A 144,179-nucleotide genomic window follows, 5' to 3' on the forward strand; every position below is an offset into this window, starting at 1 on the left:
AGTTTGATCCCTGTTACCAAAAGACAGAACAGAAACAAAAAATATATTCTAGTTTTATATCCTATTTTAGATACATGTATGCAAATATATTTTCTTCTTTGTAGTTTGTCTTTTCATTTTTCTAACAATATATTTTTGTGAATAATTTTTAATTTTAATATAGTCCAATTTAAGACTCTTTTTCTACTGGCTGGTGCTTTTCATGTCCTCTTAAGAAATCCTTCTTATCCCAAGCTGGTGAGAATATTTTTGTGGGTAGTTTTGGGAAGATTGCTGTTTTTCTTTTCATAAATTAAGTTTTGTGAATGGTGTAAGGTGGGGATTAGGATTCCTTTTCCCTCCTCATATGGGAATCCACCTAACTCTGCACCATTTGTTATAAAGGCCATCTTTTCCCCTTGCATTAATGGCACTATTGTCAGTAATCTGGTCATTATCAGTTTTTTTTTTCTGAATCTTAATCCACTGGTTTATTTGTCCCTTGTCACAGCATAACTATTCTCTTAATTGCTGTAAATTTAAAATAAATCTTAGGATTTGGCAATGTAAGCCTTCTAGCTTTTTCTTTCTTTAGTCTTTATTAACAACTTGCCAATTAGGACCTATCTACTTATTCAATTATTATGTCTCTTAAGTATCTTAAGTTATTAAGGTTATTAAATTTTTATTTTAAAGTGTAAAAGGAACAAAACTGATGATACAGAATTTCAAACCAACATAAGAGGAGATTAACAATGGTTAACATATTGCATATTGTTATCTTCAAAATAGTTGCTCAGATTATAAGATACAGGTATGGAAGAATGATAAAACCATGAAAGCACAAACTGTTCTTTTTGATGCACTAACAAGAGATTAGTAGTATAATTATCTAACATATATGTGTATATATAATTTTTCCCTTCCTTCTTTTCTCCTGTCCCTCATCCCAGCTGTTCTTGCCATTTGAGCAGTTGCCCTCCCCGCAACTTTCACAGGATGCTCTGTGCATCTTGGATCCCATCCATCCCTTCTGCTTTTACATTGGAGAGGCAATATGATGTCCATACATGCGAGTCTAGTTTGTTTTACCTATAAATATGGTCTTATGTTGCATCCATTCACCCATAAAAGCCTGAGTTTATCCTTCTTTATAAGCTGTGCAGCACTCCATTGTAGAAAAATACATCTTCTTTATCCATCCCACTATTGATTGACTTTTGGGTTGTCTCCAAAATTTAGCCATTACAAATTGTGTTACTGTAAATGAGGGTTCACACACATTGCTGTCATATGATGCTTTCAATTCTTTGGGGAAAATACCCAGAAGAGGAATAGCTGGATTGACTGGGACCTTAAAACTTAGTTCTCTGTGGAATCTCCACAATGGCTGAACCAGTGATAATTCTGTTTTTGACATCAGGGGTTATCTAGGCTGATCGCAAAGTGGTAGACTCATGTGATTGTCCTGCCATAGCCTCTTAAGTGCTTGCTAGGACTACAGGAATTCCCGCAATGCTCAGCCAACAATTTGTCAATTTTACACACGTACACCTTACTATTGAGATTTTCATTCAGCTTGCATTGAACCTGCAGACCGTCTTCACCATGGCAGGCATTACTGCCCCATTATGATATTCTCTAAAATGGGACCCAGAAGCAACCTCAGAATCTTTCTCAATGTAAGACCCCAGGCAATTGTTGCCACCAACTGATAAGATCTATCATGTAAAACAAAACCTATTTGCCACTCTTAAGAATTTATAGTTGCACTTACCTACACTGTATCTTCAAAGTGCCTAAAATCTGGCTCCTTCCAACAGAATCATCCTTATTTTTCCTCTAAATTGTCTACTATTACGTGAGCTGTGATTGAATAGTAGTGCACTTAAAGTGGCATCAAAGAAGACAAGTGACTGGTTGTGTGGCTGGCTGTCTCCAGCAGCCCTGTTTGGGTCAGTAATTCCTTGGTGAGGTAAACTCAAGACAAGAGCTACACCTTACCTCAGCAGCTTTAAAATCTTAATTCAGTCAGCTATGCCTGTGTTTATCAGGCTTTCAGGCATTGATTCATTAAGGAAACTAACAGGAGGCAGATTTATAAATCAGAATACCAACTAGCTTATTTGTATCAGGGCATAAAACTTTCTAATCTAATACTGGCTTTCACAATTCTGGAGATTGACTCCCTCGTCCAGAGCTACCTGAGAAACTGACTTGAGAAATAGAGGCGTGGTGGTTACAAGCACAGGCTCAGGAGACCCTTAAAATCTCAGTCTTAGTGACTTCATGCAAGTTGTCTTTAACTTCTAAACCTTACCTTTATATTGAGGGACAGGTTATTTCTCTCTGAGGAGTCAGTGCTCTAATGCATACGTATCATTTCCTAGCTTGGGATCAGGCACATGACAAATAAACAGTCAATAAATTTTAAGTGATTGGTATAGACTTAATATAAAAGGAACAGGGTATTTTAAAAAACCATTTTATCTAGAGTATGGAAAATTTGAACATCCTATATTTCTTTATGGTGGTCAAAATTTATCTAATAAATTTACCATAAAATTGGATAAAATGAAAGGACTAGGTTATTTATATATATACTAACTTACTTACATTGGTTATACTAACTTACTTACATTGGTCATAGGAGACCGACAATCTTGCTTAGAGAACAGAATGAGAGAGACTTTGCTCTTTTGGCTAGCCTCAGATAATCTTGAAAAAACCTTGGGAGAACATTTTTATTGTAATTTTACTGGAGATGAAGGTAGGTGACAGGAAGACATAGATGTGTTCTGAGTGGTTGCTGTCTGTCACAGGTCCTTCACACATGTAATCTCACTTCATCTTTATTACAGTCCTGTAACATGGGCATCTTCATCCAACCTCATAGATAACGTATGTATGAACAACTAGCATAAGACTCCACTGCTAGTAGGTGTTAAGTTTAAACATCTGGTGGGCTTGTATGAGTTCAGAGCCATGCAATATCAGGATTTTTGCTCTCATCAGTTCACCTTATTGGCTAATTTTAGGTGAATTCTCAGAGGTTGACATGTCTTCTGACCTCATCTCAAAAATTACAGTTTGAGAATTCTGTTCCTTTTAGCATGATCAGAAAACCTTTGTTCATTTACCTAACTGTTGTTAAAAGATAGCATGCTCAGGAAATTCTGGAGAAAGAATTTTTAAACCAGTGCTTCACAGACTAGACCGCAACAGCTCTCTTTGGGAACTTCAGTCTGTCTGAGGCAGGGCCGGAAAGTCTGTATTTCCATCAAAGTCACAGATAAAGCTGATGCTCCCAGTACGGACACTGCACTGTGACTTAACACAAGCAAGAAAAACACAGGAGGAAACAAAAAGGAAAAGACAATGGGCCAGAGTATAAACATAAAAGAGGAACTTTATGGTCCTACAGCCCCATAGCCTGTGAGTTTTAAGATTCACGCTCTTGCTGTCTGTCCTTTCTGTTACTGTGCCTATGTGCCCATTGATCTGGGAGTGGTGGAGATGTGGTTGAATGGTGGAATGGCAAAGAGGGCCTAGCGGTGAAGAAGGGACCTGGTCAGTCACACAGAAGCTCTGATAGTGGCCAGCATCCGGTTGTTCTTTCCAGAGGGAGAAAGGATTCTGTCCAGGCCCAGAGCAAAAAGCAGTAATAGGTAGTGGAGCCTCTTGGATGACCCCAATTGGTGGAGATGAACCGCCAGACCCAACACAGCAGATTTAGTCTGCAGAACTGGCTCTTGAATCACGCAACCATGTTACTGCACTGATATCTGAACCAAAACCAAGCCACCATTTTCCTGTCAGATTGGTCTCCATGTACGCCACCACCTACATCTCACCAAATTGCATAATAGGAGAAAAACTGGAGAGGACACTTTCGAGTTTCTTCATGGTAGACTTAAAAACTACCTCAGGTAAAGGATATGAGAAGGTTAAGCAACTTATTACTTACTATCCAGGATTGGTTTCAAGTCTGGAATTTGGTGTGAAGTAGTTAGGGAAAAATATCACCTTCATAACAGATTGTCCTTGGGCAAAGAAGAGTGTCAACAAACTAAGAAGAAAGCTTTATCTGTTTACTTATCTGCCTCAGCAGAGGTGTTTGTTTTTATATCTCTCTAGTATCTTGTGTTACTTTAGGTGAAATTAATAGTGATTACTTTTAGGTAAGAACCACAAGAAGCCTTGTTACCTAGGTCTTGAAAGAGAAATGCTGGTGTTAGATGTTTTTAGTAATTTTGAGAGGTAATGTGCTGTTAATTTATATTTATATTTATCAAACACTTTTTGAGCAGCTATTGTTAAAGAGTATTGGGCCCGAAGTACTAAGATCTGGATTTGAGTCAATGCTCTACAGATGGTTAATGAATATACACTATGCCAGGCCCAGTGCTAACCCTGGGATACTCAATAACACCCAACTGACTGATACCAAGAGAAGGTTGCTCAAATGTTGCTGACACTTGTATAACTATGCAATTTTCCAAGCCATTTTGCAGCTGTGTGTGCTGCCATTTTGTGGTGGAATTTAAACTCTGAAAAATGAAGGGACATACAGCTAGTAAACTGTGTCTTTGCCAAAAATTCCATGGTTAAAAAAAAAAAAAAGGTTTCAAGAGAGATGGATAAGAATACTGTTATAAAAGGAGAGAACCGAGTGATCAGCAGCCAGTACGCAGGTCACAAAGGAGATCAGACCGTAGGTAGAGGGGAGACCATGGCTGTCATGGTTGACAGTGAAGGTCATGGTTGATGGTGGAGGCCATGAGTCATAGTGGAGTCCACAATTAATGGTGGGGAAGACTTTTGTTGATACAGCGGTAGACTGATCTTCCTCAGTGGAGATGGCCTGGCCCACAAGAGGTGTGGGTCCTTCTCACATTCTTCAGTGTACACAATTATTAGCCAAGACCTTCTGTCCTAATAACTGCAGCCTGAACTGTGCCTTTGTCTTAGGCCTGAGCCTCTGCATGAGGTCACACTTCAAATGTCTATAAGGGTCAAACAGAAGTACAAACAAGTCATGTTTGCAGGCAGTAGAAATAGGGAGTTCTTTGAACTGGAAAAACTCAAGAATATACATGTGAGCTACAGGCAGCAACTTCTTCCATTCGCTGAAACCTTCTGGAGGATGATTCAGGATTTCTAGATCATCAATTTCTTAAGAAAAAGAAGAATGGATTTTTGAAGTCTAGATTTTGAAACATCTTAATCTTAAATGTTAGGAATACCATGAGAGGACATCAAGACATCTCTCAGTTTGTTTGCTATCTCTGGCGTATAACCTCACACATATCTCAAGAATACTTTTATTAATTTGTATGAATTTTTATAAGAACTATAATCATAAGTCCTTTGCAGTTGCCTATTATCTCAGCATACCCACAGCCCCCCGACCCCCATTAGGTCGGTATTGTGTGCCTGGCTGGGAATTGGACAATGCATATGGTGGCTACAAGCTGGGGCTCTGAAGGCAGAGAGCACTGGGCTTGAATCTTTGATTTAGTTTCCTTAGTTATATGTCCCTGAATGAAACACAGAGCCCTTCTGAGGTTGTGTTTTTAATATGACATAGAGCGAATTCTACTTTGTTCTTCAAAGACGTATTGTGAGGATTGAATGAACTAGATATAAATAGCCGTGGCCATGCCTGCCACATGGAAAACGGAGAAAAAGTAAATATTCTCATTGTTAATAACAACAAACCATCAAATAGTCAGATTAATCTCACTAAGCTTTCTTTTTAAAATAAATTCAAACTTCAGTTTACATCCTGAGTCCTGGGCTCAGCACAGTCCTCAAATCCTGGGTGATGCTACATATCACTCCCGTCACTTCATCACCTTTGTCATCATCATCACTGCTATCATTATCACAATTTCTTAAGAAAAAGAAGGATGGATTTTTGTTACCATCACTACAGTCATCTCCATCATCATCATCATCATCACCACCATGCCTAGTATCACCACCATGTTTACCGCTACAACAGTCATTTACCCAGTACCCATATGCCAGTTCCTAGCTGGTTCCTCGTCTGTTGTGCTCTTTTAACAACCCAAGGAATTATTCCCTCTCTCCCCAAGATTATGAAGTTGTAAGGAATAGTACATCTAACCCAAGGTTTACACTAAAGAACATTAGAGATGGAATTCAGACTCCAATGTGTCTGACTATAAATGTGAGCTGTTTTTCTTTTACTGTGCACTTCATCAATTTGGGAAATGGAAGTGGTGGAAGTAATAGATTATGCAACTGGTTTTGGACAGCTTGGCATTCTGAGGTGTGTGTCCCTTTGCATTTTGGTACATTGCTATCATTTTGTCTTTTTTAGATGGCTGATAGCAGTTTATTTATAACTAAGAACTGCCAGTTTGTTTATCCAAATAGCTCTTTGAAAGGTTCCAATTACGGTTCCGCCACATCTCTGAAGGCTAGTGGTGGAAAGCCAAAGTAATGCTATGTCTGTTGCTTGTTTAGGTACAAAATGGAGCAAAAGGCCAACTCCCTCCCTGAGAAGAGATTCTGACTAGAGCAGAGATGCTATGCTTCAGGAGACGTCAGTACTAAGAATGACCTCAGGAATGGACACTGGCAGTTCTTTTCTTATGGGACTTCTGAAAAGTGGGTTTCTTCTTAGCTTATCTGAAAACCTCAGCTAGGAGTCTATGGCTTCTCTTCTCGCTGTCTTTCTCACAAGAACAAGCCAGCTAAGCCACAGTGGGCTTTCAGTCAGTAGATGCTCCACAGTGGAGCAGCCGCTTTCATTAAAGCCCTCTGGTACTGAGTGCAGAAGCACATCAAAGGTAGAGGATGTAGCCTTCAGAATGGTGGTGAGAAAGATGATATCAAGTTTATAAACTGCGCTGGGGTTCTGGGGAACACTGGGCATGTGGATGCTATTTGTTGCAATGAGATTCTGTACCAAGTGACTGTGTCGAAGTGAAAGAACTTCTCCATGTATCGTAGAGAGGAGATTACTAGACCTTTATTTCACAAATTTGCTCTGAGGGTTTGGGACTGGTGCCTCATTGGGACTTGGATAATCTGAGCTTGACCCTCAGTTTTGCTACATACCGACTGTGGGACTTCAGCAGACTAGTTCAATCCTCTGAAGTGTCACTCTATTGTCTGCAAAATGGGGATAATACTCATTTCCCAGAGTTTTTGTAAGCAAGGAAAATTCATTTAAGCATCATTTTTTCCTATCTCTACAGAACAGTGGTATTGTTAGATGAGAATCAAAGGTCCCTCTCAGCTCAAACCTTTATGTCTGGGCATTCATCAGCTCAGCAGAATTCACACACATCGATCTCAGCTTGAATCTCATAGCAAGTCTAGATCAGAAGCTGAGAGTATAAATGAAGCCACTTACTTCTCCATGCTGACACCCAAAGTCTAACGCACACAGTCTAACTTTAAAGAGGGTCTTGATCAATCGTTAAATTTACTCACTAGTGTGCTGGCTACATTCCATTTGCCAAATGCAACCATCCCTCCCTGATCCATCCCCTCTTGGCCCTATTCTGTTCCTTAAGAGGATGATCCACAGATTTTGTACCCTGAATCCTTTCTTTGCATGTGTTACTGGCTGGATTTGGCCAATGAAGCAGGAAACAAGAGACTAGGAGTTTGCCTGGAACATTTTGCCCCTGCGCCCTTGCTGTGTCAACACTGCTTTCTGAGTCCCACATGCACCAGCCACAAACTTTCTCCTAGGCTCTGCTCTCAACTGAACTCCCGCACTACCCTTTCCTTTCGTTTGGTTTTAGGGTAGGAATGTCTCCTTGCTGTTGCTGGTCCATGAGGCTTCTACCTCGCTTGCTGGCTCCACTTAACCTATAGATTATTCCTTCATTAAACCCTATTAGTGGCATTTTGTTCCTGGCTGCCAGGACTTTGACAGTGGTGACTGAATCTATTTCTTTTGTACTTTGAAAGGTATGTGTGTAAGGTACAATGCACACAGTTTTCTTAATAAACCCTTGAGACCATATGGTGACCATGTAGTTGTTGGTGAGTTCTTTTTTACATGATTCACTTCCCTGACCTATGAAATAAAAAACTTTTTGGGGAAACTTCCACTGATGGACACACAGTGGAAATTACACTGATACATACTTTAGGGTGGTGACAGGAAGATTTCACTGAACGTTATTTAATTTAGCATTCTTACTGCCTAAGGTAAATGCTTTACTAATCTTCTGTGCTGCACAGGTATGAAAAATCACTCTGCATGCCTTTGTCGGACAGGAGTTTTGAATTCTTTACTTTATCTTTACTTAGAACAGGTCTGTGTATTCTTGAAGGAGTAAACCTTGAACCCAGAGATTTGGGTGATGGGGCAGTGGCTGAGAGCCAGAAAACATATTAGCATGTATGCCAACCCTGTTTAAGCAAACAGATCATAAATCTAAGCAGGTTACACAAAAAATGAAGTGAAATATAACCAAGGAGCCCTAGCAGAGAGAACACAAATAGAAACTACAATGCAAACAAACAAACAAAATTAAATTAAAAGAAGAGAGAGAGAGAAAAAGACAGAAATACGTAAGGAGGGGCAAAGGATCAAAAGAAAAAGCCAAATTTATAATAAAGTAAAATGTTTTATTCTTTTCCTTCGTACAGTTGCTATGGACATGAACCTGTATTTGAGATAGATGTGTTTCAAAGTAAAATGTCCTGGTTAATCTGGGTTACCCAGCTATCACTGCCGTAAAGCATGAAGTAGACAGATTTCCTCATGTTGCGAAAGATGTTAAACTCACAAACATGTAGTTGTGTGTGGGAGGGGTTTTATGTATTTGAAGGAAGCAGAGCTCCATGTTTGTTTACTTCACAGTTGTAGGGTGCTGACCACGTTACTCTTCAAACCGCTGAGAGTCTGGCTGTGCTTTTCTATGGGAGAGAAGAGAAGCCCAGCTGGAGCCCAGTGTGTGTCCCCGAGGAGGTGAAGGCTCCAGCAGTGGAGCCAGCCTCTCTGATTTACCAGATGCTGAGGCTCCAATCAGGTTCTTACCTGCAGCCCTCAAGAAGCCATGTCACTTGGGGTGAGGCCACAGCACACATGAGCTCTTGTTCTACTAAAGCTCTAAAATGACTGTGTTCTGGATGAGTATCTCTCCCCCCAGTCCATAAACAACATCCCCAGAGAACCTTTCTGAAGTTCTGGAAACTGTCGCCACTCACTGTTCTTCCTATATCACGGTCCCTTAGAGCCTGATTTGGCCTGAAGGGATTTCTTCTGCCATCAGACTGCTAGTCTATCTTCCCTTTCTTTTAATTTAAATTTTAATATATAAAACATAAAAACTTTTATATTAATAACATGCCACATATTTCAAAACAAATAATCATTGTGCAATGTTTAAATCATGGTAAATATATTTGTCTCTCCAAATCCACATCATTTCTTTGTGGTGAAAATGTTCAACTGCTTTTCCTCCAACATTTTAGGCATCTTACTGTGCAGCAGCACCCCAGAAATTCTTGCTCCTGTCCAACTCCAGCGTGGTAATGATTAATCCACCCTTCCCCAGCCCTGCCGTCCCCTGCTTTCCCATCTCTGGAATCTAGCACTTTACTTGCAGCCACTGTAGATCAGCTGCTTTCTACTCCACAGCTGGGTGAGATCATGCAGGACTTTCCCCTCTGTGTGCAAGTCTCTTTTACCGGCAAATAAAAGCTATGCAACATACACTATTTTCTTTTTATTTTCTTTTAGGAGCAAATATGATTCATAGCATTTTTTTTTTTTTTTTTTGTTCAATGGACAGGAATCTCAAATAAATTTATTTCTCATTTTTTTTTAAACAGCAAGATTTTTTTCTTAGTGCAAAGCCTAAGCAACAGTCCAGATAGGTACCTGAAGTGCCACTCTGAGTGGGGTGGAGTAATAGACTTTCAGTGTGGCCCCTTTTCACTGCCTCCTCCCTTGATGACTTTAAGTAACCTCTAGGAATCTTTGCCAGCTGAGGGTGATTTCTCACAAAAGACCGGATAGCACACGCCACAAAAGAAAGGTCAGTACCTTTGACTGTGGTAAAGCAGTTTTGGTCTTTTTAAAAAGATAGCCTATGTAAAAATAAATAAAGTCATAAATTGGGAGAAGATATTTTCAGCTTTTGTAATAAAGTATTTTGTTTCTAGATCATATAAGTTGAAAATTAGAAAAACTACAGAATTTTAAAAAATGGATAAAAAATATAAATAAATAATTTCAAAAAAGGGAAATGACCGACAGTTAAGAAATGCAAAAATGGTCACTCTGATAACCAGGAAATTATAATTAAAAATAATTTCAGACAGAGAGGCAAATGTTTTAAAACTCTGACATAACTACTGTTGAAAAGAATGTGAGGAAGCTCTGATATATTCCAGGTGGGAATGCGAAATGGTGTGTTTTGGATAACAACTGGCGATGTCAAGCAAAGATAAATTATGCAGATGTGCACAGCCTATGTGGTGGTGATATATAAAGTGACCTAGAGAAAAATCTCCATGTGCCCATAATGACACATTTATAGGAGAGCTCATTGCAGCTGTCTTTGTAATGGCAGAAATTTGGAAACCATGTTAGTTTCACAAAGTGAAAGCTTCACTTATGAAACAAACTATTCTATATCAGAATAACTGAGGCTAGAAAATTTGTTCAGAACAGAGGATTGTATTTCTTACAATTCTGCACTGGGAAGTCCAAGACTGATGATCACATTTATTTTATTTTAATTTATTTTAAAGAGAAAAAGCCGCACAAAATTTCAAAGCATGATATTTAGAAGATATCAATGGTTAATAAACTGTGTATTGTTATCTTTAGTTACTCAGAGTACAAGATATGTACATTAATTTATTGATTTCAGCTTCTCACACTAGGCAGACAACGTGATGTTTACACATGTGAGTCTGACTTATTTTACTTATGAACATGGCCTCTAGGTGCATTCATTTACCTATAAATATCTCAAGTTTATCCTTCTTTATGACTGAATAGGGCTCCGTTTTAGAAAAATACCACATCCTTTTTTATTTATTCTTTGGTTGATGGAAAATTAGATTGTTTCCAACATTTGGCTATCACAAATTGTGCTGCTATAAACATGGTACATATGATACACATATATTACTCTGGTATGATGTTTTTAATTCTTTTAAGCAGATACTCAGAAGTGGAATGGCTGGGGGACCTCAATAGCTCAAATGGGACCTCCAATCCTAATTTTTAAAGGATTCTCTGCGCTGATTTCCATAGTAACTCCACCCCTCTACATTTCCACCAGTAGTGAAGAAGGTTTTTTTTTTCCCCAGAGCTCCTCTGGCATTTGTTAGTGGTTGATTTTTTAATAATATCCATTTCTTCTGTTGTAAGGAGGAATCTCAGGGTTGTTTTAATTTTCATCTCTTGAATGAGCAGTGATGTTGAACATTTTTTCATGTATTTATTTGCTGTTTTTATCTCTTTATCTGAGAAGTGTATATTCATCTCAGACGCCCATTTTTGGATTGTGTCTTTATATTTGGAAGGTTTGATTTTTTTTTTTTTAGTTCTATGTATGATCTTGATAATAATCCTTTGAGTTATGGCTGGCAAACATTTTTTCCAACACTGCGAGTTGTCTCTTTATACTGTTGGTGGTTTCTCTTGCTATGCAAAAGCTTTTTAATAAGATGAGATCCCAGTTGTTGATTCTTTGTGATAGTTCCTGTGCGCTCAGAATTTTATTCAAAAAGTCTTTGCCTACACCAATGTCTTCAAAGGTTTTGCCTATTCCATCTTCTAGCAGATTTAATGTTTCTGTTTTAATATTTAGCTCTTTGATCCATTTCAACTTTAGTTCAGTGCGTGGGGAAAGAGATGGTTGATGACTCACATTTGGACAGAGCCTTTGAGCACCGTTATCCCGTGGTGGAAGACTAAGGGCCAAGAGAGCACAAGAGTGCGAGGGGACTGTGCTTGCTTTTATAACAAACACACTTTCATGATAATGGACCTCCCTGTGACAATGAAGTTAATCTATTTACAAAGACAGAGCTCTCATGACCTCTCATCACCCCTTGAAAGTGCCAGTGTTCAACACTTACTTTGGGGATTACATCTCCAATATAGGACTTTTGGAGGATGCATCAAATCAGAGCATACTCTGTTACTATGTGAATGGGTAAATAAACTGTAGTTTATTTGTTCAGCGAACCACTGTTAAACAATCAAAACAAGTGAGGTTTACATATAGTAGTCAACTAAGTATTGAAAAACATAATGTAGATTGGAAAGGGCGAGTTGTAAAATGCAAGGTGTAGTATGTTGCTATTTGTGTGAGATTGAAACTGCAGTAATATATGACTTATGAGTATGTCCTTATGTGGCAGAAGTGTGGAATCCTGGACAGAGCGGATCCACACAATTGAGGAGCAGGGGTAGCTATGGAGAAATACGGGGGCGGGGGGTGAGAGCTTGCAGAACAGCATATTGATATATTCTTGCTTTGTTGTTGTTGTTCTTTCCAAAAATAAAAAGATCTGAGCTGAAGATGGAAAACTGACTACACTTACTAAGCCTGGGGAGTGGGTAAGTGGGTATTTGTCATATTCTATGTTGTGCATTTTTGAAAAAAATTTTTGAGATAGGATCTCACCTTGAGTTCAGGCTGGACACACTATGTAGCCCATGCTGACCCCAAACTCATGATAATCCTCCTGCTTCAGCCTCCTGAGAGCTGAGACTATAGACATGTGCCACTACATCCAGCTTGTCTTTGGCATGTTTATAATAAAAGTCAAACATTTCTATGAAAACTACTATTCTAATTAAATTGATTAACTTCAGCTATATTTTCTGGCACAAATTTCTTTTTCATTGTCTGACTCTTGATCTTCTATTGTAAGGGCCTTTTCCGTAGATATGCACCAGAATAGTTTTAAGTGAGGTGATCTATGTAAGGATTTAACATAAGGCCCTCCATGAGGCCAGCAGGTCAGCACCTCTCGCACATTCCCCTTTGACAGCCTTTCTGCAGGCGGATGTGTGGTATATTATGTAATCAGCAGATAGCTACGATAGGCTGCCATGTTCTAGTCATTGGTATGCAAATTTATTATCTCATAATTCTCTAGTTGAGAGGCTCAGTGGGTCAGGCTGCTCTCTCTCCTATGAGTCGTATAAGACTGAAACCTAAGTGCGGATCTCTTTGGAGTCCAGGGAGATTCACTCAGAGAGATTCCAGACTCATCCAGGTTACTGGCAGAGCTTAATCTGTGCACACTGTTAGGGCTTTGGTCCTGTTTCCTTCTGAGTTTTCTGGTTGGTGTCATAATTATTTTACCCTAGAATAAGCCTAACTCCAAAGCCTATGATCTTAACCACTACGTCGCTGCAATTGGGAATTAGAGCCAAGGAATCCCAGCTGTATCCTGGTTTCTGTTACCCCTTGCTGATTTCCTTGCTGTGCTTGATGCAGAAATGGCATTGCAGACTGGGCCCAGAGAGAAATCCTTTCTATTTAAAGAGTAAGTATGAATTTTGTTATTTACATGATAGTGACACAGTCGTGCTTCTTATGGTCTCTATAAATGATTCTTATGTTAGTAACATGACCCTTATGTCAACAATTATGTCATAGGTCTTAGGTATCTCACATAAATGTGTAGGATGGAATGGAATCACAATGAAATATAAAAGGATAATCATGGAAAATGGTCACGTGTATAAGTGAGTAGATGGTCAAAGGCTAAAAATCAGTTAGCATTTATTGACTGCCTAGGAAATACCAGGTACTGTCATAATTACCCAGTATATAAAGTGCATAATACCAATACCCATCTCCCCACTAGGACTTATACTTTAGAGGTTCCCAGAAGACAGTAAACATTAGGCATCAAAAATTATAAACTATACATATTTCAAAAAGCAACAAAAGCTTTTGAAAAATAGAACAAGATAAGGAAGATTAAGAGTGGTGAAGGAGAACAGGTTTCAATTTTAAATAGGGTTCTCAGATAGGATTTGGGGAGCGGGCAGAAAAAGTTCACATAGCCCTTTAAAATACCAAAGCTCTGGAAAAGGTAGCTGTTTGATTCCCATAAAGGTTTCTCAAAAGACAGTATAAGTATGTGCTTAAAGTCCCATCAGTAAAACAGGGATACTGAAACAAAGATTCTAGGGAGAGGAGAGAAGAATTCAGATTAATCGAATATAGTCAGGATTTTCCATCTGGAAAGCCACAATTAAATTACTCTGATTTCTGTATGCATATAAATTGTGTGCATATAATTGTATGCAGTTAAGTGTTACAAAAAATGCTTTCAATTAACGGAATGGAAAGCATCATAATCTGCCAATGCTTTAGTTTCTAAGTATTCTAATCCACTGCTGTTGAAGTTTTCTTTGAGTAAAAGCAATCCTGATTGACGGCTGGAGATATTACCCAGACTATAGAAAGATCTCCAGCAGGAGCCTCTCTCCAGGGTTTGGGAAAAAGCACCTACCAGTTGCTTTTTGGGCTTCATGTGCAAATGAAGAAGACAGTGTCACATGTTTGTCCTGCAACAGAGGGCTAGAATATCTTTGCACCACATGATGGATGGAATGTGTTCAGTCTGAAAGTCTTTTTTAAAAAATGAGCAAACACCCTGGTTATTATTGCAGTAAAGGACTCCCTGTCATTCATTCTCCTCAAAATATCATCCCTTGCTTCCAACACACAGATCCCATTGTTCTGGCCACTTTCTGAAGCAATGTACAGTTTATGTTTACGGAAATTTCTGTGAAATAAAAACATTGTGGAGTGTCCTCCTTAGGCTTTCACTAGATCTGGCATTGTGCGACATCTGCCTCTTTTCCTCAAATCAAAATGAAAATTAAATGATTTGAATTGACTCAGGACATTGGGGCAGCCATGGCAGCATTAAAAAAAGACATGAAAGAGAAGGCTTCCAGAACTTCCTTAGAAAGTGGCAAGGATGCTGGGATCAGTGTGTTTGAAGAGAGAAGGGAATATTTGGAGAGGGGTTAATGGCAAAGTGACTTTTATTGTAATAATTTAAAAAAAACTTTAAACAGTCACTGTAGTTTTTGATGGTGTGTTATATAATCTCATCAAAGCTCTATGCAGCTGCAGGAATGCTAGACAGAGTCCTAGATGAATAGTATTAAATCCAAGCTGTGGATGGGTACCCTTCCCTTCACCCAGGAGACATGTCATTTTCTGACTTTCTCAATGAAGTTACCTTACTTGATTACATGTTCAAGCCCTTAAAGTCTTTTTTCCAAATTATATTCTCTTAGAAAAGTGGGTAGGGTTGAAAGAGTGTAGTTGTCTTTTTTTTATTGGTTGACCTTTGAGAAGATGGAAACCAGGTCTAGGAAAGAGGACAGTAAATATAAGATATTAACAGAAGAGAAAGCAGAGGAGCCATTCAGTGGTAAGGGAGGCTGCAAATAAACTCAGTTCAGACTTACCATGTACCATGCCAACAAAGATAAATAACACATAACTCCTGCCTTTGAGTAACTGATGGTTTAGAGCAAAAGTTCTCAACATTTTGAGTCTGACTAGGTGAATAATATTTCCTGTATTCCAGCCACTCACCTTATTAAAAAAGACATGTTGGGTTGTGACATTCACAAATAAGTTACTTTACAGATTATGTGCAATTCCAAGCTTGGGAGCTACAGATCCTCCCCTTTCTTAAATAGTCTGTATTGTGGACATTGCTATTGAATTCCCTGCCTCCATTTCTCACAACTGTAATGAGTAGATATAACTGGGCTGAGTGATAAGGAGCTGTCCCTGGTGGGGGTGGGGAGCTCTGATTGACTTAAATCAGTTATCTTTCCTTTTTGGTTCAGAAAAAGGCATGTGACCTACATTTCCCTGGAGGGAAATCCTAGACTGCAGCTTGACCCTTCGGGAGGGAGGAGAGAAGCTCTTTCCGCTGGATGCAGTGCAGTAGTGCTTGTGAAGCTGGCATTGCTGCTGCCCTTCTGCTCCCCTGAAAGAAATCACCCCGAGATCAAGTCAACAGAACCAAGAGAACAGCAAGACACTAAAGCCAAGTCAAAAGGCTGCTCACACAGACAACACACGTGATCTGCTCACACTGATCACACACACACAGATCCTTATAATAGGAGCTAATACACTTTCTTGATTGTGTAATCCAATTTGAGTTGGGTGTTGGGAACCTGCTGATTATGCTGATCCACACAAACAGTTTTCAGCCTTGTGGCTAAGAGCCCCTCTGGTTTAGAGAAAGTTCAAATAAGTTACTAGTTGGACAAATGAAACAAGTAATATGTTCTGATAACATTAAAATCAGAGTAAGTAATAATAGCAAAGATCTCCTTGGACCTGGGTGATAGTAGATATTAGGTGTGGTATATAGCACAGGAGACAGAAGACAGGAGAGAAAACTTTAGAAAAGAAAATATACTGTCCTTATATCTGTTGATTGGCTTTATATACAAATATATAGAAATAGTAAAGAAAACTTTGAACTATAAGGCTATAAACTCAGAAACAGTATGGTAGAGGTATTGCTAGATGAGACCCCTTTGGATATTAGTTGGTAGGTTTGAACATGCTAATTTAAATATGCTACACGATTGCTGGACTAAGCAATGTATAAAAGTCTAAAGTTGCAGATGTGTTACAACAATCTGGGAAGCCTGGAGTATTAAAGCAATCGGTGCATGAAATAAACATTGGATCATTAGCAGAAAAAGAAGCATCCCAGGCACAAAGGAGCTACTTTGCATGGATGTAGCATAGCTCATGTAGCACGATAAAGGGGCCTCCAGAGATGGCGGTGCCGTGGAGTCACTATTTTGGAGAATAAGATATACCATGCTCTTCAACTACAGTGTTTGCCCATTTCTTTGAGATTATTTTTTCTCTCTCCCACTCTATTTTCCCTCTTTCATTTTCTTCTTCATTTCTCTTGTGTGTGGAAGCTGGCCTCTACTTACTGATCTTCTCATATGCTGATCTCATTAACACTAGTGACTTTAGATGTAGTTTGCACAACTTCAGCCTTTCTTCTAGGTTGTTTATGAACCAGACTGCATTCAAGAACATTTTAATATTTCCTTGAAGTTGCCTGAGTCAGCTCAAGTATCCATGATAAAACACATCCTGTAAATCCTATATGCAACATGTGGGTAGAAAAAGACAAAGCAGTTGCAGCTGTTTAAATAGTAAGCACAGGATTCCCTTCAGGGGGTTCCTTTGTGTAGGAAGGAAAGTTAAGGCAGGATGGAGTGGGCAGGAAGCCTGCAGGATGTTTAAAGAATTAAGTGAGAAGAAGACAGTGTGGTTGTAGGAAGGCCTCTGAGCACCAAGAGGACAGATCCTGTGAAAAAAGTTAAACCAGAAACAAGCCTGCTTTTCATATTTCCAAACAGGCCTTGGTCAACATTTAAGATAGCTTCAGGGGCAGAAAAGGAAGGTGAAGGGTGTTTAGAAAACTCCAAGCATGGCATTTCTGTCTCATAAATCCTAAAATGTATCTTGCTGCTCTTACTGGAAATGGGCAGTTTCACCCAGGTCAGTTATACAGTAGGGGAATGTCTTAGAAACCAAACACATCTTCTTTCTGATTCCAAATGCTCACATTTATAGGTTATAGCAGAACTAGTAAGTGTGCGTCAGCCCATAGAGAGCTCTGCTGAGCCTTACTGGGTTGGGATCCTCACAGCTTTGTTAGAGAACTGACTTGCCATCCTTTCTCCTCCTCTTCTCTCTCTCCCACCATTCATTCAGAAGATGGCTCAGAGAGCACTGGCAGGGCCCAGGTGCTGTGATTGGGCTTGGGAATCGGAAGGTAATTCAGGTAGGATTCTGTATGAGAAAAGGCTAGTCCCTAGTGGAGGAGCCAAAACATGAAAAGTTAAGTGAGTATATAGAAAGAAGAGCGTCAAGGACAACTCAGAGATGTCAGGACACGAGCCCAGTGAGGGACTTCCCTGGTTGGGAGTGTGGATGGCCACCTAATTACACTGAGGTTCTAGGGGCTCACCAAATGCCTCCAGCTCACCAAAGGGCATCAGCTACTAGAACTTCTGATACCAAATATTTCAGATGGTGAAGCAATCCTCTCATGCAGTGGTCTGAGAAGCTGCTGTTGCAAAATTTCCAGTCTTTCATATACTGTTGGTTGGAGAGAAAATCATCTTCTTCCCAACAAGGTATAATTGGACAGCTTTTATTTCCAAATTAAAAATAAACATAAATATATATTTTTGACTCAGCAATTCTATTTCTAGGCATCTACCTTCAGACACAGTCTAAAGAATGTACAAGGACAGATCTATGCGTAATTTGATTACATTTGTTGTAATACTGAAAACTTGTGTTAACCTAGTGTGTGATGCTAGAAGAATGACTATATAAGTTATTGTGCATGACAGAATGCTATGCAGCAATTAAGTTGTTAAAAATAATCATAATATTTTTAAAAATAACAATAATAATATAGAGATTCAAATATTAAGTGGAAAAGGATTAAGAAAAAGGATGTAAGCTGGGCGTGGTGACTCACGTCTGTAATCCCAGCACTTGGGAGGTTGAGGCAGGAGGATTATTGTGAGTTCGAGGTCATTTTGGGCTACAAAGTGAGCTCAAGGCCAGCCTGAGCTGCATAGAAAGACCCTGTCTCAGAAAGGCAAAAAACAAAACAAACAAACAAACAAACAAACAAAAGATGTTGTAGAATGGTTTATGTAGTCTGTTTTCAATTATTTAACAATTGAGTAGACACATATGCATACCATGTGTCTTTCTGTTTTAATAACGTTCAAAGATATGTGTCAAGTTGATCGAAGCACGCATTCCTGGACAGGAATGATGTTGGCAATACGGAATAGGTTAGGTAAAAGGGATATTAACTTGTACTTTATGTGTTGCTAAATACTGGAATTTTTCTCTCTTGTGTATGCATTCATGTCTCATGCTCCTAAAATATAAAACATAAATTCCTGGGCATCTGAAATGCCACCTGGGGTAAAAGGCAGGAGGTACTCTGCAGAGAAGTGGTGAATTTCAGCTGGGTGGAATTGCTCTTTGGCATTCTGAACATTCCCATGAGGGAAAAAGCCTTCAACTTGATTTTTAAAAGTCAAGTCAAGGATTCTAAGGTAATGGTTTGTCAGTGTGTGACATCTTGGTTGGAGCTCTGGCTCTGCTTGTATGTCACTGCCAAAGTGACACTTTGAAAGATGCAAAGTTTAGTCAATTTAACTGGTTGCTTCAACCAGACATGGCCCATCCTTCCTACATACAGCTGACTGAGATCAATGAAAGCAGTTATACTTGTCACACAGACAATAAACCTAATTATCAGACTGCAAAGTCACCTTTTCCACAAATAGCTGCCCCTCCTTTACAGACGTCACTAAAAACGTGCAAGGTGCTTGCCTGATGCTAACTTCAATTGTTGGCTTCTTTGTTCAAACAGTTTCTGGAGCTGATTCTTGGTAGGAATGGAGGGGAACCAGGGATTTCTTAGTCCAAGACACAAAATCAGTCCTATCTGGGAGGAGTCTGGCAGACCTACATCTGAGCCCTGTCTCTGGCTCACTCTGGCTCTGTGACTGTGAACCAGTTTTCAGTGACTCTGGACCTTACTTTCCTTATTTGTATTTGTGGAGAGTATTCTGTGATTCAGCTGTTTGCTGTAAGTATTAAATGTAACTTGTTCTACACCTCAAGCAGTGCCTGCCATGTAGACTTGGATTACTGTAGTCATATATGTGTTGGTTTTTGTTATTTTTTAGAGATGTTTCATCCTAAAACAATCATTTGCTCCAGAGCTTTACTTCTCATTTGCCTTTGGAAATACAGCAGAGGTCTCTCTTCTGCCTTGAGGAACGGTCTAGACTTTATTAGGTTAAAGGAGAGTATGTGTTTGGGGGTGGGTGGAGGCAGCATAGATTGGGGTGTCCTCTTGGGATTCCCTGCTTCCTATTGCGCACTGTGGCTTCTAAATATTTGGTAAAAACCAAAAGCAACTTTCAATGAACAGATAATTGCAGGAGAAATAGGATTTTAGGATGTTTACCGAGAAGGTACTCAGGCAGGTAGTAACTATTTGGTCTGAATTTCACTTTATGTTCCTCCCAATGCTTGAGAGCCTGTTCGGAATGAGCGAACAGAGAAGCTCTGGTGCAATTCCCACATATTTCTTGGACCTCTTTGGAATGACAGAAGAACAAAGGCAGGTAGAAAGAGCATGAGGATGAGGAGCTTCTTGTGTCTGAAATGTTCATTGAGGTCCAGGACAGTGAGCCACGTTAAAGCCTAATTTGGAACACTGTGTTTTGAAGACTAACTGTGGGTGTGAGAGCTAAATTTCCCATGGACTGGGCTCCTTATAAACGGGGTACCCAGTTGTTTGGCTGGGGCATCCAGGAAGATAAGCAAGGTGTTTCCTGGAACATACATTTCACTGAGATATTTAGCACGTTGGTGAATGAGTGACACACAAAGGCTGCCCAGTCAGAATGCTGTGACACCTGGACTTTAACCCTCAATAAATAACTTCAGAATCTGAGCGCAGAACTCTAGGGCACTGAGCTGTTATAGAAATCGTGTTCCAGCACACTGTGAAGGTGATCTTGGACAAATGGCTGAACCTCTCTGTAGCCTCAGTTTCTACATCTATAAAAGTGGCAGTCATCAGAGTCTTTCCCTCAAAACCGCATAGTAAGGATTAAATACAGTAATTCTCCTCATCCTTAGGTTTTTTTCCCTGAGGTTTCAATTGTCCATGGTTAACTGAGGTCTGAAAATATTAAATAGGAAATTCCAGAAATAAATAATTCACAAATGCTAAACTGTGCATAGGGTTTGCATAATGTGATGAGATTTTTCACTGTCTCACTTCAGGCTGTTCTGCCTGGCCATACATCGCCTCTTCCTTTAGCATGTTTAAACTGTGTATACTATCCTCTTGTAGTAACTTAGTAGACATCTTGGTTTTCAAGCGAGGTGCTGTTGCAGTGAGGTGCTTGTGCTCAAGCAATACATTTTATGCAATAGCACAAAGCATGAAAACAGGCATGCAGAGGAGGTACCAGGGGAAACAATGTGGGGAGACAGATTAACTAGGTCCTGGGTGGCAGTGCCATAGCACATGCAGGAAAAATATGGCATACACAGGGTTAAGTACTACTGTGTTTCTAGGGATCCCCTGGAGGTGTGGAAATGTGTCCCCCATGGACAAGAGGGACTGTTGAACATCCGGAGTTTATCCCACAATGCCCACATAGTGCTCATACATGACTGCTTATTTTTCTTTATGAACTTTGGATCTCCAGAACAGCATGACAAGCAGACACTATTGCCACTTCACAGTGAGGAAATGTAGGCTCAGGGCTGTGCAGGGAACTATCTAGATGAGTAGGTGGGCAAGTGGCAGAGACAGGACTCTGTGGCTGGATGTGATCAAATTAGCTCCTAAATGTCAGTGATACAGTTTATAATTTGTAGTTGGTAGAGGGCAAAAACTGGGCATCAGCTGATGGCAAGGGAAATTCAAATGGAATTAGGAAGTGTTCCTTTTATTTAGCTCAGGGGTTTACATGTTCCATTTGGGCCCTTGACCAGTGCCCTGGGCCTCTGTTCTGGGTTCTCCGGCCAAATGCCCTCTTATGTCCTGGTGAAAGTGTCTCCTTCACCTTATCCTCAGCAACCGGCACATGGAGAATCAGACTGCCTCTTTCCTACAAACAGAGAGTGCAACCAGGCAGCCAAGACTGAGCCCACAGAGGCGCCAGTGTTTGAGAGCGTGGAGGTTGGGGTCCATCTGCAGAGCAGCAGAGCTGTGCACAGACATTTCAAGTCTGCTAGGCTGTGGCAGAAACCTAATTCTGGAGTCTTCCATGTGACAGGAAGCTGCATCGCTGAATAAGTCTGTGCTCAGTGTGCAGCTGTGTGGACACTCAGGGCATGAGGAAAACAGAAAGCTCTGTCAGGCCATCCAGCAGATAAACAAATAACTAAATAAATAGGGAAGAAAAGGCCAGGAAGAAAAGCCTCTGCAAAAGATTTTTAAACTTTTTGGTATTTCATTCACGATGATGACATATGCTGCTCTTGGGATTGGGGCTATACAAATCCACGGAACTTTTTAGACGAAATTGTTGTAAAGTAGCCTTTAGTAGTTATTCAGCACCATTTAACAGGTAACCACCTGATGCCTGGCACTTGCTGGGCGTTAGGGGAGGGCAAGGAATGCAGGGAACCCCAATCTTGCTCTCAGGGAGCTCCTATTCTAGAAGGCAAAAAAGACCTTGAACAAGTACTTAAAATAATGAAGGGAAAAGCAATGTATAGGGGAATCTGATTTAACTGGGTGGAGTTAGGGCAGTCAGATAAGTCCTTTTTGAAGAGATTATTTATATATTTGTTTTTGAAGAGATTATTTATATATTTCCAGCATCCTAAAAACTTAGGGGCTTTAAACAACTATTTTATTTTGCTCACATTTTGTGTCAGGAAATCAGAAAGGGCTGTGCTGGCTGCTTCATCTCCTCACCAGATAGCATCATGCATGCCAGCCAGGCGTGGTGCGTCCTCTTCCAAGGGAGTCTTCACTCCATGAGTGGGGTTGTCCTGTGGTGGGCGGGACCCAGGCTAGGCAATGGCTGGAGAGCAGCTAGGGGTGCCAATTGGCCTGCTCATATGTTTTGGGCTTTACAGAGCAACAATTCTAGGAAACCAAGGAGGAGAGGCTTTTTGTGATCTAGTCTCACACACTCCAAAATGTCACTTCTGCCCCTATCTATTTATTGGTCAAGCAAATTACTATGGCCAATGGAGATTAGAAGCAAAGTGGAAAAGACTTTCTCTCTCTGGAGGACAAGGAATTTGAGGTTACTTTAGTCTATCACACTGGAAAAAGAATCTTTTTTCATTATTAATGAGGCCTCCAAGATCAGTCAGGTAGAGGTAGAGACTTTGCTTCTGAGTTCAAATTCAAGTGCGGAGCCAAGGAAGAATTTGGGACTTTTAACATTTATATTCATTTATTCACTTTGGCACCAGAAAGCCAATAGACACTACTGGCCTACCTCCAATGTGTCAGTGACACGGCAGTGTCAGCAAGCTGGCCTCTCCACAAAACCTACCACTCTTTTTTAAAAATAAAGTTTTATTGGAACAAAGCTATGCCTGTTTCTTTTTGTGTATGACTGCTCTCACATTACAATGGCACAGTTGAATACTTGAAAGAGTAACCAAATATTACACAAAGGCTAAATTATTTACTCTCTGGCTTGTTATAGAAAATGTTTCCTGATGTGTGCTCACAGCTTCCGTTAATTAAGCACTTATGCTAATTACTGGGTTAGGGATTTATGTGCATTTAAGTCTTCTGATCTTCATGGCAGGCCATTCAGAAAGTATTATCCCAGTTTTACAGATGGAACATAGAGATTCAAGGAGATTAAATAACATTTCCACCATCTCATAATTAATAGGTTATAGAACTGAGATTTGAATCCAAATTGTTGACTTAAAGGATCTGACTCTTTAGGATATTTAGGATGGATTTTCAGGATGACATGCATTCACTATTGTGATACTGTCATTATTACAGGTTAGATGTCCCCATGGCCAGTCATAGAAGCAGGTTCTTTGAGGAAATGATGAAGCTTTCACATTCTGGTCAGAAAGTTGGCAGAAGCAAGGGGATTCTGTGAGTAGGAAAGGAGAGTGAGTGGGCGGGATCAGGGCAGACTGGTCCTGGTATTCAGGGACTGCCTAGAGCTCAGGCCCCTCTACCCATGGTCTAGAACCTTGGTCCATCTCCTAAGGTGCCCCTTTCAGGATACTGCTTCTAGAATGGGGCTAGAGGAAAGTTAGGGAACTAACAACAGGAACACAAAGACAGACAGATAAGAGAAACCTGATGGGAGTTGTGGCAGCCTGAATATGATTTCGTAAAAATCTTCATGGCCAAATCACTTGAAACTGTGACCATGTTGTTACATAACAAGGGAAACTAAGGTTATGGATGGAATTAAGACCATTAATTAACTGACATTAAAATAGTGAGATAAAATCTTGGATTATCTAATAAGCCCCGTGAAATGACAAAGATCCTTCAATGTGGAGGATGAGGAGAAAAGAGAAGTTAGAGTTAGAGAAAGATTTGAAGACACTAAACCGTTGCCTTTGGAGATGGAGGAAGGTGATTAGAGCCAAATAATGCATGTCCTCTTGAAGCTGAAAAGGAAAGGTGACAGATTCTCCCTGGAGCCTCCAAAATGAGCCTAGCCCTGCCAATATCTTGATTTTAGGCCAGTGAGACTTCTGAATTTCAGGACGACAAGTAACAAATTGGATTGTTTTAAGCCACTAAGTGTATGGTAGTTTGTTACAGGAGTGTCATGAAAATAACACAAGAGACCAACCTACTGGGGCATCATATTGTGATCCTATGGTCATAGCTTATTGTGAAGAAAATGTATATGATAATTCCAAAGCATGCTTTATAGATTGTGGATTTAGGATGATAATGAGAGGCTCTTAATTTGATGAATTGATTTTTTGCATAGTGGAAAGGATTTGATATGATAGTATCAATATCATAGGGAAACAAACAAAGGGAAACAGACAACCCGGTGGTGCCTAAGAATTTGAACTTAGAGAACAAAGAAGATTGTACCTGCTGAGGACACTGGCAAAGTTATGTCTCATTTTATTCTCTATGAATTAGAATAACAATGATAACTCTTTCATGACATCATCCTGAAGATTAATACAGGTTTAATATATACACAATATCTAATATATAAAATATATTTATGTTGAATATATTATCTGCTTACTAAATACATATGTTTAATATCCATTTCTAAGGTTCATAGTGGTATTTTCACCTATTTTAGATATTTTAGTGATGTGTAAATGTTTAGTTTAGTGAAGTATATGTATGGATATCCATTGCTCTGATTTTTTAAATGTCAATCAAAAATGTATCCAGAAGAAGATCTTATCTTTCACTTTGCAACCAAAGGACAAATCAGTCTGTGTATGGAATACAGACCCAGCCATTTTGGGTGTATATGGGCATGTCCTTTCTGCTTCCCCAGATGCATAACCGGTGATCTCATGCTGTTAGTGTTGATACACTGTGTCAACTTGAGAAATTCAGAAATTAACTAAGTGATTTAGCAGGGAATCAGGATCCTCATTTTGTAAATAGTCTCATTCCTTGCAAGAGGAGGGCATGGAGGTGGTGTGAATGCTACAGCCACTCTAGGGTGTGGTAGCCTGTTTACAAGAGATCAAAGAGGCTTGATGTCCTTTGATCTTATTGCTGTTGATGTCTTCTGCTGCCTTGAAGTGTTGTCTCTGTGCCATACTACCCTGCCTCAGAGCCAGCTGGTTATGGACTGAAACTTCCACAAACCGTGAACTAAATAATCTTTCTTTTCTTAATTTTGGATGTCAGGTATTTTGTCTCAGGAAGGAGAGAAAAGCAACCAAGATATAATTTGTTACCAGGAGTGAGGTCATTACTGTGACTATACCTCACCAAGTGGTTCAAGAGCTTTTGGGAATTGCTTGTGGGAAGAGTTTAAGAAGGTTCAGAGATGTTGTCTGAAAGATTAAAGCTGGACTATCATAGGCTGTATGGGGGATGCTGGTCAGAACTCAGGACAGAAGGCTGATAGAAATCCTGTCAGTAAAGGCCAGGCTTGGGAGGTTTGCGCTGGGAAGAAGGACTGCATTTCATTGGTTGTTGGACTGTAGATGAGGTACGTTATGGCTTGACAGAATTTTTTTTTGTACTTTTCTTGTGTCCAGAAACTTTGCCTGAGACTGAGCTAAGGGTGGCAGACTAATTAATCTGGCAGGAAAAATTTCAAGGCAGTCTAATGTTGAGGCCATGACATGGCTATTGTTGGGAGCTTTTAGGCAGATTTATGTTGTAAATCAAGAGCATTAAGACCAGCAGGATGATTTATAACATTGTGAGTTTGGCCAGAAAGAAAGCTCCATAGAACTGTGAACTGCAAAGACAGAGCTGAGGAAATCTCAATTGCTGAGAAGGAATAGGAGAATATGAAAGATGGCCTGAGGGGATCACAAGAAGCGGTAAGTCTCTACCCTTTTCATCTCCAAAACTGCAAAGATGAAAGACTTTGCTTTAAGGAGAAAGCTGCAGAGCACCATGCTCCAGAATGGCAGTGGCATAGAAAATTTGTTTCTCAGAATTGGATTCAGAGTGCTCAACAATCCAAGAACTCTGTCCCCACAGCTAAGAAAAAAGGAAGTGTGGCTACTGCTCCAACTAGCAGCCGACCTCAGCATCATCCACATGGCACTGGTTTTAGGTGCATGAAGAATGCAAGAGTTTGGGGGTTAAGAAGTTTCCCATTAAGATTTCAGAAGTTCTGGGAGATCAGGGAGTGTGCTCTAGAGAGGACAGTATATGATACTGTGAGGGTGAAGCCAAAGGTGCAGTGGAGACTCCAGAAGTTTGAATGTGGGTCATCTATAGAAAGCTGCAAGGAGGGAGCAAAGTAGGCCAAAGAGAGAAGCTGTGGGAGGTGTAACCACCGGAAATGCCACAGAAGCCCTTTGAAACTCACAATTCACCACAGACTGCTTCAGATGCTGGACATGGAACTATAGGACTTAATGTTTGCTCTGCTGGATTGTGGACTTGCTTTGTTCCCAATTCTTTGTACTACCCCGTTTGTAACTATTGGAATGAAAATGGTTGCTTTGCACCATTGAAGTCAGAAATGTCTAAATTTCATTTGTATAGGGGTTTTCAACTAAGCGTTTGCCTTACATCTTGAAGGAGACTTGGGATTTGAATTTCTCAGCAATGCTGAAACTGTTAGGACTTTGACAACTCTTGCAGATGGATTAAATGCATTTTGTATAAAGGGATCTTCATTAGTCTTCGGGGGCCCAAGAGTGAAATGTTATGGTTCTAATGTAATATAATGTTGATAGATTTAGTACTGATTCTTAAGGATTAAGGTTAAAGCTGTGTTATAATGTTCAAGTTGTGAAATGATGATATGTTTTTGTATCTGGAAACTGTTTAAAGAAATGTGTCTGGTTGTCAAGTGGACAAGGGGTGGATTATGGTTGACACATTGTGCCAACTTGAGAAGTCTAGAAGTTAAGTGACTCAGCAGGGGGTTAGGGTCCTCACTTTGTAAACATTCTCATTGTGCAAGAGGAGGCCATCGAGGCAGTGTGAGTGCTACACTGATCCTAGGGGGTGGTAGCCATACTATAGAAGGGAAGCAAAAAGGCTTGCCCCCCCCTTTGATCTTGTTGCTTTTGCTGTCTTCTGCTGCCTTGAAGTGTTGTCCTGTGCCGTATCACCCTGCCTCAGAGCTGATTATGGACTAAAGCCTTCACAAACTGTGAACTAAATAAATTCTTCCTTCCTTAATTTTGGGTGACAGGCATTTTGTCTCAGGAAGGAGAGAAAAGCAGCCAAAACACACGCTGAAAACTGACGCCTCCTCTGCCTTTGCACCATGTAAGTGGTGAGTTTGCTTTATTTTCCCGTGGTCTTCCACTCCACTTAGGCCTAGTATTTACAGAGACATCTTATACACCTTTTCCATAGCTATCCTTGGGAGCAAGTGCAAGATCTTTCCTCATATAAGAACCTGGTGACTGTGGTTTAGTGTCTTGACCATTTGTCAATGTTCACTTTGTTTATAAATGTCTGATGAGCCAGAGTGGCACAGATGCTTCAGAGAGGGTTGCTGCACTGATTCCCAGGGGAAAATCCCCCAAAGCAGTCTCCCTGGCATCACAGTTCTGGTGTGCTGATTGACTTGCTGGCTGATGAAATCCTTTACCCATACCTATTAGGGGCTTACGTCATTTTTACGTCTTTGATCCTTAATTTTGCAGTGCTTTGGTTTTCAATTTATTTTTTTCAGTGAGCTGCATGAGTGACTCATCTGCAGGAAATGTGGATAGATATTGAACTTAACTGAAAATACAAATAAGCACACCTCTCTTTTGTGAGGAGGGTTTGCTTAAAGTGGAAAGAACCTTGGGAGAATAAATGGTAGCACCAAATCTTGTGCTTTTTGTAAGATTTTAGTCTTATGCCCAGGATGAGAATGGCACGAGCCCAGCTGCAAAGGAGACATGTGCCCATGTTGGGAATTCAGGATTACTGATTCAACATTGATAGTCTCTTCATTAGGAATGTAAGTGATTTTTAAAGTTAGCTAACAAGTGCATTTGTATGCATACATGTATCTATTCTCTGTGATTTGTCTTTTTTGTCACTCATTTGACCAGCGTGATGACTTCATATAAATAGAGGTCTGTGTCTCTTGCTCACTAAACAGTGAATAACAGTGATCACTATTAAATATACCAGTAAAAGTGAATTATAATTAGCATCTAGATGGAGTCATTACAGATGGGTACAGTTCTGTGGATATTAAGCTTCTTAACATTTACAAGATCCACATGCCATTTGATGCTGAAATTTTCCTACTTTTTATGTAAACAGCTTTGTTAGCATGGCAATCACAGGGAGCAGTTACGAGAAATTGTCTTGTATTCTTAACCAACATGAAAAAGGCAAAACAGCAGAGGTGATGAAAGCATTCCATAGAATGCCTTTTCAAATTTCATGTCTGGACTAAATCCAGGTTTCAAAGTTCAGGGGGGCCCTAGTATTCTGGAGATTTCATTTAATGACTCATGAGAGCTGTATATATTTCTGTCCCTATATTCAGGCCTGGTGACCAGCTCTTTCAGCTCCCCTGTCCCAATCCTTGTGAGGGTTAGGGTAGATATTTCCCCATCTTTCCCACCCTGAGCTATGCTGAAAACTTGCTGGGACACCATGCCACTGGCAGGAAGACTGACTCCCAGTATATTTCTCTTCATTAGAGTCTTTTCTACTTCCTATAGAAAATGTGAATCTCTAACTAACTTTCTTACTGGAAATGCAGAAACCAGGCAAATTAAAGATAACACTCAAGGCTTCATATTATCAAGCCATGATGAAGTTGAAATAACATGGAAATATTCAAATGTTTTTTGTGTTTTAAAGTAATTTCTAATATTGAAATTTAAAGAATTTACCTTTACTCATAAAGATACAAAATTATAATTATGATTAGCATCATGTAACAGCAATACATCAAAAACTGGTTCAAGATAGAGGAAAAATCCAGGATCCTTACTACAAACTAAGTAACTTAATTAAGCTTCAAAGTACCAGGGTGAGATGTCTGGGATACTAGCTACACACAACTAAGTTTCAGGGAAAAAAACGAATAGATTGTTCTTTCTTTGAGCATAGGAATTCTGACTCATGTTGAGCTTGAAAAGCTGGGAGATAACTTCCAGAAAGCCCTTGGGTAGATCCTGCAGGTGGTTGGACAGACACCTTAGTACTTTGATGTGACAGTTTATTTTGGCAATGACCTTGAAATAGTCCCACATATCTATAACTCCTCTAATATATTTCCAAATTTATTAGACTTAGATCTCTGGTTTTGAGATAATACTGTGATACTATTCTTTATAATGCTACTGGCTCTTATTTATTTAAGGGTGACTACCTGCTAGTTCTAACTACTGTGTAATTATTATCTCATTCTCCTCGTACTACATTCAGAAAGTATATTAGTCACATTGTACAGACATGAAAATGGAGACAAAAGAGATGCTGTCCTTTGCCAAATGCCACATCGCTAGTGTAGGCTGGCAGGATTTGATTTCTAGCTGACGTGGCAAAGGCATGCTGAGGAACGAGGCCAGACCTCCACAGCTCCATTGCTCTGTGAGCCACTCCTGCCAGGCCCACCACCTTCCTGATGTTCTCACTTCTCTTTGTGCATAGCACCCTTTTTGCTTGTCTTTCTTTGAAAGTTTCAGCTTTATTGAAGCATTTTTCAGTTTCTCATTTTATTAGTATATTTGCAATACATGATTACATTTATCTGTGGGAAGTTATACCTATTCACATCACAACTTAGGCAATTTTCCATCGTTAACATTTCTTACCTGACTCCTGGGATAGCAGGGATTATTGAGGAATTTTCCATTTATTGGCTGTCTCCTTCACTTAAAAGCTTCTTGAGAGCTGCACTGTGCTTACTTGGATCACTGCTGAATCTCCAAGCCCTAGCAGTATCCCATGGTTGCTAGATATAAGATAAATATTTGCTGATTAAATGCTTCTGTTTCTGTGAAGATTTATGATGTCTGGGTGGCATTTATTCAGGTGTCTCTACAAAGTTAGGACACTTATTCCTTTTCAAAACCTCTCTTTAAACTCAAAGACTAAAGTCCTTTTCTTAATATCATAAAAATCAAAATTTGGATAAATCTCATTATGTACCATGGGTGAGAGTGAATTTGCTCTTTGGAGCAATAGACATCGCATATGCCCATACGTATGTTTATTTTCTTAAGGACAATAGTTAAAGCCTCAGAGGCCTGATCCAGGTACCCTGGATTAGAATTCTCAGTCTGTCATACAACAGCTGGGAGACAAAAGGCATTTTGAGAATTCAATGTACCTCAGTTACCTTGTGCATCAAATGCAACTAATAATAAAACCTATGTTATACAAGTAGTTGTGAGAATTAACTGAGTCAGTGTATGTAAAGATTGTGTAATGCTACCTGGCACATTTCTACAGTCACATTTCTAATGTGTTACTATTTTATGATATCGCTTCTATTTTTACTAGAAAGTTTATTATCACTGAACACTTTCTTGTTATGTATTTTATCTTACTTAGTAGAATTTATTTTTGCAATTAAGTTTATTAGTATAGTTTTGATATGCATAATGATGACATTCATAATAGGGAATTTGTACCTGTATGTGATATATTTTAGTTCTCCCTTTTATCTCACTCATCTCCCCTCTTTTCAACTCTTTGTTTTCTCCTTATTTACAAAGATTTGTTTCAATTTTATCCTTTTATTCTCACTGAATTCCCTTTTCCTTTTGAATAATTTTTTCCTGTTTCACAATATCTATTATACATATTGGTTCTTATTTAAACTTACAGTTTCTCACACCAGACAGACAATGCAATATACATATGTGTCTGATTTATTTCACTTAAGAGCATGGTCTCAGGGTCTATCCAATTAATTATAAATGTCTCTGGAGTGAAGTATTTCAGATCCTAAAGGAAAATGATTTCCAACCTAGACTGATATACCCTGAAAAACTGTCCTTCTAAGAAATGGAGAAATAAGATACTTCCATGACAAAGAACAGCTGAAGAAGTTCATGATCTGCAAGCCAGCCCTGCAAAGAATACTGAAAGACAGTTTAGATACACTTAGGAAGAAACCACCAAGCAAAGCAGACAATTAAACAGAATGGAAAGATAAAGATGCAACAGCAGAAAGATAACACGTCAGCAATAAACCAATATATAACAGTTATAACCATTAATGTCAATGGTATCAATTCAACATTAAAAGAAACAGGCTAGCAGAATGGATCAAGAAACAACATCCAACCATGTGCTGTCTATAGGAAACCCATCTAACCCAAAAGAATACTCACAGACTGAAAGTCAAAGGATAGAAAACAATACTTTATGCAACAGGAACACCCAAAAAAGCAGGCATAGCTATTCTGCTTGCAGACAATGTGAACTTCAAACCAAGAATGATCAGAAGAGATAAAGAAGAACATTACATACTGGTTAGGGGAAAACTTCAAGAGGAAGAGATAACAATCTTAAATATATATGCACCAAATTCCAGGGCACCCAGTTATATAAAGCAAGTATTAATACAAATGAAAAACCAAATTAGCAATAAAACAATTATAACAGGAGACCTTAATACACCATTGATACCAAGGGACAGATCAACTAGACAGAAAATCAGCAAAGAAATAAGAGAACTGAATCACACCTGTGAACAAATAGATATATACAGAGTGTTCCATCCAAAAGCATCAGAATACATATTCTTCTCAGCAGTACATGGGACATTATCTAAAATAGACCATATAGTAGCCCACAGAACATATTTAAATAAATGCAAAGGGATTGAAATTATCCCTTGTATGTTATTGGATCATAGCACCATGAAACTAGAAATTAATTATAAAAGAAACTGCAAAACCCCACAAACACATGGAAATTGAATAACACACTCAAGCAATCTGTGGGTCACAGGGGAAATTAAAGAAGAAATTAAACAATAACTACAAGCAAACAAAAATACAAATACAACTTACCGGGATCTGTCAGATGCTATGAAAGCTGCCCTCAGAGGAAAATTTATTGCACTTGAGTTCCCATATCAGGAAAACAGAATGAATACAAATATCCTAATGCTACAACTCAAACATCTAGAAAAAGAAGAGCAAGTCAATCCCAAAGCCAGAAGAAGGGAGGAAATTATAAAAATCAGAGCAGAAATTAATGCAGTAGAGACTAAGAAGACAATCCAAAGAATCAATGAAGTGAAGAGTTTGTTCTTTGAAAGAATAAATAAAATTGATAAGCCCCTAGCCAACCTTATTAAAAAAGGAAAGAAAAAGCTCAACTTCATACAATAAGGAATGAAAAAGGTGAAATCACTACAGACTCTGTAGAATTACAGAAGATCATCAACACCTATTTCAATTAATTATAAATTAATCGAAACTCATCCTTCTTTATGATTGAGCACTACTCCATTACAGAAGATCATCAACACCTATTTCAATTAATTATAAATTAATTGAAACTCATCCTTCTTTATGATTGAGCACTACTCCATTGTATTTAAAAAAACACATCTTCTTTATCCATTCATTGGTTGAGGGGCATTTGGGCTGCTTCCAAGCTTTAGCTACTGCAAACCATGTTGCTATAAACCCAGGTGCAAATATGTTGCTGTGGTATGATGCTTTTAATTTTTTTTGCGAAGATACCAAGAAAGAGAGTAGCTGGGCTAACAGGAACGTCCAGTCCAAGCATTTTGGGGAATCTCAAAAGTACTGACTTCCACAGTGGTTGCACCAGTCCTCCCTCACACCAACAGTGGAGGAGGGTTCCTTTTTCTCCACAGTCCTGTCAGCATTTGTTATTGGTTGATTTGTTGATAGCAGCTATTCTTTGTGGAGTGAGATAGAATCTCAGTGCTGTTTTAATTTGCATCTCCTGAATGAACATAGATGTGGAACATTTTTTTGATATTTATTTGACATTTGTATCTCCGAGAATTGTCTATTCATTTCAGATGTCTATTTTTGGATTGGGTCTTTAAATATGGAAGGACTGAGATTTTTTAATTCTTTATAGGTAGTAGATATTAGTCCTTTTTCTGAACAACTGGCTAAGATTTCCCCCTCTTTGTGGGTTGTCTTTTCATTTTGTTGGTGATTTCATTTACTGTGCAAATGCTTTTTAATAAAATGAGATCACAGTTGTTAATTTTTTGTAGTATTTTCCATGCAGTTGTGGTTTTATTAATGAAGTCTTTACTTCTATTTCTTCAAGAGTTCTATCTATTTAGTCTTTCAGCAGTCTCAGTGTTTCTGTTTTAATATTTAGATCTTTGATTCCTTCTGACTTGAGTTTAGTGCATGGTGATAGACTTTTAGTTTTCAGCATGTAGAAAGTTAGTTTTCCAGCAGCATTTATTAAAGAGGCTTTCTTTCTCCCAGAAAATGTGTTTGGCCCTTTTTTTAAAAGGATGAGTGTGTTTGAAGTTGTTTCTGCCTCTTCTAATCTGTTCCATTGATCTTTGGGTCTAGGTTTTTTTTTCCCCAGTAGCATGCTGTTTCTATCATAGTGACTCTGTGGTATAATTTCAAGTCAGTGTTTGTGATGTCCCTGCTTTCCATTTGCTGCCCAAATTGTTTGTGCTATTCTAGGTCTCTTCTGGTTCCAAATGAATTTTAGGAATGTTTTCTCTAGTTCTGTGAGATATGCTAATGGTATTTTGATTGGGATTGCATTGAATCTTATAACAATTTTGGAAATATTGTCATTTTTACTATGTTTACTCTTCCTACCCATGAGCAAGGGATATCTTTCTATTTTCTGATGCTTTTTCAATGTTCTTTTTCAGAGTACTTTTCAATATGGAGCTCTTTTACTTTTTTTTGTTAGATTGATTCCTGTGTACTTTATTCTTTTCAGTGATACTGTGAAAGACATGATTTCCCTAATTTCTCTTTCAGTGAGTTTATTATTTGTGTACAGGAATGCTATTGATATTTGTATCCAATTATGAGACTGAATCTGGTGATTACATCTAGAAGTCTTTTGATGGAATTTTGGGGGTTTCTATATAGAATATCATGTCATCTGCAAATAAAGATAATTTAACTTCTTACTTACCCATCTTCACTCTTTTTATTTTTTCTCCTGTCTACTTGCTCTAGCTAATGTTTCCATAACTACACTGAGTAGGAGTAGTGATAGTGGACATCATTTTCTTATACCTGATTTTAGAGAGAAAAGTATCAGTTTTTGACCATTTAATATGATGTTTGCTATTTGTCATAGATGGCTTTTCTCAGATTGAGATAAAGACCATCAATTCCAATTTTCTGTAGAGTTTTTAAAATAATGAATGGAAAAGTCATTTGTCAAATTTTTTTTTCTGTATCTGTTGAGCTGATCATATGATTTTTGTCCTTGGTTCTTTTAATATGGTGTATTACATTTATTGATACACATATGTTGAACTATCCCTATACTCCTGGGGTGAATCCTTCTTGGTCATCATGCGTAATCTTCTTTTTTAAAATTTTTATTTAAAGAAAGACTGAACAAAACAGAAAATGGGTAAAAATAATACTTCATTCAAAGAAAAAATAAACAATAAGAAATCACTAGTTGATGTTTACATACTGTCCTCTTACAAGTAGTTATTCATGATACAAAAGTGGAACATATAAAGTGGAATTCAAACAGTGAGACTGCAAACAGTCCTGTTCAACTATCCAAAAAAAACCTTAGTAATATGGTTATCAATCCTATACACTTAAACATACATGCAGTTATCCATATCTTCATTTATGTTGAGATTAAACAAACTAGCACAGGCTAAAATCATTCTGCACAAATAATAATAGTATTGCTGGATTTCACATCATGACACTCCAGGATCAGTACTGGGTACTGTGGTGTCTTTTAAAAGAAATTATTTAAAGAAAGACCAAGCAAAATAGAAAGCAGGTAGAAATAATACATACTTTCAAAGAAAAAAGTAAACAGTAAGAAATCACTAGTTGATGATTACAGATTCTCCTCTTACAAATAGTTATTCAAGATACTGAAGTGGAGCATATAAAGTGGAGATTCAAACAGTGAGACTGCAAACAGTTCTGTTCAACTATCCAACAAAAACTTAGAAATATGGTTATCAATCCTATACACTTAAACATACATGCAGTTATCCATATCTTCAATTATGTTGTGATTGAACAAACCCAAGCAGGCTAATATCACTCTAAACAGAGAATAATACTATTGCTGGGTTTCATGTTATGACACTCCAGGATCAGCACTGGGTACTTTAGTGTCTTTTTTCTTCAAAGTATCTGTTCATTTCATCATGTGTCATAAGATCAGTTCTCATAAACTGTTTATAGGTTCTACACATGCATGAGTCTTAACATGTATTTCTATCCTTTCTACCTTAGAGGGAGAAACAAAACAAAGCAAGGCAAAACAAAACATTCCTATGAACACACGAAATGAAAAAGACGTAAGACCATGGTTCAAGGAGTTCTACTATAGTTCCTGTCTTGTCTCTTGTTATCTTCAATAGAATTGGCTATATCATCAGACATAGTATAATTGAATATATCAATACATAACAGTATTAATAAAGATACAACTTAGTATATAGTATAAAACTTCAAAAACAGGCAGTAATCAAACCAGAATGTATATCCTAGTGAGTTGTATCATCTTCAGTGTAGTTGTCTATACTCTCAGCCTTGATACTATCAATCGTATCAGTTTTGAATAAAATCTGTCGATACCAAACAATCAAACAAACCAGATTTAACTAAGATCAGTCATGATAAAACAGTACAAGTCATACAGGGCTCTAGATTAAGTTAATAGGAAATTAAAGATGATTATTGTGCTATATCCTGATGTTTTTGGGATAGCTGTCTGTGCCCTCAAATCTAATGCAAGTAGACAAACTGGGACAGAATAAAATCTATCTAAGCAGAGTGGTGCAAGCAATGTGGGTTTTAAATTCTGATACACTATTAACAATATCTTCTGCCATCTTTTTAAAGATTCTCTCTCCCCTTTCACCTCCCCAGGGTACATTGCATTTTTGGGTCTCACCAGAGCCTTCGTTTTAAATTGTGTGTGTCAGGGGGCAACCTGCTATTTACCTAAGTGGTTGCAAACCTTCTCTCTCCTGGACTTGAACTGTAATTGTACTCCTTTACCTATTAAAGCCTGCCTTTCTAACCTATCCACAAATACTGGTCTAGTTGCCCCTATTACTCTCTGGTTCTCTGTCACATAGAGCATTGTTTTCTCATATTCGATTTTCAGTCCATGTACTCTTTTTCATGTTAATTATATTTCTAACAATAGCATCTTGGTGGACCCTACCTCCTGATCTACTCTACATGTGGTTATTTTTTTAAATTTAGTGTATCAAGGCCATCTATATTAGAGATTATAACCAACCTTCTCTGTCTCATTTCTGTTATGCTCTTTTTTTTGCCATCAGTTGTCTGCTTGTCTTCTTCATTCTGTTTTCTGCTCCATTCACTGAGGCCTCTCTGTCACTGTTCCTTGGATCCTGGTACTTTTCTCTCTCTCTGGAATGCCCTGCAGTATTCTCTGTAGAGTTGGATTAGTAGTCGTGAATTTACCAAGTTCTTCTTTGTCTTAGAAGCATCTTGTTTCTCCATTAATTTCTAGAGATAGTTTAGCAAGGTATATCAATCTGGGCTGGAGGTTATTTTCTTTCAGGGCTTGGAATGTTTCACTCCAGTCTCTTCTTGACTTGATGGTTTTTGTGGAGAAGTCTGCCATGATTCTGATGCGCCTTTCTTTATAGGTGATCTGTTTCGTGTCTCTAACAGCTTTTAATATTCTGTTCTTATGTTGAATTTCTGGGATCTTGATTATTATATGCCTGGGTGTGGCTCTGTTTTGGTTGTAGGTGGCTGGAGTTCTGTGTGCCTCGTACATCTGCATATCATTTCCTCTTCCTATGTTTGGGAAATTTTCCTTAATTATTTCTGTGAATAGCCTTTGTAGTTCCTTTGTAGCTCCACTTCTTCATTCACATTCTTTATTCTCAAGTTATAGATCCACTTGTCATCTTCTAGCCTTTGTATTATTACTGCTTGTTTTTTTTTTGCTATTTTAAAAAAGTTTTTCCTTTCATAATCCCACACTGCAAACCTGTCCTCCAGTTTGGATAATCTATCCTTAGTTTCTTTCAAGCAATTTTGCCAGCTTTCCATAGAGTTTTTAATTTCCTGGTAATCTCTTTGAATCTGCTTCATGTATTCTATATTTTGTTTATATTCTTCATCAAATGGTTTTCTCCTTTGTTTGAGTTCCTCCATTATTCCATCTGTGTCTTCTTGAGGGGTGCTTAGCATCTCTTTTATTAATCTTATGTCTTTCTTTACTTGGCTAAATATTTCCCTTTTGAACTTGTCTATGAGGTCCCGAAGATATCTCTTTATGTCTACTGGTGCTGTGTCTGATATTACATGTTTGCTGTCCTCATTCTCCTTTATATTTACCTGTCCTGGGTCAATGTTCTCAGGGTTGGGACCTGGGGACTTTTTCTTGTTGCTTCCTCTTCCCATCTTTTTTGTTTCTTCCAGGAGGCCCCAGTTTCTTTCTTTGTTGGTTATAATTCTTCAGAAGTGTGCTGGCTAGATGAACCTTCCCACTGCAGTGTGCTAGTGAGTTGCAAACAGGTACAGCATATGCTGGCCCCTCCCCTCTTGGTCAGTCAACTTGCTGAGGCCTTCACTGCATTAGTGTGTGCTGCCACCATAGAGAATTGATTTCAGATAACCTATTGGGTCTCAGCCAGGTCATGTGAGCCAGACCAAGCTCACTCCACCAATCCCATTTGGGAAATGAACAACTGACTGAAGTCACTGCTGCCCCTTGTTCCTGCCAGTCCTGCCCAGTTCCAGAATGTTGTCTGTTGGAGTCCCCTTCTCTGTGGAATGGTTTTATTCCTGTCACTCACCACAGGTCAATGCAGGTTCCCCGCTAGTTTAGCAATCGGTTCGGCTTGCCAATCCCCGACCCAGTTTGACTGCACCTCCAGCAAGTCAATGTGGTGAGATTTTGGACAGTTTGGTAAGTTGCTGCCATTCAGATTTGGGCGCTGCAGCGGGAGCACTGAACCTTCAGCTGTTCCAATAGTAGCACTGGGACTGTATGTTTGATTGGTTCTTCTCACCTTGTTTTCTTCTTGGGATGAGATAATTCATCTCCCTCTGTTCAGGACTCCCCATGCTGTATTATGTTGAATTCTAGGTTGACTATCTCAGGGAGCTTCTGTAGCCTGCTGTTATCTATCCGTCATTTTTGCTCCTCACATAATCTTCTTGATGATTTGCTACATTTTGTTTGCCAGTATCTTGTTGAGAAATTTTGCATTTATGTTCATGAGGGAGACTGGCCTCTTTTTTGGTTGGGTCTTTCTCTGGTTTTGGTGTCAGAGTAATACTTGCTTCTAGGAATGACTTTAGGAGTATTGTTTCCCTTTCAATTTCTTTAAAGAGTTTGACAAGTAATCATATTAGATATTTTCTAAATTTCTTATAGAATTCAGCACTGAATCTGGCAGGAACTGGGATTTTCTTTGTTAGCATGTTGTAAAATTACATTTTCAACTTAGTTGGCTGATATGGGTTATTTAGAATTTTTAAATCTCCTTGATTCAAATTGATTCATATACATCTAGTAATCTTTCTTCTTCCATCTTCTCCTCTTTCTCTTTTTTTCTCTTTCTTTTCCTCTTCTTTTTCCTCCCCTTCTTCTTCTTTTTTTTTTTGTCTTTATCTTCATCTTTCTTTTTCTTTTTTTTAGTAACAGGAACCAAACTTACAACCTCACACTTGCCAGGTAGGTACTTCACCACTGAGCTTTATCCTTGGCCCAGGAATCTGTCTTCTGTTTTCTATTTTATTAGAGTAAAGATTCTCAAAGGTTCTGTGATGATCCTCTGGATTTCTGCAGGGTCCACTGTGATTTCAACCTTTTCATTCTTATTTGCATGAATTTGAATATTCTTTCCTTTTTTTGATTAGGTTTGTGAACGATTTGTCAATCTTATTTAATCTTTCAAGGAACCAACTCTTTGATTCATTTCTTTTTGTAATTTTTTCTTAGTCTAAGCTGCATTAATATTTGATCTTTATAATTTCCTCTCTTACGTGAGCTTTGGGCTTGATTTGTTCTTTATCTAGAAGTTTGATGTTCAACATTAGATTGTTTATTTGAGCTCATTCTGTTTTCCTGATCTGAGAGTACATCATTATTAATTTTCCTCTTAGTACTGCTTTCATCACATCCCATAAGTTCTGAAATGTATTGCCATTACAGTTTAACTGTAGATATCATTTAATTTCTTCTTTAGTTTTATCTATGATCTTTTGGTTAGCCAGTAAGGAGTTACTTAATTTTCATGTGTTTATGAAGTTTTTGTGATTTCATTTGCCACTGAGTTTCAAATTTATTGTGCTACGGTCTGATAATATGCATGGGATAATTTCAATTCTTTTATATTTACTTAAGCATTTTCTGTGGGCTAGTATTTTGTCTATTTTGGAAAGCATCTCATAAACCACTGTGAAGAATGTGTATTTTGATGTTGTTGGGTGGACCACTGCAGACATCTATTAAGCCCATTTGTTCACAGGTTTGGTTCAGTTCTCATATTTCTTTATTGATTTTTTTTGTCTAGTTGTTCCATATATTTGTGACAATGGAATATTAAATTCTCTATTACAAAATTACTTGATTTTTTATATTTGCTGATATTTGATTTATATAGGTGAGTGACTCTGCATTTGTTACATATATACATGATTGTTATCTCTCCTTCTTGTAGTTTACCCTTAACCAGTATATAATGTTGTTCTTTATCTCTTTTAATCTGTGTCGAAGTTCATATTTTCTGCAAACAGAATAAATACCCCTGATTTTTTCTGGTTTCCTGTTTTATGGAGTATTGTTTTCCATTCTTTGACTTTCAGTTTATGAATTTCTTTTCAAGTTAATTGTGCTTCTTGAATGCAGCATAATGTTGTACCTTGTAAGCTGATCAATTCTGATAGTCTATTTTTTTTTGATTGGTGAATTGAGACCATTTACACTGATAGTTATAACTAATATGTATTGGTTTGCCTTTACCATATAATTTTCTTGTAGATGATTCCCTGTCTTTCCCCTCTATTTAATTGCTGCTTCTGCTTATGGCTTCTTTCTATAGGTACTCTTGGAATTTGGAGCTTTGTTTTATCTTTCTAGAATACCTTTCAGAATGCTTTTTAGAGATGATTTTGTTGTCATCAATTTCTTCAGTTGTACTCTTTCATGGAAGGATTTTATTTCTTCATTAATTCTGAAAGGTAATTTTTCAGGATATATCAGTCTTGGTTGGAAGTTGTTTTCTTTCAGGGCTTGCAATACTTCAGTCTAAGCTCTCCTTGACTTAAGAGATTGTGTTGAGAAGTCTGCTGTGATTCTGATGGACTTTCCTCCATAGGTTATTTGTATTTTTTTCTCTAACATCTTTTAATATTTTTGTGTTCTTATGCTGAATTTCTGGAATCTTGCTTATTATATGCCTTGGTGTAGATTTATTTTGGTTACAACTAATTGAAGTTCTTTTTTTCGTCTTTTTTTTTTTTTTTTTTTTTTTTTTTTGAGACAGGATCTCATTATGCAGTTCAGGCTAACCTTGACCTCACTTTGTAGCCCAGGCGGGTCTCAAACTTGCAATGATCCTCCTGCCTTAGCCTCCTGAGTGCTAGGATTATAGGAAGAGCCACCACACTTAGCTGTGACTAATTGAAGCTCTATAGGCCTAACTTATCTGTATGTCAAATTCTTTTTCCATGTTTGGAAAGTTTTCTGCTATTACTTCTCTTAACAGGTTTTGTATGTTATTTGTGCTGACTCCTGAATTTCCATTGACTACAATCAGTTTATGTTGTTTTTCTTTGCATTTTCTGGCAGTTGTTGGAAGTTTTTAATGGTCCCTTGTTATTTTCAGGAGATCTTTCTTTTTTGATTGCTAACTACAATCCTGTGTTTAGGTCTCATACTCTATCTTCACTTAGAATTTTACTTTAAAGCAGATTTATATTCACAGCAAAATTTAGAGGAAGTTACAGAGATTTCCTATATGGCCCTTCTCCCCACATGTGAATCCCAACACTCTTGCTTATTGACCTCTCATACCATAGTTGTTCATTTGTTATAATGGATAACCTACACTGAGACATCATAATGACCCAGAGTCTATAGTTCACTCTAGATTTCACTTTTGGTGACATATATTCTGTGGTTTTACACTAATGTATAATAACATGTATCCATGTATCCATCAGTATTGTTTCACACACAGTAGTATCTTAAAATTCTTCTGTTCTTCACTACTTCTGTTCTTCACTACCTCCCTGTGACAGTCCCTGGCAACCATGGATTTTTTTTTACTGTATCCATGGTTTTTTCTTTTTCAGAATAACATATAGTTAGAATTGTGCAGTGTATAGCCTTTTTGGATTGATTTCTTTCACTTATGATTATGCACTTTTTGTTTGGTCATGCTTTAATGGTTTGTTAGCTCATATTCTGACTTCTTATGCTTTATTCAATCATTTTCCATTCATTCTTTCAGTAAATATTTTTGATTATTTTTATTGAGTCAGTACCACTAGAATACCTGAATTGCTTCTTTAGAATTCTATTAAAAATTAAATTAAATTCAATTAAAAATTGCTAATCTAGCTTGGTTGATATATTTTTTCTTTTCCCTGTAGTTACAGATACATTTTATGGTCTATTTCACTGGCAGGAATCCTTAGGAAGCCTCACCAACATTTTGCCATAATTTATTTCCCTAGATTTTTTTCTTTCTTCCTCAGTACTCTGAAAATAAGTATGTATACTTGTATATTTACAGATAAATGAATTTTGTCCTTACTTCATTTTATTTCTTTTTTTCCCAATAAATCTTTCTTGAGCACATTCTAAGTTTCATTTCTCAGTGGCTGCTTGGACATGGAAGCATCGTATCTTCCAGTGCCCTCTTTCTGAAGAGCTTAGAGTCTACTGGGAGACAGATGTTATAATAGAAAGCACATATACTTGTGGTTTTAAATTATATAAAGGAAAATTTTAAAAATAGGAGACAACATTAAGAGGCAACTGGATTTTGAGTGGGTAGGTAGGAAGCATCTAGAGGAAGTGCCATCCAAGGTGGTACCAGTAAGGATCCTGCTCAGCTGGAGCATCCAAAGGGAATCTGGAGTTCAGGGAGGACATGTGATGCCTGAGGGCTGTGGTTGTAAAGGCAGGCAGGGTCCTGGAGAATACCTTCAGCTTCTGAGCTTCTTGGTCAAATGTGGGATACCCTATAAAAGCAGTGGGGTTCCATGAGCAGGATTACACTTTGGAAAGATCACCCTGTTGTTGGGTGAGTGAAGTGGCATAGAAGTTTGCATGGAACCAGCTTTGGGAATGTCCTGTCTAATGACCTGTCTTTATTGGTACTATCATTTTGTACTATCACCACAGAGCACCATAGTAACTGTAGGAGCTGGTGACCTAATACAATAGTTCCTCCGTGGATCAATACACTGCAGAAGTACAAAAAACAATGCATTGCAGGATAGAAGAAAGTTTTAAAAATATAATAAAGTAGTTAAATGCCTGCTTATTTGTTATGTTCAGCCCTTCCAAAGCTTGGGACAGTGCCTGACCCAAAGGAGGTGTTCAGTGAGTATCTGCTGAATAAATAATGAATGACAGAAGAATTCATATGATGAAAAGAAGTAAGTTGATGGCCAGGAGCTAAAATTTATCTATTAATTGAAAGTGCTTAAATACACTAATAGAATGGTTAAATCCCTATTTGGCTGAACACAAACATTTCAAACACCTATCTTGTTTTTGGGTATCATTCCCTAGATTCTGTGTGACTCAATGGATAGTTTCACTAGCATTCTTTCTTCTACTTTGTCCTTTCTAAGCTGTGACAGTTTCTACAAGCAGGCTCTCTTGCCTGGAAGATCTTCAGCAGTGCATATTCATTTTATATGCACAACTCACTAACTTAACTTCTTTCAAGCCATTCATTTTAAAGTTCCGTTTCTGAACAGCAGACGCATAAGTGATGGATTAAACCCCCCCTTAAATGGATCTCATTTCCCTGACTAGACTAAGTAGTATCTTAAGTTCTTCTTCTCAAAGCAGGAATGATAAAGACTGACAAGACAGTAGCACAGGTTCTATAATATTCATGGTGCAGCTCAGTTTCCAGGGCAATCACAAAAGCTCAAGAAAACTATAAATCCTTATTAATGGTTGCTGTTGTTGTGAAACAACTATCTAGATCACAGACTAAAATATCTTATATGGTACCTTAGTCCATTTAGGTCAAATTTGCTATAACAAAATGTCTGAGGCTGGACAATGTATAAAGGGAAGAGATTTATTGACTCACATCCAAATAGTGCCCTGACAAAGGCCCATTGACTGAACTACAACATGGTTTAAAAAAAAGAGTAGAACGGAGAGAGGTCATAGGACAGGACAGGAAAAAAGAATCTGGCAGGGCCCAACTCATTCTTTCTATAACAATTTGGACTCTTGGAAACTTCCACTCCTACTAGACCCGACTCAGTCCTACAGATGGCATTAATCCATTCATCATGGTGGAGACTCCATGAACTAGTTACCTTTCCCTGGGGCCCAATTTGTAAAGATTCTACCATTTCAACACTGCAACACTATGACTCAAGCTTATACCACATGAATCTTTCGGGGCCTATGAACAATATTGAAAACAACAGATGACTATGGGGTCTAGAAGTCAATAAGACAGCAAACAAAGTAGAAGACAGAGAATTTTTATGGGGTCCAGAGGGAACAACTTTCCCTCAAAATTGCTGTCTTGTGAATCTTTTTATGTAGGAATAGATCAACTCTTAGAATCTGGCAATTAATTCAACAAAAAGATCTTTTGTATTAGCTGAATAATACAAGTTAGTTCCTTAATTCTTGGGCCACTTTGTGACCTCAGATACGAAGTGATTGCCCTCATATTTTCTTCTATAATCTTATTTCTTTTTGTCCTGTTGTCATGTTTGTTTCTTATCTTTCCTTCCTCATAGCTAAAGTTCTTAAATAAACCCAGATTTTTTATTTCTTAACATAGGAGGGAATATCAAAGATTCCCTTTATTAATCACTTGTTTGGAAAGTCAAAAGAAAAAAGAGAGAAGCAAATCCTCCTTTTATAATGGGACAACATAGCCATGTGGTTCGGGCTTTGGAGTTAAGGAGCAAAGAAGTGAGAAGAAAATTTGGAATAAAAGCCAGGTGGCCTGATTTCCTCATGAGAGCCTCAAATGACCTTGGACAAATTGCTCACGTCACATGAGTCCGTTGTACGGCTGAAGTCCTTTCCTGCTTAAAGAGGCTCTTGTCTTAGTGCATCTCTGGGCTTGAGGCCTCTTGTGTCCAGGGTTGGAGAAAGTTGAAGGTATCTAGCACACAGAAGACTTGTCTCTGGTGGTAGAGATGGGTGGTTTTGGTTAATGATGCATTAATTTTCCTCTGTGAAATCACTGATTTTCTGTGGGATGGAGGAGAGACACCATTCTCTGTATCCTGCATTCCCATGGCTAGTGGCTACATTTGGGCTGTCAAAGGAGAGTGGTTCCACACAGGAAAACTAACAAGAGGCACCAAAGAAAAGAGCATACTTTTTAGGCATGCAGAGACAATTGGGGACTGCTACACCTAAAGTTGAGTGATATGAAGGTGGGGAAGAGTAGATTCTTAGAGAAGCCCTGACCTAGGTGCCTCATGCTGCAGATATGAAGCTGTAGCTTGGAGATGTTGGGGGACCATCGACTTTGTCAGCCCTATGCTTTAGTTGGCTTATCTGCAAAGTGGTCACAATAGTCTGAAAAATAATGAAGTCTTACCTCCAAAGCATACTGTGCCTCAAAACTACCAAATGTAACTCAAAAACAGATTACCCTGGAAGGTTCACATCCTGCAAAATCAAGCAACACAATCTTTAGTGTAAGCTCCTTTTAGCTCAAACAGTGTCAAACATCATAGGCCCTATACTTGTCTCATGCAACCTTCTGAACACACGGTGTTTGAGAGGAGATTCCAGTTGATGATATTGACCACTGACTTGTGACATAGGACGGTAAGGAAGAGAAGGGCTAACAGATCAAGGTTTTCAATCTGAGTTTTTCACTTTCTCTTATGACCTTGGTCAAATTATTTAAATTACATGAATGATTGATTGTAGCACAAAAAATAGCAGTGAAGAGAAAGGAGACTGGGAAAGCAAATGCTTAGGATGTTAGCTGGTGCATGTGGTCTCTGTCAGTGTTGACCAGCATGGCTGAAGATGATCAGTAGTAGCAGCAGCCATAGTGGTATTGTTCCCTGCTGGAATGAGTCCTTCACTACACGCTGATTTTTAGTGACTAGGTGAATAATAAAGGTTTGCATGTTACAAAGATTTGGCTCAAATGGATCACTTGCTTTTCCCTTCAGTGTCCCATCTGAATCTTACAAGACCAATTTATAGATTCAGTGTGGTACCCAGCATTGTGCTGCTGGTCTCCTTTTTAGTAAAGGGAGTGGCAGCAAGGGAAAGAGGAAAGGAAATAATACAGGAATAAGTGCTGGCCTTGTGGCTGCTATTCTTTCTTGTGAGTCTGCCTCAATGTTAAGCCTGCTTGGTAGTTTCTCGGGAAGTCCTTCTCTGAATCTCTGGGGTAGGTCTTCCTATCATAGCATCTTGTGCTTTTTCTCCTGGCTCTCATCTTGGAATGACTGAATATTTATTTGTGCAGTTTACTCATTAACCGTATGTCTCCCCCATCAAACTATGAGTTCCATAAGAGAAGAGACTGTCCTTGTCACCACTGACAAGAGGCACCAAAGAAAAGAGCGTACTTTTTTAGGGACTACCATGGTCCCTAGGTATAGTGAGTGCTTGATAAACATTTTCAGAATAAATAAAAAATGCATCTGTTGCAAGTTTTTAATTTATACATCTGGGAAAATAAGCAAGCAAGTTGGATCTTGTGTTCTTACTGCTCTCGTAGTCTTTATTTCCTTCTTCAGAAGAAATTTTCACACAAGGCAGAGATCAAAGATGCTTTGCCTTTGGGGTACTTTAGCCTCTTGCTTGAGCCAACAGTAAAGCACAGGCTTCACTCATATCTACTAAGGAAGCCAGGTATTCATTCAGCAAATGATGGGCCAGGCTTTAGGAATTCAATGCAGTACTAGACAAACAAGGCCCTGATCCTCCTCTCCTACAGGAAGAGACCAAAAATGAAGAAGAAAAGCAAATTTGAGAGAGTTATGAGAACTGTGTGGAAATGAAACCTTGTAAGGTGATACATGCTAGTAACTGAAGGATGGAAGAAGCAAAAGGATTTGGATGCTTGGGAAAGGGAGCAGGGAATTGAGCTGAGATTGGAGGACTGATGCTCTTCACCCAGCCGTGTGAAGATCTGGCGGTAGACCACTTCATGAACAGGTAGAAGCAGAGGCTCTGAGCAATAAGCTCTGTATGCTTGAAAGACATAAACAGGCCATTGGAGCTCACTAAGTATACACGGGATGGAATGAGCAAAGTCAGAGGAGACAGCAGGGATTATATTCTGGAAGGCATTGTAGGACAAGACATTTATCTAAGTGAGATGGGAGGATGGGTCACCAAGGATCAAGAGTAAAATCCAGCCTATGTTAGTAATTCTGGGATGGAGGAGGGTTGGTCTGGAAGACACACTGTGAGTGTACAGAGGTACAGGTGACCTGATGATGGATTGGACTAGAGAATCAACAGTGATTCCTAGAGGTATATTTGAGCATCTGGGTGAGTGACGGTACCATTTACTCATTTGGAGAAGAATAGGAAATAGTTTCATCCCCACAAAGTGGGTGGAAATTAGCTATTTCAGATAGGAGACCCTGCTTAAAGGAGGTCTGTGTGCTAGCCAGAACCCCTATATTTGGATCTGTTTTAAGTCTGAGTCACTAGACAGTCATTTGGAGATGTCACAGGGTTGTTGTATACAAGTATCAACTAGATCTGGAGATGGACTTGTGCAGTCATCAGCATGATGATGGTGCTTCATTTTACAGTTCTCCTAGGTAGCTCCCTGAGATCGGTGAAGGAAGGTGTGTAGACTGAGAAGAGAGAAAGGAAGGGGCTGTCTGGAATATTTAAGCATGTGATCTGGTTCTAAATCATTCTGAGAACTTCTTCAGGTCCTCACCATATCTTGCACTTATACTTCTGGAGAGTCACATGCCTTTAATTGTTAGATATTTGGTTATTTGGTATACAAATTGTCTCTGTTAGCTATCTGTAATCTCATTCTGGAAATCAGTTAGTGGGTAACAGATGTACATGTGACCACAGGAAATGCCAAAAACCACTTCCCATAGTTGTTTCTCTTGCATGCACACATCTATTTTTAACACCCCTGATTGCAAGGCAGAGCTCTTGTCACTTGAGGGAAATGCATTTCTCAATGGAGACCCAGGGCAATGGGACACAGTGGTGCTCTGGGCGCTAACATTTACTGCTGCTGATTTGGCAACATAATTCAAGCTCATGGAAATTTAAGAATGACCTTTGGCAATCTGAGTGCCCATGTGGGTGGGAGGGGCAGCTAGTGGTTGCAGAAAACAGTTCCATCGTTCTAAGGATTTCCTAACATATCAAAATTTCTCAGAAAATCCTGCTAATTTAGGACTTTTTGACTTATTGTCAGAAGTATTTACTCAACTCTTTCCTAAGAGCTTGTGCTCAATAAATTCTGAGTGGTTCTTTTCAAACATGTGAAGGGTTTTAACTCAATAAAACCTTGACGAGTCAAACTCTAACAACCCAATGCAGAGGTCCTGAAGCTGTGTTTATATGGCTCCCAAATACCCAGTTGTAAAGAGAATTATTACTTAACAAATGGGTTGTACTAGCTGAACATAAATGGTTTATTCAGGGCATCAAAATTAGCTATTTCAGATAAGAGACCTTGCTTAATGGAGGCTAGTTTGCTGCCAGAGCCCCTGTGTGTCACCTAGAGTTGAAAATTTATAGATTCTATGAGAGTCACCAAATACTTTTGATCTTTAGTTTTATCACGTGTCAAGTGGACATTTGCCATGGATTTGCTGAGTGTTTCTCAAGTGTTCCTGTCTTAAAGGCTTGGTCATCAGGTGCCAGTCCTGGGAGGCGAGGAAACCTTTGGGAAATGAGGTTCAGGGGCTGGTCCTTAGGTCTTTGGTAGTGTGTCCTTACAGCAGACTGGGGAACCCTGGGCTCATCCCATGTCACTCTTGGTTTCCTGGCTCACCAGATGGGCTATTTGCTTTGCCATATGGTCTTGTTATGATGCACTGCCTCTTCGGAGAGCTGAAGTAGTGGAGCCACTCAGTCTTGAACTGGAACCCCAGAACAGTTGGCCAAAATGACATTTTCCTCTTAAAAGTTAGTTATCTCAGAGGTTTGCTTATAGTACTACAAAACTCACTAGTACACTAGATTGTCTTAGCCAATCTAGAGTCTTATAAGGAATAAAATGTTACTCTCTGAATGCCAAACTGAAGGAAAAATCCTTACTATTTTTGTATTTTGTTCAGAAAGACTTTTGGAAGAGAGGAGAGAGAGAAAGAATTCTCATTTTCAAGGATCTGAGGTCACGTACTCACAGCCACAGTGGGACTGGGTTTTACTTGTCATGCCTTGCTCTACCAGGCAGGATGTGGGTAAATGTGAATCTTACCGAGGTGACTCAATCTAGTGTATTAAGAACCCATTGGCCTTGGTTGTATCAGATGAGGAAGCCTTTAGGATCTTTCGGGTTGTGTTACATAAGCCATTTTTCCTCTCATAGCTTCATGTTTTTTACTTCATCTGACTCATATGATTCCACTCACTGGAGATTTTATTTGAAGTTAAACTCATAGAAAGAGTTAATTATGATTATTTTTTGAATTTAAAATGCATAAACCATGGGGCCCAGAATTATGATTTAGGAATTTTTACTACACATAGACCCATAGAAACACTCAGATACACGATAAGAAATTGTAGCGTTGGTCATAATACTAAAGAAACAGAAACAACCTAATTCCTAAATATTTGTTAAAGAAATTACAGGTCAGGTATATAGGTCAGTGGCACAGTGTCTGCCTGGCAAGAGCGAGATCCTGAGTTCAATTCCTGGTTAAAAAAAAAATTAAAAAAGACATAATATGGAATTTAAAAAGAAACTACAATATTTTTATTCATTAGGATATAACTTTTATAAAAAGTTAGAATATTATAACTTTTATAAAAAGTTAGAATATATCTTATGACTTAGGAACATGTCATAGATATATTACTAAATAAAAAACAAACTGCAGAACATTTATAAAATTCATTTATGTAAAATAAGATATAAGTATATCCACTTGTATATTTATGACATTTATATATACACATATATGCATGTATATTTTAAGACAGATATTATATACAGAGTCCATAAAAAAAGCCATGTGTACTCTTCAGCAGTTTATTGTACTCATAAATGTCTAAAGCCATTTTCTTATAATTACAGAGGCCAAAGTTAACTTGCATTAATCTCATCATATCTCACTAGACTTAAAATTAAAATATTTTTACAATTTTTTTCCTGATGCATACTTTTTTTTTACAAACTGTGTATTACTACTAAGAATAAATAGCATTGAGAGTAAAAAGTGATTTTTACTTTTAATTTCATAATATTATGCCATGGCCATGCGTAATTTTATACCTATATGCATCAAAATCACTTAAAATTGGATCACCTTCATGGAAGATTTAGAAGCCACTAATATCCCTTTCCAAAACAAGAATGTGAATTTGTATTATTTAGGATTTTTGGTTGTAAGTAACAAAGGCGAACTCAAGATACAATAAGGGAATCACTCTCTGTAAGAGCAGAAGCATCTGAGGGAACTACTCAGCAGTAAGCACAGCTGTAACTCAAATAATCTCAAAGTGGAAAACCCTTGTGAAATCAGGCCACAGTCTCTCTCCATTTCTTGTCCCTGCCTTTCTGCACACCTCCGTCTCATTCTCGCCTGTACAGACCCACTTTGCCTACTCCTCAGTCCACATGGCAGAACAAGCCACCACATGGCTCTCAAATCCAGATTTATTGGCTTACTCAAAAGATAACAATCTCTTCCCCTTTCTAATTTTAAATTCTTAGAGAAGAGTCTGATTAGCTCAGCTTGTATCCTGTCCTGTCCAATCAATAGGGATGGGATCCTACAATAGAAAATGACTAAGGGTCCATTCAAACTAAGGGTAAAGAAAGTTGTAGGAGATACTCCAAAAGCTCTGAAACTATGACTATTGTATGCTTTTGACAAGCTCAAGGGAATAGGTTGCTAGGTTACAGATGATGGCATTTTTAACTGCCAAGTCACTAATTCCCCCCCCCTTTTTTGTCATGTCACTAATTTATTTTGTTATGAAAGTTCACACTGGAGAACTCATAACAAAGAAATGTGGGTTATAAAAATGGTCATTTTTAAGGGAAAGAAAGTGCTTGAAAGGAAAGAACAATTAGGATAGGGGAAAGGAGAAAAGGAAGAAGAGAAAATATTATATGTATATAGGTCTACGTGTATATATATATACACATATGTATATACATGATAGATAATTCTACTACTAATATCTGTAAGTTCATCAAAAAGAAGTTTGTGCTTTCTTTGTTTGATTATTCCATCATTTTTTTCACTCCTAAATCTTGTAACCTGAACGACTACTTCTAAGATAATGATACGCAATGTATTAACTAGTGTTAATTTCCTACTATTTTAAAAAAGTTTGTATCATTTCTATGTAAATATATTTAGTAGAGGCCAAAAAGTCCACAACTGGAGCATCATTTGGTGACTGAGACAACTCAACTATCACATGTTGGGCAGTGTTGAAATTATAGGAAAGGAACACTTTAAGTCACCAGATTCAAGATTCTTCATCCTCAATCAACTGATGTAACAGGAACTGATGGGAGAACTATTACTCAGTTGTGTTTTAAAGACCTAGCAGAGGCTAAAGAAATGAAGTGTCCTACATGGGATTGCATGTTTATCCATTTTTTCCTTCCACCTGCTAGACATGAGGATTAAAGGATAGTAATAGCATTTGTCTGTTCAGAAAAAGTTCGGAGTGTAGGTAGAATAAGCATCAGAGTGAAGAAGACCCCTACCATTGTGCATGGGTGAGAAATGGTGAATGCGGTTTGAGGGAAAGTGAAGATTCAGAATGTTTCAAACACCCATCTGTCACTACACTTGGTTTTCTATAATCTGTCTTTGAGCTTCAAGATGATTACTCATCCCTACAGCAAAACAAAAGAAGCCAAACAAAACTCCCCAAGCCTCCAAACCAAACCTGAGAAACCCAGCACATTAAATCCTCACTGGACTCACTTTCCTAAGGGCACAGCTCATGTTCCTCTTGTTCATTGCCGTGTCCTCTACACCTGCACCTGCACCTCAACACCTTTCTGGTGCATCAGAAGCACTCAAAAAATATTTTTAAAAGGGATCTATTTACTTAGTGGAAACTTACACAAATCATAAGTGTACTACATGATGAATTTTCATGCTGTAAACACAACCAAGATCAAACTGTAATAATATAGGTAATAAACCAAACTGTGTATTACCAGCACCCCAAGAGACCTACATGTCTCCTCCCAGCCACTACTCCTAAGAAGGTAATTGGAATCCTGGCTTCTATCACCATAAATTAGTCTGGCAAGATTTTGCATTTTATGTAAGTACAATTACAAAGAATTACTCATTCACAACTGGTTTGTTTTGTTCCATGCTACGCTTGACTGATTCATCCATACACTTGTATGCAGTTGAGCTTTGTTAATTCTTTTGCTATTTGTCATTACATTATACAAATGTATCACAATTCATTCTCTTGTTAACTGACATTTGGTAAAATCAGTGCTGCTATGTATGCTCTTGAATACGTTGCTTAGTGCATACATGTATAAAAATCTGTTGGGAATATATCTAGAAACAGAACTGTTTGGTCTTAAGCAAATTTTCAGAGCAGTAGAAACTGCCAGTTTTCCAAAGTGGTTATTCCAATTTATATTCCTCTCAGCAGTATATAAGAATTTCAGTTGTTCTGCAAGCTTGCCAGCCACTTGGAATTATCAGTCTCTTCAATTGTAACCAGTCCATTAGATTTATCGTGGTTTCTCACTAGAGCTTTAATTGACCTTTCTCTGGTAAATAACAATGTCATGCACTTATACATATGTTTTTTTGATAATTTGAGTAACATCTTTCGTAAAGTACTCAGTAAATATTTTGCCCATTTTTCCTTTCAACTGAGTTTTGGTTCTTTTTCTCTTTTACCTGAAAGGTTTCTCATGTATTCTGGATGTAAGACCTACATCAGATATAAGTATTGCAAATATTGTATATTACTCTCTTCTGTGGCTTGCTATTTCACTCACTTAACAGTGGCTTTTGATAAACAGAAGTTCTTAATTTCGTGTGATACAACGAAGCAATCTTTTTTTCTTTTAAAATATTTTAATACTTTTTGTGTCTTATTTAAAGACACTTTTGACTACCTCAGGACTGTGAAGATACTCTGTTTTCTTATAGACACCTTACTATTTAACTTTTCAACTTATATCTGTAATACAAACTGGGATTGATTTGTGGGGTCAAAATTCATAATTTTCCAAATGGATATCTAATTGTTCCATTACCATTTATTTGAAATATTATCTTTTGTCCTAATGAAAATATACATATATATATATATTTGTATTTTATATTTTTTCCTGTTTAATTTGTCTTGCTTAGTGCAAATACCACAATGTCTTGATTATTGTAGCTTTACAATAAATGTTGATATCCAACTTTGTTTTCCATGAATTATTTTGGTATTTTTGGCCTTCTGTGTCACTATCTGTGAGAAAAACCTCCTGGAATTAAAAAGTTATTTTAAAATTATAATTATTAATGTTACATGTATATATCAAGTGAGCTTCCTTGTGATATGTCCATAAATGTGTATATAGTGCTTTGATGGTGCTCACACTCCGAACTGCCCTTCCTTCTCTCTCCTTCCCCTCTTTGCCTTATCCTTTCCCAGTAAGCCATCTACTACTTTCAACTTTTAAAAAATATATATATATTTAAATTCCACATATGAGAAAAATTATGCAATACTTTCTTTCTGTGTGTAGGTTCATTGTGCAATTTCCTGCAATGAAATGACTTTGTTCTTTTTGGCTGAATAATGTTCTATTATGTAAACGTGACACATTAAAAAATTCGTTCATCTGTTTGATGGGAACCTTGTCTGGTTCCAGAGCTTAGCTACTGTAAATTGTGCTGCAACAAACCCTGCTGCAGGTATCTCTTCTGTATATTGACTTTGTGTCCTTTAATCGTGTACCCAGGAGTGTGATTGTTATATAACTTTTGTAGTTCTATTTTTAGTTTTTTTAGAAAAAGAAATATAAGGCTATTTATTGACCACTACTTGCTGTTATTTACAGGAAGTAAGAAATGTACAGTGAGATAACATCCTGACTACTGCAAAGTATTCCTTGGTCTCTAGTCAAACAGTAACCCAAATACTGAACAGATTAATCCTATGTGTAAGGAACGAGTTGGGGTGAATAAAAACATACAAGTCCAACAATTTAAATTACAAACATTTGTCCACTCATTAATTCTAGCAAGTCCTAAATCATGAACACCTTTCAACACTTCAGTAGGTTTTTATGATTCAAGTCATAGATATCCACGAAGAGTTCCAAGTGAGTACATAGATTCCAATTTATTGTAAAGGAGTGGATCATTAGGAATCTTTAAATATTCCTTTAAGTCTTGCTTAGCTAATTCAAGCAAACCAGTTTTGACTAGTTTGCTTATTTGGGTGGGGAAGTTATTGGTAGTGGTATAATTTTTTTGTTTTCAGGAGTTTTGCAAGTACTAAACTGCTACATTTTCATAACTAAAGAAATAGACATGGATTCTGATCTGGCTGTTTTGAAAATATCCACTTGAAACTGTCCAATTAACCTCAGAATTGTCTATTTAACTTGAAAGGTTATGGCTTCAGGAAAACTTTCAATTTAAGTGGAAGTGATTTATTTCTTAAATTGCTCAGAATGATGGCAAGACAGAAACATAGTTTTTATTTTAACAAATGTTTAAAAACAAAATGAAAACCATTTACATATGTATTTTACTTATACGCACACAAACAACAAACTCAGAGTGGCCCTTAAGCATCTGAGCTGAAAACAACCATCATGACTGAGCTTGGCTATGAACAATTTCCCCAACATTTTGAAAAGAAGAGAAAATAAAGCAAGACTATGAAGTGTTCTTTTCTGACAAAGGAAGCAACTACAAAAAGCTTTTCTTCATTCAATGTAAACAGTGCTATTGATGCAAAACAAACAAAATCCAACAACTCTCCCAAATACTATTTTCAAAACCAACATATTAAACTTTATTCTCATTAGAATGCAGTTTTTTCACACTGGTAAATCAAAACCCAAGACTCACATTTTATATATATTTTAGTATATATATTTGTGTTTGATTACACATATTTATTTTATTATATATCTTATAAAATATCATAATATAATTAATATTGTAATTATATATTAATTTCATACTATATATACTTACATAATATATTTTATTATATATGCATGTATATTTCATCTTCTGGACAAGAATGCCGTTAGTCTCTTTTCATAAAGAGCAATTATAATTTGAGGACATTTCGGATTTTCCTCTTTTGTCAGCACCAAATCAGGCTCGTCCGAATCTCTCCATTTCATGAGAAACATCAATATTCCACAGCTGTCTGCGACACCAATTTTTTGTTCAGGATCACGACCTCTGGAGAGGCCTCTGGGCTTGTCAGCAGTCTCCCTTTCCTTCTTTGATCTGCTATTATCAGACTCATGATCAGATCAAGATTTTCTTCTCATACCATCTATTTCTTTACCAGCTTTTTGAGAACTAAGAAATACTTCCATTAAATCCAGGCAACCTGAGTTTTCTTTAGGTTCCCCTGAATTGTAGGCCTCTGTAAATACTTTTCACTTGGGGAAATACTCCACCTTCCCATTCACGACTTATCAGTCTGGTATTTTTTCCACCAAAAATTCTTCAGGCTCTGCCCCTTTAACTTTTTTCATTTTGTTTCCTTTTTTTTTTTTTTTTTTTTGCAGAATCGGTAGTTCTATTGCAGACTTGGAAATCTATTATGCACCACTTTGGATGCTTGTGTCGCAGGTGGACAGTGTCTTGGCCTGTGCACCTACAGCCCCATTTGCATCCCTATTTTTCGTGTATTGCAGGGAGCTATATCCTGGATTCCTCAGTGGATGCACTAACTGACAGTCCCATTCCTGGGACTGTGAGCAGGGTTGCCTATTTCAAGATTAGCTATTGAATCAATAGAACAGTTTGGAAAGCACTGATTATCATTATAGGATATTGGATCTTTTAACTGTTGGACATGCATCATCTTTCCACTTATTGAACATTATTTTTACTTTCTTCCAATTACATTCCTTAGGATTTTTTTACATAGAACTTTTGCCCATCTTTTGTTAAAATTAGGTATTTGACATTTTATTTTCTGCTATGGTAAATGTTAGTGCTTTAAAATTTTTCTTTTCTACTTTCTTATCATTGCTTTAAGAAATTTTTTTTTGGCTACCTTGGGGGTGAAATACACAGCATTTAAGAGCTAACCACTGAGGTAACTTTTCAGTCCAAAGGTTTAATAAATATTTAACTAAGTGAATCAAAACAATGCATCGTGAGACGGTAAAACTTATTATTTGGGACCAATTAGACAAAATAAAGTCGTTAAAATTGTTTCCACTTTAGAATAGGATATATAAAAGTAAGTCTGTGAAGTGGAAATTGTTCAGAACGAGAACACAAGCAGGACTGAGAGCAGAGAGCAGGCACTTCTAATCATCAGGCCAGGGGCTTTCCTTTGTGGAAACATCTGGCCTGCAGATGGATGTGTTTGATTGCCACAGTGAGTGTTAGAAAAGAAATTGAGTCAGCAGGTATAGTTGGGAGATTTTGAAAAAAAAATATAGTTTATAGTTTTTCTTAAAAAATTGGAAATCTGCATACTAATCTTCAATTTCTTTATGGCCATGTTAGGCTTAAATTAAACTGAGTTGAACTGCACAGAGGCACAGTTGGTCTCCAACCTTTATCACTACCTCTGTGATTTATTATCTCTAAGAAGGGCTCCTATTTTATTTCAAGCTTAGCTTTATTCTTTTAAAGTTTATATCAAAACCCCTTAAGACAGTTGTTGAAACAAAATGTATCCATTTTCTTATCTCCTCTTCTTTCCTGATCACTCTGGGGCCGATCTGTTCTTCTCAAAGCCTTTGGTAAATGAAATATTACCAACTATTTGGAAATGGTTTGCATTTATTGTGTGTAATCGTTTGGCATACTGTAGTTATCTCTTGGTATCTGTAGGGGATTGGTTCCAGGATACTCTATGATATCAAAATCTGTGAAAACTCAAGTTACTAATGTAAAATGTGTATTACTTGTATGACATACGCATAGCCTCTCATACATTTGAAATCATCTCTAGATTACTTATAATACTTATGTATTATTAAGTAATGCTATGTAGATAGTTTCTATATTGTATTTTTTAGGGAATAACGGCAAGAAAAAATGTCTATACATGTTCAATACAGATTTGTTTCTTTTGGAAAAGCTTTGTTCTGTAATTAGTTGAATTCACGGAAACAGAATTGATAGATACAAAGGGACTATATTCCCCAAGGCAGACAATGTCCCTTTTCTTAAAACTTTAATCTTGAAATGCTTCCATAGTGCCACATCTTACTTTGTTTGTTTTCTACCACATAAACATCTTTAAAGTTTCTTTTCTTTACTCCTCTGCAGTTTCTCATTGCTTTGCTCAGAACTCTAGATGGCTTCTCTCCAGGTGAGCTTACCCAGGCTTATTGCTTTAAACACCAGGCACTGGTGATTCCTGATACCTTTCTGTTTTCACCTTACTCCTAACCTCTCTCTGGATCAGAAAACTCAGCTGCTCACTGGACATTTTTATTTGGAATTTGACATTTGGCATTTCAGAGTTAACTTGCCCCAGATGGGACTCCCCATTTCTCTCCCTAACCTGTCTTTCTAGTCTTCTCCATCTTAGGAAATACGATTACATCTACTTGTGCTCAGGTCAAATACCTGGATGCATCTCTAAACCCATTTCTCTATGAAGTCATTCATCTATGCATCACCCTTGTGGTTCCTTCTTCAAAATATATCCCTAGTAGTTTCCACCATTGCCATTGCTTCTACCCTAGTCTCAATCTCTAGTAACTCTTGTCTCCCAAGTTGTCCCTGATTCCTTTCTTTCCCTCCTATGGGTCGTTAGCCACACAAGGGCAAGGATATTGTGTAAAAAACAGTTTTAGAGTGAAACAAAAAGAGTTTTGGTGGCTCCTTATTACACCAGCATCTATCTGAATTCATTTGGTCTGCTAGGAAGAAATGCTTCAGACTATGTAGTTTGTACAGAGAAAAAAATTATTGCTCACAGTGCTGAGAAGTCTAAGATCAAGGCTGAGAAGTCCAAGATCAAGGCAAGAGCATCTTTGGTGTCTTGTGTCTTGTTTTCTGTTTCATAGATGAAGATGTTTTGTTGTTCCTACTGTAGAAGAAGGGGTCAGTAAGTTTCCTGGGGCCTCTTTAAATAAGGCATTAACCCCATTCATGAAGGATATGCCCTTCTGACTTAATCATGTCCAGGTACTGTGTGAATGAATTGGGGATTAAGTTTCAGCATACAAACTTTGGGGTAAAACAGACATTCAGGTCATAGCCGCATACAAAACCTCCTCTTGAAATACAAAGCCCTAAGTGATTGGGCAGCTCCTGTCAACAGACTTCCCCCGACACCTCACCACCCCCTCCTTTGCCTGCTGTGCACTGGCCACAGAATCTGCCTTTCTATCCAGGAAATTCACAAGCTTGCGTCTTCCTCAGGATCTTTGCAGAAGTTCTGTCTGGCAACAAGCCTCTCTGTTCAGATTGTGGCGTAGCTGGTTCCTCCTTAATATCCATATCTTGGCTTAAATGCTTCTCCTGGAATATTTGCTGACCACACTATCCACAAATTGCTTTCTTTTTTGTTTCCCTGCAAATCACTGATTCTTCGCCTTTCCCTTTTGACTATTAATCATCCTATAGGGCAGACTGTTCAATGGATGCTCACCCTTCTCACTCCAGTGTCTATAATAGTGCCTAGTACAGGGTAGGGGCTTGATAAATGTTGGTTGAATGAATGACCTTTAGTTCTAGGAGACAGAATCCCCAATGACTCCTGTCATCCTACATCAAGATTTCCATACTCTTGGATTGTAACAAATGAGCTTTTTAAATATATGGTACTAATTTGAAAATTAAAATGTTTATTGGCAAATAAAGAAAGACTGGAAGTGAAACCTTTCTTTTAGGTTTCACAAGTAAGGTCATTCCAGTTTAAGATATATTTAAGAGTATAGCGTCACACTGCTAAAAAGAAAAACAGAACGTGGAGTTTCTGAATTAGATATAATTCATTAATATTTCTAGTAGGGTCAGGTTATAACTCTGTCCTACGATGAGAAAACATGCAGTACTTTATTGCTTATCAAATGAATAATTACACTGAAAAGCAAATTCAATTTATAACCATTATGAAGTCTAGAAAAATATATGTTTGATTATGCTTATAGTTTTGACTTTACTGCTATGTCATGCAGTTTTCTGTGCATCCCAGAATCTTATGTGTATCTCCCTTAACGGTCCAAGAGGACTGAATTTTACCTCTGCTAAGTGTTCAAAAAGAATCTTTTCCAAAAATAAATAACTACATTAAGGTGTTACCAGAAAGATATTATCTCTACATTACAGTGCTAACAGAAAGATATTACCTGTATGTTCATGCACTAGAATACAGAGAAAACCACATGGAAAATGCAATGTCATAGTAATTATTTGTATTAAAGCTGAGAAGTCAGAGAAATTTTCTCCTTCTAATAGTCTTTCCCAACCTGTAACTTTTCATCCTCAGGAAATTTGAGTATGCTCATGCAGACTACATTTAGATAAGCTGTCTTATCTCAGCCAAAGCCTCCTTTCCATTTGTGCATGGCTTTCTAAACAGAATTCATAAAAACCTCTCCTGTGTCCTTTAAGATTGCTTAAAGAGTAAGACAAGGTCTATTTCGGAGTAAACCAATACACAAAAAATTAAGACAGTGAAGACACAGCAAAGTCAGATGGTGCTTACTGGGTGTAACCTTCTTTGAGCTACTTTATACACAAGATTAATTATAGCATTGCCTAATCACACGAGTATCAGAGCCCAGCTGTCTGGGAGTGAGCGCTAGAGGGATATTTGTCAGTTCTAGATGAAATCTGATATCTAGGGAAGAAATATTCTCCTCCCTCCACCTGTGCTTTCGAGCCCAGGCGCCTAATGATTCTTGCTCTCCAGGATTGTCAGGCTTTCCGCTGCTCCTGGACTCTTTCCCACTGCTGACCAATGAGCTCAAATACGATTGTGAGTGGAATTGAGAATATATGACATTAACCCAACAGTTAATTAATTGAAAAATACCCTTGTGAGTGGGATTGCAAACATGTGACTTTAACCCAACAATTAATTAATTGAATGCATACTTATAGAGCATCAGCTGGGGATAATTCTAAACTTCACAGACACATGGGTGGACAAGACAGCCCAGAATCCTGTTCTTAGAAAAAGAGGCTAAACAAAAGTGAATGCAGCAGTGTCCAGCACTAAACAGAAAATAAAACAGGTTGGTGAGCTTGATTGAGACTTACGCAGCATAGAATGACCCATTTGACTTAACCAGGAGCTAGGTACGTGAGTATGATGAAATCCACTAAGTCTATTCTCTTTCCTACACCTTCCATTTTCTGTAGCATCTCTATCTTCTCTATCCGGTCAGACCCAAATTTCCAGGGAGCGTGGCTTGATCCATGAGAATCTGAGTCTTCACAGTCTGGTGTCACTGAAAGAATGCCAAGGTGTGCACGCAGTTAGGGTTAATCCTGCCTTTTGGACCCTGGCACTATTCAAGGCATGATTCTTTTTACAAACTGCCATTAAAAACAAAACAAAAACCTACCAATTATTTAATTGAAAATTCTTTGAATCACCTGAATTGTCTTCCCTGTATAATACAATACTTATTGAAAGGTAGGAAACACAACAGTTTAATAAGGTAGGTAGGATCACAGATATGGCCTAAAAATATTTTAAAAATCTTTTTTTACTGGTGGTTTAAAAATAACTTTCTTTTAAAGACAGGTCTCACTATGTAGTTTAGGCTGGTCTTGAATATACTACACAGCCCAGCCTGGCTTTGAACTGGCAATGATCCTCTTTCAGTCTCCCAAGTGCTGGCAATTACAATCGTGTACTAACACACCCAGATGGCGTAGAAATAGTAGATATCACTTGCCCAAGGCTCGCAATTAGTAAGTGCAACTTTTCAGACCTCATCACTTTGCAGGAAGCACAGAACTAGAATGTGCCCAAACTCCCCTAGTTAGCTAATCATCCTTTAATCAAGTCTTCTCTGAAAATTCCCGCCCAGTCTTTGCCCTTGGAGGTCTCATAACTTTTTGCTTTCACACACTTCTTTCATATGGCCTGCTCCTTTTTGTTAACCTCTGATCATGCTGAGCCTTCTGCAGGGCTGAGGGCACCTCCAGGATAGGCCATCTCATGACATACCCTCCCATCTTTGCTACCCTGGGAAGATTATTTTTAAAGGTCATCCTTGCCCCCTCAACATGATGACACTGCTCCCAATACCAGTTGTGAAATGAAATGAATCCTAGTGATCAAAGAAAAGAAATACAGACAGCAGAAATGTTCTGTTATTGTGCTGCATATACATGTAGTCATGCCAGGTTAAAAATATGAAAAAGATAATATTAAAATGCAAGGAAAGGAAATTGGATTTGTATGTTTTAGTTATATCCCTGTAGTTTTAAAAGTGAAAAAGCATATATCTGCCAATTGGTCTGCCACAGAAATGAATGGCACTATTTAAATTTCTGTTTTATTGGCTTTATGCACATTTGTCAATGACTATCAAAATGGTTTTCTCCGCATATTTGCATTCACTTGACGAATAACGAAGTTTCTCATTTTATCTTCTTTTATAGTTTCTCATTCTATTTTGTTTTATAGTTGACTAAGGAACATATAGAATTTTTGAAAACTTTCTCATAAAACAATGAATATATGGAAAAAAATATGAACAGAAGTTTGGCTGAAATTGATAAAAATTCCTGTTCACAATAAAGTATGTTTGTTTACCTGTAATCAATTCTAGCAGCTTTCAAATGGATCAGAAGTCAAAAATTTTGAAAAATAAATTAAAAATCCATGAATTTATAGAGTGACACTTGACTCCTTTTCATCCTTTTGATACTTATATTATCATTTTAAATTTCATGTCTTCTGTATAAATGTAGGAATCTGTGGCTCCAAAGCTTTGGAGACACTGAGGCAGAAGAACAGTGAAATAACTCCAAACCATTACAAACTGATAATAAAAACAAAACAAAAACCTAGCAATTATTTAATTGGAGGTTCTTGGAATATCTTTCCTACATAATATAATATTTATTGAAAGAGAGAAAATAAAAACCTTGTATTATGAATCATGCATCATCATCATCATCATCATCATCATCATCATCATTATTATTATAATTCCATAGTCACTTCAGCAACTTATTTGAACTTAAACCAATATGAGATTGTTTAGAATTGTCAATGTGGAGCAATAATCAGAAAGCAATAGATTTGGGTTGGTTGGTTATTATTTTAATATTCTCTATGGAGAATGCTCCCAATACATTTTCCTGGTACGCTCTGGGAGGTCACACTTTAAAGACAGGTCTCGCTATGTAGTTTAGGCTGGTCTCGAACATATTACACAGCCCAGGCTGGCTTTGAACTGGCAGTGATCCTCTTTCAGTCTCCCAAGTGCTGGGATTACAGTCGTGTTCTAACACACTCAATGGCACAGAAATAGTAGATATCACTTGCCCAAGGCTCACAACTAGTAGGTGCAAGAAGATATACTGTTATCACTGTTACTGGGGTCAAATCTTGCTTATCTTTCTGTTCCCAGCCTAGCCTTAGTCTGCAACATTCTGACTGCGTGGACACTGCCTTAAAGTCCTTCTATCTCCTTGGCTTCTTGGTAGGGCCTTGCTGATTCCCCTCCTATTTGTCTAACTGGCCTCAGGCATCCTCCACTCTCTCAGATCTCCTTTTCTGAACTCATCTTTTCCCCTGGTGTCTAAACCCACCCTTGCACAGAGACTGTCCAATTTCTTAACACAGCCCTGGTTTTTCTAGATGTATCAAGCACATTACCATAATCTGGTGGGATTAACAAAGGTTTGTATTAAAATCAAAGACATTGTAAAATGGTTAAATCTCAGATGCTGTAGCTTCTTGAGTCTATAAGGCATTGAAACATATTCAGAATACTTATTCAGCAACGTAATCAGTGTAGTGTATGTGCATGATTCTAGAACCATCCCTACTACTTGTTCCCCAACAATAACTTCTGCAGAAACACCCTTGCTGTGGTTTAGATGTGGGCTGTCCCCTAAGAGTTTATGTATTAGAAGCTTGTTCCCTAGTGTGGCCATGTTGGTAGCTCCTGTAAGTGGAGGGCCTTTAGGTCACTGGGGACAGTTCCCTCTGAAGGGATGAGCACTTTCCTGCCCACTTGCACTATTGGTGATATACGCATATCTGTCCAATTGGGTAGCATGGGGCAGACCTATTGAGTGGTGCTGTCATGCAGGTACTTCTGGAGGTGGAGGCCCCCAATGGGACAGCCATGCATGTGAGCCTCCATCATGAATGTGTTAAGGAAATTCTTATGAGACCTTTGTGTTCTCCTGAGATCAAGTTGTTAAAAGGACAATTCCAACCCCTGAATCTTCTCTCTGGGTTCATGTTTGGAGATGTGATCTCTTCTTTCACAGATCCTTCTATTGTTGTGATGGTATCTGCTAGGGGTCTTCATCAGAACTAAGCTAATGCTCTTGCTTTGTCCTTGAATCCCTCAAAATGTAAACCAACTAAAATTTTTTTTCTTTATAAAGTTACTCAGCCTCACATATTTTGCTCCAGCAATGAAAACCATACTAATAAAATCCTCAACACAACATTCCTGGTCATCCCTAAAAATAGATTATTATAAGAGAAGAAAACTGTTTGTTTCTCCTAAAAACCATTTCTCACTGTGACTCTTCCTAGAGTAAAATGTGAATTTCAGCCTTGAGGGTATCTCAACTTTTTAGCTTATAATTTAAACTATTCTAGGGACAATGATTTCACTAATCCAAACCATAGGACTGTTAGCACTAAATGTAAGAGAATCCATGAAATATTATATTCTCAGAGGTACAGAAAAAAGAATGGCACTATTCGGTGCCAGGAATATGCTAACAACTGAGAACAAAAGACCCATAAGACTAGGTCCCACCATGGAGGATATGTGTAGAGAGATCTGGCACAAAGAGCACTAATGAGGTATAGATGTTTGTAAAGAGGGATGTGTACAGAATTGTGGAAGCATGAACTGGCCAATTTTATTAGAATGTGGTCCAAAGAGACTTCAAGTGGGATTACTGTCTGCTGGTGGACTAATTATTTAGTGTTCCAGGGTTGCAGCTTCCTTGTCTAGAAAATGAAGGCCAAATGGCTTAGTGGTAAAGAAGACAGGCTCCTCCACTTCCTAGTTGTATGGCTTTGGGATTCTGAGCATTGTTTCTCATCTGTAAAATGGGAATAGGGATGGAAATTTCTTTGCAGGAGTACCATGAAAAATGACTGAATTATTCCATATAAAGTTTAGAGAATTCCATATAAAGTTAGAGAAATATGCTCATAAAGCAACTGATGAGTCCTTTTGAGGTCATAAGTCCAATTATCTTTCATTTCATGGGGTAATCTAGCAGTTTCATTGAAAAACAAAGATTTTTTCTGAGATAAATGACCTCAAGCTGAGTGCAGATCATTTCTGTCTGTAACTGTGGTGAGTTTTGCTTTGTACACTGACACCATTTCTTTTCCTTTCTCTCTGGTGCGGCTGCTACATGAATACACCAGTTGGGACTCACAGGAGGGCAGCTGGAATCCCAGGCTCAGATTCATCATGTGTGGGTCCTTGGTGGATGGGGGACCTATGGCTGTATATGAATGCTGGGCAGGGTGAAAAAGATGCAAGAAGATAGGGGCATAGTCTCCATAGGTCTGGCATAATTTCCATAGGTCTGGCATTGTGGTACAAATAAATCTCTAGTGGAGGGAATAAGGGAAAAGCCAACTCTCATAGAAAAACAAAAACAAAGATAGTACAGAGAAAAAAACTAGGACTAAAAAATATTCCCTCTGAGACAAAACAATAAAAATATGCTTGTGATTAATACCCAGTGAAATACAGCCAAAACAGAAAGCCAAAGTAGATATTCCATGAAGGCTCGAGGGAGGGGAGAGAAGAGCATGATATCAAGCCACTAGGATTGATTTAAGCACAATCTCTGGTTTACTTTGAATTGATTAGCTGTTCTGTGTTAGGAAGTGTGCAGAAAGGTGAATGATGTGTTAGCACCATGTTGCCAGTGGGGGCGAATGGCAGGCAGAGAAAACACAGTCAGTGGGAGAAAATGAGACTCCCAGTGAGGGAATGTTTGCTTCAGGGGAGGGCTCAGCGGAGAGCTTGCTTTGCTTCCTTCCTGTAGGAGACACCATCATGGAAATTGGGCTAAAACTTCATTTACTCTAAGTAGGAGGATCATAGAAACCGAAGCTTTATGCTCTTGAAATCAACTCTTCCACCCACATTCAGAGTCAGCCCTGCAGTTTCTTTTGAAATACGTATTATTATCTGTCTTTTAGTGAACAAGTATAGATGTGTTCACAAAACACAGCCAAAGGCTTTTGTACAATGTGAGTACAGTCATTTTATCCGGTGTGGATCTTCGCTTTCCTGTCTTTTTAAATGGAGACAAATGAGAGATAGTTCAGTGATCTGTTTACATGAGAAGACTCATTTCGCCACCAGATCCTTTATTTTTTAACCTTTGGGACTGTTCTTTTGTCTATCAGTTGAAAAATGAGATGTACCTAAGTCAAAATGGAGAGCACCTTTCCAAAGGGGGAGGCCAAAAGATCTCATTAGATCTGTATTTGTATCAAAGAACCTAAACAGCTATATAAATTCACATCCATACCTTGCATTTTTGAACTTCATTTTCTTCTGACTACACTGACTACAGCCTGATGCCAGAAGCATTGCAGGGGCCAAGGTGCCTGCTCATGCTATCCTTGCAGCAGGCTCGGGAAGCACCCTGTTTCACACATGAGGAAACTGAGGCATGAGAAAATTAACCGATCAAGGTGAATTGCACTACTATTCAGTGTAGAGGCACGCCTCCAATTCAGGCAATTTGCACTCAGGTTTTTCACTTTTAAAGAATGTGCCAAATTTCTTATATCTTTTAATTTTGTCTCCTTAACTATGAACTACCCCTCAAGGGAGCTCTGCTCAATATTTGGTCTGGGACTAGGACAGACAGGTACCAAAACAATTACCCTGTGGCTTCCACAGATGGTTCTGCTCTGAGCCCTCTGAGGGTGTTCTGAGGCTATTCTTCAAGCTAACGTCAAAAGGCATTACTTTTCTGCTAAAGTCATTTCTCAAAGGGAACCCAAGAGTTACTTACATTTAACTTGTTTTTCATTCTAATTATGAGGGTGATGTGAACTCACAAGAAGAAAAAAATTAAAACTTCAGGTATAAAATAAAATGCTTCCTTCTATGACTTCTTTCCAGAAATGATTTACATATCCTTTCAGAAATTCTCCGGGCTTGTTTTCTGTTTGTTTTTGTAAAAGCAGGAAGAGATCGTCTCTTGAATTCACTTAGAAATATTTATGGAGCATGTACGAGGCGCCAGACCATGAGGAAACGGCAGGGAGCAAGGAAGACAAAGATCCCTGCCATTATGCAACTCAGGTGAGGAGACAGGCAATACACAGAACATACAAATAATCCGTATAAGTAGTATTTTTCTTACCCACTTTCATTGTCATTGGAACAAGATATCTGACACCTGCGACTTACAGGAGGAGAAGTTTATTCTAGCTCACATTTTAGAAGTTCTGTCAGTCCTTGCATGGTCAGTGGCATGGAGCGGAGGGCCCAAGTGGGCAAAGCTCAATCCATAGTGGACAGGAAGGAGAGAGTCAGGGAGGAGCTGGGCAGGGACACTCTTCCTGGTTATGCTCCAGTGATGCATCCTTCAGACCAGGCCCCACTCCAGACAGCAAGCCACTCTAATGTTACCCAGTCACCTTCTGAACATAAGACTTTGGGGGCATTTTAGACCTAAGCCTCAATAGCATTTCAGTAGGTGATTGTTGTAGTTAGGGGTTGTGCAGAGAACAATTAAAATCAAGACATGGAGTTTATAATACTATTTATGATGATCACTCAGAGTTAACACAAGAAAATGCAGGAAATCTATCCACAACACCAAAGACATAGCCAACGGCCTGAATCCCACAGTGATGTCCCACATGAGTCCAGATGAAGACCCAGAGCTCATGACAGTGCCTCGAAAGAGTCCAACTGGAGGTCTAGAGCCCACCAGAAGGACTCATGCTAGTTTCTTTTATGGATCCAGGCTGGGAAGGCCCAAAGGTCAGCAGTGGAAGCTAGAAAGTCTATGCCAGTGGGGTGAAGGAGCTGTGCTGGTAGATGAGGGTTCTACACTGGAGCCAAAAAGTCACACTCACAACAAAGACCACGGCTGTCCTGAAAAGCACCACAGCCATCCTCAGTGACACAGTGGCCCTGAGCTCCTCTGATAACAAGTACAGTTGAGTACATGCCAGGAAACCAGCATGACGAGTTCATCCTGGAGACCAAGCAACACACGTTCTTTCTCTCTGGAGCCAGGAAGCAAAGCTCGATGTGAGGACCAGAGCTTCTCCAGGAGAATCTAATGGCTCAAACAGCAACACGTAGGAGAACCCACAATGCCTCAATGCCTCAATGCCTAGCTTCTTCTTCTCCATGTCTCTATTTATGTGGGCAGCTTTCCTCAGGTGGAACATCCATGCTCAGCATCATGATGTAATACAGCTGGCGTTAAATTGACCAACAGTTTTTAATCCATGAGTGATGGATGCACAGGAGAACAGGATAGGAGAGAGGAGGGTTTAAAGAGATCTGGAGTATCAAGATTTTAAATAAGTGTATCAGGACCACCCCTCCTCCCCCTAAAAAGGTGACATTTGAACAAATGTCTGTGACAGAGTAGGGAGAGCAGATGCTCCAGGCAGTGAAAAGTCCAGTCATAGGGCCTGGGGTAAGAGGTACCTGGCGTGTGTAAAGAACAGCAGAGAGACCAAAGTGGTTGAGTAGAGTGAGTGAAAGGGGAGGGAAAGGAGAGGAATTATTTAAAAAGTAACAGAAATCAGATCCCCAAAACCTTACACTACAGGCGGCTATCACTCCAAGTGGTATAAGAAGCCATTGGAAGCTTTTGTGCACAAGATTGACATGGTCTGACTTAGGTTTCACAAATTGAAATACTCTTGTGGCAACTTCTTTTTAAACTAACCATGCGTGCTGGAGATCTTTTTATCAGTACATCTATATCTACTGCATTACTTTTATCAGCAGTATGATAATTCATAGTGAAGATATAGCATACTTTAAAAGATCTGTTTTTTATCAACAGTTTTTAGTGGCAAGACTTTGCTGTTTTAATACTGTAATGAAATGTTCTTTGTACACATAGACACATGTCCTTTGGTGAATATATGTACCAGAGACATTTCTACAAGTGAAACTGTTGAATCAAATGTATGTTTAAAACAGATCCTTTCAAGTGTCGCCCTTCAAAACACGTGTACCAAATCATTCTCTCACCAACAATTTATATGCCCACTCTTAACAGTGTTTAAAATTTTATTTTCCTTGCCAAGTTGATAGATTTTTAAAATATTTTATTTCTTCAATGACATGTGATATTGAATGTCTTTTTTATTTAATCATTTATATTTTTATCATAGTTTTTGCTAGCTTTAATTGTGAGTCTATCATTGACTACTTGAATATTAAGGAAATGATTGCCGTTTTTTTTCAGTTATATGTAGAACAAATATTGCCCTCAGTATCTCAAATATTCAAATATAGAGTGACTTTATGGTTGCACGTATGTGCATCCGCTATGAACAAAGTTATTTTAGACTGCTAAATGAGGCACATTCATATATAGTCTAATTTATTCTTTTTATTTAGGACTTTTGGTTTTATAGTACTTCATGTATTCTCTCTTCCAATAATACTAATGAAATAAACTTAAGATTTCTGACTGAAGGTATTAATAAAGCCATCTAGGTTTACATGCGCTCTTGATTTACTCAAAATTTCAAAACTAGTGAATGACCCAAGATTCTACAAGCTAGTTTTTCATTTCTTGACAATATTGACATAAAAGCCAGGGAAAATGTATTTAATTAACTGCTCTTGTATCTAAATAGAGTCTTAGAACAAAAGAGTTAGGAAGAATTTTAAGTAACCAGTACAGGGCAGTCTTTAAATTTTTTTCCCCTGTGGTTGGGTCTGTGTCTTTGTTCTCCCAGGAGTAAATGTCTTTTGAGCCCTGAGCAAAGAATGCTTTGACCCTCAGAGAGGCAGCACCATCACAGGATCTTTACACCAGATCTCTGGACCAGGAAATTTCAGAAACAGCCCTGCTTTAATATTTTTCTTCTACTTGCTTGAAGTAGGTCCTTAAAACATTTACTCTTTCAACTAGATTCGTATTTAACTTAAGGCAGAGTATCCTCAACTTAAGGGTTCTTCTACCTTTACTTCTCAACCACAGTGGAAATACAAATTTCTGGATTTAGGCAGTTCATCAACTGATACCTACTGCAGTTCCTATGCTAGCCCGGCGACCGAGCTCCTCAGCCTTGGAGGGTCCCTCATCCTGCACACAGCGAGGGCACTTCATAAACGTGTTGCATGCGGTCTTTGAAAAAGTAAGTCTCATTCTTTAAAAGAAGGGGAAAAGAAACACAGCTTCCAACACTGTGTGTCAAAGAAACTTTAAAGAAATTCTCTAGCTAAATCAACAGTGGCGATTTCCCGTTAAAGCAGGGGGTAAGAGGTGTTTCCCAGCACTGACAACATACTTGATGTGTCAGACTGTTTATATAGCTCCCCATGAAGTGAGTGATAAAATAATGCATAAAATTCCGACTCAATGAGAATCATATTCAAGTTCTAATTTTATGGGAAAAAAACTGTTAGCGATAACTTACTAAATTACAGATAGTTCAAAAGCTTCCTTTGAGTGCACAAGAAACAAGGTAGGGTGGAGGAGAACAGATTTCCTCAATCCTCAGACATTAACTGTTAACTGAAGACCTCAATAGATTCAGTAGGTTTTAAATGCCAGTTTTCTGCTATTTTCTCTGTTATCGTCTCTTCATGCATCCTCTCTGAAGAAAATGGGCATGGAGGCTTCCAGACAGGGCGAGCTCTCGCCAATGGCCCTGCCAAGCCTAGACCACGCGCGTGTGATCTCATGTCTTGTGCATTCTTTGTGATTCTAGCTCAATATCAAAGTCTAACAATTCCTGGCTCCTTTCTTATCCTTGTATAAAAGGAATGAAGCATGCTTATGCTTCCTCAACTCTCCTGGGCACTTTCACTCTTTTCAAAGAATTGTTAGAAATCTAGGTGCTGCTTTTGTGTACGTTAGGTAAGAGGTACGTAGTGGATGTGCTCTGCCTCACTGTGGTTGTTTCCTAGGTTTTTTTGGTGTGTTTGGGGGGAATGGGATGTCTGGTTCAGCATCTTCTGCTCATTATTTAAACCAGGGTTAATCTGGTCTCCTAGTGCAGCTTTGACCTTCCTGTGCATTTAGGAGGGAGGCCAATCCAATATATTAGCAATGAGGATAAGCCAATATTAATTGATTTATCCGAGAAGACTCTGAGATATGTAAAGAATTTTTTTTTAATGCCTTACATGGACCTGTTGTACTAAATGTTTAACGAGATCCCATCTTCCTTTATGTTTAGTTAGGCCTCATGAGTTGCATCCTGTTGTATGTGAAATTAAATGAAGAGTTTGTGACAGCGATCCTCCTGGGCTCTACATGATTTGGCTTATTTTTCTAACACCTGAAACATAGTATTCTGCACATATTTAACATATAAAATGTAATCAGTTTTGACAGGTATTCACAATTAAATTTGCATCACAATCATGATTGAAAAAAATTCCATCATTCAGTAAAATTCTGTTAGGTCCCTTCTTAGCCCACATTCCTCCTTACCCCATTCCTACACAATTGTTTATTTGTATTCTGTCACTATATGTTAGTTTGTATTTTCCAGAATTTTATATGCATGTGTATTCTTTTGTCTTTTGACTCATTATAATTTAAAAATTTACTCATATTGTTACATTTACCAGTAGTTTGTTCCTCTTTACTTCTTTCGAATTAACTTAGTGATATATCCATTGCGTGGATATATCACAATTTGTTTATCTATTTACCTGTTGGTGGACATTTGAATTGTCTCTAGCTTTTAAAATTTTTTATTAGTACACATTTTCAGTACACAATGTTTACATTCCTTGTATGGCACTGGTACATGTGCAAACACATCTTAATTCCTTTTATTCATCCCCTTTCCCTTTCTTCCTTCATCTCTTGATCCCCTTCCCTACTTCCTATTACCTTTTATTTTTTCCTCTTTATTTACTACTCATAGAAGAGAAACCATGCGATGTTTAAGATCAAGTGTCTGATTTATTTCACTTAACATTATGGTCTCAAGGTGTTTCCAATTCCCCATGAATAATTGAAATTGGTCTTTCTTTACAGCAGAATGGTGCTCATTGCACGTAAATACCACATTTTATCCTTTCATTTGTTGATGGACCTATATACCACTTCAGAGATTTAGCTATTATGAATTGTGCTGGTGTAAACATGGCTATGAATATATCACTGATGACTTTAACTCTTTCAAGAAGATACCCAGAAGGGGAAGAGCTGGACTCAACAGAATTTCTAGTTTTGATTTTTTGTGGACTCCATACTGATTTCCACATTGGTTGTACTAGTTTACATTCCCATCAGCAGTGAAGGGTTCCCTTTCCCCTGTAGCTCACCAGTATTTGTTATTATTTGGTTTCTTGCTGATGACCATTCTTCTGGGGTAAGATGTTGTTTTAATTTGCATTTCTGAGTCACACAAAAGTTGATTTTTTCTTTAAAAAGGAAACAAAAAGTTGCTACTGAAAATGTAAACTAAGTATTATTTGCCATAAAATAGAAGCTAATCACAGAAATGAACACCAAATAATTAAAAAGAGGTATAGAACTCAAAATCATTGCAGTTACTACCAACAGGTACAAACTGAGCTCTAGGAAGTGTGGTTCCTGTAAGAATATGATGGGCTTCTCTTTTAGCCCGGCTTCTGCCCTAGCAGAAGGCTGTGGGCACGTAGGATCAGGATATGATGGAATGGTAGAGTATTTGGAGCCCTGCTCCAGATGAATGGATTTGTCTGGTCCAGGGTGCCAAACTAGGACCAAAGATGGAAGTGTCAGGGATACTGAACTCAGCCCAATGCAAGAGAAGAACTTTGCCTTTCTAATAATTGTATCTGTACATAAAGGAGCTGGTTATTAAAACAGGGAGCTACCATTTGAAGTATTCCAACAGAGAGTGAATGACCTGTGTTTACACAGAACTTAACACTTAAGGAGCATCTGCTAAATGTCAGATGATTGGTGAGCTACATCCTTGGCTCTCTTTAGTTTTTGTTTTGAGGAAGCTTAGTTATTTGCCCAGTATTATAGTCAGGAGTTGCAAGGAGAACAATTACATACAGGACAAATAATTTATAGCATTATTTATAATGGTCACCCAAGAAGTCAAATACAAAGATGGTGCAGGAATCTGTCCACAACACTAAAGACCTAGAAAATCCAGCTGAGGGCCTGGATCCCATGGCAATAACCTGCATGAGTCCATTTGAAAACCCAGAGCCGATGACAATGACCCATGCGACTCTATCCCACAAATCTGTGCTGTGAAGGCCCCAAGGTCATCAGTGGAAGCTAGAAAGTATATGCCAGTGGGGTGAAGGATCTGTGCCTGATGCTGAGGGTTCTGTACTGGAGCCAAGAAGCAATACTCAGAAAAGGACCACGGCTCCCCTGAAAAGTACCACAGCCTTCCTCAGCAACATTGAGGTCCCAAGATCCTCTGATGATGGAAACAGCTGAATACATATCAGGAAGCCAGAATGACAAACTTCTCCTGGAGATTAAACAGTACACCATCTTCCCCTCTGGAGCCAGGAAGCAATGCTCCAAGTAATGATCAAGCCTCCCCCAAAATGAACCTCTGCCATTTTTAGCTACAAGGTCCCAAGCTTCTCAGATGATAATAGCTGAGTTCTTATCAGGGAGCCAACATGCAGCTCCTCTAGGAGAATCAACATCTCTAAACAACAACTCTTAGGAGAACCTACAACTCTCCTCTTTCTAGGGCACCTTTTTATGCTGACAACAGCACTCAAGCGGGTCATCTACACTCAGCACACAGTGATTCAGTTCAGCTGGTATTTAAGTTGACTACTAATTCACTATACCTACGCTGGCCTCAAACTTGGGGTCCTCCTGCCGCAGCCTATGAGAATTACAGGCATGTGCCAATATAGTGAGCTGAAGAACACTTTTATTTGAACGAGCAAATAAGAGGAGCCGTTGCTTTATCTGGATGATTTGGTGACTGTGATTCAAGGCTCAGTGAGCAAAGTGGAAAGAGTGGATAGAATTAGAGCCCCTGAGTTCTCCACAGAGGCTTGGAATTAGATTCAGGAAAGAGAAGGCCAGTCTGTAGGAAAATGGGTATCTTCAAAATTGTTTTTGTATCGGCTTGTCTTTGTATGGAAGTTTGCCACTCTTGCCACTGGTTAACATTTCAGGTGGACTGAGACCACCCTCAATGCAGGTGCATCTAAATTGGTTGTATAGTGGGAGTTTACCACGAAGCTTTGGTTCTCCTGGATTTGCTTAGAAATATAAATAGGAAGGGGCTGGGGATTTAGCTCAGCAGCATAAGCGCCTGCCTTGCAAGCAGGCAGTTGTGAATTTGATCCCCGGTACCGATAAAAAGGAAAAAGAAAAAAAAAAAAAAAAAAAAAAGAAATATAAATAGGAGAGACTGATGCGTTTTGGAAAAGCAGATATTTGTGTTTTGCTATTTCCTCTGTGACCTGAGACAAGCAACAGTGAGTCCCTGAAACTAACGGATTCTTCCTTTGACTTCAATCCATAATTTTAAAACAGGGGGTTAATTTCCAGTAATTTGAAGATGACACATCATATTTGATGGTGAAGGATAAAACTGATGAACTGCTGTGGTAAACTGAGATTTGTTGGAAAAGCAGTCCTCAGTTTAAATTCTAAGGCTTCTGCCTCAGTTATGTGACCTTGGACGAGTTACCTAACCTCTGAGTTTCAGCTGTCTCATTTGCAAAAGGTGATCTAAGTATAGATCATGCAAGGCAGCTGTGGGGAATTATATAGTTTAATGCAGCATCTAGCCACAGGCCAGGGACTTACTAATTAGAGCTATATTAATTATTTTATTCTTAGGAGTAATACAGTTCCAAAAGGAGCAACTAGTATTATTGAACTTTGGATCTGACACTTGATTCAGGGGTTTTGAGTACCTCTACTGTGCAAGAATCTGATTTAGTGCTGGGAACACAGTGGAAGACAACACAAAGCCCTTCTCCCTTCATAGAATTATGTTCTAGAAAGAAAAATATAGATGATAAAAAGTAAATAAATAAATATGGTACATTTAGAAAAAGAGTATAGATCTGAAGAATTAAAACAAAAACCAGAAGGCTGTCATATCCCTGTCCTGTGAATGCGAGCACTGACTGAACCTGTGATGGCTGGGGAAAGACATCGTTCCTGAAAGCTGACAGGAGTGCACCCCGAATGGCAGACAGACTCAGTGACTTTATATCCCAGAGTCCCATGCTTGAAATGTCTTAATGAAGTCAGGTTCCAGACAAATCGGTTCATTCATTTCTAATGACCGCCACCCGCACTTCTTTTAGTCTTGGACAAGTTGGATTACTCATTCACTAAGTATTTTGGCAGAACCTTCAAGCGAATGTATTTTTAGAACTGAGTTCATGTGTAAGAAAAATACATTTGGAGGGGCTGGATGAATAATGGGAGAGGAAAATAAAATAGCAAGCTGTGTTTCTCAAATGTTAGCTTGGCAGTAACGGAGTAGAAAGTATTGGGTGATTTGTAGATTGTATCAGGATAAAAACCAGCAGAAGCAGAATACCACATTTCCCAAAGTCTGACCAGCAAGTATACAATCATGAAAGAACTTGAGCTGATAAAAAGGGTGAAAAGGACCAAAGCATGGGTGTGGGGACACAGAGACAGACGCTCTTGCAAAAAATCAGGCTGTCAAAGAGAGTGTCCCGTTCGAGCATTGTTATACTGTGAATATTGAGTGTCCTTCAGAGACTTTGTGTTAGAGGTTTAATCTGGAATCGTACTATTGGGAGGTGGTAGCACATTTACAAGAGAGAGCCCATAGAGTCCTTAAGTCACGGGGGCCATGTGCTTGAAGGGAATTGTGGGACTCTAGTCTCTTCCTCTTTTTTCTCCTTGGCCCTTGTGCCAAGTAGAAAAGAAATGTGCTTCTTGTCATTGCCATCTGGCATGCCCACCAGATGACCAACATGCACTGATACCTCTAAAACTGTGAACTAAATATACCTTTTTTCCTTTATAACTGAATTGTGTCACATATTTTATTATAGTGATATAAAACTGACTAAAACAAACCTAATGAGCAAAAATACTTTTGGGGGAAGTGTTTGAACAAAATTCTTTTCATAAAACCCAGATGAACAATATAGCCTCTGAGTGAAGAAAGAAATCATGGCCTATGTCTTTGAACTTATTTGACTCTGAAAATGTGTACTTTAAAAAAAAAAATGGTAGAAGGAGTTTTGAACAACAGAAGCAGGTGATGTGAACATGTAGTAAACACTGAGAGATTCCATATGAATATGTGAAGAGGATGAACCTTTAATAACAGCTCCGTATTGTAACACCAAAGCTGTTAATTGCATATACGTTACACTAAAAATTCTTAACTTATGTCATCACTTTAAAATGATCTCCAAGATAGGAAATATCTCCAAGATTTAGCTCAGATTCTTCTGTGTTTCACACAGCTAAGGGCTTGATGCAAGCAAGTTAATTGTTACTTCTTTTCTATAGTCACTTAGAGCCTCAAGTCAGACTTTTATTTTTAATTTATGCAATTTCCTTTCTCTCTCATGTCATTTTCTCAATATCCCTGCTGACTTCCTTCTACCCTTCAAGATATATATCGGCCCTTCTTAAGCAGTCATCTATACCTTGATTTGTTTTTTAAATGACAATGTATACATGTCTTTATAATTTTTGCTTATCATAGGTATATCTACTATTTATTGTATGCCCATAGGACACTGTATTAAGCATATTATGTAAGTCCTTTCATTTAATATTTTCAGCAGGCTTATGAGCAAGATTCCATTTTTCCAGTGTATTAATGAAGTTAAGCAAATTACTTCATCTAATCTAACTAATAAAAGATGGCACCAGGATTTGAACCGAGTCATCATAATCTAGAATGTACCCTCTCAAGAACAGTACTACAAGACCTCTTATACCTGTTTGTCTTTGCAGATATTTCAACTTTTTTATGTTTATGTCTGTCTCCTCTAAATGATATGAGGTCTGCCTAGGAAGGGGCAATGTATGGATCCTAGGGCTGGCAAAGTGTCCATCCACTGGTGGCGTTCATGTTCAGGAACAGAATTGTTAGTGTGGTCAACACTGATTATTGGGAGATCACTTGAAGGAATATGTCATGAACAGAGTTGATAACAAGAGCCGAGGATCCAAAGCGAAGGAACTCATTCAGGGCAATTTTAGTTATGTAGGTAGAATTGGTTAAGCAAATTTTCAATCAGGAAAAATGTAATTGGATACAAGCTTTTTAAGTTTAAGCTTAAATTGTGCACAGGACATTCTTTTTTTATTTGGTATCCTTAGTGTGTGACCAAGCATTATAAACTACTTGGATTTGGCAATCATATAAACTTCAAAATAAATTTCTAGACTCTCCTATAATATTAATTCTTCCTTATCTAGACCTGTATATACTTATATTTCAATTTTTATTGCTTTGTGTTGTTTAAAAGTCAGTCACATTTAGTGGAATGAGCTCTCTCTAAGAACATAGGGTTATCTCACTGTTATTCACATTTAAAATAACAACTATTGATCTACAAAATGTGGGTCAATGTGTACACTGTAAGCAATGAAAACAAGAAATCATTTATAAAATGATTGTCTATATTTAAAACAACATAAAATGCATAATATCTAGAAAAGATATATTATACATTTTTAGAGACACTAGGCACCTTATAAATTCAGACAATGATAGTATTTCAGAGACAGTAGATCATAACTATGATTTGCCTCTCCATTCTTCTGTAAAGGTAGAAATATAAATCCTTCTACAGATCAGGTTGACAACTTACTATCAAGGCATAGTCAACATAACCAGAAGGTAACATTTATTTTAGAATTAAACAAAATGGACATAGTTTTCCTTTTTGAAATAATTTCTGTAACTATTAAAAACAACACCTAATGAATGAATAAATAATAAATCATGTATTCATGTATTTCTTCATTCATGCAATGAATATAAATTAAATGCTTTTTGTGTATAAAGCATTAAGCTCATTTGGGATAAAAGTGCGAGCCAAAATAGACAAGTTCTGTTGCTATATGTTAACAAATAAAAGTTAGTAATTTTCTAAAGTTATATCTGTGACAAATGTATTAAAGAGAGCTATGAGGGGAGCAACAATAGGGGAAGAGAAAGGTGGCAAAACTGAGTGTGGTGACATGGAGTAGGCAGTGGTCACTGCGTACAAGAGCACCTTAAGAATTCTGGTTTTATTGGTCTCAAGATCCATGTAGGATTTTAAGCATTGAGTTCGTATAATGAGATTATGGTTTCAAAAGATCACTTTGTTTATAGCATGGAGAATAGAGTGGAAGAGACAAGAGAGGATAAAATGACATTAGCCTCGTGGTTTTTATTTTGGTCTAGAGGAAGCAGGTAGTAACGTACACCAAGATCATGGTTTTGGGAAGCTGAAAATGAATCAATTGCCCTGCTGTGATTTCAGATAGAAGTCCAAGGGTTGAGCTATAAAGTTACTGGGGCTATTCACCGATAGGTAAAGGAAAACAGTGCTATGTCACTTGAAACATTAATACACCTCCTGGTTTCCAGTGTAGATATTTGTATTTATGTACTTGAACTAATCAAGATGCTTCGGCTTGAAATAACTGGATATTTGAAAATTATGCAAGAGCAAAATGCGAGATCCCAAAAGTATAAGTAAGGTATAGCGCTGATTTATTTCTGTCTTCACATGTAGTTAATCACAATTCCTTATTAGAAAGAGTAAAGTGTAAGAAAAAGTTTTAAAGCTGCTTAACAGTTTAATCACCTATTAAAATATTCTGTAGAGTTAGATAAGGCAGAGGAACAAAACAAAACAAAACAAATCAAAACCTAATTTGAGTAGGGGCAAGAGCTTCCTTGATCTTTGCATGCTAATCTAACAGTGTACAGCTATAGGGCCTAGTCTTTTAAAGTGAATACATATAGAAAGAAAAGCTCATGGACTGAAAAAGGACTTCGGATTAGTAGAAATGAAGAGTGAGGATTTGATAACTTAATCTTACACGGGAATGGCAAAACATTAAGTGGCTTTTGCAATTTTTTCTCCTTCAATTCCCAATTTGACTATCTGACTTGTAATTTACATTTGTTTATACTTGTCTTTGTGCCAAGGTTGCTTTCTTTCCATCTGCATGTGCAAATGTAATAAATTAAATAGTTATTACTGCTGAGGTTATCACTGGTATTTCCAGAGGTCTTTAGTGCAACTGTGAAAATAAACACTAGACTGTTTCTAAAAATTCTTGCATACTGAGAATTGGATGGTGGGTCCCAGAGAAACTTGATACCAGAATTTCTGTTCTTCCTTCTAAGTTTTGACTTCACAGTCCAGGTTTGTTCTGGGGAAACAAGGGAGTGCAAGTTATCAGCAGATATTTTCTGCACCTAAATTGCTGAGTGAACAGCATAATGAGGGCTCATAAAGATGCTTACAGGAAGAGATGACACTGATTAATGTGTACTGGGCCAGGATTGATGTTATGAGCCTAGTGGTTTTGGGGAGTTACTCACAGGGCAGTGGATGTTTTCTTCTGTTTTATAGCTACTGGAAGGCCAAGGGAACTGGCTAAAGGTCACAGAAAAAGTGAATCAAGGCCCAAGCTAGTTCTCAACTCATGAGTGCCAAACCAGTCTCCTCTTAGTTGGAAAGGCTCTTTATTCTTTCTGCAGACTTAGTGCTCTCCTGAGTTCACTCTACTATGTTGAGGTACCATCATTCTTCCTGTTGACCAAGTCAGAACTTTTGTGTTTACTCTGAAAAGTCTTCAGACTCTGACAGGTGTCATGGACACATGAAAGGGACAAGAAACAGAAAAATGGAGTGAAAGGGGCTGCAAGCGAAGGGCTTTAAATGTAAACACACACTCATACTCCACTATGCTAATCAAAACTATTACCGTGTTCTTAGAATCAGCCTTAACTTCTCCTTTTCCCTCAACCATGCATTTTACGGATTATTTGCCCATTGACCCTACCTTTGACATGACCTATTGAATCTCATCGCTTTTTTCCCTTCCTATGGTCTTTGCTGTAATTCAGTCTCATCTTTCTCCTCCACCTAGTGCAGCTCCACTTCAGCCACCATTATCTTTCTGTGTGCACCCATTGCACTGCCAAGAAGATTACCGCTCTAAAGGCTGAGCAGGATCATGCCTTTCTCTTATTGTTGAACTCTGCCAGTTCCTCTGCTAATGGCTGAAGTGGACTTCAGCAGGGCTAAACCAGCCTAACTCTCCGGGCTTAACTGCTCCTATATCTGTAATCTAGAAGCTCAAAGTACTTGTCATCCTTCAAATGTGCCTCCATAAAGGCAGTCCTCATTTAGGATGAAGGATAAGTTTATGCAAATGGAAATGCTACCTGAACTAACCCTATGTGGAGTCATTTCAGTATAATCTTCCCAGAGGGCCATTCCTGGCATTCTATCCTGGCAATGGCTCTTTAGTATTTTCTCAAATCTTCTTAAGTCACAACACCCCCAGCCATCTTTTTTCTAGGCTACAGGTCACAACTGTTGATCAATCATTCCACGCTCCAAGCATGCTTGTGATAGGATTTCTCCCATTTAAGAGATGATCGTTGTTGTTTGTGCCTTTGGCCACCCTTGAGTGAAACAAGCAGTAAAGCCTTTTTTCCCCTCTCTGTGATTGTTTTTATTTTTTGAACTGTTTCTTTGTGCATATAAACCATAGTATTATAAAACTTAGAAGCTCAACATTCGGTCATTTATTATACAAAATATTTCATAATGTTGAGCAACACCTATCCATTGGTCTCTAGGAGACTCACCCATCTTCTTCATTGAAATCACCAGCTCTGCAAACTTAAGAGAAACTTTTGATCTTAGGGAAAAAGGTCCGCACTTATAAAGCCTACTTTTTAACCTCTAACACAATGCGCTTCCTCTGTGCTTTTGGACAGCCTCAGTACCAACGCTGGCAAGTCTTTCAGTGATCATTATAGGTGAAACCTATTCCCCAGAATAGAATATGAAGAACAGAAAGAAAAGCCAGAGAACAGAAAAATCAACACATTGCATTTGGAGAGTATGGTATGGTTCTCACTGGCAGGTAATTTGCCTTAGCATGTGGGACAGTTGATTAAATACATATCATCTGCTTATTGTATGTGTTTAGCTATCTATCTACATATGTATCCACCCATATACATGTCTTAATATTAGAAGGAAATAATTTAGGAATAGAGTGACAAAGAACTGCATAAATGGGGGTGTATGCAAACCTTTGTGCTTGTTACCTCCTCAAGTTTAGGTATGTGCTCCTCTCTTTTCTCTATTAGGTAAATTTCTACTCTTGCTGTAGTGGTTGATTGATTTTTGCCAACTTGAGACAATAAAAAGCTTAATGAAAGTGACTTAGCAATTCTAAACCCTAGGGTGTTGAAGACCCATCCTAGTGTGCTCATCACCTGGATGGTATAAAAGAGAAGGAGGAAGGCTGAGTCTTTGGAGGAGCTCCAGTCTTTGTGTTTGGCTTGGACGTCATCTCCATCATCTCCTGGCTTTCAGTGTGGACTCTTTAGCCTTCCAGTGTAGACCGTTTGGCCTTCTGTCACAGACCCATCAGCCTGCTGGTGCAGACTTGCATGGGACACTAGGGTGAACTCCAGACCTTGCATTGAATCCTTGGGCCTCTGGCGTATGGGCACCCTCCAGACAATTCCTTTGGCTATCTTAATCCAATCTTGTAATTTCTTATACATTTGTATCAGTTTTCTCTAGTAAAACCCTGACTAATACAGGCCCTGTTGAAACATTCCTAAACCCCTCCTATTCATCATACGCTTCATGGACTGGACCACTAGTGTCTCCTTGGAAATGGTATAAATGCCAAACTTCAGGCTCTACCCCAGAGTCACTGAATTAGAATCTGTATTTTAATAAAATCCCAAGGTGTTCTAAAAACACATAAAAGCTTCAGAAGTACTGAGTTAGCCTAGAAAAACTTCCTTCATCCCTCCAGCAAACCAAATGGCTCTGCTTCCATATTGGGTGTTCAGTCTTATTTGCATTACATCCTGTGACACAAACTTTGACAGAAGTAGGCCCTTGACAATGTTTGCTGAAATGCACCAGGGTGAATTAATGCAGAGGTCTGCTGTATATTATGATGTTTGTAACACACTCTATATTAATTGATCCAACGTCCTTTTCTCCTTCAGAGATTATAACACCAAAAGCCTGGTTTTCTAGCCTCTCTTCGAGCTAGATATGGCCAGTGTCGGTTCTGCCAATGAGAGGCAAATAGAAGTTTGCTCATGCTTCATCTTCTGCCTTGTCTTCTTTTGCTTGAAATATGGTGCAATGCAAGAGGCACAGATCTTACTATCGTGAGGCCAAAGGCACAAGCCAAGGATGGCAGATCAAGAAGGCATCTGGAACCCCGGAGGCATCTTTCTTCCCACACTGTTCCTCTGTAAACTTTTGTGAGGCAAATACACATTTTTAAATGTTTAAGTTACTCTCAGCCAGTATGCTGTTAATCAAGTTCCCCCAGTGGAAAATTTGGGGAAGAGACACAAAATAGAGATAACTTGCAAGCACATGAGGATTTTTAGATTACCCCAAAATTCTAGTTGAAAGCTTTGGTGATTGTACACATTTTTGAGAATCAAAGAAATTGGTCAGGCTGTCCAATCAGATCAGAAAGCCTTCCTCATGCCGTCCAGATGTCTTGACTGCTGTAAAAATGGGATAGGGCAGGCACATATAGAAGTTCTAAAAAATGTGGTGATTGGTGTTTTTGACAGCAAGGGCTTTGTGAAAACATTTCTCTCTCTCTCTCTCTCACATGCTCTCTGAGTTATGTTTAAATCCAGCTTCCCTCCGACTCCTACACTACTGCAATGTTTTGGGTCATTTCAGTCTCTCGATAGTTCCCACATCTCAGCGATGCACTAGCTACTTTTCATTGGCAAACATTATGCTGACCAAATAGGGGGATTGGGTGTTGAGAATAAATCAGGTTCTGGGTTAGTCTGTGCCACATCTTGCTCTCTGTCCTCTGTGTAGCATTTTGTGCTCACTGCTTTGCTACGTGGTTGTCAGATCTGGCAGCTGTCATAGGACCCATCACTGTTAAAACTATTCTAGAATGCAAAACACGCAAGTGAAACAGTCCTGGAAACTTTATGCGTCTATTTTCTTGGTGTCATCTGCCTCTGACCCACAACCTGATATCTCTCAGAGTGTATCAGGTTATCCTTTGTTATTTTGTGATTGAGATCCCCCCCTGCCTAAAAGAACCACATCCTTAGACCTTTTCAAATGTGTACTATATTTGATAAACGCCAAGCAGAAATAGGCATATCAGGAGCTCTGAGTTAAAGTAAACATGTCTTTAGTTAATTGCCTCAAAGCACCTTCTTCTGAACAATCTCACCTCAGAAAACTTTGTCCTTTGAGGTTTCATTTGAGTTTGCAAACCTAATGGGTCTGATCATCAAGCTGTGATTTGGCGCTTTGTTATAAAACAAAAAAAAGGCCTTTTATATTCAAATAAGGAAACAAATCAACAAAGAAGATCCGCCCTTGTCCTAGCCTCTGAAGACAATTTCAACAGGGAAGAGCCTGTCTGCTTAAAGGAATGAAGTACTACTGCAGAAGTTCTTATTAGGACAGCTCACTGGGCCATAATCTGAGATGTGGACTTGTATCTATTAGATAATCAGCCTCTATTCTCTGTCCTTTGGTTCTCACTCTCTATTGCTTAGAATCATCTGGGGGACAGAACACACTGTTCAAGCACAGATTTCTGGACAGCAACCTCAGTTTCTGATTCTAGAGGTCTGGGATGGGAAATGATAATTGCCATTTCTAAGAATTTCCCAGTTGCTATTGATGTTGCTGACCCAGAGGCACATTTTGAATTTCGCTTTAGTCAGTCTTTCTGCTTTCATCCCATCAAATCAGCCTACTGCCTGGTTGTCAGTCTTGAGTTTTTTTTTAAAGCAGTGTGACACAAAAGCATTGCTATCAGAGACCTGAGAGGACTTACAGTGGGCAGAGAAGAAGGTGAAGGTGTAATCGCCGTAAGTAATTATTATAATTACTGCATATGTCAGACGATCAGTCACCTATTCTGAGCCTTGTCAGTGAGCCCAGAAATAGATTTCTTTTGGTTCCAACACTGACATTTTAGTATTTGTAGCTTCTGAAGGAGCCAGGCTCCTCTAACTGCACAGGCTTATCTTATTTTCCAGGTTTGTGTGGCCAGGTGTTTTAAATAGATCGGTTCCCATTTTTATGTTTTTCTGCTTCTTAGATACACAATAGGTGAGTTCTTGGCTTGAGACACAGATAGGTGCATATTCAAGATTTCTGCATATTCAAGACTACTGCTTTGTTTCCCTATGTCACTTTGACCAGAAAAGAAATCTCTCAGTAACTTTAGGCGTAAGGTAGTTACATGATTAATTCTTGTAGTTTTTGACTATGTATTAGAAATGCATTTATCTTTTCAGTGACTTTTATTTTTCAGAACTTTAATTTTGTTCTGTAGTTGCTTTTAAAAAATCATTGTGGTGCTTAGAGAAGTTGATGTCCCTAGGAGGGCAACTGCCTTTCCCCACAGAGTGATGCCATCTGGCCCTGTCCTGCTCCCAATAGTATCCTTTGCCATCTTGCTCCCCCTAACTCCCCGACTTTATTGAAGTAGTCAACCCTCATCTATCAGGCTTGGTGCCCAACACTGTCATGGAGATGTCGGAAGCTGAGATCCTTCCTTGGCCTAAGAGAGTCGTGTAGTCTCTGGAAGGCCAGAAGATCATCAAGTGGAACACTTCTAATCCCTTTCTTTTTCTTTCTTTTTTTTTCTCTCAAATTCCTCCCCAAGAGAAGCCATGCTGTGCATTTCAAAAATACTGATATCTCCTCATATACAAAGGCCCTCAGTTCTACTAAGAGGACTACAACTAGAAAACAGAGGGTGCCTGACAGAGATTGATATACACAAAATGGGAAAAAGACCCTTGGTTCAGGGAATTTCAGAAGCAAGACTCATTTCTCTTAGTTCAAAGATACAGCGTGTGTGTTTAGTGCTTTGAGGAGATCTGCATAACCCTGCAGTTTATAAATATTTGCATTCCAGAACTGTTTTGGGGCAGAAGTGCCTGAATTGAGTCACCCAGGGCCACGCCTCCCTCTCCTGGGCAATGAACTAACTGGTGGAAGGTTAACAGGTTTCACTTCCACCACTCAGTAGCTGACGGACTCTCACTCAGCCTGGTGATACAGACCCTTCAAACTGGTGCTTCACCTGTCTGCCAGCCTGTACCACCAGCAGCCTGAAGGGCTGCCAAAGAGCCTGCCTGAATAAACAATGCTCTGGAGCCTTTGCGGCCAGCTACTGTGTTCTCTCTGAGTCTTTCCTCTTTTCTTTGCTTATCCTATCCCTCCTGGCCAAGAAAACCCAAATCAAATCCTTTGGGTAGGAGAGCTTTCTTACGACAGCCAGGGATAGGAGTATTAATGGGTCAGACAAAAATACTGAGTGTAGCACATTCATGGAGTTGTAACTCAGTTTGATGGGACAATTTGGGAACTGTAAGGACATCCATAAATGGAGGTACTTGAGACTAAGCATCATGATCTGCCTGAAATTTTATTTTCTTTCGCAAGAAAACAAAGCCAGACATGTTTCACCTATGACGTGAGAGGATGGGAGGGTATTTCTTCAAAAAGTTTCCTTTCATTCTAGTTTTGACATTGATTGATGGATTTAGCTTCAGAAAATTCCAGATGGATGAGGTTGGGTGAAATTCCTGGGGTTAAGGAAGTGATTTCTTTTTTTAAGTTTGTGTTTTCGCTTTTAGCACTCCTGTTCACATTGCAGGTTAAAGCTGTGACCTCGGATGAAGATGCTCTCCTTTATAGGGGCACTGCGGGATCACGCTCATCACTGGGTGCCTTCCTGGTGCGGTCCTTTACTGAAAAGCTCACTGTGGTTGCTGGTGTGCGAGAGGGGGTGTTATACAGTGCACAAGATGATCTCATCTCTTTACTATGCTTTGTTTTGATTAAAGTCATATTTTCAGTGCCTGCCCTGCCAACAAGCATGTTAAGAAGGCTAGCGTTAGTTGTTGGGCCCTCTCCCTACTGGGGAACATAGCAGGCTAAACTCATGATGCTCTTATTACCCAGGTATCAGATTCTTCTGCAGTCTTGCAGTCTTTATATTTCTGGGCTCCACCCATCATCTGAGACTTGGGGTCCTCAGAGGTGTGAGGCAGTCTTCTTCTTCCCTCTTACCACCCCCTTAGGGTAGAGCCTGAGCTTTTCAATAATAAATGAATTTTTTCCTCTTACCAAGTGCAAAATCCTATTTGTTTTCCCTTATTTCATCCCCAAGGGCGTTCCTTTCTGCCCTGCTTCCTTTCTCAAGATACATCACATCGCAAAGACATACAATTTATACAAGATGGAGCTCATGCTCAAAAAGCTTTGGCAAGGAAATTCTAAGAGCCTATCGACTTGCTTGGAATAAGAACAGGAGGTGGAGTTTGAAAAATGTGCAGAAGGCCAAACAAAAATAAATTGAAATGGGTTCAAGGTAGTGCTGGAAAGCAGTGGCATTTCAGCACAGGATAATATTACAAACGGGTGGAGGTAGATGAACAGAGAGAATCGTCCTTGGGGAAGTTGGTGTGGTGGGCATTGAATGCCCAGTGGAAAGCAGGCTCTCTCCAGGCTCCTCATGCACACAACGTGAAGAGCAAGTGAAGGGAGGAACCAGAAGGACAGAAAAATAAAAACAAATTGGATTGGGATTTAGATGGGTGGGGTTGGCTGGCTTAAAAAATTTTTGTTTGTGTGAGGGAGGGGATGCTACAAAGGGCATTTGGATAACTGTTAGATGGAAAAGATGGGAAACGTAATAAAACTGAGTAATGATTTGCTTGCAGCAGCTCATATTTTGTAACACATATGCTACTTGTGTATTCTACTCTCAGAGTAAATAACACCATCCTGGTTAACAGTCACGGAAACTAAAGCTCCAGCCATGACACAGACCTCAGCAAGAGTGAAGACTTGCTTCTGGCCTAGGTAAGCTCAGCACTCCCTCTAATTAGGTCGAGTGTCCTGTCCTAAGCCGCCTCTGGGATTCGATGAGTTGGAGGTCCTGTTTGATTAGACCCGAGTCTCTTACATAGTCATCCCTGCAGCTGGCAGGGAAGTCTATACCACACGCACATACACAGGGAGCAGGAGATTTCTAGAAAAAAATCAGGGGGCTCTTCTCAAAAGAAAGGTGGTGAAATGGTAGATGTTTCCCAAGAGATACAGAAAAGAGATGTTCTGGAACACTGTATTAGTTACCTTTGCATTGCTGGGACGAAATACTGGACGCCTGCAACTTTTAGGAGGCAAGAATGATTTTTGGCTCCTGGTTCCATTCCATGGTTGGCTGGCTCTAAAGCAAAACTGACATGGCAAAAGGGAATGGTGGAGGAAAGCTGTTTGACCCACAGCAACTGAGAGCAAATTGAGAAGGAAGAGCCACAGCAAAAGATGTTCCCCCCTGAGGCACACCCCAGTGACCTGCCTCTTCCAACTGGGCCCTACTTCTTAATAGTGCATTTAATTATGAACTCTTAAGTGGATTGGTCATTGTAAATTAGCACCCCATGATCCAATCTACTTCTAATGCCCCTCTTCTTAAGCACATGAAAGTTTTGGGAGATATTTTAGATCTAAACCATAACAAATCTCTATGGGCTGAAAAGCACATTTGAAATCACTGGCTTTGAACCAATAAGGAGGATCCAGAAGCAAGCATAGAAATTCCTTGAGCAACAAAACAGATGTTATCAAATCTAAGCAGTGAACCTTGTACACTTAATAAGGGAGTTCCTTAGATCGCACCCGGAAATTGCTTTTGATTTTATTTCAAACAATTTTAATTAGCTTGGTTATCTGGTTACCCCTTCACAAGCCAACCAAAGTAAACAAAGGGCACTCACTGGCCCCTGCACTGCAGTGCTACCATTGTTCCTTTTTTCTGTTATCTCCATTTGGCTGAGACAGAAAGACTGGAACGTGAATTTTGGTCACACAGCTCTCAGTCATGTAGCTCTGAGACCTCAAGTATCTTCTGGAGCACAAATGATTTCCCAATCACAAAGACAGCGTTTCTAGGGTTATTTTTATTCTATTTTATTGTTTATGAGAGTATACAGCTCGTGCACAGATAATGCTATTCAGTTTGTATATTGTATTTGGCACTGTTACCATGCATCAGAGAGTCTGCCAACTTGAATTTTGTAGGTGGGTCAGTGGACTGTACTGTCTAACTCCCTCTGATTGACTTTCAGCCTCATCTCTGCACTCCAGGGAGAGTCACAGTATTGTCTAATGTTAATTTTACCCCTCTGCAGGTAAGGTGAACATGTGTGGACCCTCCTTCCCTGTGAACTTCCTACCCACAGAGGCAAACTCGTCCAGTATTGAGCCTTGTGCCTAAGTGGACATTCATAGACAGAAGCATTCTTGAGAGAGCAGTGATCTTTTAATCATAAGAGAACTAAAAATGGCCTCATGCTTCCCCAGGGAGACAGATTCCCTGCAGCTCTTCTGAGACTCTGCAGCAGATGTCCAGGTTGAAGGCTAGAGTGCAGACGGGACAGATATGTGTCGATGTCGCTCCCGGCCGGCAGGAAGGACACACGACAAAGTCTGGCAGTGGACAACCTTTTCTTTTATTTTCCTTCTCCGTACAGCCTGCCCTGGGATTGCTCCCAGCCGAAGCCTCCTTTGGTCCGCTCCCCGCGGCTCCTTTTGGGCTTCTACTTCCGGGCTTCTTCTTCCCCCCCAGGGGTGGCACCAGTATATATACGGATACAGTGTCCAATCATGTTAAAGTAAGCAAGGCAAGCTGATTGGCTAACATCATCAGTTGCCAGGCAGACTATATTGTTGAGCGGGTTGCTTACGCGGTAAGCAGGAAACTAACGTGCTCGATGGGAGGGGTAATCTACCTCAGGCTTTACTCTTTACTACAGGCCTCACGTCCGCCAAGTGAGGCGACCGGGCTCGGGGCTGCGGCTCCCAACATCTCCCCATTTTTTATTTTTTTTATAAATGTGCGCATCGTAGCCCTTCCTGGACTGGGTGCAGAGGCTTATGCCCTATGCGTAGGCCCACCGTAGGTCCTTGGCTTAGACCCTGGTCGGCCGTCCCATGGTCTGCCAAGGCCCTGAGGCCCTCGTCCTTTTTCTAGGGCCAGGCACAAACTGGACGGAACCTGGATGCACACAAGCTTGCACTCATTTTCTCTCCGTAAAGAAATCCCCTCGGAGAGAAATTTAGACCTGGGCAGCATCTAACAGTCCAGCGGCTTACGTGCAGGATGGGGTAGGGCCTGGCTTAGGTTGAGTCGCACCGGGGGAGTACGCTCTTACCCGTCATTGACTCTCCTACCCAGCTATGTCATAATTTTTTAGAGGAGGAGTGTGGGAAGCTCACCGTCCCTAGACTTGGTCGTAGGCTAGGCGAGCGAGCCATGCATATGCCTGAGGATCTTCTTGTCCATTTCGGGCTACCGCTATTTCTATTCATCTTGTTGGTTGGTCTGTGATGGATCTCCGGTAGGGCAGGTCTGATCTTCAGTCGAGGGCTTTGTCGCCCGTGTCAGTCTCTCCGGTACCCACAGTGGTTCTCGTCCCGATTCCTGTGGGAAAACACAAACCGCGCCTCGGTTCCAGCTGACCACTGGATCCGGGCCCATCCATTGTCCTGTCAGGACATCTTTCCACTTCACCCACCCTTTATGGTTGGGGGAAGGGTTGCAGTGCTCCACGGCTGGGGAGCAATTATCATTATTTAAATTTAAAAAATTGTGTGTGAATAGTGCCATGGATAATCGTGCCTTTGGGGCCAGGCCTTGGCCTACTCCCCCTTTTTGTTTTTGTAAAATTTCTTTGAGGCTTCTATGAGCCCTCTCAATGATTCCTTGACCTTGGGGATTGTATGGGATACCATGTTTTAATTGAACCTCCATCATTTTGCAGAACTCATTGAAGGCTTTGCCTATATAGGCTGGTCCATTATCAGTTTTTAATATTTTTGGTTTGCCCCATGCGGCCCAAGCCGCCAGGCAATGATTGATCACATTAGACACTTTTTCACCTGTTTCTGCTGTTGCGAATATGACGTGAGAACAGGTGTCTGTGGAAACATGAACATATTTAAGAGTCCCAAACTCCTGTATATGTGTGATGTCCATCTGCCAAACATCACCAGGGATCAAACCTCGAGGGTTTACTCCCATCGGTATGGCAGGTTTGTATGTGGCACAGGAGTCACATAGTCGCACGATATCTCGTGCATCTGCTCTGGAAACATGGAAATGGTTTGCTAGTGTCCTGGCATTGACATGAAACTTATCATGGAAGGCACGGGCTCGCTCGATTGTTGTTAGTAAGGTAAAAATCCATAACGGGCGAGTGGCAGTATCAGCAGCCGCATTCCCCTGTGCCATGGGCCCCGGCAGGGATGTATGTGCTCTTATGTGGGTGGTGAAGACCTTATGGTGTCTGTTCTGAAGCAATGTCTGGATAGACAGGAACAGCCCAGCCACTGTGGAAGTGGATCTAATTAAACCGGCAGTCTCAAGCACTTGCATAGCATTGACCACATACCTAGAATCGGAGACAATATTAATGGCTTCTGAGAACCGTTCAAGAATCATTTTAACGATCTGCAGTTCTACCACCTGAGGCTGATCAGGTTCAAATTGTATGGTAACCGGGGGCTTGCCTAGGATCACATAGGCGCCTATCCCCGTCTTGGAGCCATCTGTGTATATTGTAGTTGCTGGGACTAATGGCTCAGAGGCAGTAACCTTTGGAAAAATTATAGGGTGCTGAGTGACAAATGACAAGATAGGGTCTTTAGGGTATTGATTGTTTATATCCCCATGGAAAACACATCTCAGAATGGCCCATGTATCTATGCAGGCAGCCAGGGTCTTGATCTGGCTGGCGGTATAGGGTACTCGGATGGCTTGTGGTCCTGAGCCAAAATGTTGGACAGCTCTATCATGCGCCTCAAGGGCCAATGAAGCGACTGCCTCCGGGTAATGCTCTATGACTTTTGCAGGTGAGACCTTAGGGTGTATCCACAGTAATGGTCCTTTCTGCCAAATCACCGCTGTGGGCTGTAGACTAGTCTGTAGCAAACAGACATCAAAGGGTCGCCCTAGTTCAATTCTGTGTAAGGTAGCCCCACCTAAGGCTTTTTCCACTCTCTGTAAGGCAGCTCTTGCCTCAGGAGTGAGCCTCCTGTGGGAGGCTATATCTGGGTCTCCCTTTAGAAGGTCGAACAGGGGTTTGAGATCTGAATTTGGTATATGTAAATATGGCCTAATCCAATTAATGTCTCCCAATAGCTTTTGCATGTCATTTAGGGTCCTAACGCCATCCGTCCTAATGGTGACCTTCTGTGGAGAGACTAGCATAGGGGAGATTCTCGCGCCTAAGTAGGTCACCATTTCTCCTCCCTGAATCTTGTCGGGGGCAACATGCAGATTGGCTTGTCTCAGGGCCTCGACCAACTGGCCGAGCATATTATTTAGCATGTCTGGGTCCCTGCCGCTGAGCAAAAGGTCGTCCATGTAATGCACACATCTTATCTTGGGAAAGGATTTCCGTAGGGGGGCCAGTAGGGAATCAAGGTAAATCTGACACATAGTGGGACTGTTGGCCATACCTTGGGGCAGCGTTATCCACTCGTATCTGAGATCAGGGCTTTCTTGGTTAATGGTGGGTAAAGTAAAGGCGAACCTATGGGTGTCCTCTGGATGCAGGGGGATTGAGAAGAAACAGTCTCTAAGATCTATAACATAAATCGGCCAAGACTGAGGGATGGCTGAGAGAGCTGGCAGCCCCCTCTGGACTGCCCCCAGGGACTGCATCTGCGCGTTGACCGCCCTTAGATCATGGAGCAGCCTCCACTTGCCAGACTTTTTCTTAATTATAAAAATGGGGGTGTTCCATGGGGAGGTCGACGGCTTAATGTGTCCTAATCTAAGTTGTGCACTGACTATTTCTGACAAGGCTAATAGCTTCTCCTTAGGCAGGGGCCACTGAGGTACCCAAACCGGATCATTTGACCTCCAGGTGATTTTGATCGAAGTGGGTAGGAGAGCTTCTTCAGCGGCCCCTAAGAAAAACCCAGCCCTTGCCTACCTTTTTTGTTCTCTACTGGTATTGGGGATGTCCGACCCTGTAGGGCATTGCCCAAGCCTTTGCCGGGGGTATATCCCTGGTTCCTGAGTATATCCTTAGCCTGGGGGGAGCAGTTTGACGTAAGCGTGACATCCATCTGAGTGAGGATGTCCCTTCCCCATAGAGACACTGGCAACTGCAACACAAATGGTTGGAAATGGCCCTGATGACCCTCCTCATCGCACCAGAACAGGGTTGAAGCACTAACCTGAGGAGCTGACACCATCCCCAGGCCCTGCAGCGTGTTATCTGCAGTGTTGGTGGGCCAGTTGGAGGGCCAATCCTTTCTAGAGATAATGGAACGGTCAGCTCCTGTGTCTAGGAGCCCTGTTATATTCTTGCCATTGACCTTAAGTGAGAGCATGGGCCTTTTATCAAGTATTATATGGAGTCCCTCGAAGACTTCCCCTGAGGAACCGAAACCTTGACTTTCTCTAATTTTTTGCTTTGAGGGGAATCTCTTGTGGAGACTGGGGAGCAGCAAGAGCTGCGCTATCTTGTCTCCTTTATTGATTACCATAGTACCCACAAGAGATTGAACCATAATTTTAATGTGTCCTGTGTAGTCTGAGTCTATGACCCCCGGGACTACTATGAGACCCCGAAGGGCCGTGGAGGATCTCCCGATCACCAGACCCACGGAATTTTCGGGTAACGGTCCCTTAAAGGTGGTTTCAACCACTCGAACACCCATATCAGGCACTAATATAAGTCTGGAGGCGACACTGAGGTCCACACCTGCTGACCCAGGGGTGGCCCTTGTTGAAGGCTGCCATCCTGAGCTGTCCTGTCTCTGGGGCGGGGGCCCGCCTGTGAAGGGGGCCCCCTCTGGCCGTTTTTTGGCCCTCTAGCATCTCGTCCACAAATACGGTTGCCCTGAGCATCAAAGACCGACCTACACTCCTCAGCTTTGTGTGATCCCCTCTTGCATCGCCCACAAACATATGGTTCTTCATTCCTAGGGCGAGGCCTAGCATCTGCATTGTTTGGGCAATGACGTTTAATGTGTCCTGGCTCCCCGCAGGCAAAACACCCTTTAGCCTTACATTCCCCTTCTAACCCGCGAGGTCCCCTCTGCTGTACAGCCGCGGCCAGGAGAGCAGCCACTCCCGAGTTGGAGAGCGGCCCCCCTATCTCTCTGCATATCCTAATCCAGGCGTTGAGGTCCTTGTTCTTATGAGGAGCTATCGCTGCCTTGCACTCCTTTGTACATTGCTCAAAAATCAGCTGCCTTACCAGCGGTCGAGCCACTCCCGGATCAGAAAATATCTTATCGGCAGCATCTTGCATTCGGGCCACAAAGTCAACAAATGGCTCTGTGGTACCCTGAATTATTTTTGAAAGACACAAGGAGGCTGTTCCGGCACCACTTACCTGCTTCCAGGCGCGGAGCCCTATGGCATTGATTTGTTCATAGACAGCGCCGGGGAACTGAGTCTGATCATCAGCGTGCCGACCTTCTCCCATAAGCATTTCCTTGTTCCACCCCCGGTTTCCCCGACTGGCGTTTCTCTCAGCCTGCTCTGCAGAGAACTCTGCGTACCAGGCTCGCCAATCCAGGTAACTACCCGAGGGCAGACACGCCTTTGCCAGCTGAATCCAGTCCGCGGGGGTGAGGGGCCCAGAAGACAGGTTCTCCAGCATGGCAATGGTGTAAGGCGCAGTCGGCCCAAAGGTTGTAACTGCATTTTTAAGTTCTCTAATCTGCTTTATCTCAAAAGGCTCCCATGCATTACGTCCCTGGCCCATAGCTACTTGTACAGGAAATATCCCGTAGGGGCCACTATCTATCCCAGGTGGTGGATGTACCTCATGAGACAAACGTCCCCCCTGCCAAAGCCGCCTGTAAAAATACCGACCCGCCGGCGGCGGAGCATAAGACGGCGGCCATGATTGGGCGGAAAATGGGGGCCCGTGCATCACTTCCTGTTCTGGCGAAGGGGAAGGGAGCTCTCGGGCGGCCGCCTCGCGGCGAGGGATCGCCTCCAGGAACAGCCCCCAAGGTGGGGCGGAAGGCTTCGCCTCCCTCTCGCGCCGGGGAGCGCTCAGGAGCTCTCTACTCCTCCGCAGACCAAGTTGAGCGGAGCGCAATTCACGGCGCAACGCTGGGAAAGAACCCTGCGACTCCTTATCGAGCGACTTAGGCTCCTGACAGCTGGTCTCTTTGGCCTCCTTGCCATTCAACTTTCCCTCGTCCTCGGAGTCAGACGACTCCGAGGCTAGAGCCCCGTCCTTCTCCTTAGCATCTTTGTTCCCCTTGACGGGCCCCTCTCGGGAGCTCCCCGACTGGGCCTGCTCAAATACCCTGCGTACTTTTGTAAGCTCTTGAGAGCTTTCTCCACAACCACCCTCGCTCTTAGTGTTGCTACCTAGCATGTTTCCCATCTTTTAATATGTTACTCACCGCGTGAGGCCCAAGGAATCCGCCACTTACGCGTGAGCCTGAGGGGAGTCTAAAAGCCCTGTAGGTACGCGCCACCCAGAGCCCAGGCTTATCCCCAACTCACCTGTCTCGCAGCTCTGTACTGGAGCGTTGTCCGCTGTCACGTCTCGGGGGTGATCAGTCCCCGTGCGGGCCTCCAAATGTCGATGTCGCTCCCGGCCGGCAGGAAGGACACACGACAAAGTCTGGCAGTGGACAACCTTTTTTTTTTATTTTTCTTCTCCGTACAGCCTGCCCTGGGATCGCTCCCAGCCGAAGCCTCCTTTGGTCCGCTCCCCGCGGCTCCTTTTGGGCTTCTACTTCCGGGCTTCTTCTTCCCCCCCAGGGGTGGCACCAGTATATATACGGATACAGTGTCCAATCATGTTAAAGTAAGCAAGGCAAGCTGATTGGCTAACATCATCAGTTGCCAGGCAGACTATATTGTTGAGCGGGTTGCTTACGCGGTAAGCAGGAAACTAACGTGCTCGATGGGAGGGGTAATCTACCTCAGGCTTTACTCTTTACTACAGGCCTCACGTCCGCCAAGTGAGGCGACCGGGCTCGGGGCTGCGGCTCCCAACAGATATGGATGCTGACCCAAACCCCACTGCTTATTACCCTGCCCCAATTTAATTTTCCTCACCATGAGGCTTAGTGACATGACATGCATGAAGTTCTTAATGGCAGGGCAAGGGCCAGGCAGAAAGGCACTCAGCAAGAGTTAACACTTACAGTCATTAAGGTAATTGTTATGATTACTGGAAATATCTTGTAGGTACACCGGTAACTCTGGTGTGTAGAACATGCTGTCTTTGAACAATGTCAAACTCTTCTGCCAGAGGTTTTGTTTTGTTTCCTGACATGTATATCTGAACAATCCAATGACAGTCTTTGGAGTTTGAAAATCCTGGGCTTAAATCTTGATTTTGGTGCTTTTTAACAATGCAATTTAGGAAGAGTTGCTGTCTTGGTCTCACTTTGTTCCAAGTACAGTCTCAATTGTAAGTGTGGATAATGAAAGATGCACAATGGAAGCTAATTTTCATCAGTAGATACACAGCAAGCTCTCAGCACAACTAATGGTCGCTGTTAAGAAACTTTGAGCTCCCAGTAGCTGGTTATTCCCCCCCCTCCCCCCTCCCCTCCCCTCCCCTCCCCACCTCTCCCCTCCTCTTTTCTCCTCTCCTCTCCTCCCTTCTTCCTTCCTTCCTTTCTCTTTTTTTTTCTTTCTTTCTTACACGGGGTCTCATGATCTAGTGCAGGCTGGCCTCAAACTCCTGGTGATCCTTTACCTCACAGTGCTGGGATTACAGATGTGTCCCACCAGGCCCAGCCCAGCATCTAATTTTGATTAAATCTTGAGATGAACAATACACGAGTAGAGGTTCCATTTTTTTTTTTTTTTATTTAGAGACCTGATTTGCACCAACATTTTGTGATTGGAACTTAGTATTTCTGAGAATTTTGAAACTGGTAATGTTAACAATTTGGACATGAGAGAGAAGCTGAACTTTTAAAAAATAAATATGCAATTTTTATCATTGAATTTTAACCTATTGAAACAGATCTGTGTTTGAAATTTAATTCTGCTATTAAACTAGGCCTATGATCTTATTTCAACAACAAAAATTTCACTAAACTTCAGGTCTTCTATGTAAAAAGTGGGAAAATATTAATATATTCCTCATAATGTTGTGATAAGAATATATATTTTAAGTGCCTTGAATATGTTAAACAAATTAATTGTTTTTGTTGGTGAAACTTAACTTTGATGAAAATTATAAAATAGAATTGGTAACAAAAGACATCTATACCAAGTAAATTTTATTGCCTCTATTTAGGACAATGAACAAATGGTCTCTGACTCTTCATCTATTAGGCCACTTGGTCAAAGAACCAGAGATAATGGAGTTGGTAAATAAGGGCATTTCATTAGTGTATGGCCCAGTTTTAAGACTAAACTTCATACTATTAAGAAAAAATAGTATGATCATTGAATTTAATCAGAACCCTCCTCAGTGTGGTCTGAAGGCACTAAATGAGGCTAGGAATAACCAGGAACACAGAAACAATCTATTCAGTAATAAACTGTATTTGTGCAAGTGGTACCCAGGCTGAGGTCAGTGGGCTGAAGCACTCTGCTTGGTTGCTAGGCAACAGGGAATCTGCTATTCTGTGGCCCATCAATATCAACATGAAGCATTAACCAAACCACACTCCTGGTTCCACTTATGTGATGGTTACATGGAATTGCTGGGTAACAGAAAAAGATTATGTAATGCGGAAAAAGTGAGAGTTGGCATTGTATAGCAGTTCTTCATCTTTAAAGGAGTAATTCAATAGGAAAGATCTTCTGCTGGTTGTGGTTCCTGCTTTAACTGTACATGTTGATGGAAGCGTGCATGATAAGAGGCCTCGTGCCAAGTCTCTGTACCACAAGGTAAAGCAAAATTTCAATATGTTTCAGTTAATGTGATCCACATTTTAAAAATAGATAATTCTTGCCCCAAACTATATAATTTTTCTTTTGTAATTCCAGAGATTGAACCCAGGATGTGCCCAAGTACATCTCCAGCCCATTTTACCTTTTGTCAAAACAAATGTTGAGACTCACTCAAAACCCAGGCTTGCTCCAAACTTAGGATTCTTCTTCTTTGTCCTCTGCTTTAGCTGGGATTATAGGTGTGTGACACCATTCTTGGCTCAGAAATACAGTTTTAAGACTGAATTACTCTGTGTGTAAATTCACCAGTTTATCAGAATGTTCCTTGCAATAGTCATTTGTAGATTTAATTATCCTAACAGCATATTAAATAATGTGTTTCACAAAAACTTAGCTTCTGTAGTTCCTAAACACTGCTCAGTATACTTATACGTCAGTGTATTTTAAGGTACTTGCCGTAGAGTTTATATGACTTTCTACTTAGGAATGAAATTAGCATTGTATTAGGCTATCAAATAAGTCATTAATTTAATCAGTAGTATCTATTACCCCTTTACTAAGCCGTAGGAGATTTAATGACGTGAAACCCAATCAGCTAGTATATTGTTCTAATTTCAATAAATATGTTCCTATTAACTTAAGAATATCAGACTATAGGTTAGATTTATTACAATCTAGATTTACAATTTTGAACTGGACAGTTAGTGTAATTGAAAGTACAAGCTCTCCATGACTGCTGCCTGCAATAAAATAGTGGATATAGCTTGTCACATGAAAATCCAAAAGAGGTTAATTAAATAGAAATAGAATATTAGGGAAAGGTAAGAGGGGGTATGTGGAAATTTTTGAAAAATTTGAGTCAGTTGTGGGACAGGACAGGAGACATGGGGAAAAATTACAGGAAACTGCCAGGCTGGTATGCATCTATTATTCCAGCACTCTGGATGCTGAGGCAGGAGGATCGCTATGAATTTGAGGCCTGCCTGGGCTACATGGTGAGTTCCAGGTCAGCCTGAACTGCATAGTGAGACACTGTCACAAACAAACAAACAAGCAAGCAAGCAGAAATTATAGAAAACAAAACAAAAACCCCACACCATTACAATCAGGAAACTTCAGGAGGGGGAGAGTAACTGTAGGTCAGTAGTCACAGCCACTGGTCATCTGTCATTCCAGCTCTTTGGACACAAGTAGCCTTCAGCCCCATTTTTCTTTTAGACTTCTAGTTTGCACATGGCTTTGTTTAGATCTGCTCTACACATGTGGGCCATTGAACTCTTCAGCTACATAGATGGGGCTGCTGATGGTGCCACCAAGTGTGAGGGTGAGAGGGAGTAGAGGAAAGGCACACACAGGGTTATACTGGTGGGGTTCTTGGGTGGCTGCCTAGACCCTGGGCAGGTAATTTAGCTACTATGCAAATGAGGTTGCATTCATGGAGCCGGCTTCAGGCATCTGCCAGGTCAGGCTCAGGATCCTTCCAGAGTTCTGTCGGATTTGGTTTGGGTCACATACTCTGGACCTGCTTTGCAGAGCTGCAAAACAGCTTGTTCTGAAAAATGAGGCTTGCTCATATTAAAGATGACTTTGCTGATGTCTGGAAGACTGTTCAAGGAGAAAAAATAAATCTAGTCAAAATAGAGGAGAAAGGACCCAGTAAAGTTGTGAGTGATCAAACAGGCGGTGTGAAAACGCAGAGAATTTCTCAAAGGACCTGAGTGCATTCTCACATGAGCAACTCCTTGACCTTTATGCTGCTCTTAGTTACAGATTTTCTTTCTAGAATAGACCAGAAGAGCTAAGAAAAAAGCAGATAAAGTGACTCACAGAGCCATGCTGATGTCCATAAACATTTACTGAGCATTTTTTTTTTTCTTCTGTTTTAGGCTTGAGGTTAGATCATTGTGTGCTGGGCATAAACTGAGTAAAATAGAAATGATTTGTGCTCATTCTGAAAACTTGGGATTTCTCTAAACTAAAACATGAGCCAAACGAACCAAGCAGGTCATTTATAGCATAATATGCCTTAAGAGTCATACGCATTCAACTAATGTAAAGATGGCTCAGTAAGAGATGTCTTTTAACAAAATTAACCATAGAAACAGGTCAAAGGAGAGAAGTCACTTGTTTTCTTTTTAAACATATACCAAAGATCCATTTAATATACGTCAGTGACCAAAAATATTGTTAATAAAATAGTCCTAAAATTATATAAGGATCAGATATGTCTTGCTTGTACAAATAATAGATATAAAATATCTGAAATAAGCTCAGCAGAAATATGTAAGATTTAAAAAGAAAACTTTAAAGTTTCGCTAAAAAGAAAATTTGAATAAATAGAAATCACCGTGGGTAGAAATATTTAATATTGTGGAGATATTAATTCACTCTAAATTTATCAATCAATTAAAAGTGATCTTAATCACAGCATTGATTTCCCTCATTCCTTTTTTTTCAGAACTTGACAGATTTATTAGAAAAAGGTCCATATAAAAATTAAGCTAACTAAAATAAAATATAAATTAAATTGTAAAGGCTAACCTGAAAGTTCTAAAAAATAAAAGTTCCAGGGAGTATATCACCTCTTTACAAAATTAAAGTTTAAAACTACAGCAATTAAACACTTTTGCTCTGGCATAGACAAATAAAACAAGAAGTAGCAGAAATCAATTTAAATATCCAAGTAGATTCATATAGGATTTAATTGTATTATTAAAAAGAACTTTTCAAACTAGAGGGGAAAACATATATTATCTGAAGAAATGGGTTTGAAACAACTACTTTGGGAAAAATAAGATATTATTTCCTTTATATAGCTCACAGATTAGTTCCTTCACTCAAAGATTTAAATATCTACTTAAAGAGTGAAGCTAATGAGGTTCTAGTAGAAAAAAACAAGAAAAGGAAAATCCTAGAATAATGAAATTTTTCTTAAGCAAGACATTGAACACAAAAGTCAGACAGGAAATGCATTTAAATCCATGAAAATTAAAAAGTTTTGTATGATCAAAATTAGTATAAAGTGGGAAAAAATATTTCCAATACACATAACCAATGAACTTCATATATTTTACTTCAATATTCCAACTTAAACAAGAAGCAATATATTTAACAATAGACTAACATACATATAGGTTTAGATGTGTTAATACAGATGTTCGATTTATTAAATTTAAAATGAAAAAATAAATTAATGTTAATCAATTTGCTAAAAACTAAGGTATCAAATATATAACTGTATATGACCTCAGTATTTCCATAAGAACATTTATAAAGTTAATTATGGTTGTCTTTGAGAAATTGGGCTGAGAAATTGTCTTTGAGAAAGTTATGGAAGGGTAGTATTTACCTTTCATATCTTTATGTATCACTTTATATTTTCACTATTCATATGTATTATTTTTCACGATAGAAAGAAGTCCATGGGGGACAGGGTTTCTCTTATATGAGAGATGCAAACTGTAAAAAGCAAAATAATAGCAGGAAATAGAAAGATCAGTCTTTCTCAAATGGGAAGGAGATCAAGAGATGGTGGGAGGGGGGCAAGGAAGGGGAACAAAAGGGGAGAAAAAGGATTGAGCTGTGTCATGTACATAAACGGACTCCAAACAGGAACATAATTATTATGTACTGCAAGTATGTACTAATAATCAAAAACTGAAAAGAAGAAGGGCTTTTCCCCTTCACTGCAATATGCTTCTAAATAAAAATCACATGTGGCAGCTTTGTTCTGGATAAAGGCTGACTTGAAAAAACTGTAAAGTTTGCCACCTGAACCCTCACTTTCTGAACAGAACACCTCCGGTTGAGGGGACAGGCCTAGCTCAATGGTAGTGCACTTGCCCCCCACGCACAGATGAAGGCCTTGATTGCCTGCCCTGCACCAAACAAAGCAGAAACCACCTCCAGTCCTCGTGAAATACATTTAAGTGGTGACCTGTCATTCAAGGCTATCTAAAAGCTCTATTTCAAAAGAAATAGTTCTTACACAGAATTGGATAAATTTCAAAATATGAATTTTTAAAAAGACAAATGATTATTATCCAAGAAACAGCACTGACAACCTGTTATAAGTGTCTATGTTAAAATTTTCTTTAGATGAAAATGAAGAGTAATATTCCACTGTATAAAAATACTACATCTTTTATATCCATTCTGCAGCTGATAAGCATTTTGGTTGTTTCCACGATTTAGCTATTATGAATTGTGCTGCTATAAACATAGGTGTGCCTGAGGCTTTTATAGGTAAATAGAGGCAAATTGAGACCATATTCGTAAGTGAAATAAATCAAATTCTTATTTATAAATATCATATTGTCTCCCTAGTATAAAAAATAAAAATCTGAAAGCAAGCACAATAAGATCCTAAATATACAATAGACGTACTAATGGAAGGGAAAGAAAGTGCTCTAAAGGACAGAACTAGGAAAGGAGAAAAGAAAAAAGGAAGAAAGGAAAAGACTATATGTATATCTATGTTGGTAAACACACATAAATGTATGTGTGTATATGTGTGTTAGATAACTATACTACGAATCTATTAGTTCAATGTTGGATCACTTTTGTGCCTAGATTTTGTAACCTAACAATTTCTAAGACAACAATATATATTAACTAGTGTTAATTCCCTACTTTTTTGGAAATTCTGTATCATTCCTATCCTTTTTTTTTTCTGTTTTGCTTTTTTAAAAAAATTAAAAAAAACAATGAGGATATAAAAGTAACAATGTTACAGTGGTTAATTGAAATAGCTGATGAAATTTCCATTACAACACATTATTACCTAAGGTGCTGAGATTCTATAGACAGCTGACAGAGAAAAAAACACGGGACAAATACTACAGGCAGAATTTAACCTTTTAATGAATAGTCTATATTTTCATACACTTTTATTATCATCTAAATAATACTACCACCTAATTAATATATAATTACTCTGTAATCTTGATTTTAAAATGGTGTAAGATTTCTGTATTTAGAGTCCTAGGAAAGCAATTTAAAAATTCAAGTGCAAAATAGATGCATTACTAAAGCACAGCCACCATGTTGCCAAAAGTCACCTGACTTAAGAGGGTTTTGAGTTTTTTCTAGGCTTGGAAACCTATGGAGCCATTATGCCTACCAGGCCTCTTAATAATGATCAGATATTTTATCTAGGTTTAATGAGCGAGGAGAGAGCACAGCCAGTCCTCTATTATGCTGTAAAGTCGGAAGAGAATTGGTAATCAAGTATAAAGATTAATGGGCAAACCTCAATTTTTATGTAAAGTATAAAATTAGGAACCCAATCAAATATGAAGTCTGTAGATGTTCCTCCAATAGGCTTTTAATTCACTGAATTTTTCCTGTGTTCCATAAAACAACACTATATTATTGTTCCTAGGAATATTTGATTTTGTATTCTAATACAAACTAAAGCTAGAGAGGGACAAAAGCCTACCTGTGGCAACTTGATTGGTCACTCTTAAGGTCTGTACTTAATATGAGATTTTATCAGCAATCTGAGCCATATAAGAGATTCTCTTCCAAAAAAGGTTCAACAAAACTTTTTTGCTTTTATTTGCTTTATCAATGCTGGTCCAGAGAATATGCAAGAAATAAGTGAGAAAACTAACCACAGTGTCACACAATGGAAATCATTATAGATCTGAAAAGAGAGGCTCTGGGTCCTAATTTTGGCACCTCTGGGACTTATTTGCTAGGAGTGATTTGGGGTAAACTTCTGAATCTCTATGTAATTCAGTTTGGAGACAAAAAGACTAAATTAAGCTTTTAATGAGCTATTTTAGATCTTACTCCAGAAGCAACACTCGTGATTTCTGTCTGAAAATGTGCATTAGTACAATGGTAGAGAATAAATAGGTGGCCACTCTGTTCTCACTTATGACTTGCAGCATATGGGGTGAGAACCTGTCCCTTCCAGTGATTTCGAGAAAACGTGTAGGACGGTTGATTGAGTCATGCACGCATACATACTACAGCACTTCCCTAGGTGTTGCCTCATACGTTGGTGAATAAAAGACATAATCTTTACCCTTTATAGAGCTTATATGTAGAGTTCTCTGGAGGGGGTAAAGAGCAAGGAGTGAGTTTCGGGTAAAATAGATGGACCCTTACAAGATAACTTTAAATACTTTGTAAAATCTATGAATTAGGGCTGGGGATTTAGCTCAGCGGCATAAGTCCCTGCCTTGCAAGTGCGTTGTCGTGAGTTTGATCCCTGGTACCGATAAAAACTAAAAAGACAAAATAAATAAATAAATAAATAAATAAAAATCTATAAACTAACACAGCAAGTATTTAAACCTTGAAACTGACATGCCTCGCCTGGAAAATTAAGTCCAGTACACATGAATAACTATTTGAGTTAAATTAATCCACTTATGCTGCTAATGTTGTATCTCTAAAAAAGGGGAAAAGAATACACTTTTATATTTAGGAGTCTTATTTCCAGTAATACTATGCTCGTATTTGAAATTATTATAGGTACTGTGAAAAATGAAAAATAATTATATTAATATTGAGAGCTTAGATTTTCAGAAAAAAAGAACAAGTATAAAATCAAAGAATTAAAAACCCCTTTCAATATTATTTGGCAACATCAGCAGAAAATCATGAGTTTTTTTCCCTCAGAAACATGTTTTGTCCTGGCATTTTTTTTTTTAATTAAAAAGGCTTACAAGCAATGACTATCCAGAGGCAGTGAGTGATTCTAGCACCCAAATTGTGTTTCTAAATGCTCTTTCTCTCCAAAAGGAATCAGAATTCTTAGAAAAGTGACTGATTTCAAGTCTTCAGGAGAAAATAAAATATGACTGGGAATTTTTGGGCGAGACAGCAGGGAAGTCATAAATACTAAGAGGGGTCATATCACAAGATGAAGCAGGCAATTATACGGTGCTCCCATTGCTAAAACAGGACAATGTGAATGTCAAAAGAGTAATTATTATAAGGAAGTAAGCCCACAAAGCACAATAATTAAAAGGGAAAAGCCCCACTGTTACTAGGGTGTTGACTGACCACTCTGAAAACCGAGAAACAGAGGAATCAAGACTGTATTTTGTCTTTGTTGTACAGATTGTATATTAGGGCAACTGAATGATTGTTAAAGGAAAATTCTTTAGAGAAGAATGCAGCTAATGAGCACTAAAGTGAGATAATCACTGTTTGCAACCTTAGTAGGTTAATGGATATAGAGATGGCAAAATGATGTGAAAAATTCATGGCAGAAGTTAATAAAGGAAGGATTGAACTCAAGTATGAGAACCCACCGATCAGTTTCTGAAAATGACAGCAAGTGCCTTAGAATATGGCATACTAGTGTGGTGGATTAACTAATGGTCAGCTTATAACACCCAACTGAACTGAATCAGCTGGTGCTAGGTGTGAAGGCCACCTGAGGACTGTTGCCAACTGCATAAATGGAGAACTGGAGGGAAAGGTGGTGCGCTGTTGGTTCTCCTGGAGAAGCTTGTCATGTGGTTGTCCTGATGTGAACTCAGCTGTTCTCATTGGAGGATCTCGGGCCCTTACTGCTGAGGTTCTCTTCTGGGGAGCTCTGGTCCTTGAGAGTTGCCTCCTGGCTCCGGTTCAGATCCTTCAGGCTGTTGGCACAGATCCTTCATCTTGCTTGCGCAGACTTTCTAGCTTCCAATACTGACCTTTGAGGCTTCCCAGTGCAGATTCTTGATACAGACGTGCCTGAGACATTGTTGTGGGCTCTGGGCCTGTTGGGTCCTCTTGGGTTTATGGAGGACATTGCCATGGGATTCAGGCCTTCAGCTGGATTCTTTGGGTCTCTAGTGCATGGAAAGATGATCTGTGTTCTTTTGAATTTGATTTTTTAGGTGAATATTATAGAATGATCCTATAAATTACATGTCCTGTATTAAAACTATTCTCTTGTAAACTCTGACTACAGCTAGAAAGTTTAGGATGCCACCAGTGAAGTAGTCTTACCTAAAAACCTAAACTAGAATCTAATCGAGTGTCTAGATCTAATCACCATTTTTAACAAATATAGATGAAATAGGAGTAAATTAAATAATGTCACAATGAAGCAACTCTATGATGTATAGCATTCATTTTGTTACATTTAGTATTTATATTGTCAAGGATATTACAAAGAATACAGATGAGCAATTATATGGAAGACACACACGTATATTTTAGGGAACTACCATGTCCTCACCTCCATGCATCCAGGAACCTAGAAACTCTCTGAACCCCACTGTTCAGGTGATTTTAGGGAGGTTTTGTCATATATAATTATTTAAATGTTAATCTCCTGGCTCTCTCCAGTGTTCAGAACACAGAAGGGGTTTAGATATGAATGTTCCAAGCTCCTAATCATAGCTTGGGTTTTCTGGTGACCAGCCTGACCCAGGAGCCCAAGTCCTATAGGACAGGTGCCTTAATTTTGCTGACAAGTCAAATGGCATATAAAAAGCAAGGTGAACTTATTGAAGAGACTTAGGAGATAAAGCTATCAAATGTACTTTGCAGATTTTATTCCTGATTTAGATGAAACTTTATGAAAATATATCTGAAGCTACCATGAAGTTAACTATTATAAGGTATTAGGGAATTTTTATTACTTTTGTTAGGAATAAAAATAGCATAGTAATTATGTAAAATAGTCCTCAGCTTTAAAAATGCAGACTAAGACATTTATACCCCATCTTAGTTCCCTGCAACATTCCAGGTCATATGAAGGTAAACAGAACAAGATTGGCAGAATGTTGATCAAGTTTAGAGAAGGACTTGAAGTTATATCGATAGTAGCCATTTCTCTTTCTCTTATCAGGAATGATCCCTTTTTTCTTGATTCATCAATTAAAAACAACTTACAAAGACCTAATTCCACATATATCCCACATATATCCTCCTAGAGGTCTTAAAATGGGGTCCTCCCCTGATGAAATGAACTGTTTGGAACAAGACCTGGAATCTGGTACAAGGCAGTTGATTACAAGCCCATCTGGGCAATGTGGTGACTCAGTGAGACTCTGTCTCCATACAGATGAAAAGTGTGGGATGCAGACCTTAGGGTGGCCAGGAAGGAGGGTGGATATGAGTGTGACCACAAGCACCCAGCAGACTCAAGCCAGCATACATGGCAGGCCCTGTGACTGCATCTCCTGTCTGTCAGGGCAGCAGTTGCAGTGGAACGGAGAAGACCAGGCTCTGCTTTCAGGTTTGTGTGCCAGGTGTCTCTTGTTTTTGCAGTGCAGGGGACAGAACCTGGAGCCCAGCACAGGACAGACAGTGATCTCCTTACTAGCTACCTCCCTAGTCCTTTAGAAAGGCTCTGCAGGAACTTGCAATCTACTCAGCTTCCAAAGTAACCAGGACTATAGGAGTTCATCACCCTGCCAGATTTGTTGCATGTCTCAGATTCGTTGAATCTGGGAAGTTGGTTGACTGCAGGAAATCTGGGGTCTGGGTTTGTAACTGTGTTGCCACGGATAGACTCCTACACACCAAGGGCCAGTCCCACAGGCAGGACGGTGGTTCCCAGGCTGTTCCCCTGAACCAGAGCTCTTGTTGAGAGAATTCTCCCCCTGCCTCCCGGGAAGCACTTGCTGGTAGGTTGTGTAGGACTGGGCCCAAAGCAACAGCAGGCAGGGGAAAAAGGCTGATTGTAGGGAGCCATTGAAGCTGGAGATTGATGATATGTATGGGGCTAAAGCAAGACCAGCCTTGAAAACACAGCTCAAAACAAGCCGTGTACACAAGCTGTTCTAGCACCAAGAAGGCAAGGGACCAGGCCAACCAGGAGTAGGGTTGAAAGTGACACGCTTCTTTGGAGGGTATAAGGCAGTTCCTTCTCTCCTCTACCTAATGCCTTTGTCTCTTCATTTTCTCATCCTCTCAGAGTTCTGCTCCCCAGGAGCATCCAGAGCTGCCACCGGTCACTACAGCTCATGGGTTGGGTATCAGCTTGGAAGACAGCATGTGAGGGCTGGAATGGATGCAGGACGTGGCACTAACACTGCTCTGTCACAGGGTGAAAGTCCAGATGACCTGCAGAAGTCCCCATAACTCTTAGTTTTTTTGTTTTGTTTTTATCCAAAGTACCAGGAGTGAAGCTGGGCATGGTGGTGCACTCCTGTTATCCCAGCATTTGGGAGGCTGAGGCAGGAGGATTGTTGCAAATTCCAGACCAGCCTGGGCTGCAAAGTGAGCTCAAGGCCAGCCTGAACTGCATAGTGAGACCTTGTCTCAAAAAAGACCAAAAAAAAAAAAAAAAAAAAACAACAACAAAAACAAACAACAACAACAACAACAACAACAAAAACAGGAATTAAACCTAAGGCATTCAAATCAAGCTAAAAAAAAAAATGGGGTTCTGTAAATAACTATTTCCCCTGCTTTTATATAACATAAGGCCCTGTATTTATTTTCTTAATAATTTCAAGTTGCCTGTCTTAATTGAGTTTCTTCTTCAGAAATATTTTCAATTTGTGTTGGATTTGTGGTTGAATTTCCTAAAGGTCTGCCTAAAAAAGGACTTCAGAATTTTTGGAGATTTAGTTTCAACCTTTAAATTTATGATCCCAAACTGACTGATGAATAATATTTAACTCATTTCGTCATAGCAGAAACAGGGAAATGTGCTCCACAGGACAGAAAGCTTCTCTTTGTGCACAGAACTTTTTGTTTTTGTGGTATCTCTTAGATATCGCTGATACAGTGAGAGTATTTGTTTTCGAATTCTGTATACTAAACTAATCATATACCACACAGTCTGGAAGCTCACATTTGAAAGTAGGCCACCTGGTGTTCACAGCTTAGACAGGCATCAGCCAGAACTGAGTCACGGATCCTGCTTCTCTTTGTGGGTCTCTTGTGAAGGAGGCTGTCTTGATGGGGAGCTTTGTACCCTCTTTGCTGAACACCCACAAAGTGCTAAGTTCTGTGTCACATACACCAGTTCATTCATAGTCATTAGTAGTGATCAAGGCATTTATAGTCAATACAGAGATCATTTATTGGGCGTCTGCCATGTTCCACTGGTGTGTTTTCCACTTAGACAATGGCCCAGAGGTGATTGCTACTATTTTTAGGTGAGGTGAAGTACTGTGCTCAGCATTACTCAGTTATTAAGTAGTGAACTCTGACTCCCAGACTTCTGTTTTATTTTTTCATGAACAATTTGTGTATGACTTGCATGATTTTTGTCACTCTGTGCCCTACTTGTACAATTTATGTAATATTTTAAAAATTGACATTTTTCTTTAAATACCTCCATCTAAAAAAAGCTATTACTGTTACAAGTAGAAAACTAATATCATTTTCCATAAATAGAAGGTAACCATGTAAATAAATATAATTAAATTGTGGTCTCTGTAGCCTGAGACCAGCTCCCTGCTGATGAAGAAGACTGATTTCCAGAGAATTTCCCACTTGGGTTACCCCAAAGAGTCGTGTGGATACCACACTTCAGACAGGCCTGCCTTTAATGTCATTAAGTATGGCTGTGCCTAGGTCAAGCTACTATGGATCGCAAATCTTTGCTATTAAATGGAAGTAAACTTCAGTCATACTTTGGGAAATATATTAACTTTAGGCGTGGGAATCAAAAGAAAAAAGCTTAGTCAAATAGATCAGAAAACAAACACATAAACAGGAATTTAACGAATGAATGGGCTAATTGTTTATCTTGACAGTATATTTTGGCCCTCTTCAATTCTCCAGTGAGATATATTTTTATATATATAGCTACATATAAAGTCTGTATATGTACAGGTATATACATATACGTATGTAGATACTTGCATACATATATACACACATATACATATGTCATTTGGTCTCTCTTGGGAAGATTTATGCCATGCGTATTCCTCTTGAAGTTTATATATACTTAAACAAAAACAGTCCTATAAGTTATACTTGTATACAGGCTATAGTTTTGATTCATGCACAAGAAGCCAATTTATAAACAATGTAAATGGAATGTCAATCATAGTCATTATCCAGTTAAACCGTACACACTTAGTAGCATAAAAATTCCTCTTGACAGCTTTGGGTTGGCATATATATTGACAGAGTGGTTAAAGATGTGTCAAATCTGCTTAAAAGGAAAACCATTCTTTATTTTTAAAAAATTCAGTGAGATAGCATTATAAGATCTTTGGGCTAAGATCATGAAGCTTTAGGCTGAGTCCAAAATTTTTGGCTATTAAACAGTTCAAAGCCTTTTGTCTTATGAGAAAGAGTTTCTACATAGAAGGCAATCTGATTTGGTCGAAATAAAAGTGACTGTGAAGTCTGTGGGAATCAAGTGGAGGCCCTGACTTCCTTCCTAAAAATTGTGTGATCCCATCTGTGTATGTATTTGCTTGGTCAGAAAGTGAGGTTGATAGCCACTTTATCAGAATTTTTTATTTTTATTTTTTTTGAGACAGGGTCTCACTATGTAGTGCAGGTGGAACTCAAACTTGCTTACGTAGCCCGGGCTGGCCTCAAACTCAGTTAATTCTCGTGACTCAGCCTGCCAAGGGCTCGGTATTACAGCCATGCTATACCACGCTCAGCGTATCAGAGAATTTCTATAAGGCCAGAAAAAAACTGTAAGTTATTAAGTCTAGTGATCAGTCCACTATATCATTTATTTATTCATTAGCCAAACATTGAGTGCTAGGTACCAGACATTAGCCAAACATTGAGTGCTAGGTACACAACAGTAAATAGGCCAGATTAAGATGATTATATTATGTGCCATAAAAGCAATTGGAAAATGAATCAAATGAGATAGACAGTAAGTGGTGGGCAGGGTTGTTAGCAAAGGTTTCCGGGAGAAAGTGGCATTCAATCTGGGATTTGATGGTGGGAACTGGACCAGACATCGGCAGGAGGTGGCGAGCGGCGGAGGAAGGGGGCCGTATGATGAGATCTGTGTGGTTGTCTGGGTAGAAATGATTATCAAGCAGGCCACCAGCAGTGCACAAGTGTCTGAAACTCACAGTAAATATTATAAGTCCTCATCCTAAAACAGCCTCAGAAAGAAAATTACATCATTTAATCGTTTCAGCTGTTAAATGATAGTGAAAGAATTGAAAATGCTTCTTTCTATAAAGCACAGAATGTTAAAAATCTCAATGCTTCTTGGCCTCCTTCTTTATGAATTATTTTTCTTCCAGACCAGGCTATAGGATCAGATACGTTTCTATGATGAATGAGTCTGCTTTGAATTTGATTATTATTTTCATTTAGCATTGCTTGTCAAGATGCTTAGCAATAAAACATTTCAGAGATACAGTAATTTTTTTAAAAAAAAAGAATGAATGTTCTCTTCTTATGGAATAGTCAGTCACTCAGCTGTCTCACAGCAAAGTTTAATCAAAGAAATTAATTGTGGTATTGTAGTCTGTCTGCCAGGAGGAAGTCCATGGAACAAGACAGGACATGTTCCCCAAAGAAAAGACTCTGCTCAGATCCTTTCCTCTCGGTTCTTTCTAATGCAGGCCTCTTTGGAGAAAGAGCAGTGAAAAGCCAAACCCGCATTCTGTTTCGGAGACAGCTGAGTTACAAAGGTGTCTGCTCTCTGAAGTTGAAAGCACAGAAAACCTAAACTGTCAGTCACCAGCTCCTTTCAACTTTGGTCTACTTTGTTTGCTAGTTGTCTCTCCTGCCTTCAAGCCTTGATTTCTAAGACCCTACTAGATTCTCCTTGTCTCAGATTGTTATTCAATCTATGATAACCATTGTTGGTGATGAGAACAAAGTCTTTTCATGTGGAGGTGTCATAAGGTGAGTACTGTTTGCTTTGTAATAATCCTAATAATCTTGTAATAGAGTCAGAAACAGCAGCATGACCGTGACCACTGATAGGCCCTGATAAGGGTCTTCCAACTTGCTTCCCTCCTTGGGTGTCCTTATGTGGTCCTGTGTTCACACCTCAGCCCTGAATTTCTGCAGGTGATTGGAACACCTGCAATTCCAATGGAGTGCAGAGGACAGAAAAAGTGCTCCTGGATGAAAATATGAGCCTCTCATGCGATCGACCATGGCTCTGGGAGAATATCTTCCTTCTGTACCATGGCCTTGGGCCTGCATTAGATACACTGCCACGTGTCTTTTTTGGATGTGTCTTTTGTGTCACTGAGAGGGCAGAGAAAGTAGCTCAGTCTTTGTGATTACTCGGTGCTCTGTAAGGGCTCAGTATACTGTTGGCCTCAATATGTTGGTTGCTTAAAAGACTATGAAAATAAAAATTAATTTCCCTGAGTTCTTGAGCCTTACATGTCAACAAAGGTTTAAAAAATCAGAATTGTTTCATAGCACTAAAAAAAAGTTCACATTTTTTAAAGCTGCTTAACATGTAATCAGAAAATTCTAGTTTTCCTTTATTAAACATATTTTAAAATGATGTTTTTGGATTTGAAGGCAGGTAGGTTTAAAAATAATTTTCAAATAATCTTTATTGTATGATAAACCATTGTATACTTGAATAAAGTTTTTTTTTGGAGGAATAATTTTGTTGACAAAGGAGTTGTCCATTTTTCGTAGTGAGATTGCCACAGGTACCAAAGAACAATTATTTTAAAAAATTTATTTTAAAGAGAAAAAATAAAACAGATTTAAAAATCTGTTTATAAAGCTTACTTTCAGTGAACACTCAGAGGCAATGAGTTAACCTAATAAAGGGTTGCAGAGCTATTGTATTAGGATTTTCACAATTTCTTTAACTTGAATTACAAAATTGTCCCAACAGGGAGGCTGCATATTTTGCTGCTGGAGGCCTCAGGGAATGGTGGGGTGAGCTTTCAGGAGGTCCCCAGAGTTCCTCTAGCAGAGGTGTGGAGGCTGGTTAGGGGTAGAAACCCGACAACTGAGGACAAAGGGGAGGTCTGCTGTGGGGGGTCTTTGTGATTTCATCCCAAATCAAACGATGGCCTATGAAGATAATCACGCAAGTGATTAAAAACACTTGCATCACAAGAATCCTTTCTCTGTACCTTTATGTGATTTAGCTTTCTGTGCAGCAATGAAGTTTAGTCAACTTCCCGTAAAGGTTGTTTTTCCCTGCCTGCTCTTTGTTTTGCTCCTGCTTAATTCCTTCTAAATCCCATCAGGTGGAATTCCAGTTCATTCTCAACAACTCAAGTCAAATATCTCCTTTTCAATAGAGCCAATTTTAATCTTTCTTCTCTCATTGTCAGAAGGAATAAGCTGCACACTTCTCTACTTGTGGAATAAACACATAGCACTGTAACAGCTCGTAAAATTTCCACTTTCCCCTCTGGAATAAGGGTCAGTAAACTATGGTCATTGGGCCAAATCTGGTCTCTTGCTTGTTTTTTAATGTTCCGTGAATTAAGAATGGTTTTTACGTTTTTAAGTGGTTGGGATAAATAAAAAGAAGAAAAGGATTCCATGATATGTTAAAATGATCTGAGATTCAATCATGGATCATCTGCGGTTCCTTTCCTACTACAGCTGGCAGAGTTGAATTGTGACAGAGACTAGCAGTAACTCACAAAGCATGAGGTATTTACTATCCGGCTCTTCATTGCTGGCACCTGCTCTGGAGGCAGGGATCATCATGTCGTGATCTGATATTTATTGTTACCATACACAGAGCATTATGCTAAACAACTGGTATGCATTGTCTTGTAATTCTCAGTAATTACGAGGTGGCTCTATTATTTCTGTTATCAGATGAGGAAATGGAGGCTCAGAGATGTGGAGAGCTTCTAAAATTACATAAGCAGAAGTTTGTAGATCATGCTTGAAGTCTAGATGTGCCAGCCTCCGGCTGGGTCTCACGGCCTGCACAGTCAGACGGCCGTCCTGTCACCCTGCTCCTCGTTCCTCAGGCATTGAGGGCGGTGCCTGGCAATGTCTGTGGAATACTTAGCTACTTTCCCTTCTCCATCTCCCACAGCTGTGTTATTTTGGGGAAGCGATTTGGATTCTTTTCCAACTCAGCAAGGCTTGCACTAGTTTTGCTAGGCAGGGTGAGGGCTCTGGCTAGTAGACGAATCAATTAATTTACTAATGGTAGATGTTGGATATATGCCATGAGCCAGGCTTTGTGGTAGGGTGAAATAGCACCTTGAAGGAATTTGCTGTCTGGAAACAAATCCTTGAGTATTTGAAAAAGGAGGGAAAAACCTCTTTTTGGATCCAAAGAGTCAGAATCTTGTGGAGAAGCAGTGTGACAGATATGAGGTTTCAGACCATTCACCTGATGGCTTCATGTCCAGTGCTCTTTGTTGTTATATGAAAGCTCTCATTTATTTTATTCATTTATGGCTTTATTTACTTTTAATGACTTTATTAAAGAATAATCATTTTATTAGAAATGGCATATATTTAAGCCAGGGGTGTTGATGCATGCCTGGAACCCTAATACAGGAGGCTGAAGCAGGAGGATTGTAAATTTGAGCCAGGTGAGGCAACTTAAGTAACTTACTGAGAGATTGTAAAAAAGAAAGAAAAGTAGCAGAAATAAAAATAAAACAAAAACCAGCCAAATTGTTATCTCCGTGCAGAGGCCCTGGGTTCAATTCTCAGTACTGAAAAAGCAAATCCCCCAGCACCAAAAATCTGCATTTATTCAATGTATAGAATTTAATGTATTTTAACATATGCACACAACCAAGAAACCACCACCATTATCAAGTTGGTGAACATACTCCTCGTTTCCAAATATTTCTTCCTGCTTCCATTCCAGGATTTCTGTTGTAAGAACAGTTGAGTTTTATCCCCTCACAAAGCATTCAGGACACAGTACAGTACTGTTAAGTATGGGCATGACTATGTGTGGCAGATCTCTGCAGCTCATTCATCTGGCAAATACATCTGAAACTGTATGGTCACTGTCCAGGGGCGTTGCTTTATGCTTTCAGTTTTGATTCTGATAGGGAAGATCTGGTGAGCTCAGATGCCTGAACAGTGAGAGTTTCCCGCTTTCTCTACCACTTCATACTATAATGTTCTGGGAAGAGAAACTGAGGGACTTCTGGTTCCCCGTCGCTTCTTCAGCATTTACTGCAGCACATGTAAGTTTGGGGCTCCCTTTAGTGACCAAATGCAGCGTGAGGATGGATCACGTGGCAGAGGGAGAGGGGGTGGTGACGACATCCGCTGCTTAGCTGTGGAGACTCGAAACATTTGCTGTAGGGTTGCGGTGAATATTAAAAGACAAATCTCTTAACATAGTCTCCTGTTTACCTTGTAAGTTGTAAACTATGAGCCGCAGTGGCTATGCCTAGAGCCAGGACTCCTACAACTGTCCCAGTGCCATCGTGATCATCGATCTCAGGGATCTAAGCTCAGGGAGACCAGAAGTCAGGAATGTGGGAGAAAAGGACTCAGCAGCAATGGAATCATTACTGATGTTTGCAGTGTGCTATTTACCGATGTGTTTTTCTAGGTAAAACCTTATCCCAAGATTGCCACCTGAAACCCTTTATTTTTACTGGCCTTTATTTTTATACTGTGATCTGATCAGAAATCAAGTCTTCACTCTTGAAAATCATGAACACATGCTGGCACCTCTAATGTCCATCAGCAAATCTGTCAGTGCTCCCATTCAGGCCTGTCACAGATGACACCCACCTATTATTCACCCTAGCCTGAAGTTTTGTTTTATTTATTTACTCACTAGGGCTTGAACTCGGTGGCTTATACATGCAAGGCCTGACACTACCACTGAGCCAAGTCCCCGGGACTTTTAGTTTTTAATTTCTTTTTTTTAATTTGAGACAGGGTCTTGCTTAGTTGTCCAGGCTGACTTCGATGTTATGATCCAGCCCCAGCCTCTGGAGTAGCTGGTAACAGGTGTAGCTCCTGGGTTTGATCTTTCTGGATTCTTTTCCAAAAACACAATGCCCTCACCACAGGCTCTGCAAAATCCCAGTGTGGCCTCAAGAGTACACCCTTACTGCTTAAAACGCGTGTGGTCTGAGACTTGGCAGCACCAGCTTCCCCTGGGAGCTTGTTGGAAATGTGGGGTCTGTAGCCTCAAGCAGACTCACTGACTCAGAATCCATTTAAAGATTTCTAGGTGATTTATATGCGCATTAAAGTTTGCAAAGGGTTGTTGCAAAGCATAATTCACTTAAGACAGCACACTCATCCTCAAGGAACTTAGGGCCTATGATAGAATCAAGGCGGAAGGCAGGCAATTCCTCCCAGGAGACCATTTACAAACAAGGTTCATGACAGATGTGCCACACTTGGCGCTGAGGAAACCCCGGGCAATTCTAGGTTGGATCTGAGGTCTCCTAAGGATCACTGTGAAGCTGCTCCGAGTGCTTCCTCCTCCTAAAGATCTCAGCGATAGCAGAACATGTAGCTCTCAGTGCTGGCCTTTTTATAGATCACTTTTTAGGTTGGTTGTAACACATGTTTTCTTCTGCTGCAATAAACACAGAGAAATACATAGGATTTGGTTCTCACAGTGTCTCTGAATTCACACCAAATGCAGAGGGACACATTCACAACAACATATTCATCCCAACAATAACAATAATACACTTCTTTGAAGCTTCAGTAGTGTATAGAATGCTTTTGCATGGTGCTGTGGGCTCATAGTTAGGGACATTCATGAGAGATAATTAGTACTACAAAATTTGTACACTAAGGAAGGGACTCTGGGAAGTTATTTGCCAAAGTAGACCATGGTAATAAGATGCCAAGCCTTACGGCCTGGTTTGAACTCTGGTTCATAATAATCAAAGTAACCACAGCCACCCACAGGTATCAAGCACCTGGTCCTGGACACACATGCTGACTCCTCCCACAATCTTGTGAAACAGATGCTCGGCATGTGAGCAGCTCTGATCCTGCTTACGATCACACAGCCAGGTAGAGGCAAAGACTCAGGCTCCAAGCTGCTATGAAATCTCTTCCTACCACACATTACCAAGCCAACAAGCCTGGGTTCATCCCTGTGTGCTTTAGAATTAAAAGGCACAGTTATTTAGGAAGGCAGAACATACCACTTTTAGATAAGAAAATGCCTTATCCAGAATATCATCTGCCTGTTCATCTTCTCGTTCTATCTCCTCAGCTAGTAATAAGAAAGGTTCTACATTTGTGTTCCACATCTCGACCTGAGGAAGAGGGAGCAGCCCAGAGGTGCTAAGCAAAGGCAGCGATTTGTTTAGGATGATGCCAACATGCATTGGCAATGAGGACCAGCGGTAATACGATTATTAATGATTATTAATACTTTACTCGTAATGCACTTTCCTTGAGTGTTTACCGTGTGTCAGACCCTGTGATAAGCCTTTATATGTAGCAGCCCTGTAGGTACTCTGTGTAGGTACCATGTTCCAGAGCTGAGGAAAATGAGTACAAGTCTGAGAATCCAGCCCAAAGCTGTTGTAGCAGGCTCTCAAGCACTCTGATAGTCGTGTGCAGGCCAGGTCTGTAGGCAGTGCCCCTCCTCGCCACCTCTTCGGAGAGCTGTTTGCATAGAGTAGATGAGGGAAAGAAGGCCCTTGGGCAGATCTGAAACTTGTAGGTAAATATGGTCACGGGGCTTGCCAGGTGAGATGATTCAGACCTGTGCTCCTCAAACGTGCACTTGGGTGCAATAATCTGCATCTCTAACGAGTTCCCAAGCAACCCTCCCTATCTGTGGGATGAGGGAAAATGAAGATACAGGGTCTCTTATTCAAGAAGCAGGAAAACATGCTATTACATAAGATATTAAAAGATTAAAAAACTGTTTCATTTTCCCCATGGTCTTTCTCTTGTTCTTCACTTGCTATTTAATGTTCTAGGTGTAGAAAAAATAAAATAGGAAATTATTCGCAAGACTTTAACCATTCATCTGTAGATCATGTAATATCCATTTGAAGAGCATTTAACTTGTCTCAGGAGAGACAGTGAGCGATTCAACTCATCTTTTGTAGAGTGCACAGGTAGTCCTGGGCAGCATAATGATTGTCACTCAGAATAGGCCACGCATCTGTCCCATGAGACTACATATGATGAAGCTGAAAAATGCCTATTATCTAGTGTCATTGGTATCATCTCACAACACGTTACTCACATGCTTGTGGGGTTCCTGGTATAAACAAACTTACCTACTACTTCATAACTCTATAAAAGTATAGTACAGTTGGGGCAGGACTTGATAATTAATGCTTTACTTGTTATATTATGCTTTTATTGTTATTTTAGACTATACTCCTGTGTATTAAAGAAAAACCAGCTCACTGTCAAAGTATGCCACGTTACACTGGTTGCAGCCTTATATATTTCTTGTTTACCACGTCTCTCAGTTGCGTCAAGAGGTCACTGACCTGTCCCATGTAGGTTTGTGTAGGATTTTTGTGACATTTGCACAGACAAGTCATCTGGCAACGCATTTCTCAGAAGTTATCCTCATCGTTAAGAAATGCATGACTACATATATTCTCCTTTCTTATCAGAAGACTGGAATTGCTGAACAAAGCTGACTCAGTTATTTTTATTTCACTTCTTGATATAACATTTTACCAAATTTCTCAATCACTTTACTGGAGTAAAGAAATACTGTTCTGGATTAAAAACTGGTGGTCCACTTAACATCAGCTGAAGTGAATCAGCATGGTGCTGAGGGTAGATGGCCCACCTGAGGAAAGTGGTCAGCATAAAAAAGACATGTGGAGCGGAGGAGCATAGCATTGTGGGTTTTCCTAAGCATTGTTGTTGGGATCTGTGGGTCCTCCTGGAGGAGCTTGTCAAGCTGGCTCCTCTGATATGAACTTGGCTATTATCATTGGAGGAGCTGGGGACCTTGTTGCTGAGAATGGCTACAGTTCAGTTTGGAGGAGCTCTGGTCCTTACTTTGAGCATCACTTCCTGGCTCTGAAGAGGAAGATATGTGCTGTTTAATTTCCAGGAGAAGTTTGTCATGCTGGCTTCTTGATATGTATTCGGCTGTTCTCATTGTTGGAGGAGCTTGGGACCTCACTGTCACTGTGGACAGCTATGGTAATTTTGGAGGGGCCTTGAGTATTTTGAGTATCCCTTCTTGGCTCCAGTGTAGAACCCTCAACCTATGGGCACAGATCCTTTATCCTGCTGGCATAGATTTCTAGCTTGCACTGACCTTTGGGCCTTTGCAGCACAGATCTGTAAAACAGACCAACATGAATCATTGTTGTGGGCTCTAGACCTCCAGCTGGACTTAAGGAGGAATTGTCATGGGCTCTAGGTCTTCAGCTGGACTCATCTGGGACAATGCTGTGGAATCCAGGCCCTTGGCTGGGTTTTCTTGGTCTTTAGTGTGATGACAGATTATCTGTTCTTTCTTGTATTTAACTCTTGGTGACCTTCATAAAATAATATTATAAATACTGTGTGCTATAAGTAATTGCTCTCTTTGAAACCCCTGGCCACAACAAATAATGAAAAGAAAACCAAAGCTTGCCCGCTATTTCCCTGTCCTCCTCTGAATAGGGCAATTGGCTAATGCACATGTGAGAAAACCTGTGGTTTCCTTTGATGGTTCGTGTTTCTCAGGATGCTGCTGCTATCTTTCTACATTGAAAGAAAGTCTTGGTTTAAATGGGAAGTATAGTGTGTAGCTATCAGAGCCCTGTCCATTTCCTTCCCCATCCTGAGTTGCTGGAAGAATCATGTTTACCTTACATGTGCTTTGAATCTCATGGAGTCTCCATGTGTGTGAGGCCACCAGCCTGGTGCTTATGAGGCGCCAGGAATGGTGCTTTGAACGGGACAGCAAGAACCACATGTATATTGGTACATGTACCTCTGCTCACACTTGTGAGGCCCATCACTGTCCCGGTATCCACTGAATATTACTTACAGAGATAAAATTATAAAGAATTTAAAATGGCAATAGAATTAAACTAAGCCTGAGGCCCATCTGCATATTTCCAGGTGGTGACTGAGATAGGGCTCTGCCCATATTTGCCCAGTCATCATGGCAGCAGTGTAATGCTAAATCATCATGGTGCTTAGCTCCTTCTTCTCAGAAGCCCCTATGGCACCTTCCTCCCAAAAGTCTTTGCCAAAGCTCATGCATGTACAGATTTACCCAGTCCCCTACACACACAAAATAAATTAGCTTACATCAGTCCCCAAAGCCCCTCCCCCATCGCCGTCTATATGAGGCGGAACCTGCCCTTTGTCTGCAGAGAGCCACCACAGTCTTCTTTGTGGTGTCTCCCTCCATGCCCACATTAAACTCTTTCTTATCCAGTTGTCTCTCATTTAATATCTTGCGCTGCTCTAGATTAAGTACAAAGTTTCAACTCAATCAGTGATGATGGTGTTGGCCAGGAGATCACACTTTAAGACATCTAATTCAGATAATTTCCATAATTTTTCAGTTCACTTTGGATGTATAGACTCAAGAATAAGTAAATTTATGCTTTTTCCAACAACAAAGGCTTTCAAAAATTTTCCAAAAGAATCAGATTGCTTCCCAAATGAATGACTCCTCCAAAATAACATTTTAATGAGTTAAAGGGCAAAAAAATAAGCAGCATCCAAATTGAATTTGTTCAAAAATACATATGGTTTTCCAAAAGTAATGGCTTGGGGCAGAATTTGATTCATATTTTACTGAAGCCAAATGTTTGGGAAAATGCTGCAAGATGTGTAGTTGGACTCAGGATGACTGAAGCGTTCCCTGCTTCTACAATTTCCCGTTGGCAAGTCAGCTTCTGACCTGAGCCTATTCCACTAAAGACTTAGGATTTCCACAGCACAGATGAGAGGCTATTTTCAGAGTTAAGATTCTTAATTCTCATTAATTTTCACTTACTTTTTAGGTTAATATAATTAGTTCAAGTTATTTCTGTCTTCTTAGCAAGGAAGAATATCCCTCTTCCTGACTCCACATTTATTTTTTTTTTTCATTGGCATGATCCAAAGATGACACAAATTTCAAGACAATTTCTCTGGTCTGAGTCTTATCCCTGCACCTGGACAGAAGGTGTTTTAACTTCCAGGACACGTGAACGTTTGTTGCAGATACAGAGAGGCAGTTTTGGTTTGAGAATGGGATTCTCGTTCCTAGAAGAGTCAAACCCTGGTCCGTACCCTCCTAACTCACAATGTGGGTATCCAGGTCCGTCGCAGCTTTTGACCCTGTCATGTGGTCCAGCTAAAACCGATGAGATCAGATTGGGCTTGTGATTTGTTTCAAGCTTGTGGATGTGAAGCACTAACAAATTTATGCTTGATCAAGTTTGTTTCCTCGTTTCTGGGAACATATTTTCTTCTCTCCTCTGCTTCTGTTATTCTGGTTTTTGTTTGATGTTGCTAATGCATTGCTTTAATGTTTTCCTACACGGATTCTTTCAACTCTTAGGGCCCCAGGAAAAGCAAAGAGTGGTTTTTCCTTCTATGATTTTAAGTAAGGCCTGGCTTACACTATGCTGGAGAATTTATACTTTAGCATTTGGAATTGACTTGAACTAAGAGGCACCTGCAACTTTGCTATGAAATTTGTGTGACTGGGTAGCTTGTGACATCTCTAAACCTCAGTTTTATTATATATGCCAGAAGACCGCCATCACCTATCTTAGCACGAAAGTTGTCACCCAGTGGCATACATGTTAAAATGGAGATTCTAGACCTTAACCTCAGAGCTGGACTCAGTGTGTGTGAGTTCTAGCTGTTTCATTGGACAGGCAAGCTCCGCATGGCAAGGCCAAGGATTGTGAGTGGAAAGGAACATGCGTCACTGCTCTTCATTTCAGGGCTGGCACATGACCAGATAGGTTCTCCTTCTTTTCCAGGTGAGCCCGTGTTCCCGTTGTGTACGTAAAAGGTGGAAACAGTCTAAATTCCTTAGTGTTTGCTTGGGAGGGAGCTGTCATAGGGATTCGTAATACCTTTGGTGGACTTTGAGTGAAAAATAAACTTTCAAAGCTAAGCAATCAGTGTATGGAAGGAGGGAGTGTTTCTACTGCATAAAGTAATTTATGATAAAAACAATGTGATCCCAGAAGTGAGGTGCTACCACGATAAAACCCTAAACTATATGGGTTAGCAGTCATGTGATAGTCATTGAGGAGACTAATCATGAAGATTGCAAATGTCAAGATTGTACTATTTGGTAGCAGAATGAAATTTATTAGAGATTTCACTCCTGATAATTCAAGAGGGAGACCACATGAGTACTGTGGTGGCAGGTCTAGGAGGTATAAATTCTTAGTATGTATTTAGTACCATTGACTACAGCCAGAAAAGTACAAGAGTGAGAGTGAAAGAGGGTAAGATACTTTGCAGAAATTGGTAAAAAAAAAAAAAAAAACGAGGCCTTGAAAGACAGGAAAACCCACTGCATCTGGACCAAAAATTATGAGAAATGTGATATGAAATGACTGTGAAAAACCAATGTCAGAAACACAGATGTCTCATGTGACCCAGAGTAAAGATCAAATGTAGTATATAACCATTAAGTTGTAAGCAATCAACAATGAAATAAAAAAATAGTTTTGAAATCTATGTTTCAAACAAGGAATGTGGATGTGGTTTCTGGCACATAAGACTGACTGCAAGCAAACATATGGAAAGTCTACTGAAATTTTGAGAAAGTTGTAATTGACTAAAAATCAAGAGACTTGAAATGACCCTTGGATCCCAAAACTTCCTGGATCAGAAAGCCCTTAAGGAGGGTAAACATCAGAGTACTCATTTCAGAAGTAGCAAAATAAACTGATGAAATATCAGGAACTTTCTAGAGTGTACAGACACGTATAGGAGGGTCATCCAAAGCCAGGTGTTTCAGAAAACAAACCTTAGCTGTAAAGGGAAAATAACAGGGCCTTCATTACAGGGTCACCATGAGGATCATAGGAGACACGGCACATGAAATACAGTGCCTTGCACATTGCAATGGGTCAATTAACTCTAGATTTTTAAATGCATCTGATTATTTTGTCCACAATGTAATCTTTCTTTGTAACATTTTCTGACATGCCCAAAGTATTGGAGAGTAACATGATTTCACTTTGGGATCACTGATGGAGCTTCTGCTTCTCCAGTATGTGAAAGAAGTGCCTTTCTAAACACTTTGAACCGCTCTGTAACCAATTTTATTTGTATTGTAGTTGAACTGCACAAGTCTTTGTCTTTTTTTTAAATTAAAAAGTAGGTCAGGTAAAACTTGTTGCTGAGTTGGGTAGTAAGTGTAAATATACAGATTAAACAAAGTATTTAGGGGAAAAAAAACATGGGACCTTAAAAAGAACCTTCTACCCAATAGAATTATTGAGAAACCAGCTTAAAAAACATCCGGGTTAGTTGGGGATCTACTGTGGAGGCACGAATAGGGCTCTGTCTTGGGTTTATCCAATGATTTGACATTTCTCCACTCCATGTGCATTTAGTGAGTGTCTAAATCCACAGCGTTTTAGTGAGAGAGAGGACCGGAAGTGCTACTGAGCCCATCACCTGACTAGGACATTACATCAGTGCTGTTAGCACTATGACAGGGTACCCATTCTTTCATAAATCATTTTTACTTGTTAGAAAAATTGAAATGTATTGAACTTAAACGTGCCTTCCTATAACTTCCTATAACTTGTATACATCAGTCTGGCCCAGCACCTGCAAAGTCCTGTGTCTGCCTTCTAGAAATTAGCATCTGTCTCTACTCATTAGAAGGGTAGTCATGAGGCACTTATATGGAAGATCATTGCCTAGAGGACTGGAGTAGTCCCCACCTGAGCCCATGTCAGAGCCATGTTCTGATTATTGAAATAGTCTAGCAGCAGCAAAGACAGATTTATTACCATAGCTTATCCCATTTGCTTGCTCTTTTTGGATGCTATAAAGAGGGTTCATGCACTGAAGAACTCTGCTGGAAATTTCCTTTTCTCTTCTCATCTTCTTCTTTTCTTTCTTTCTTTTTTTTTTTTTTATTTTATTGGTACTGGGGATCGAACTCACAACCACCTGCCTGCAAGGCAGGTGCTTATGCCACTGAGCTAAATCCCCAGCCCTTCTTCTTAATTATGCTGCTTTGTCAGCTTCTTCTTCCAAAAAGAAGATAGGAATCCTGGGGGCACCTAGGAAAGCAAACTAACAAGAACAACCTTATTTTAAATGGTGCTCATAATATAAATAGAACTTATAATCCTATTTACACAAAATTATAAAAATTAAACTTTTCTCTCAACCCTAGGCCAAGCATTTTTCACCTTTTTTGTTCATTTTTTCTCCATTCTGAATGTGAAAGCCTTGAGTATAAGGGAGAATGAACAATTCTTTGGAGGAAGAAAGAGAAACTGAGTAGGTAGAACCAGAATTATTTTAGCTAGACAGTGAAAGAGCGGCCGCTCAACGTGCCTTTCATCTACCATATTAGTGAAGGCATCACACTCCAACAGTATGCTATCATAGTCCTAGAGATTCTGGGGCAGGAACCTGACTATTTATTGAATACTTTGAGCAGGAATTATTTGTCCATTCATCCCTCCATTCTCCCATCCAAATATTTTTTGAATGCCTCTTAGGTACAAGGCATTTCCCCTTTTGGATAAAAGTATTCATAATGTGGCAGTTTTTCAGATAGTTACTAACACTTTTTACCTTCATCTTAGAGATGACTATTATAGTGTTATCATGGGTTCAATGCTATATCAAATATTGAAAGTTTCAGATACATCAAATATATATATATATATATATATATATATATATACACACACACACACACTCATGCACACACACAGACACACAAACACTCATTCCTTTGTGATTGTTTAACTTCAAATAAGAGGTGATCCAGAAGAAACTTAGGACACAGAAATTACAGAAATTAGGATCATTCTGTAATTTCAACAACACATAATGAAAAATGCTGTAAAAACCTCTGTGAGGCTTTATAACCATAATATACATCTAGAGTAGCTAAACTATAAACTGTGTCACATGCCCAATTTGTTGGACCATCACTGTTGAGGACCCATATCGTATATATTTTATTACCTTTCTAGTGAGTACCTGCTATAGAACTTCAGAGCTAGAGGCTTCAGAGGGCAACACAGAACAAGTGCTGAATTTTTGTAGCTGAGCCATCAGGAGTAGAATGGCTTGATAATTGATTGTTAAACTTCTAGCTCTCCAAACTCCTCAGGCCTGACAGCCCTTTTAATTTGGTTTGTATGTAATCGTCCATCAAGTTTCAGCTGGTAGATGTACTGATCTGACCCACACCCAACCCCAGTTAAGGTGAGGTCACCCTTTGAATTCTGTCATGGTACTGCTTGTCTTTCTTACACAGCATTTGCCACTACTTATAATTGAACTTCGCTTATTATGACTGTCTTTTTACATCAATTTCCTAGCCAAGCCATAAGTGCTATAGGAATAAGATCTATTTTGTTGGTTGATCACTAAATCTTCCCTCCTTAGGATAGTCAAGGCACCTTAAGAGATTGGTGGACACTTTTTGAATAAACAAGTAGCTGCAAGGCACACCTCAAGCTCTTTTCTTTTTTTTAATGTTAAAAACAAATCAAAAGGATAAAAATGATACAGAACTAAAAAAAAATAGGACATTAACACTAGTTAATATATTGCACATTGTTATCTTGGAAGTAGTTCAGATTACAAGATTTAGGCATAAAAAAAGATAATCAGACAACAAAACCACAAACTGTTCTTTTTGATGAACTAACAGAAAGTAGTATAGTTATCTATCTTGTATCTATTTACACACATTATATGCATACATATGTATATATATAAAATCTTTTCCCTTTTGCTTGTGCCTTTCTCTTACCCATATTCCTTTTTCATTGCTCTTTTTTTTTTTTTTTTTAGCAGTAAAGAAAAAAGTCAAAGAACCATCAAAAAGAAGCATCAAATTCTGACTTTTCTCTAGACTGCTCAGGTCCTTCCAGACCTGAGTGCCTTTGCATAAACTGTATCCTCAGAGAAATGCTCAGCTGCGATCCCAGCTCCAGTCGCTAAGCACTTTCCCATCCGTCCCTTTCTTGAGGACAAACAGACTGCCTGTGCCACGGCTGCTTGACTGTTCCACGATGTCCTCACAGCACTTTGTCCACACTTCCATGAAAGCAAGAGTGCTTTCTCCACGCTTGTCCTGAATTTCTTCTCCCCTGCACCTAGGGCTGTGGTGAACAGTGGGGGAAAGGGACACCAGGGGCCAGTGGCCCTTCAACTCCCAGTCATGAGCAGCTGCTGTCCCCTCTGTCTCCTCTCCAGAGCGTCTCCTTTGAGTTCCCTGTCTTTTCCAGACCCTCATCCCCACGTTTCACCCTGTTACGTTGTGATCACTGGTTTAGTTCCTTTCTGTTTCTCCTGTGGAAGCAGGATGCCTGGTGAAGGATGCAGCAGCTCACATTTCCCATTTAGTGTCCCAGCAGGGTGCACTCCTCCATGAAAAGCTGTCTCCCCTGTGCGGGATTCTGTCTCCTGCAGCATGCAAAAAGGAGGCTGCCGAGTTTCGTTGTAACTTTTCCTTCCCCGTATATAAATGATATAGCCCCTAAGTGGAAGCAAGTGTCTCTGTAAAGCCACTTCACCTCGACCTCTCCCGTGCTCACCAGGCTTTGTAACAGTAACTGCCCAGTGATCCTTGGGGGCCACTTCAGAAGCTGACTGTAAAGAGCTCTAAGAACTCTGCAAAGCTTTGTGAAGAAGAGCATCATCGTTAGGAAGGAAATAGTCTTAGAAATGGCACTGAAAGATGTAAACCACAATTATTCATTTGTGTTCAGACCAATTGCTCTTAAAATATTAGCAAGGTAGTCATTTCATGACAGCCAAACTTAAAAGCATGGGTAAAACGTCCTCCCAGTTAAGGCAAAACAGCTCGACCAGATGACCCTCTAGAGTCCCCTAATCAACATTAGACTCCTCTGGAAGCTCAGCTGACCAACTTTGTCCTTAATGACTGGAGCTGCAGATTTTCTGGCCATTTCTAAGCCAAATTGAAACATAGGATAGAAATTTTGGAGATTCATTTCCTCTCTTTCTTCCTGCTGCAAAAAAAGAAGGAAACCTCTGATCTCTTTTTATTATCTCCATCTTTTCCTTAGTTCAGGCCAAGGGATAAAAAGTAGATGGAGAAGAGCATAGGCCTGGAGAAAACACACAAATGGATAGAGTAGATTCCACCAAACAAGTGACAGCCGCGTTTCAATTAATTCAGTTACATTTAGAACTGGTACTTTTAAGTTTTTCTTTCTTTCAATGAAACAGAACCATTGAGAACTTACTGCCTGATTATGTTTAGCAAAGCCCTTGAACACATGCAAAGCATTAAAGGGAGATCAGCAAAGGATAAAACTACACTGCATTTATGTAACAGTATAGTTTAGAGGCTTTTCATGACCAAGAGGAAAATGAATCTCACATTATTCGTGAAAAGAAAGCAGGGAAGTTATTATTTTTTTTTTTTTCAGTTGAAGGATAAGGAAAGAGTTTCAGGGTCCAAGGTCATATGACAAATTAAATAAAATTTTCTCTGAAGCAATTAGGCTTATTTTTTTAAATGGACAACAGATTCTAGGGTTGTTATTTTAAAAACTAGTCTACTATCTTACATTCAGTCCAGAAAAACAAATGAAGGAGAATTAAGTCAATGAAAGCAAAAGGCCATTTCTGTTTCTTATGAAATGAATTAATTGTAAGTGTGGTATTCAGTATCTGAAGATGCAAAATGTGTAATTAGCCTTTAGTGAAACTCATGGGTACAAATCTGACCTTATAAGATTTAAGCAGCCAAACACATTTTGTACTGCTAGTTAACATATTAATTTTGATCAATTGGCGTTTATGTTACACATAATTTGTTTATTTTGGTACCAGGAATTGAACTCAGAACCTCACACTTACCAGGCAGGTGCTGTGCTGCTGAGCTATAACTCTAGGCCCTGTTACACATATTTTTGCAAACATGATTTTGTTTAATCTCATTGTATTTAGACTGACAAATACACTGTCATGATGAGAGGTTTCTGTATGTTTAAAAACCCTAAGAAAAACATATAGACTCAGGAGAGGCTCGGATGATAAGTGAGCCTTACTGCCTGATTAAGGGAATGGGCGGGGAAGTATCAGAGACAAGCTTATCTATGAAGACAATGCTTTTGAATGAGTGTATCATAGTTATAGTGGTTAACTAGCTGGTAAAAATTAGGCTTGCTTGGTTATAGATATACAAGCAATGTGCACATTTCGCCATTCTACAAATAACTCAGAGATCTATAAGAAACTATGTTTTCAAGCTTCTAGGATTAATGATCAATAACATATATCTATTACTCTGTTTAGCAACTTCCAACAAAAAGAAATGTCTTTACTTCTCCCAACTTGAACTCTATCTAAAATCCCAACCTGTTAGAGCCGCAGGTACCAAGTCACTGACCTAACTAAAATTAAGCTCTCTGTATACTCAAACAGTGACAAGTGAAATGTACAATGCATCGCTGCTAATGGATCCCTAATTTAGATCACAGGCAACTGGAGGCAAGGCGTGGCTCACAGGGGCTCTGGAATCCCTGCCGTCTTGGTCTGTCAAAGCTCTGCTTGCCAGTCTTCTGGGCTGGGTGCCAGTCTTCTATTTTTAGACTAATAGTGTGGTATTCTGAGCTGGAGTTTTCAAAGGGTGACTTTTTCTTAAAGTATTATTCTGCCCTGAGCTGGTACAGAACTAAGCACTTTCAATTTAAACTAATGCATTTGATCACCTTTAAATTAACTGTTTCCTAAATTTTTACAATAATGCCTACTGCGCTCTGCTTCTGGGCATGAGAACAGAAAATGAACACATTCATTATCATAAAAAAAAAATTAAAGACTGAGACACACGAAGAGAAGGTAACACATGGTACTCATACGTACATATATCAGTGCCCTCGAAGGCCTGCCTGCTGGCAGGCGCTCAGCTCCCCACAGCCTGTGAGGATGCGGAGACTGAGGTAGACACTCCCCTTCTCCTGCGGGCACTCTGAAATATCTGCACTCACTCTCAGAACATTTTCAGTTTTGTGCCCTCCGTGAGGCACACATTCATTAATCATACGTTGGACAAGCCACCGGAACCCTGTGGGGGCACAGCCCACTTTTGTAGGAAGCGTCTGAGTGCCTGTTCTTGGGGTGACACTTCCATGCACGCTCTCTTTTATTCCACATTGGGCTTTGCTTTCTTTTTCCTCTTTTCCTATTTTATTTACAGTACTCTTAAGTTCTTAAAATCACAATGAAGAAACATGACAAAAAAGCATGAAAAAGAAGGTAATTTTAGAAATGCATTTTACCTGTGAGAGCCTTAACCATAATCCAGCTTGATAAAACTAGGAGTAAACTTCTTGGCTCACAATATAGTCACTTAGGTGGTTTATCTAGAAAGTCTTGTTTTGAATACAAATAATAACTATTTGCCTCTTTGACTTGTCTCTCACTTTTTACTTTACTGTTTCCTTACTGGCATATAGTTCTTTGTAATTTCATATTTGTTGCCAAGTATATTCGAAACCAAACAGGTTCACTTTCAGATAGAATTATAAATTCTACATCTTTTGTTCTTTTTTGGGGGGAGGGTAGTGGGGATTAAACCCAGAGCCTTTGCACCAAGCTACCTTTCCCAGTCCCCTTTTAAAATCTATCTATCTATCCATCCATCCATCCATTAAGAAGGATCTTATCAAGCTACTAAGTTTCCCAGGCTGTGCTCAAACTTGCAACCCTCTTTTCTCAGCCTTCCAGAGTGCTGGCTTACAGACAGGCACCACTCACCATGGTTGGGTTTAAACTTCATATCTTAACCCAATCTTATCATATTAACAATACTGAAACATTTTATATTATTTAACATGTCCTTAACATTTGTGATGTGCTAATGAGTCCTCATAGGCTCTAATCCATTATGGAAAGTGTAATAAAAGCCAGTAAGGGTGAGTTTCCTTGGCAACCAGGCATCAGTTATTTTTCAAACATAAGAAGACTGGTCAATTTTCACTCCAATGCCATTTGCCATTACAATAATGAAGTGGGTTACATTTTCTTTGTAATAAGATAATTAATTGGTTATTGACTTTCTGTTTCAGTTTCATGCTTTATTTAAGTTATTTGAATATACAGATTGTCCGTTTTTCTTTAGATGCTCAGAGTGAGATGTAAAAATTATTTATTCCATTAGGCTCCCAATATTAATATCAGAGAGATATTTTTATTTTGTTATGTTTTTCCTATTCAGAGGCTATTCCTTAGATAAGATAATCAATTGAGTTGAGAAACATCTGATGTTGCTCAAGCTAAAAGGATATGGTAGCTATATCCCACTATTCTGAATTTGGGCATGTATAGATGGAAAAACCTGAATGTGTGAAAAATTATCTTTCCGTGGTGGGTTGCTCTCTCTCTCAAGACCAGGCTCTATACTTTGGAGGTAGATTTTTGTATTTCTTTCAAATCAGTTTACTTTGTGTTAGGTGGAAGTCGAGAACTTCAAAATGTCTATGAACATGACTTTTTGGCTATATGGATGTCATAGTTTACTAAACACTCACTTTCAATTCTGGCCGCTGGTGGTTCCTTGAAGACACGGTGATATCATATATGTCTTTGTATGGTTTCTATCAAAGAGTAATGTACAAAGTAGGTGAACAATAAACCTCTCTGTTAAATAAAGCCTCACAAGAAGTATAGACAAAAAAGTAGAAAATGTAAAAGTTCCAAGAAAGTATTTATAGGTAATATATACTTTTCAAAATATCTCTCTCTCCTCTCTCTCTGTCTGTCTGTCTGTCTCTGTCTCTGTCTCTGTCTCTCTGTCTCTCTCTCTGTGCTAGAGATTGAACCCAGGGCCTTGTGGGTGCTAGGTGAACACTCTACTGCTAAACTTACTCCCAATTCCTAAAATAGGTACTCTTGTGTGTTGGACACTCGTGTTATCAAAGACCCTCTCTGAGACCAGATGGATACCAGCTTGGTTTACTGAGCTATAACCATTCTCCTATTACCTGATTTAACATTTCTGCCTTTAGAGCAGCTAAAAAGGGATATGTTATGGATACCATTCATTTAAGATGAATTGGGTTCTATAATTAGTGGTGATTCCTTTGGTTGCTGTATGGATAAAGGCACCCCCACCAGGGCTTGACTCAGTGAAAGGGAAGGAAAAGATGGCCTTCTGTGGGCCAGTAGTCAAGATAATGTTCTCTGCCTAGTAGTAAGACTGTTTTCCAAGGTTCTCCTTCATCTTTTTCTCAAAGCTCAGACCAAATTCCACCCCTTGTAAGTTGGCTTTTTAGGCCTCTGTCATAAGCTAGAATTAGTCTCTCTTCCCTGCCTGCTTAGACAACATATTATTTTCAGCTTCTTCTTGTATTAGTCATTCTCTTCTCATTGTCCTTCTGTCCATTTCTTTCTCTACTTTTAATCTACTGGGCTAGTTGATTATGTCCGTTCTACTAGAATAGTCACTCTAGGGACAGGGACAATGCTTTTCGGACCTCTAGATTTTCATTATGAATGGGCTTTATCCAGAGAACGTGCTCCCTAAATGATGAAGCAGGATACTGAGCCACAGGTTGACTGATGGAAAGCCACCCAATAGATCACTGCCGGGAGGATAGGGCTGTGGTAGGGAAGGGGAGTCGAATGGTCCTGCCCTACAAATATGGGTGCAGGCATGTGGGATTCCACGGACTACAAATGTCCACGCCTCAAGCTCATTATTTTTCAGTTCTATAGGGTATTAATAGCAACCTGAGTCATTCAGTACTCTAAATGTCCCTCTACCTTGCACTCTGTCAGCATGGAGAGGCTAGCCAGCGCCACTCAACCGTCTGTGAGGAAACAAAACAAGAGAAATAGACATTTAAAAAGGGCAGTGCTCTACAATTCACAGCTTATGACCTTGGCCAAGTTAACTACTGTAAGTTTTAATTGTAGAATAAATATAATGGCATCTACTTATAGGTTAGAATTGATATACCAAAGTGCTTAGCATGTTATGCTCAAAATACGTAATGTGGCTACTTTTCATGATTTTTCTTGATATCTAAACTGCCTTCCTGTGTATGAGCGAGAGGACTATTTACTAGTGGAAAATATGACCTTTTTGTTTTTAATTATCTAAGGAAATAAAAAAAGCCAAAGAGCATCACTGGATGAAAATTGAGGCCGTGTGACTTCTGAGCTTTCCAAAGAGGATATGTTTACTGATCTATACACAGCTACAACACCAGGCGTGATTATTATGAATCATGAATCTTTCAGTTCACTGATGCATATTGAGTCAGTAGAGTTGGCATAAACACAGGGCCCCCCAGACTTTTATTTTCCTTCCTACTCTTACACCTAATCCAAAATGTTATCTGTCCAGACAACAGCATAAACCAAAAACTCACACTGACCCACTAAGACCCTTCCCAATTGTTTTTACGTGTGATTATTTTTCTGCAAAGCTGGACCAGCCATCTCTGTTTATAATGGGGAAGCTGAAGCCCAAAAGATTGAGTAATGTAACCATGGCAACCAGGCTAATCAATGGTCGAATCTGTACCAAGACTAATTCTAGAGACTTGAGTTGCTTCCTAGGTGGAAGAGGTAGCAATTTGCCTCAGAGAAGTGCAGGACTGACTGTGATCACGTGGCTAGGTTACTTCTCACATCATGCTAATGAGCACACGAGCAATTATTGTCATGTACTGTGTTAAATACTAAAGTCTCAGTGTGTTGAGTACTTTGCTGTGTTAGCTATATTATTTCAATAAGCCTATGACATAGGCACAATTATTACCCTGTTTAGCAAACAACTTGTTCAAGGTCACCCATTTAACAAGTGGCAAAATTCAGGTGCCCCTGCTCGCAAGCTTACATTCTTTAGGAGTATGTACAGTACTTCTTCCTCTTAAGCACTCAAGCTTGATTACTTGCTTCCTGGTATTTTATTCTTTTTCTCCAGTCTTTTGAAGAACTGGGAGAAGGGTGCAGTGGGATGGGGCACATGGGGAGAGGGAGGAATGGCTCCCTCATTCAGTCACTTTATTATCCTCTCAGTTCATTCATTGCTACTGTGATCTCAGCACCACACCAGATTCAGACCATAGCTATGGAGATACATACACTCCTGCCCTCCTGAAGATCCTGTGCCCATTTCTCCCTGCAGATGAAATGTGTGGTCTCTTGAGGGGATGTTGGTACCACACTGTGATATCACCTGTGGCTCTAAGTAAGCTGCTGTGAGAGAAGAACTCCCTGACAGCTCAAACAGCTAAGAGAATGTGCAGGAAAATGCATCTTTTCTGAAAGCCAACTTTGTGGCCCCTATTTTGACTCAGGGCTGGCATGACATACATTATATTCTTTTCCCTCAGGGGTGAAGTATCACAGCTCTGAAGTTATGTGTAACCACAGCAAAGCAGCAGGTGAAACACTCTGTCACTGGCTGGCAACTGTCTCTAATGACAGGCTGGGAGATGTGAGTTCTGAATGCAGGCCAGACACAACAAAAGGCCTTTTTGTTTTGTGCTCTCAAGGTAGAGGTGGCCCTAAGGCAAGACCTGGGTGGACCTTTTTCCTTCTCTTCATATAAATCTCCAAACTGCCCTGGGAATCACTCCGACCCTCCTCCTTTCCACGCCAGGGTTGATTCCCTCAGATAACGAGTGACGTCAGTCATGAGGGCTCATAAGACACGAAAAAATGAGATAACTACAGGGCCTTCTCCTCATATGCTCAGGGATTATGACTCACTGCATTAGCCAGACCCACACAGCAATTTTCCAAACATCTCTTCCCATCAAACGAAAATGACAGCTTCAAAAGAGAAAAGATAAAGCTTTGAGTAAAGGATAAAAAGTTTCATAATGGGATCTGAAAGCCTAGGCCAGTGATGGCAAACATTTCAGAGCTTTCAGTGATAACCAACAGAGTTGCCACCACTGGCCTAGCAAATCATGTCATTAACAAAAGGTGGGCAAATGGCTTGCTCACGTGATCCCAGGTACACTGCCTGTGCACTTCAGATGAACAGGCACTGGAGTCTGGCTGGGCCTGCTTTTCAGAGCCTTCTAGAAAGAGGGCTTGAGATGAGCGCATGAACTGCAGTGGGCTGGAGAGCTGTGGTGGTTAGCTGCAGGGAAGGCTCGTGCCTACGGAACATGGAAGGTGGTCCTCATTCTCCTGCCAGAATTTCTGCATGAATTCATGCCCACTATTTTGTCTCCCAAAGGGGCCGAAGAACAGACACTGCTCTGGCTGATGCATATGGTGAACAGATGTTCGCCTCACACAGCCAAGTGAGCTGGCTTTCCGGAGATGTAAAGGTAGTGGACGGTGTCTTGGGAACGGGGCAGAAGGAAGCCCGTAAACTGTACACTGCTACCACTCCAGATCTGGAGTCTAGTATAGTTTTGTGCTTTCTACCACAAGTTCCTCCATAAGCACGTGGCTTTAAGAAGCATCCTTTACCACGCAGCTCACAGAGCCTGGGGATCTTCACCTTGGCCAACTATGACGTTATGACTATCCTAAATCCTTTGTTTGTCTCTCTGCAGATTATACTGTGTCCTTTGTTTCTTTCACAACCTTTTAGCCTCCCCTTGACTACTGACATTTATCTTTCCCTGAACTCACCTTTTCCCTGAATTGACCTTGTCAGCCTGTGAGAGAGCCAGTGCCCATGCCCAGCCTGAGAGTCAGCTGAATACACAGATACCTGTCACTGTGCCAGTGCATCTTTGCCATGTCTGAGTCCACCTGCTCTTTGTTCATCTGCTTCTGTACACACGCATTTAAACTCTGCCTTGTCACTTGAGTTGCGTCAGTGAGGAGTGTCTCATGTCATTACTCAGCATGAGTGAAGGACATTATTTATAGTGTGGCGGGAGTACCTTTGCTGATGCCTCAAAAACTGGTTTGTCTTTTTTCCCCCAAGAATGCACATCATTTTAAGAAAAATTAATAAACAGTACCTTGGTACTCATCATTAATTGGTTCTGGGAGGTGTGATGAGCACCAAACATGATGAATACCAAATTGTTTTGGCCAGAAAGAATGGTGAGTCCCTAGGCAATCCTCATCAAGTTCTAGCTTACACATCGAATACCAAATAAAAGGTAAGTCTCTGGTCAAAATTTTTATGTCCAAATGTTGGGTACCAAATTTACTGAATTTCAAAGCAGGTGAGTACCAAGGCATAACTGTTAAAACTCAGACTCAAGTGAGAAAATTAAATGTACACATAGCTTTTCAGGAACTAGTAAGCATATAAAGAAAGCAGTGCTTTTCAGTGAGGTGGCTACTACCTCTTCAGAGATGTTCTGGAAATTTGTGGCAGCTTTTTTGTTAAGTCTCAGTGACTGAGATATCATGATTGGCATTTTGGGAATGGAGCCCAGAGATCCTTGGTCAGGCAGCCTTTTACAGCAAAGTGTTTCAGCAGACATCCTGGAGCCTGAAGCCCAATTCTTTTGGACATAATCACAAAAAAATTTACACAGTTTTAATATGAGTACATAGACTGAATTTTCTAGGAATGCAACTACTGTATAAATCAAAGGAAATTATATTTTGATTTGTTTGGAGCTTTTCCAAGAGGTTTTCCTCATCTGGGGAAAAACACATTACTGCAATTAGTGATGACTCCAATGATTACGAGGCAGTGAATGGATTTTTGAGTGACCAGTAAGACACCCATGCTTATCTGCATTTTGCATTCATAATATCATCACTATTGACAGTAACAATCTTCATGGAAATACATTGTTTGTCTATAAAAATGTTTTTACTGTTGTCATTCATGCCATTTTCCTGATGAATATTTTCTACATGATGTTTACTTGCTTTTATATTACATATAGGATATTTTATTCATTTGTAAAATTTTGAATAGTTACACAATCTGAGTTCCCATACAGGACAGGAAAACTGTTATTACTTTTTAAATGTAAATATAAAGAAGACTTTTGAGTTTTATGGAGATGAGAACCACTGACAGAAAGCAACATCTGTCTGCTATTCAGACTGACATATATTTTCCATTTGTACAAATATAAGTAACTTCCTGCTGCACTATATGGGAACAAGGGGCTGCGATTTTCCCCCCAAATTAGGAGGAAGATGATTTTAAAAAATTCTATTTAATGGACTTTAATTTAGTCAGCTACTGGTCAAATAATCCCTTGTCTAACTAGCTCATTTACATTCCAATACTTATTGAGAACTTTCCTGATTATATCACTTTGCTAGATATCATGGGAGTTAAGAACTCAGGGTTGTGACCATCTAGCAGCATAGACTGCCCTCTCTTGGAGGGCAATCTGCATTAAGACAGGCGTATTATTTCACAGACTTGGCATTTATAACCTTGGTACTCAGTGTGTCAAATGATGTCTTTTTTAGCTTAAAATTCTGAAGTGCTTCTGAAATTTCTTCCATAGAGTCGAGGTGACAGTAACGCCATGCTGGAGTGCCCTAATCAGCTTAGGGCGAGGTGGCAGTGGGCCTACATGGGAAGGGAGCAAATGGACTTGGAGAGGGTGAAGAGGAAGTCATTAGATTGTGCAGATCTGTGCCTACATCTCATGTTTACAACTCACTACTATACCTGTCCTGCCTTGGGAAGGCTCAATTTCCTTTTCTGTGAAATGGCATAATACCATTCACCTCATTAAATATAAGAATGTAAAGAGATCACAAGTATAAAGCCCTCAGTAGGGTACCTGGAATGCAATAAGACAAAGCCAAGTGCACAATTGCCAGCATCCCCTTTTCCTTGTGAGCACTTAGATGATTACACAGACCTGCAAACAGAAAGCTACCTGAGATACTATCTAGTCAAATGCTACATTAGACCACCTATGTGTTCCTTTGTGTGTTATAAATTAAATCCACATTGGTCCTGTGTTTTTTCCTTTCTTGACTAGTGCTAACTAATTCTGTTCTGGTGACCTAAATACCTTGGGCCATAGGGAAATCAGAAAATATTTGAAGTCAAATTCATTGAAAATTATATTAAACTCTCCCCTCTGTAACTTGCTTCTTTTCCCCACCTAATCAAATAGCAGCATATCATAAACACAGAGCAGGTGCTTAGCTCAGGCATGGTATCTATCATCATAGATTTTTTTCTTGTACTATTTTAGTGCCCAGAATAATCCTGGCTGGGTATAAAATAGAAGAAGCAAATTACCCACTGTCATGAATATAAGATCATTTATGGTAAATTTTCTCTTACGTTTGCTCAAAGATCACCCTGAAGACATGAGCACTGGATGGTGTTGAATGTGTGGACAAAAGTGGCTCTCCTGGTGTCCCTCACTGATACCAACATCTTCCTCATTCTGGATAGAGGTTCTGCCTATAGAATACTTCTTCTTTCTCTTAATTAAAACTTGTGAATTTTCCCCGAGAAAATAAAAAATGCAGCACAATTAGCTAGCATGAGGGAATGCCCAGCATTCTTCTATGTATGCATTAGATATGTATTCATAGATACACACGCTATCTCTGCTACAATCAATATATTCTGACCTTGAAGCAAGGCTTTCCTGAGAAATGCAATCAATAGAGGAGACCCGGTAAAGAAGAGATAAAATATAGTGTGTATAGTATACAGGCAGCTGGGGTCCACACATTGGATTTTAGGTAAGGTTCTGACCTACTATTTCTTTGGAAACAATTGATTCAATGTTTTATGCGTTTGTAATCCTGTCCTTCTTTATAGGGTGGTAAATCTCTGCTTTTGTGTAACCATAGACATGTGAATGCTATATATTATAATGTAAAATATTAAACGTGGCAAAAGAAGGTTGAAAATCCAAAATTCTATTATGAAAAGATGAGAACTCTTTGTAATTCTCAATAATATATTCTAGTCATTACTTGAGCTAGACTGTTCTCTCATAATGATAATGATAATGATGTAGCCATTCCACTTTTCTTGTGCATATTGTTTACATACTGTAGTTTTTCCATCCATTTACGTTCAGCCCGTCTCTTTCTTATAGTTAAAGCATGTCTCTAATGGAAAGTATAGTCATTTTAAAAATCCATTTTGAAAATCTCTGCCTGTTAATTGAAATGTTCAGTTCTTTAATATTTGATGTAATTATTCTTATGGTTGGTGTGAGTCTACATTTTAGTTTTTTCTACATGTCTTCTGTTTTGTGTTCCTTTTTTCCCCTTCTTGAAGTTCTAAAATTATTTGAATTTTTAGAAATCCACTTTAATCTATTGACTTTTTAATTTTTCTTTATTATTTTTGCAGCTGCTTAGTGATTACAACATACATCCTTAATGCTCTATTGACTACAGGCAGTTAATATTTTACCACTTAATGTAAACTGTAAATGTCTTATACTCATATTGGTCTATGTGGACCCTCCTTTCCTTTAATGACTCAGTGATTACATAGGTGTAATGAGACAATGTTATAATTTTTGTTCTAAATAGTTACATAATTTGTAAATAAAGATGAAGCAATAATTTTAAAAGAGCACAATTTTATAGGTATTTAGCCTTTTAGGTTATCTCCATTTATTTCTGAGGATCTACATTTAAATCTGCTATCATTTTCTTTCTTCCTGGAAAATTTTCTTCAATATATCTTGTACTTCAGGTCTGCTAGTGACAACTTATTTTGTTTTTGTGAAAATGTCATTATTTAGTTTTCAGTTTGCAGCATATATTTATATCTGCTGGGTGATGAACTGCGGTTTGATAAGTTTTATTCTGTTTCAGAGCTGTGGAGATGTTACCCCGTGCTCTTTTGGCCTTCATAGTTTCTGCTGAGAAATAGACCATTAATCAGATCATTGTTGGAATATGTCATTTTTCTCTGCCTTCAAGATTTGCTTTTTATCTGGGATTTCAACAGTTTGACTATGATGAGCCTCGGTGAGAACTTCCTTAGATTTTTTTCCTGCTTTGTTTTCATTGGTCATCATGCAGCTGTACATTCGTATCTTCTATAAAGTTTAGCAATGGTCATTAATTCTTAAAATATCATCCCTGTCCCATTTTCTCTGCATTCTTCGTTGATTTTATTTACACATACATGTTTATATATTGTAGTATTTTAAGTTATCTAAAAGGTCTCTGAGGTTTCAACATTTTTGTTCAGTCTTTTTTTCTTTCTTATTCCTGTTGGGTATTTTCTATTATTTCAAGTTAACTTGTGCTTTTCTGTTTTTGCATATCCCTTCAGCAACTAAGCACGTATAGTGTGTTATTATTTCAGATATTGCATTTCTTCAATTCTGTATTTCACCTTTGGTTTTTCTTTGTGTTTATATATTTCTCTGAGTGTACGTAGTTCTTGTCTTTCCGTTTATCATGTGTAGCATTTAGGATAGTTATAGTAACCATATTAAAATTGTTTAGTTTTACAACCTGATTCATTCAGTCATCAGACCCAGTAGATTTTCTTTTCTCTTGAGAACATGTCCCATTTTCAGGCTCTTTGTATGTTAGGTAATTTCAGACTGTGTATTAAACATTCTGAATACTAACAAGTGGAAATTTGGCATGTAGTTATTTTTCTCCAACAAGAGTTGCTTTTTCACTTTATCTAGCAATTATTGCTTACACTTCATTAAACTCCAAATTGTTTCCTGTGTGCTAACTACAGTTTTAGTTAAGCTATTTTATTTTGATGTTATGTGCTTGAGTTGGAACCATGCATCACAGATTGAGTCAGAGATGGGTAGATAGAATTTAGAGCTATTCATTGTGGATCTTCCCTTTTGGTGATACACCAATTTTTTTGGATGTGTCTTGGTTCTTGTGGCTAGAGAGATTGTCATGTTTTCCTCATAAGCTCCTCTGCTTCCTTGAATGCAACGTGGTCAGCTGCACTTAGGCTACAAGCTGTGAAGATGGGAACTTCATTTATACAGCCCCGGTATCCTTTCACAAGTGTCTGCTGTGCCTCCAGCTATTGTTAAGGTTTAAAGTTATTTTCCATAGAAAATGCATGCAATTGAGTGTTATTCTATTCTCAGAAGCAGAGGACACTTCATTATTTACTAAAACTGTGAAAACCTGCCATTCTTCCAGGAGTCACATTATGGGGAAGAAACCAAAAATGCATATGAGCCATTCTCTTAAATGATATCAGTTAGCAATTTTATATTCACTTATCAATTTTACAACCATCTTATGATTTATTTCACCCTTAACTACTTGACTCAAAATTGTACAAACTTATTATTTTAATTTGATAGGATTTGGTTTTCAGAAATGTATCTAATTTCTGAATCCATTTCCTAAAATTATCTCTGATTCACTTAAAAGACTAGAAGAGTGACAGTTTGAACTTTCCTAGTCTGTTTCCAACAGGAGTCCAGAGTATAATTTCAAAGATGTGCATGGAAAAAATCCTGCACTTTGTGAGGTCGTTCATATGACATTAACTGCCCCTTTTTTCTTTTCTTAATCGGATTTACCAGAGCCTGGAACTTTTCTATGCCACTGGTTATTTATCCCATAAAACCACAGTCATCAATGATACTACATTATTTTTCACAGTCTCTGACTTGTGTGTCACAAACTGTGAACATATTACAGGAGGAGATGGCTACTGGAAAATAACCTGCTTTTTTTCCTTTTTTTTTTTTTTTTGTACCAAGGATCGAATTCATGACCTCATGCTTGCCAAGCAGGTGCTTATGCCACTGAAGTAAATTCCTGGCCTTAAAATTACCTATTTTTAACCACATAACTATTATTTATAATATGACACAGAGAATAATAAATATTAGAAACAAATCAGTGGAAACTATTCCCTACCAGTTTCTCATTGGCTTCTGTGTTTAACATTATCGCTTTTTTAAAAAAGCAAAACAGAATGGCATAGAGATGATACAAAATTTTAAAAAAGTAACATTAAGAAATCATCATTAATTGACATATTACACATTGTTATCTTAGAAGTAGTTGTTCAGGTTACAAAATCAAAGCATAAAATTGAACAGACAATGACAGCACAAACTATTCTGTTTGATGAACTAACAAAAACTTAGTAGTAGTAACAAGTTATCTGTCTTGCACACTTAAACATACATACAGTTATATGGGTATAACTGCAAGTTGTTCTTTCCTTTGGAGCACTTTCTTTCTCATTCATGTATTCTAACATTATTGACTTGCTTTTCTATTAAGTGTGCTCTTTGGTAGTTCAAACGGACACTTGCCTGGTAACTATAGCAAGAAATTTATTTCATTAATTTTCCAAGAACTTCAGTGTCCATTGAGATTAATGCAATCTTGATTATGTAAAAAAAACCTTATAAAAACAAAATTAGAGATTTGTTGAAATATTAACAGTGGTTGTCTCTGAATAGATGGGGTTAAAAGGAGGAATTGATGATTTATCCTTACTGGCAGGAGAATGGATTTGAGCTCATGATCCTTAGCCTAAAACTGGAATCAGTACAATCCAAATAAAATCAGATTTAGTGGACCTATTACTCTTTCCTTCTTTCTGCCTCTTCCTGTCCTGATAATCTACAGCTTTTTAAAATGTGCTGTCATTTTAGCAGGTCTTTAGAAGAGAACATAGGCATTGTTCTAAGCTCTACAGACACAGCAATGAAGCAGACATAGTGTTTCTTGCCCTTTTGAACTTATGCACTCATGTGGATAGTTAATATAGAAACGTGGAGAGAGAGAGAGGGAGGGAGGAGAGAGAGGGAGGGGAGAGGGAGAGAGACAGAAATATTTTCAGGTACTATTAATCCTAAGAATAAAACAGAATAGGGTGATATGATGAAGTTCAGCATCTTGGTAGTGGGTGATGACTACTGTACAACAGTGATCAGGTGGGTTTATTTAAGATGGTGATATTTAAGACAAAATGACAAAAATGAACCAGCTTCATTAAGATTTAGGAACATAAATTAAGTCAATGGCATGCTTTAAAATAGAAGAAAGAAAAAACTTAAACATATGCCTAATTATCTTCAGGAAATAAACTGAAATAATCCTAGTGGTTATTCTGGTGGTAGACTAAAATCTTTGTGAAATCATTTTTCACTGTATAGTTTTCCACGTTTTTACAAATGTGAAAAATATTTAAAACAATAACTTAAAAGGGGTGGTACAACTCCCAGTAGAAGCAACATTGCATTACCATAAGCAAGTTTTTAACCCCCTCTATACAAATTGAGGGATTACCAAGTGAATCTTAGAGTCTCTCCAGACAGAAAGCATGACAGATGCAGTCCAGTGGGATGAGGCTTGGTGGTGAATTCAGCCCTTATTCAGGTTCTTACTGTACGGTGAGCCCTGTAGCACAGGCTGATTGCTGCAGGGCCCTGGTTCCAGGAGTTCTACTCTCAGCGTGAAGATGAACTGAGAAATAAACCTAGACAGGAGTCATTTGGAAGAAGAGACTTTGTTGGCAACTAGCTCACACTCTAGTTTTGTGACATGTGTCAAAATATTTAAGCAAATTATTAGTTTAATAAAAACTTACTTGTCTTTAACTTAAATCATTGCTCTTTAAAACAAACTTAATGAAAGAATACATATCTCCTAATAAAGATATTCTTGTGTCTTCATTTTTATTTTTACTTGTATCTAATTCTGGGGTGCCCTAACAGTAAAGCTGAAGAGAGAGAACATACATCCAATGGGAATTCATGTTTGGCTCGGGTCTAAGAAAACAATGTGTGAGACTTCAGCTCAAGTCTAAATTTAGACACAGAAGTCCCACCATTTCAATATTGATGCAAAAATTTCTTCACTTTAAAAATCAGATATTCATCTTTTTCACCTAAGCGTGTTAATGATGATAGAAAAGAAGCCATTAGTCTCAGATGGTTAACCCCAATTTTTGTATACGATTTTTTCTTTGTATGCCACAAAGTTTGGGAAATGAGTGAAGCAGACAATCTGCTTGATGATGCTGAAGAGTTTTGGATGCACCAAGAACCCTACTTTGAACGTGGAAGTTGTTGATGAAATATGCTGAGGACATCCTTGTTCACTGGCTCTACCACATGGACTTGTGTGACTGTGACATGGTGGCCTTGCATGGCAATACACAGGCTCAGAGTGGCCTTGTAGGCAGCTTTGATTTGGCTTCCTCTGTCACTTTTTTGAATTTCCCCAACATTTTAAAATTGAAAGAGTCATTCAGGTTCAAGATTGTTTTTGCAAAAGTTGGAAGATCTGGCAGCGTTAGACCTACTTCCTTTCATGTGGTCATAGTTGGCAAGAACTAGTAATGGCTGCCACCAATAGCATGCAATTCCTACATGGCTCTGGCCCTCATTTAATGTTATTTTGTAGGTACTTTTGTTTGCTTCCTTTGCTGGAGCTAGGGCTGGCCCAAAATAGTCTTTTTTACTGTGGCTCACAATGTCAGTTACATAAGCCTAGAAGATTTATTGGTGGCCAGCTAAAATGCCTGACATTCATGTATTAGTCAACTCCATGTCTGCTTTCTGCAAAAAAGGTGTCCACTGCCTCCTCTACAAGGATAAGAGTGAAGATTTTCAAAACACTCGAGAATCACCCTCAGGTGGGACAGTAAGTTTTAGATCAATGAAAGAAAAGCATTAATATGAGCTATGTCAGCTTCATTTCCTCTTGTGTGATTCTCCCATTTTTTGAGCACATTTTTGTTTTTCACTGTATCCCTTGGAGGGTATTTGGGAGGGAGGTTCATAGGAGAGTCACCAGTTTTAATGAGAGGATTAAAAAAAATCAGTCAAGTGCCAGAGACTATATTTTAACCAGATTTCCTGGTCTCAAAAAAGCCAGGCAAGAGGCCCAGATCAAGGCAGGCAATTGTCAAGGGTGTGGATGACTCATACTATGAGAGAGAAGATGATCCAAGACTTCAGAAAAGCTAGAAATACTAAGTCACAAAAGGAAATGACCCCAAATATATATATTCCTCTTTCTGGCTTCCCTTTCTCCACCCTCACTATTGTATTCTATTTGTAAACTGTATTTTGGGCTTTCTAAAGGAGGTTATGGATATGCATAATAATGTACCCTCATAGCCGATTAGATTCCTAGATGAAAAGCACCAAATAATTTTCAAAAAAGAAAATAACCAAATGTGAAATTTTATAAAGAAGAAGAATCTTTCATACCAATATATAATCTCCTGTCCTTTATTTGTATTGTTCAATGAAACAGACACTTCTTGGCTCCCCAAGTACTATTGAAGCTTTGAGCAGGTGTGGCTCGCCTGTTGACCTGTACCTGAGCAAATCTACCTGCTTCATGTTTTTTATGGAAACGTCCCTAACTAACATGCAATTTGCAAACAGGCCTTTTTTAGTCTCCCCATGAGAGTTCTCCAATAAGTACAACAAATAAGCAAGTACCTTCTCCTCTCTCAGAGAGTAACCTTAGAATCTATCTCTTGCTTCATTTAGACTGGCATGTGATCAATACTTACTAGCATTTCTATTGATCTTCTGGTTATGCATTTAGAGATGAATTCTATTTATCAGTAGAAGAATCTGTTATCTTCTCAGAAATTCATGCAAGAATTACAGGCAGCAGTGTACTACAGGAACGGAATTGTTTTTCTGTTGAGGAAGATGCTTTTTTAAACCCTATAAAACATTTCCTTGTGTGAACAACAACCAAAGTTTCGCTCACTCAGTAACCCATAAGCAATTCCTGTTCTCACTTCTAGATTTGGGGAATTCGGTGGTGACTCAGCCAGATCACTGACCTTCAGAAACTTGACTTCAGGTAGGGGGAGGGGTGATCGTGGGAATTACAGATGGAGACTGATAAAACCCAAGAATAAAGCAGACAGATGGACAGTCTGAGATGCGTAGATAAATAGCTGGGGAAAAACTTCTGAAAGAAGATGACATTTGTGTTTACTCTTGAATGATGAGAAAAAAGCCATCTTTAACAAGAGCCAAGGGAAAGCATTCTAGGAGATAAATCAGTACATGCAAAGGCTCTCAGAGTTGGAGTGTATGTGCACTGCAGTGTAGGGGCTTGACAGACAAACAAAAAGAAGGCTAATAAATTTTTTTTTGGTACACAGCTATGCTCATTCGTGTATGTCTATGAGAGCTTTTGCACAACAATGACAGTTATGTGGTTGTTAAACAGATCTATGGTCCATAAAGCTGCAATAACTAATGCCCAACCCTTTGCAGAAAAAAATTATCGATCCTTGTTTTAGAACATGCATCCTTGATGGATTTTCAGATGCTGTGTTTGGTTTAAGCAGAGCTGCCTATCATTGAGCTGCACTTTCTCACAAGATACAAGACATAATTACTAGAACAAGATTATTTAAGGAAATGTAAGTTTGCCTTGAAACACTTAATCAAGTGAGCAAGCAAGTAACTTACTCAGCTGAAGATGGCTTATTCACAGCAAGATGGCATCTTACACGACAAGAAGTCTACAAGCTCGTTTGATCATTTTGGTGGTGCAACATTGTCATCAAGGACCCAGGAACTTACTGCCTCTCCTCTGCTGGTGCAAGGAGGGTGCGGGTTGGGACTTCTCTTGGTATTAAGATGATTGCAATGGTTGCAGAAGTTAATGCAAACAATATACAAGACACCTAGCAACAAAATAGGTTGACTATTTCCTCCCATAGGCACTTATATTATGGAAGAAAAGTCCTTCACGGCCCATAGCTGCTATCTGCTTATGGACTTGATTATCTTGCGTTTTACTAGTATCTAGCAAGAATAGATTTACTATGGTTGGCTTAAACTAATTAACCTTTATCATCTGGAAGGCTGAGCACGTGACCATGGAGAATGAATGCTTCAAAAAAGTCAAGATTTACATTCTTTGTGTGGAGTTGGTACATGTACATAACAAACA

General features: G+C 39.2%; 1 pseudogene; it reads right to left on the reverse strand.

The window, feature by feature from the left end:
* Positions 1 to 54,972: 54,972 nt before the first annotated feature.
* Positions 54,973 to 115,501, reverse strand: LOC106025098 (chromobox protein homolog 3-like; annotated as a pseudogene).
* Between the last annotated feature and the right edge of the window lie 28,678 nt (positions 115,502 to 144,179).

The sequence above is a fragment of the Cavia porcellus genome, unplaced genomic scaffold (genome assembly GCF_034190915.1).
Source record: "Cavia porcellus strain 051 isolate PalLab524CR breed Dunkin Hartley unplaced genomic scaffold, mCavPor4.1 scaffold_21, whole genome shotgun sequence".
Taxonomy (NCBI): Eukaryota; Metazoa; Chordata; class Mammalia; order Rodentia; family Caviidae; genus Cavia; species Cavia porcellus.